At 35.1% G+C, this 102,234-nt stretch overlaps 9 protein-coding genes across 9 annotated transcripts; 1 reads left to right on the forward strand and 8 right to left on the reverse strand.

Annotated features, from left to right (window-relative positions):
* Positions 1–12,434: 12,434 nt before the first annotated feature.
* On the forward strand, positions 12,435–13,397 carry LOC100761227 (olfactory receptor 1020-like). Its single transcript, XM_027421141.1, has one exon. It carries the CDS (start codon positions 12,456–12,458, stop codon positions 13,395–13,397), a length of 942 nt encoding a protein of 313 aa, XP_027276942.1. The 5' UTR covers positions 12,435–12,455.
* A 9,702-nt stretch (positions 13,398–23,099) lies between these two features.
* LOC100760939 (olfactory receptor 5W2-like) lies at positions 23,100–24,047 on the reverse strand. Its single transcript, XM_027421142.2, has one exon. It carries the CDS (start codon positions 24,030–24,032, stop codon positions 23,100–23,102), a length of 933 nt encoding a protein of 310 aa, XP_027276943.1. The 5' UTR covers positions 24,033–24,047.
* A 6,258-nt stretch (positions 24,048–30,305) lies between these two features.
* On the reverse strand, positions 30,306–31,253 carry LOC100760651 (olfactory receptor 5W2-like). The gene is given in 1 exon segment (XM_027421143.1): positions 30,306–31,253. A coding segment is annotated over 1 exon segment (933 nt). The 5' UTR covers positions 31,239–31,253.
* A 6,733-nt stretch (positions 31,254–37,986) lies between these two features.
* LOC100760358 (olfactory receptor 10AG1-like) lies at positions 37,987–38,934 on the reverse strand. The gene has a single exon (XM_027421144.1). It carries the CDS (start codon positions 38,884–38,886, stop codon positions 37,987–37,989), a length of 900 nt encoding a protein of 299 aa, XP_027276945.1. The 5' UTR covers positions 38,887–38,934.
* A 5,660-nt stretch (positions 38,935–44,594) lies between these two features.
* On the reverse strand, positions 44,595–45,575 carry LOC113836360 (olfactory receptor 10AG1-like). Its single transcript, XM_027421145.2, has one exon. The coding sequence runs from the start codon at positions 45,561–45,563 to the stop codon at positions 44,595–44,597; it is 969 nt and encodes a 322-aa protein (XP_027276946.1). The 5' UTR covers positions 45,564–45,575.
* A 6,721-nt stretch (positions 45,576–52,296) lies between these two features.
* On the reverse strand, positions 52,297–53,133 carry LOC113836361 (olfactory receptor 10AG1-like). Its single transcript, XM_027421146.1, has one exon. The coding sequence runs from the start codon at positions 53,131–53,133 to the stop codon at positions 52,297–52,299; it is 837 nt and encodes a 278-aa protein (XP_027276947.1).
* Positions 53,134–76,079: 22,946 nt separating this feature from the next.
* LOC100751455 (olfactory receptor 10AG1) lies at positions 76,080–77,018 on the reverse strand. The gene has a single exon (XM_027421147.1). It carries the CDS (start codon positions 76,977–76,979, stop codon positions 76,080–76,082), a length of 900 nt encoding a protein of 299 aa, XP_027276948.1. The 5' UTR covers positions 76,980–77,018.
* A 6,454-nt stretch (positions 77,019–83,472) lies between these two features.
* Positions 83,473–84,417, reverse strand: LOC100762928 (olfactory receptor 5W2). Its single transcript, XM_027421148.1, has one exon. It carries the CDS (start codon positions 84,415–84,417, stop codon positions 83,473–83,475), a length of 945 nt encoding a protein of 314 aa, XP_027276949.1.
* Positions 84,418–96,933: 12,516 nt separating this feature from the next.
* LOC100751743 (olfactory receptor 5I1) lies at positions 96,934–97,869 on the reverse strand. Its single transcript, XM_027420928.1, has one exon. It carries the CDS (start codon positions 97,867–97,869, stop codon positions 96,934–96,936), a length of 936 nt encoding a protein of 311 aa, XP_027276729.1.
* Between the last annotated feature and the right edge of the window lie 4,365 nt (positions 97,870–102,234).

Here is a 102,234-nt window from a genome sequence, read left to right on the forward strand (position 1 = left end):
CAACTGATTGATTACCTGCCACAATAGTAGAACATGTAAACGTAGTAGGAAAATGTTCCTTTTCCTGAAAATTAATAAAATAATTTGGAATTACCACTTTGAACTAATGAATTATTGTTTCTTCCTATGTAAATAGTGAGTATGTGTTTTCTTTAAAATAAGATGATGACAACTAAACCTTTACTCTGGTATGCCATATTTTTAAAATAACAACTTAGTTTTTAAGCTCTTGTAGTCAAGGCAGCCATCTAGAAATCGGCCTATGTAAACAAACATCTTTAGAAAACAATTACTGAAAATAATGGTATTTTCAATCTGTAACCTTCAATTTTAAGGAACCTGTGACAGGGCAATAACCAACATACAGAATTTGATTTATTTTTATGGATTCAATTTTCATTCCTATGACCCTGAATATATTTACATTTGAAAAAATACTGAAAACAATTTCAAGAATTTTTTATTTATATTTGCCTATATTTAAGTGGAAGAAATATGGAACTGGAGAGATGGCTCAATGGCTAAGAGCACTTAATGGTCTTACAGAGAACCATCACATGGTGACACACAACCTCCACTCCTAAGCTATCCAGTACTCTCTTCTCACCTCTTCTGGTACTAGACATACATGTTGTATAAGCACATACATGCAGCCAAACACTCATAATGTAAAATAAAAATAAATGAATCTTAAATTTAAAATAAACAAAAATTTTAGCGTATGTCACTGCCACATCAAATCCAATAGATTCTGTGTGACAAGTTCCACAGACTAAGGCAATAACTTCAAAAGAAGGTGGTCTCCTGGAAATGGTTGTGGAACTCTCAGCTGGAGAAAAATATTGGGCTGTGATTCTCGTGGCAATTTCTGTTTGTTCTTTTATTCCTTCCTTTTTCACATTAATGAAATGTCCCTAAAAGCCTCTACTGACATTTCAAGTGAGATAAAGATAAGAAACCATCCCCTGAGGTGGGGCCACTGGCCATAAAAATATATTAATTTGATTTAAGAAATATGCGGTTAGCCTTGGATGATTCTATGTTAACCAATGAAAATTTTTTGCTTTTATTAACTCTGGATGATCTCATGTTTTGGATTTCCTCATCAATGTGCCCAGGAACAATAGTGTCATATGTTTGAGTTTGTTTAACGAAAACATCCCCTGAGAAAATATCTCTATAAAAAACTTGCTTGAGAACTGCAAAATACACTCAGATTCAAACTGCCTCTGTGTTTGTTTCTGTTTGTCACTGCGGAATCCTTACCCACCTAGTCTTCAAGAACCCTCATTCCTGGGATCCCCATACCTGACTAGGGTAGTCTTTGGCTTGTCACAATAATTTTATGCTCAACACAATTAAACAAAAACAAGTTAATCTTAGATTTCATGACCTTTCTCCTGCCTATGACACACACTTAAAATCATACATTCTGTGTTCATCTCTTTTGTTAAACCTATGAATATCTTTGTGAAACTTAAATTGCATGGAAATTGATGCTTACTTACTTTTATTCACAAGAATAACCAATCCAGCCATGATGGCCTTTATAGAATATATTGGCCAGAAGACAGGATTCTGACAAATGACCTTTCTCAGTCAGTTGGTCAGTCCAGGAAGGAATGTTTGCAGAGACAAGCTGTCTCCCTTGAAGCAGACAGTTCAAGGGAAAAATGCAGAGCTACTGCTGCATCCTAAATGCAAGGAAAGAGAAATTGTGGAACCACTCTCATCCATAATGGACACAAACAGTTCCCTCATCCTACACTGATAAGGAGTCATAGCCAGCCTTTCCCCCTCACAGGCAATGCTTTTTCCTGTGAAACAGTGCACACCATTCACAATTTATAATGAATAGCCCAGTCTGCTGATATCATGTTCTAGTCTCTTTTCTGTCTCAGTCTCCTCACATTAACTCAGAAATGTAAGGTACTCTAGTCCTATGAATCATTTCTATTAAATATTTGCTAAGTATCAAAAAAAAAAAAAAAACTCAGGGCTGGAGAGATGGCTCAGCAGTTACTTTTTCCGAGTACCTGGGTTCAGTTCTCAGATCCCACATGGTTCACAACTGCCTGTAACTCCAATTCCAGTGGATCTGATTCCCTGACATGCACACACAGGTCAAACACCAATGCACATAAAAGAAAGTATTTAAATCTCATTAAATATATCTTGAAATGTATTCCTTAATCAAATCTATTACATTTTTATTAGTTTTCTTTTAAATTGGTGAAAAAATAATAAGACATGGATATTTATTATTGAAAAATTACTCAGGATTCAATATTTGATACTTTTGATTATTTTAAAACAAGTTTGCAAGACATGTTATTTCAATTTAAAGTTAGCAAGCAGCACAGAAAGAGGTTTGTATCAATATTGGTATCTTTTGTAATACAAAATTTCAAAAGTGCAAAAGTGGAATTAATATTGAATGTCCCACATATGAAGCTTCCAGATGTAACAATTGCCTAATTTGTTTCAGTATAACAAAACTCATCAGTTAGAAATTGAGATAAAACCCTGATAAATCCAAGGAAAGCAGAGCATTTGGCTGACCCTTTCTCCATGTTCCCCTCTACTTAACTCCCTGCCTGTAAATCCCCTGAAACTTCTCTTTCTTCTCTTCGTGTCCTCTCTAGCTACTCTCCTGAGTCTTCCAAGAACTTTATGGCTACTCCTGGCCAGTCAGTAGCTGACCTTGTCCTTTGATTCAAGGTTGCTTTGCTGGCACTGTGTGTATGATTTGTTGGCTGTATGTATGATTATCCTGCAACACACATAAGTGACTAACAAGAAATATGTTTATAAATTGAGTGATTTACCTTATCACAGGAAATAATTCTAGAGGACAGTGTTGGAACCTGGCATTATGCTGACCCTGCCCCTTGACAATGGGTGGGACATGCATATCAGCATTCAGTCAGATACTTAGGCAGCTCAAAGAGCTGTGTTGAGTGGCCACATCATGGCTACATCCCACGTTACAGGGCTGTGTAAGGATTCAGTATGCGTGTGCAAGCGTCCCCTTTTAAGCAATCATATCCATGTGCTCTCTCTCTCTCTCTCTCTCTCTCTCTCTCTCTCTCTCTCTCTCTCTCTCTCTCTCTCTCTCTTTCTCTGTCTGTCTCTCCCTCCCTCCCTTTGCCCTTTGCTCAATCTCTCCCTTTGTCTTCATCCTCTCTTGCCCTTCGCGCCCTCTCTTGTCTCTTTAACGCTTCCTTTTCTGCCCCTCTTCTCCACTTCTCTCTTTCTCTCTGCTCCCTGTTGGCCAACACCCGCCCCTTCTCTTCTTCCCTTTCCCTTCAATAAACTCCACCTGGGTTTGTTAACTCATGGTTTTTGTTTCATTGCCCATCGCTGCAGCAAAAGAACAACACTGGTGCCGAAACCCAAAGCAGGCTGTCTCTGTAAACTCTCCTGTCCTGCTGGTGGGTGGCCAGGGAACTCAGGGATTCTAATTCTGAACTGACAATCCACTTTTCATCTACCTATTCACTTCGATCCAGTAAGATCCCTCTTGGTGACCATTACCTTTGGTACATTTTCCACAGATGAGACATTCATTTCAGCTTTAAGCCTCTGGCAGTTACTGTTTACCATCTTTAAGACTACCTATCGGACTGCTGAGTCTTTTCTGGCCTTGTCCTTTGGCCATACTCTCGGGTTGACGAGATCCAAGAGTGATTTGTGTCATTTTTCAGCCTCACCCATGGGAAATATACGCCAAATTGGTGGCTTAATGGCTCTTTAGATCATTACAATTTTACAGGACCTTTCCAATTACTGCCACTGGATGGGTAAATGGAGTTACCATATATCTAAGCTTTCTTCTGCCTCTCTGCTAAACAATGTCTTTCCTTAAATTTGTGTTTTTTCGACCTCTCTTCCTGGCATGGTAAAACTATTCCACCTGCCACAGTGGCATCCTGCTGCTTCCCACCATGGCTAAGCCTGTCTCAGGGTGGGAACCTCCTTTCACCTGGGAATGTCCTGCTTCACTAGAACTCTTATGCTCCAGATCAAAATGTCTCTCACTCTCCTGTTTGTGCTATCTCTGCTGCCCTTCTACTGTGTTTCTTCTCCAGGCAGATGTCAGCCGCTCACAATGGCCTGGCCTGAGGCAGCATCTGCTCTGAGAGGTTTTTATTTTTCATTTTATCCCCATGAATGAGGTTTTTGGGTTTTGTACCCTAGTACCGCTCATACAGACTGGTGCATTTGTTCCTCAGACCCACGAGGGGTCTCTCAGGTTTTGTACACCAGCATTGTCCATAGACTGGTACATTCATTTCTCAGGCTTATGGAGGTCTTTTTGGATGTTGTCTCCCTTGGACTCTGGTATCCCATCTTTCTGTCTCACTTGTGGAGAAAAAAGCCAACAAAGTTATATCTCAAAACTTTCTAACTTCTGTCAGGTGGGAACTTGCTTATGGCAGCCCCATGCTGACCATTCTGCCTAGCCATAGGTCTGCCCACTCTATGCCTAGGCAGAGGAGCAGTTTAGCCAGTCCTGCCAGACATAAATTGTTTACCTTTTATTTTTTGCCTTTAGTTACTTCTTTCACTGGCTCTGTTGCACATGGCTTGTTTGTGGAATGATGTGCCTTTCCAGGGCACGGTAGGTGAAACATTTCACACAAAACCTTTCCTGTTCCATCTGCAGCAGATCTGTTTTCTTGTCTCTGACAGTTTTAAGTCGACTCTGTCTTTTTTATATCTCCTGTCTGTTTGCTACAATGTACAAAAAAGAGATTACACTCTGATTCTCCCCTTTTTACTTTTATCCAGGCCTGTTTGATATATATACTTGTCTCAGTACATGTGATTTAAAATTAACTTTATATACATACACATGTAAGCTAACTCTATACAACTTAAATTCAACTGTGCTATGTCTTGAATAATTCTAAATTGTTATGAATAGTCCAGACAACAAAGAAGAAACAAATACTAAAGGTAAAGAAATTTGAAATCCCAATGCTAACTCTTATTGTTGCCTCATTAATGAAGGAAAGTCTCAATAATTAATCTTGTGTTATGTGGAACAAATACACATTTAATGTGATCAGCCCGAGGCTCTAAAGCTCTAAAAGTTAATTTATCTTTGGTTGCTTGAGTTTTGTAAAGTTGTCCAGGGCATTTAATCAAGAACCTAAATATGATATTCTTTTAAACTGATTACCATTAATCTACAAAGTTTAAGTCAAATATCAAGAATAAGTGTTATATATCAGATGTATATATTGAAGCTAAATTGGTCCCTTCCCTGATAATAAGTTTCTCTGCCAATGCTGTAAGCCAGATCAAGCCAAATTGTAGAAGTATAACAATAGGTATAATTGAACAATGCAAATACCAGGTGGGTCTTTAGGCCCAGAGATTGGGGCCAGAGGAGTCATATCCTCAAATGAAGGCAGGAAGATTTTATAGGTTGTAGGCAAGGGTGATCAACAAGCCTAGCACAACCTGGGTTTGTGCCTAAGTGTGGTCAAAAGTGAGCACTTAGGTGGGGACTTGGGTTGTGGTGACATATTATTTATGATTTATTAAAGCTTCCCTAAGGATTCAGAAAGCAAAGTTTGTCACAAGCTATAAATATCAGGCAGCTGAAAACAGGGAGATGGTAGCAGATACCTTTAATCATAGGACTCAGGATTAAGAGGTAGGTGGATCTCTGTGAGTTAGACCACCCAGATCTATACAAGGTTGATCCAGTCCTAAAGAGAAATAGTTCACACAAAGAATGTCAGCACCTGGAATCACACTCCTTTAATCCCAGCACTAGAGGACTATAAAAGATAGGAGAAAGGTCTTCAGTAGTCAGTATCAGGCTTTCATTCTCCAGCCACATTGAGGATAGGAAGACATTGAAGTCTCAGGATTCTCCAACCATGCTAAGTAGAGACAACCATCTAAGATTTGGTGGAGGATTGACTTTCAGTCTGAGGTAGAATGAGAGCTAATGACCAGTTGCTTTGCTTTTCTGATCTTCAGTGTGAAGTTTGAACCCCAATATCTGTCCCTGGGTCATTTAATTTTTATGCTTCATTGGGTGACTAGCCACTTCAAAGGTGGAAGCTGCAGTGGCCTGCAAGAATGTAGAACTGGACTTTTTGGTATCATTTCCTTGTTCTGAGACTCTCTGAGTGGGTGGGGTACAGAGAAAGAGTAAGGGAATGTGGCTTCTCACACCTTGCATGGGGAAGTCAGATTTTCCAACCTTACAGAAAGATCATATGAGCACCATATTTATTGTTACTCCCCAACCTCAGGCTCTTTTTTCCTAATTTTCAGTGATTCTATTAAAAACCATGAAGCAAGAACAAAAACTCTAACACCCATAACCCCAACTAAAGTACAAGCAACCATTTCAATGGCTTGTAGTCTGATGTGTTAGTTTGCAATTGCTTTCAAATTGTACGAAGAGGAATCATTCAATTTGTTTTCACTATAAACACTGTCCAGTATTTTCAAAATCCAACACCAATTTTAGATTCTATTGACAATATATAAGTCTTTTGTGTGGTAAATCTATACATACCAACAAACAGGTGAAATTAAATTTGTCATTTATTTCACTTTTGTGCTTCTTTAAGTGAGTTTGAGTATGGCTCTGATATGCGAGCTTCAGTTTACTGAATGGTAAGAGTTATTTAATTTCTTCTGTGTAAGATTACATCTGTAAAGATTAATTGGTGATGGAAGGGTATCTAAAGAGGATCTTTCACAGCTCACACATCTCACCAATACTATTGTCAAATTGTCATTTCAGACCAGATCTGTCTTACAGTATAACATGTAATTTTGTTTCATGACCAGTTTCCTTGTCAATTTTATAATTATATTTAAAATAAAGTATTTCCCACAGTTAGGATTGGTTTATATGACAGCAGAGTCATAGATTTGGCTAACTAAAATGCAGCAACTCTAATGACCTCAAAAATAACCTACAGATATCCACTGTGGAAGAATGAAATGCTAAATGACTTAGCTTTGCAGTGTGTGGTTGTTTAAATTAGAAATGTTACCCATATGTTCACATATTTGGACATGTGAACTTTTTTAGGGTGTGTAATGGAACTTTTGTGATGTGTAGCTTTGAGGAAAGAGATACATTGCACTGGCAAGGCCTTGAGAGTTGCAGTTGTTTTCAATCTTCCTAATGCTGCAATCATTTAATAAAATTCCTCAAGTTATAGTGACCCCCAACCATAAATTATTTTTGTTTCCTATTTGTAACTGTAATTTTACTACTGTTGTGAATGTCAATGTGGATATCTGTGTTTTTAGATGGTATTGGATAACTGTAGTGTGATTAATAAAAACCCAGAGACAGATATTGGTTTTCAAGTTGAAGACCAGGAAAACAAAGCAGCCAAACCACCAGAGAGCTCTTATCTCTATGAAATCTTCAGACTAAAAAGAGAGTTCCTGTCTCATCCAATCTTAAATTCTTGTCTATTACTGGTATTAAAGGGATGAGCTCTGTTTCTCTTTTAGACTAATTCACTATCATGTAGTTCTGGGTGGCCTTGAACTCACATATATCTATCTGCCTGAGTCCTGGGATTAAATATGTGACCACTACTGACTGTCCTCTATGGCTTGGAGCTTTGCATTGTTAACTTCAGGCAAGCTTTATTAGATAATAAACAATTTATGACCACAGACTACCCCTATGAAAGGGTCACTTTGGTTTATAGCCTTGCCCACCTATAGCTTGCTCTCTTGGCTTTGTGTTTGCAGTTGAAGATGAGATATTTCAGCATTCTTCTCTGTCTCACTGCTGCCATGACATTATTGAATATCCCTCTGGAATCATAAGCTAATATAACAAAACTTTCTCTTGTAAATTGCATTGCTCTTGGTGTTTATAGCAATGGAAAAAGGTAACTAACACAGGTGTCTAGCTCAGATAATTCTTTTTTGTTATTGTTATTGTTTTGTTTTTTGAGACAGGGTTTCTCTGTATAATTTAGAGCCTGTCCTGGAACTCACTCTGTTTACCAGGCTGGCCTCAAACTCACAGAGACCCACCTGCCTCTGCCTCCCAAGTTCTGGGATTAAAGGAGTGTGTCACCAACTATTCAGATAATTCTTATAGATAGAATAAGGAGGTTAAAAGTTAATGTGACTTATGTTTGAACAGTGGAATTCAACTTACCTGATCATTGAGCAGTATTGGTTATACAACATACTACATTATGGTTCTTGGTGTTCACTTTGTTTTTCAAAGTAGCACCACACTTTGACCCCCTCCTTTACCTTTTGAATTAATGTACATCCATCCCTTCTTCTAGAAAATTTACATCCTCTGAAACCAGCCCACTCTGTGACTACTTACAATCTCTCTAATGAGATGCCTTCTCCAGGAACACACTGATTGTGTTCTCCCTCACCCTCTTCTGATCCTATCATCAAAATAAACAATATTTCCCAGGAGATTGGGTTTATTTGAAAGCCTCTCATTCATATGCCTTCAATCCAAACAGGACATGTCCACTTCTGGTCATCCTTACCACACCAAGGGCAGCTAAACTTCACAGAATTAAGACCTGGATCCACCTGTCACCGACCAAACTGCCTTCTGATCTCAGAATAGATAAATACAACTGCCAGAGAACTGATCCTTTAAAGCTTAAGTTCTCCCACCTACCACCTTTCTTAAGGATGGTGCCCTTTCTCACCCTCCTATTGGGCCTCTCTTTGTTCTTCAGACCTCCCAGATAATTATAAGATTGATATACGACATCCAAACTAATACAACTCCTTGGTTCCACTCTCTGTGCATCCTCTGGCTGCAGCTCAGAGGTTTCTCTACCTTTTGATCTCTAAGCAGCCTGTTTCTGGAACTGTGGAAAACAATAGCCCAGCTTCAATGACATGACAGCCCCAAGTACCTTTGTCTTTTCTAAGATCAACAAACCCGGACCGGCACTGAGGATCCCTCCTGGGGTGAGTTCCCACACTGAAAATTACTCTCAATCAGGGTGAGGCATACAGTCTCAACAACTCTGCCAGTGAGATCCTGCCCAGTGTGATTACCTTCATCATCTAAGACATGGTTACTAAATGTTTGGAGAATTAAGGAAGAAAGTTCCTTGTATCACAATAAAGAAGTCTTCCCCTTTTTGTTCGGGGTTTATAAACATGTTGAAGAATAAACTTGGCACATTCAGTATTCACTGGATTGCCATACAGACTCTACTCTGTGTCTCCTCCCTTTCCTTAGTATCTTTGCCTGTCATTTCTCAATCCATACTCCCACTCTCAGGCACGAACACAGGGTAATACCCCACCAAAACAAATCATAATGGGCAAATTAATTAAATGAAGAAATTAATTAAAGCAAGCTTTTTTAAAATTCATGTACTCAGGCTGCCTCCCTTAAGGTGGAGTTTGACAGGTCAGCATTAGACATTAAGAAGACAAGGCTTTTATAGCTCAGGAGTAGGGGGTTCCCAAATGGGGAAATGAGTGGACTTAGAGGAGCAGAATGTAACAGGTGGTGAAAACAAGGTGATCACACCAGGTAGTCATAACAAGGTGGCCATAGGTGGTCCCATAAGTTTTGAAACAGAGGTAGTGTTGCAAGATGGTTGTAAACAACTTGATTTTGAAACAAAGATATAATTTTTAAAACAAAAGTTGGTTTTGAAGTGAAGATGTGATTGTCCTTTCTGGAACAAACAATGCACAACCATTTGTAGTTCAGGTTACAGGTGACTCGTAGCCCAATCCTTGAGAAACAGGATTAATCATGAAGAGGAATGAATATAGTTTGCCTTTACTAAGGATTTTAGTAATGATTTTAGGCCGTGAATGAAGGTAGGCTGGTTTTTCAAATGATCACTCCTTGTCTCTTCAGGTTCTTTCAGGAAAAATTAGCAAAATTACTGAACAGTCAGCAAACCCAATGCTTCTTAAGAAATTTCTGAGGCCTCCTATTGTACCACCTGGAGCTCTTGCTTTGTAGCCTGTAATACCCTAGCCTCAGTTAGTCCTTCAGATTCTGGGCAGCGAAAGGAAAAACCAGATATTACTGGCTTTTGCATGACTATCTATTTTCCCAGCCCCTTGACCAACATTCCTACCTTCCTTAGCCCTGAGGAAGAAGCCCCATTTTCAGCAGGAAGTACCTAAAGAAGATACTATGTCTGCCTTTATCACCAACAAAATGTTGGAATGTTTAGTCCCTCAAGAAATTCCTTTTCACAAGGTCATGAATTTAGACAAAAGCCACCATTCCCTCAGGAGCTAGAAGGAGCTAGAAGAAAGTTCCTACTTGCTAAAAAAAAAAAAAAAAGAAAAAAAAAAGGATATACCCCAGCCTTTTTGTTGCTAAAAAATAAACTATAAGGAGTAACATAATTGTCTATGACTACTTCCCATGTTGAAAGTTGGGCATCTTTGGAGACCCAACAAGCTGGAGTGATGGCTGATTTCATGGTCTGCTCAACATCTGGGACTAGGAAATCTTTAATTGATTGGAAAAAAATTATATATATATATATGGGACAGAAGATAACATTAAGGAGTTTAGGAGAATTTTTTTTTTTTTTTTTTTGGTGCTGGTAATTGAAGGAGGAGAGTACCAAGACCAGTGAAAGGTCAGGGAGATCCTATCCTCAAAAATAGGCATGTGGGGAAACAGGCTGTTGATTGACAGTACTTACCTGGAGTACTTTTTCCTGAGAGGTAGATCCAAGTCAATGCCCTGAAGCATAAACTAATGTGATTCCCTGAAGTTTACAAGAATTTTTTAACTTTACAAAGAAAGACAAATTGTAGATATGTTAGCATTCCCACTGATTGTAGAAAAGGCAGAAGATTCATGCCTTTGGGTAATAGTAGAAGGTTGTAAACCCAAAACTGATCCTGGGTTCAAAGCATTAACACTTTTTCCTATATCCAAGAGACTGTGTGTGTACTGATTAGATAGATGCTTCTAGGACAATGAGAAGCTATGTTGAATCTAAATGTAGAAGACATCCAAAGACAATTGAAAATCTTGAGCTTGTGATTATGATGAGTACTCAGTGTTTACTTGAGATAGATTAAACACTTATCAGAACTCCATGGATTAAAGTGTTAAGACTCCGAACTTTTGTAGTTTTAATACATCAGTAGCATAGAGGGGGGATGTTTGAAACTTAACACTCATTTTATTTATTATAATTACATTTATATTTATTAATGAATTTATTTTTCTATAACAGATACACTAATTCAATTAATTCTATTACTTTTTTGCACACTTGAAAAACTGTTGGAGTTATTTAAATCAGGTGGATAGCAAACACTACTAAATTTTCTTTATAATCTACAATTTAGAAAATCAAAGTGAGTATCTTTGAGCCATTGCCAAGACAATCATTTGTTTCATCATCCCATTCGTGCTTAATCAATTCCTTGGTGAGACTATTTAATTGTTCACTTATTTTCTCATGGGCATTTGGATACTAGTGTTTGGGCTCCTAGAAACTCATGTGGGATTAAGCAAAACGTCAAATATCCTGGTTTTCCAAGGAAGCACAGCCTTCCTAAGGAGGCATAGTTTCTTCAAAACACACTGAAGTACTGTCCAAAATGGATTTTGACAAGTGCTGCAATGGATTTGTATTTTCTGTTTAAGTGTTATACTTGCTTTCTGGTTGAAAATTAACTGTGGCTCATAACAGTGAAGGAGGAGGCGAGTGAAAGGAGAGGAATTTGTCTGGTAAGAGTTCTAATCACAGTCTTCAGATATTGACAATGGGGAGGATCATGGTGTTTCAGTTCTCACCGTCACTATCTAGAAAGGTGATGATTGATTTTCAACACAACTACAGCCATTTAAGTTTTAATACTTAGTGATTACAATCAAAAAGCCAGCAATACATTCTGTAGACTTAAAGTGTGATAATATTAAGGCAACACTTCATATTATGAGATCTTGAGGTGACATCTAAACATGAACACATTTATCATTGTAAGGTATTAGATTAAACAGAGCCATGAATGATGGAACACACCTTTAATCCTAGTACTTGGCAGGCTGACACAGGTGGTTCTCTGCTAGTTCAAATTGAGGCCAGCCTGGTCTTATAGTGACCTCCAGGACAACAAAATCTACATAGTGAGAACCAGCCTCAAAATATCACTAAGAAACAAAGGGATAGAAAGGAACAGATTTAGATAGCATTTGAAGTGAAATTATTTTGTAAAAGAAATTGATTTCTTCTTAAATTAACTTATAAAGAAGCATGTAACAACCCTTCTGGAGAGATCACCACATTCAAAGAAAATCTGTGAGAAAAATGGTAGAATTTACCATGTAGAGCTCTGGATAACTAGATGCAGATTTATTGATCTCTTTCTGACATACTCCATTATTGTCTACCATTTTTACATATTTTTCTCTCAGTTTCTATTTTGTCTTGCTACAGAAACCAAAATTCCTACAAATAATGAGTCTGGAGAACAGCACTGTGAAGACTGAATTCTTTCTCCTGGGATTCAGTGACCATCCAGAGCTCCAGAGTCTTCTATTTGCTTTGTTTTTCTCCATCTACTCTGTTACTCTGATGGGGAATCTTGGGATGATCTTATTGATTGCCATCAGTGCTAACTTACACATCCCCATGTACTTTTTCCTCTGTATGCTGTCCTTCATAGATGCATGCTACTCTTCTGTCATTGCCCCCAAGCTACTTGTGGATCTGATTTCTGACAAGAAGAGCATTTCTTACAATGGCTGTGCTACACAGTTGTATTTTTTCTGCTCTCTTGTTGACTCAGAATCTTTCCTCTTGGCTGCCATGGCTTATGACAGGTATATTGCAATCTGTAACCCCTTACTTTATACTGTAATTATGTCCAAGAGAGTGTGTGGTCAGCTAGCAATTGGAGCATTCATGGGTGGGACTATTAGTTCAATAATCCATACCACTAATACTTTCCAGTTGTCATTCTGCTCTAAAGAAATTAACCATTTCTTTTGTGACATCTCTCCACTCTTCTCTCTGTCCTGCTCTGATACCTACACACATGACATCATTTTAGTAGTCTTTGCAAGTTTGGTCGAAGCTATCTGTCTTCTTGCTGTTCTTCTTTCCTATGTATGCATTATAGCAGCCATCCTTAAAACAGGTTCTGCAGAGGGAAGAAGGAAAGGGTTCTCTACTTGTGCTTCTCACCTGACAGTGGTCACTATTTATCACGGTACCCTAATTTTCATTTATTTGCGCCCTAGTACAGGACATTCAATGGACATTGACAAAATGACCTCTGTGTTCTATACATTGATCATACCCATGCTTAACCCCCTGATATATAGTCTCAGAAACAAAGATGTCAAAATTGCCTTTAGAAAAATTATTGGCAAAAAAATTATTTTCTTAGGTAAGTGAAAATAGACCTCACAATTTTGGCAATTTCTTTCAATTCTGACTTCTAACACTTGGAAAAATCAGTTTTTTTTTTAAACTCCACTACTGTATGCAAAATGAGGTCCTAATAGGAAATCCCAGAACCTAATGTTGGAACTACAATCTCCCTTTTCACTTTTCTATATCGCTTTATTTTTTTAAGGTTGCTATGTTTAGTATTTATTTCATGTAAGCTTGACTTTCCTCTAAATTTCATTTACATTTATGCTAAATTTTCTCTATAATTTTCAAGAGCTGCTAAATCTTCTTTTATTAGTTCTTTGAGAATACAGTATAGTGGGTTTGTATTAGATTTACTCCCTCCTTTAATTATTCCCTGATACCCCCTGCTTCACTATATGCTCAGCTTTGTGTGTTTCTTATTTTTCACTCATAACATTTGTGACCTTCTACTGGGGAATTATATTTGACACATCAAAGTCATTACTTTAGTATATAATAAAATAAATTTGGTTCATATGTTTGCTTCTTTCATTTTGATTCACAAGTAATATGTGCCCATTAAAGCTCACTTGTTCAAAAGAACATTTTAATTCCTCAAATATTAGCATGTACTTTTTTCTGAATACACTTTAAATTTCAAAAGATAACATATTTTAAATCTCAGTTGAATGATGGATATAATTTTGTTTCTGTTTTTGATGGTTTACCTTTTCTACCTTACTTTGTAATTTTATTGTGTTCTCTCTCACTTTCACAGTTATTCATTCCTATTCACCAGTGAATTCCATGATATTGATTATAGTGTCTTCCTTAGTGCAAAACTGAGAGGTTTTATTTTAAATGGAATAAATATTTGTTGGTTTAGTTTTTATAACTCTGATATTCAAAAATGTAAATTTTCATCTTGTAGTGTTTTGACTTAATTCCTTAAATTGAGCTTTCCTATACAAGTGTATTTTGTAAGATATTACTGAGTAGGTTGGCTCCTGAGAAAATACCATATAGGTTCTATGAAAAATTGTATATGTTGTGTAACTTCATTTAGATCTTTAATGTAATAGAGACCTGGCACACACAGGCTTTCAAAAATGAAGAAAGATTGGCACCTTAATATTGAATGCAGTAAATATTTCAGCTTAAGTAGCAAAAAGGAAATATTCTTTGAAGTGCCTGATAGATCATGATTCTTCATAAGTAATTGCAGCCTTCCTCTTAGACAAGGACTTTATAGGATACTGCAAAGTATGGTACTTTAGGCTTCTTTACTCAAGTGTGCTTTGAAATGTGGCATCTGCAACTTAGACGATAGTGTAGTTAAAGCAACTGGCCTAATGAGGTGTATCAGATGGCTTGCATGGATCACTACGTGGAATCCTATGCACAGTCTTACTGAAGACTGAAGGTAGCAAAAAGAAAATTATTCTATAGGTGGGTGTTGTAAAGATTTGCATGTAAGGCCTGAGGATAGAAGTCATGGGTTGATTGTGTCCAGTGAGGGGAATGGATTCTAAAGAGGATAGGGTTAGGGATTCACATCTGTATTTCCTAAGCCAATGATACAAATAATGCCATCTTTTCTTTATGCACTCATATATGGCTTAGTATGGTAGTAGATTATCTCTTGAATAATATCTCATATTATATACTTTAAAGTTTACATTAACTCCCTGTTTAAGAGTTAATATCCATATGAATCATGAGTGAAAAAATACTATGTAAAAAATTAGATACATACTTGACACCACATCTGCCTCAAAGAACAATTTCTTTTTTCTTGTTGAAATACAAATTAACAATACAAATGGTATAGTCCTGACAATATGGAAAGCCTATTGGTGTCTTCCTTCATGGAAGAATCTTTGTTTGCCTAAGGGTTCAGAGCTTATACTGAATCATCATGATTATCATCAGTCCTGTGCCAGATCTCAGATCTTATATATTAGACCTCCAGGGATAAAGCCTTATAATCATGTTTCAGCATCTGGAATTTCATGCTGGGAGGGTGACTGACAAACAAAACTTTTTTTTTTTCTAAATAAGTTGCTTGTTTTTGCTTCAGGTATATATCTCAGTGTTTTGACACCAGCTTAACAAGGCAAAGGTCATGGTTTTAATTCCCAACATACAAAAATTTATATGTCCATCTTGCTTAGTGGTGTCAGTTGTTATATTTAACTAGCAACAGTAAATTTTTTTCATAAAAGAGGTGAACATTTTAATGGCATTAAAAATCAAGCTGATACATGTCCATATATTTACAAAGGAAACTATGAAAAACATGGTCTTCCTAAAATGCATTTACCAAAAAATGGTTTTGGAAATGGGGCCAATAAAGAACAATTCCCATACTGTATAGGTCCAATATATGTTTGAAAAGCTATTTTTAGAAGTCTGCTTTGATTTTGCCTTACAGAAGCTTTTCTGTTTCAGGAGGTCTCATTTATTAATTGTCAATCTCAGTGTCTATGCTACTGGTGTTATGTTCAGGAAGTGGTCTTCTGTGCCAATTCATTCAAGGGTACCTCCCACTTTCTCTTCTAAGAGGTTCAGTGTGGCTGGATTTATGTTAAGGTCTTTGATCCATTTGGAGTTACGTTTTGTGCATGGTGATCTATCTGCAGTCTTCTACATGTCCTCATCCATTTATGCTACCACCATTTGTTGAAGATGCTTTCTTATTTTCATTGTATAGTTTTAGCATCTTTGTCAAAAATTAGGTGTTCATAGGTGTGTGGGTTAACATCAGGGTCTTCAATTCGGTCCCCTTGGGCTAAATGTCTATTTTTTGCCAATGCCAAGCTGTTTTCATTACTATAGCTCTATAGTAGAGCTTGAAGTCAGGGATGGTAATGCCTCCAGAAGTTCCTTTATTGTACAGAATTGTTTTGCATATTCTGGGTCTTTTGTTTATTCATATAATGTTGAGAGTTGTCCTTTCAAGGTCTGTGAAGAAAATTATCCAGTTATCATGAATATTAGCTTTACCTTGTCAGTCTTAATGTGTTATTTGCCACAAATCCTATATGTGAAGAATGTGTGCAAAAGAAAGGGTGTTCAAGGCACATAAAAATTCAGGTATCATGATATTCTAGGCAGTTTCATGTTTCTTCTGAAACCCTGCTAGGATTCTGGATATTATATATTTGCTGTTGTGGAGTTTTTCTTTACTCTCTAAAGTCTAGCATGCTTATAATGTAAAACTCTACGACTGTATGTGATTTTGTAACTGAATTACATGACAATTTTAATGCCATCTACTATATATTGGTATGATGGTTGTGACAGCAAAATAATCAATGCATTCATCTAGGAAATAATAAGACAATGTTAAATGTGATATAACAACCTATATTTTCTATCCATGTTAATCAAATAAAGCATGGTGCCCTAGAGCTTTGTTAAATGTCTGGTGTATGTGTAAATGGTTTGTCATCATCATGGGACATTTCTGATTTTTATTAAACTCTTCTTCCCTAATTTCCACACTGAATAGATTTCATACTTTGAAATTTATTTCTTTCTGTGTGTAGCTGTACATGCTGTGGTGTGCTGTTTAACTCGGAAGACATCTTTTTGGCCCTCATCTTCTACCATATGACTCCACTGTCCTAATTCAGGTCATCAGGTTTCAGATCAGTTACCTTTTCATACTCAGTCATCTTATCAACCTTGGATATTTATGAATCATTGTTTCACTAACATTATAAGCATAACTTCAATATTGATTTGTCAAGAAACTGAAGGAGATTAAACTTCAAGGTGAGATCCTACATCCTAAATAAGCAGTGTTAGTGTTTAAAAAATAAAATGTATATGGTTATTTTCAAGTTTTATATGCTAACAAATATTTCTATTATATATATATATATATATGTGTGTGTGTGTGTGTGTGTGTGTGTGTGTGTGTGTGTGTTTGTGTAAATAAAATTATTTCTGCAACTAAAACCCCAATTGAAAACAAAACATGACAATCATTTCAATGACTTACATTATAATATATTATTCTGAGTATTTTGAAAGATAATATAGGCTGGCACATGCCCTTAATCCCAGCACTTGGGAGACATAGGCAGGCAGATCTCTATGAATTCCAGGCCAGCCTAGTCTACAGAGCTACTTCCAGGACAGGCTCCAGAGCAATACAGAGAAACCCTGTCTCAAAAATAAAAAACAAAACTGTGGGGAGCCACAGCCCCAAGATGGCGCCTGGCTGGATGCCAGGGAGATGGAGCTTAGCTGTAAACAAGCCTTATTTGGAAGCTCTTAGTGCATCTGGTGTGCCTCCTCCTGCTGTGACCTATCCAGGATCACCAGGTAGCATGAGCTAATTGGGTAATGAGCTTGCTTTTAAGGGCTTGCTGAGGGGGCTGGGAGAGGGAGAAGCTGATGTACAAGGTTCCTAGATAAACTGCTTAAAGAAGAGTCATGGTCATGTTTCTCTTGCTGGTCGAGATAGACGCAACACAAAACAAAGCAAAACACCCAATAACTAAATAAATAAAAATAAAAAATAATATAGGATGGAATCATTCAATTTGCATCCACTAAGACTTGTTTCTAGCCTTTGTTCTGTGAGATTCCTGCTATCTAAATCATATTTGGTGATGGTTCATCCATTTTTCCTGCTGAGCAGCATTATAATAAAAAAATGTATTAAAAGTTATTTATATAACACCAAATGACAGTAGTCTGATCAATTTCTATACACTTTGGTGTATATATAAAATTAGTCTAATATGGTATAAAACAGGGAATGTGATTTTTAGGGGGTTGTAAGACAAGTATGTGTCAAAGAATCTCCCATTGAATGCCAACTTTTCCCCTTTTTTTAATTAGAAAGGAAATTATTTTACATGTCAATCCCAGATCCCTCTCCCTGCCCTCCTCCCCTGCCCCCCAAACTAATACCCTACCTATCCCATAACCTTTCTGCTCCCCAGGGAGGGTGAGGCCTTCCATAGGGGTGTCTTCAAAGTCTGTCATATTCTTTGGGATAGGGCCTAGGCCAACCCCCTAGTGTCTAGGCTCAGGGAGTATCCCTCCATGTGGGATGGGCTCCTAAAGTCCATTCCTATGGTATCGAGAAGTACTGATCCACTACAAGAGGCCCCATAGTTTTCCAAGGTCTCCTCACTGACACCCACATTCAGGGGGTCTGGATCAGTCCCATGCTGGTTTCCCAGCTATCAGTCTGGGGACCAAGACTGTTAAGGTCAGCTGTTTCTGTGGGTTTCACCAGCCTGGTTTGTACCCCTTTGCTCATCAATCCTCCTTCTCTGCATCTGGATTTCAGTTCAGTTCAAGGTTTAGCTGTGGGTGTCTGCTTCTACTTCCACCAGTTGCTGGATGAAGGCTATATGATGGCATATGAATTAGTAATCAATCCCATCATCAGGAGAGGGCATTTAAGGTATCCTCTCCTTTGTTTCTTAGATTGTTAGCTGGTGTCATCTTTGTAGCTCTGCAGACATTTCCTTAGTGTCTGATTTCTCTTTGAACTTATAATGTCTCCTTCTATTATATTATCTCTTATCTTGCTTTCTTCTGTTCTTCCCCCAACTCAACCTCCCTGTCCCATCATGTCTACCTCACCCCTCTTCTTCTCCCTTTCTCATTTATGCTGGAGGGGTTGTGGAGAAAGGGGAATACTTCTCCACTGCTGGTGGGAGTGCCAAAACTTACAGCCACTTTGGAAATATGTATGGTGATTCCTCAGGTAATGGGAGTCTATCACAAGACCTAGAAATTCCACTCTTAGGCCTATACCCAAAAGATGCACATTCCTACAACAAGGACATCTGTTCAACTATGTTCATTGCAGCATTATTTGTAATAGCCAGAACCTAGAAACAACCTAGGTGCCCCTCAACTGAAGAATAGATAAAGAAAATGAGGTAGATATACACAATGGAGTACTACTCAGTGGGAAAAAAAGAAAGCAATTGAATCTTGAAATTCGCAGGCAAATAGATGGAACTAGAAGAAACCATTCTGAGCCAGGTAACCCAGTCACAAAAAGACAGGCATTGTTTGTACTGTGGATTGACCTAGATAGAGTAAAGGATTGCCAGCCTGCAGCCCAGGCTGCCGGAGAGGCTGGTAAACAAGGAGGACCCTAAGAGAGACATACATTTTCCCCTTGAGAAGGGGAAAGGGACAAAATCTCCTGAGCAAATTGGGAGCATGAGAGGTAAGTAGGTGAATGCCAATTTTTATTACTAAATGATGAGCTATCCATCCCAATAAACACTTGAAATTAACACTGTTATTCTTTTTACCTTAGTCCTCGATTAGCAGAGTCACAGAACTGCTGTCATATATTAACTTTTTTGACTGAATGATGTATTATTTAAATTCTGTGATATGTGTGGACAGCTGGTGAGGCTTTTTCAGAAGCAGACTCCCAGGGATGTCATTGTCAGTGTCATTGCAGGTCAAATCAGTACTCAAATATCATTTTTTTTTCAGAAGAGTTCCTTGGTATTATTACAGCTACATTTTAAGCCTTCCCAGGATTAATCTGGTATTACATGACAGTAGGATCCACAGGTATGCAGAGAATAATTATCGAAGCTGGAAAGTTCCACATATTTAATTTGCTGTGGGCCATTATTTAACAAAAGGGGAAAATATTCAATAAGGGAGAATTGTGGGCAGAATACCACAGTCACTTAGAGTACATTGAATTTCTACCTGAAAGAATAATTACAGGAATCTCTAGAGTTGGAAAGCAATTGCCTCTGATGTGAAAACAGGATGTCCACTTACACATATAGCATGTTTGGATAGACAACACATCACTGTTGTATGTTTCTGTGCTCATTTGTTGTAACTAAGAACTGAAACTAATTCTTCAAATATATAGTGCTAAGTTTTCAGTGACAAAGCTGAAGGAAAAGTACTGAGAGTTTAGACATGCCTATAGTGTTGATCTCTTACACAGTCACTGGTGACAGCATATTTGGGTCATTCTACTTTCAGTTACTTGCTCTCCTAGGTGTGTATGAAATTTAGAGAAATATAGAAGGACAGGAATAGGCTGTTTATTGAAGACAACAATTCATGTAGATGTAAGACTTTTTAATTTTTTAATATAAATAAGAAAGAAGCTTGTTTTGCATGTCAATCCCAGTTCCCTCTCCATCCCCTGCTCCCTGTCCCCCCACCAATCCCCATCCCACCCCATTTCTGCTCCCCAGGGATGGTGAGTCCTTCCACTGGGGATCTTAAAAGTCTGTCATCATTTGGAGCAGGGCGTAGACTCTCCCCCATGTGTCTAGGCTGAGAGAGTATTCTTCTATGTAGAATGGGCTCCCAAAATCCATTCATATACTAGGGATAAATACTGATTCACTACTAGAGGCCACATAGATTGCCCAGGCCTCCTAAATGATACCCACATTCAAGGGATCTGGCTCGGTCCTATGTTGGTTTCCCAGCTATCAGTCTGGGACCCATAAGATCCACATTGTTCAGGTCAGTTTTTTTCTGTGGGTTTCTAATGACTGGTCTTGATCGTTTTACTCATTACTCCTCCCTCTCTGCAACTGGATTCCAGAGTTCAGCTCAGTGTTTAGCTGTGGGTGTCTGCTTCAGCTTCCATCAGCTACTGGATGAATTCTCTAGGATGGCATATAAGGTAGTCATCAATCTCATTATGGGAGAAGGGCATTTTAGGTAGCCTTTCTGCTATTGCTGAGATTGATAGTTGGGGTCAACCTTGTAGATCTCTGAACATTTCCCTAGTGCCAGATTTCTTTTTAAACCTATAATGGCTCCCTCTATTATGGTATCTCTTTTCTTGCTCTCCTCTATTCTTCCCGCAACTCAATCTTCCTGTTTCCTCAATAGAAAAAGATTTATGACATATGTTTTCATTGCAATTATTACAAAATCAAAAATAAATGGGAAGTTTATTCGGGATCTCTATCAAATTTTATATAGGTAATGAATTTTCTAAGTGATATTACCACTTGATTTTTTAAATTTTTAGCTATTCAAGTTGAGAACTATACCAGGCAGTGGTGGCACACACCTTTAATACCAACACTTAGGAGGCAGAGACAGGCAGATCTCTGTGAGTTTGAGGCCATCCTGGTCTACATGTTAGTTTCAGGACTGCTAGGGCTGTTACACAAAGAAGCCCTGTCTCAAAAAATCAAAAAACAAACAAAGAAAAAAATTGAGAGACATGAAAATCTTTTAAATTTTATCTCCTGTTTAAGACATATACTTCAGCTTAATACCCAAATGTGTATTATAAAAATACTCTTGTCTCAGTTCACACCTATTAAATGTTATTACAAGATCAACCCAGAACATTAAAATCATGTATATTCCTATGGCTTATCCATAGTAGCACTAGATGAATACTTTTCAAGGAATTAAGATATATTCTCTTTATAAGCACTGTCTTATAATCTATAATCATTGCATGTATGTTCTTAAACCAGAAAGTACATATTCAAAGTACATGTTACCATTAAAGTTATTATTTAAAACAATCAATAATTTTATATACTATACCACAATGAAATCGTGTTTTCATTCTTTTGTTTTTTAGCATTATGTTTTATCCATAATGTAGGTAAGGGAGTAATATTCATAGTATTATCATCATATCTGTTTTTGATCCAGGGATACTGGCAGTCTACACCGAGAGGAAAAGTTGAAAAATACATAGAGCATTGTATATAGAGCAATGTCATTTAGAGGGGATTATTATAGGAACGCATTTTTAATTGGGTCTGGAAGAGGAAGAATAGATTCACCAAGGGAGTGAAGGGGCAGAGTAGAGAGGTGTTTTGCTCAGGTTGGACAATACCTGTGCTCATTGCTATTCATTTTTAATGGTTTTTTTTCTGTTTTATTTTTAAGTTAACCCTATATTATACAAATTTATGGGTCACAATGCAATGTCAAGATTCACATGCACATCATATAACAATCAAATTATCACATTCATTACCTAAAACATTTAACATTTCTATATGGGGCAATGCTAGATATAATTGCTTATTTTGAGATATGCAGTATAAGACCCCAGTCAACTAAACTTGTACTACAAAATCAAGTTTATTCAAGTTTTTCTATTAAAAAATAAGCACAAAATAATATAAACAACAGTTAATGTGTACAAAATATATTTAAGTAAATGTTTCAAGCAGGAATCATAAAATTGCCAAAAGTGCAGTGTAAATACTCAACATCAGTATGCCCCAGGAAGTGAAAGTTACAGGCACTTTGCTGTTTATTCACCATATCTCTGACTCCTCTCTTGCACATCTTCACTTATCTGTTCATCTCAGCATCTCTGGTTACAGTTTATGCGTCTAAATCCCATCATCCTCTCTAGGTTTCTCCATTGTTTCTTTCACAGTGTGTAGGTCGGAACTTTACAATGCATATTCAAGAGTCTTTTATTCTGGGGTGCATAGATATAAACAGCTCTTCTTTACTTTCCCTTCCTTTCAAATTTATAGTATTAAAATATTAAAAAGAAAACACATATACACACAGATATGATGTGATAAAACACAGAGTAATTTTTAAAACTACAAATGATTTGTACATTGCAGTTACTAAAACGTGTTATAATTAACATTTTATTATAATAAAAAGTTATCTGAGGCTTATCTTACATCTGATTTGAGCAAACATAATCATCTGTTTATATATTTTTATTAAAATAGGTATGCTATGTGAGAATTATCTATTTAATTAAATTGCAACTCTACCTCTCAAGTGTTTTTTTGCACTTGATTTTACATCCTTGTTCCTGAGGCTGTAAATCAGGGGGTTAAGCATGGGGATCACAAGAGTATAAAACAATGAGGTCATTTTGTCTTGATCCAGGGAATAAGCAGAACTTGGCCTAAAATACATGAAGAGCATTGTTCCCTGGAAAATTGCAACAGCAGTCAGATGGGAGGTGCAGGTGGAGAAAGCTTTGAACCTCCCCTCAGCAGAATGGATCTTCAAGACTGATGAGATGATGTAACCATAAGAGACAAGGACTCCTGAGATGGTGCTCAGCTCAATAAATCCAAATAGGGTGAATATGACTAGTTCATTGACCTCTGTGTCTGAGCAAGACAGTAATAGTAGAGGAGGGACATCACAGAAGAAATGGTTGATCTCTTTGGACCCACAGAAACACAAGCGAAATGTCAATGTTGTATGTGTCAAAGCATCTACCATTCCAACCAGATAAACCACAGCCAGGAGCTGATAGCATACCAATCTGGACATGTCTACTGCATATAGCAAGGGGTTACTGATGGCCTTGTACCTATCAAAAGCCATCACTGCCAGCAACACACACTCAGCATCTGTAAAAATGCAGAAAATGAAGAACTGAAGAGCACAGCCAACAAATGGAATTGTATTGCTCTTGGCCACAAGGCCCACCAGCATTTTGGGGCCAACTGCAGTAGAATAGCAGATGTCAGAGAAAGAGAGGTGGCTGAGGAAAAAGTACATAGGTGTGTGAAGCTGGGGGTCCATTCTGATCAATGCAATCATTCCAAGATTTTCAATGAGAATAATGAGATAAACAATTAGAAAAGCAGTAAATAAAATCACCTTCATTACAGGGTTATTGGTAATTCCCAAGAGAAGGAACTCAGTGGCTGAGCAGTTCCCAACCTCCATTCTTCTTTGTTTTGTAAACTGTTTCCAAATATTCAAAAGGATAAGTTAGAGATTGCTTTACATCATACAGGGTTTCCCTATGTAACTCTGGCTGTCCTAAAAGTTGTTATGTACACCATGCTGCACTTGAACTCACAGAGATTCTGCATCAGCTTCTGGAGTTCTGGGCTTAAAGATGTGCACCACACCCACTCAGGTCAATATTTTTTTCTTTGAATTCTTTTGTTTATTCTCAGTAAAAAGCGTAGGCGAATATTTTTAAAGGCACATTACTATAAATGCCTAATGTAAATTTTCCTTAATACATAGTTCATGTAACTGATTTATCTTGGTGATTCTTACCCACTATTAGGCAGTATATTTGAATATGTTAAATATTGACCCTCCATATTCACAATGATATAAAAATAACAAAGACAGATAAGTCAGAAAATTAAAGGGACCAAAATTCATTTGTTTAATAAAAAAAACATATTCAATGCTTCAAGAAATATACATTAATAAGTGGAAATTATTCTGATGATAATTTAGTATCAAGATTTTACTGAATAATCAATTCTCTTTTGACTACATGTTCTACTAGTTGCTTTTACTGATTTGTTAAGGTGTTTATAATCCCTTTGTTAAATTTACAAGCTTCCAAAAGATGAATGATAAAACATTTGGAAAGTGTGAAGACATCAAACAATCTAGGATAACAGACTCTACTAAGTACAGTGACGTCATACTTGTTCTTAGCTTAGAAGAGTTGTGTAAATGGAAAGATTCAATAACAGTTACAGATGTCAGGTCCTCTCCTTTATGTTTGCAATCATGTGTGCATATAAGTATGTCAGAGGACTTGTATGAGTCTGTCTTCTGATGTGTAATTTGGAATGTAGATGGAAGTCTGATTCTTACTTTTTATACTTAATACAGTATTCTTTCCATATATCCTGGAATATATATATATATGTATATATATATATATGTACATATATGTATATATGTATGTATGTGCATATATATGACTATTTGGATTATTAATTGTATTATTATTTAGTAAAACACAATTTGAATTACATGTACATTATCACTGTACAGTTATTTGAAGCATAATGATTTATTGATGGCTTCAGAATAAATATGAATAAATAAATCCTTTTTAAAATATATATACAAATAATAAGTGAAGTCATTTGAACACAGATAGTACTAACAGGAAGATATCATTGCCCATTAGATTGTATATTATGTTTAACTGCATGAGTCTCTCACACCTTACCCAATGACAATTCCTCAGTTTTTCTAAGAAAGCTGAATTATTTAAACACAAATAAATGATTACTAAATAAATAAGAAAGCAGGAATGAAGGAAGAAAGAAAAAAGAAAATAACATACCTGAGATGAGTGTTTCTGGTCTCATCAGTGACACATAAATAATATGTAGGTGATTTTATTTTCATTCAGAGGCTACTGGGACTTATATATATGAAAAACCTCTTCCTTTGATACACTCATTCATCAATGGTTAATTAGATTTCTTGGTGATCTTTTCCCCCAGAGATACTATGGCAACTTCAGGAAGAGTTGAAATTATGTTTTTATATATACTGTAAGAACTAATTAGCATCATTGATATACTTACTTCAGGTCAAATAAAGGTTACACAAACAACACAATTCTATTCAGCAAACACAAAAATGTTCGAATTCCAAAATGATGTATACTGTAATGTTTTTCAGGATATTACAGTAATAATCCATGGAGAGAAAATATAGTATATGTATATATATCTAGATTAAATTAAACTTTTACAGTAAGATATTGAAGTAGAAATATATTATATATAACCAAATAATATGCTAACTCCGTTCCAGTCTTCTACTTGGTTATTCCATCAGCAAAAACAAGTAATAGTATTAAGCTATAAATATCATAGCATTAGACATTTAACCCATTCATGATTGCTACAATATTCATGTAATGCTTGCCATAAGGTAGTGGTAAAGATAAAATGACATAATTTAGAGTTTTGTAACTGGAGAACTGATGAAGATTTTATTTGAATGTTAAGGTTTGTATAACAAGAACATTGACTCATACACAAGTCTAGGGATTTTTAAGCCTCTATTTCATTTATAAATATTTTCAAGTAACCCACACAATGCAATATCAAACCTATAAATTCAGGGAGATAATGCTTACTATTAGACCAGTTTATATTGGACTATTTTGAAACAAGATAAATTGTATTTTATCAAAACATATGATTCATACCATGAGTCAAATATACAAAAAACATGAGATTTGCTACAAACTGAAGAACCATAACAGGCTGTCATCACAAAAATGTATTTAGAATATACAAAGAATACATAAATTCAATTTAAAATAAAGAACAGATCTCTCCTCTAATCCCAGCACTCGGGAGCAGAGGCAGGTGGATCTCTGTGAGTTCAAGGCCAGCCTGGTCTCCAGAGCGAGTGCCAAGATAGGCTCCAAAGCTACACAGAGAAACCCTCTCAAAAAACCAAAAAGAAAAAGAAAAAGAAAGAACAGATCTCATTTGTTAATTTTTTTTGAATTTTTCATTGAAATAGATTCTTCTCTCATACAATATAGCCCAACCATAGTTTTCCTTCCCTCCACTCCTCCTAGTCTCCCCTGTCCCCATTCTCCCCAAAGATCCACTTCCCCTCTGTTTCCTATTTATAAAAGCAAAGGCCTGCAAAAGGTGACATCAAAACAAGCTACAGTAAGATAGAATGAAAGCCTAAAAGTTTTGCTCATCAGTTGGTAGAATTTTGGTTTCTTACTACTTACTTCATACCCACTTTACCTAAACATATGAATTCATATAACCCTCAAAATAGTCTTTAATCATTATAAGAGAAAAAGACAGGGCAAGGCATGGAAATTTGCATACTATAATCACAGGCAGTTAACTTGCTTGCTAATGTTATGTTTCATATGAGGCTTTCGGCCATGTTGTTGATTGGCTTTGTATGAGCTATTAATTCAAAGACTATATTCTGGCAAATTCACAAAAGTGGGACATCTGAAATCTAGAACATGCTGCTTCAGTGAATGGTGCAGTATTATTTTTTCCTTAATAGAGATCAAGGTTTTTACATCTTTTCCTCTGTTTATAAGGAGAAAACCAATTGCTGAATTCACTTCTGAAAGGATCATTAGTCAGGATATCACCTACTTATATCATATTTTTGTGAGTTAAACATCTCAGGATATGGAGATACTAAATATATTTTATGAATTAACAGGCTTTTCAGACATGCTTTGGATAAAGGGGATTAGCTCAGAACTATTGCATAGATGGAAACTTATACAGCCTCTTATCTCAACCGAGTATCCTTCAGAATTACTTTGTAATGAAAGTGCAGGCATTTCTTAGGCTTCACAACTCTTCTGAATTCCATCATAATAGGGCATTATTTTTACACTGGCAGATAGAAACGTAAGACAGCCAATTTCCCCCCCCCCCATCAGGGTTTCTCTGTGTAGTCCTGGAACTCACTCTGTAGACCAGGGTGGCCTCGAACTTCAAGATCCGTCTGCCTCTGCCTCTAAAGGGTGGGATTAAAAAGGTGTGACACCACTGCCCAGATGACCACAATTGTTTTAAAGATTCCTATTTAATATAAAATTAATAAGTATCTTTTTATCTTACATGGCCCATTAAATATGTATCTGTAGGGAAACAATTTCTTCAGGATATTACATGTGATTACCTTGCCTGTCAACATTTCTTTGTGCAAGAAGTGAGGTTTCAACCACTCCAGAGGAACTGTTGTTATTTATTGGAATCTGAGAGGGGAGAAGTCGTAGTCTTCAGAGATACAGATACCATGAAGTTTCTGTGCTCTAATCAATAAACTCCCAACAATGATCACTCATTAAGCTCTAATTAAAGTCAGAAAATCACAAGAAAAATGCCTGAGGTTATGAATGGATTTTTTGAGGAAGAAGAATTTGTTCATCGGTGGAGAGAAGGCAATGAAAGATGACTATGATCACAGTACATTATAGTTATAAGGCCACATGAAATTGTCAAAGAATAAATATTTAAAAGACAGAAAATAACTTTTCATTAAGTATTCACAAACATTTCATATAATTTCTTTTTGTTTGTTTATTTGTTTCATGGGTGCTAGGGATCAAAACTTGGGTCCTCATTCTTGAACAATAAGCTCTTTACCCGTTGAGTTCCATCCAAAGTTTCCTCCTCCTTGGATTCTTATAAAAACTGGCAAAAAATGAAATCCATGCCATCCATACCTTCATCTTCTGATCTACATTTCGACTACTTTAGATTTTCTACGGTTGAAATTGTTTTTCATTTTATATTCTCTCTCTCAAGTTTTTTTCTCAAAGGAATGAGTACTCCATGAGAATGGGCATTTTTATTGAATAGTTTGATTAATTCTTTCAGAATATCATACAAGGGATCCAATACCTGACACTGCCAAAGGTCAAGTATCTTAGACTAGATAAGTCATGGGCCTAGGGAAAACATAATAACATAATAAATTGTAAGAGTTCTTAAAAGAGATTTTGTGTGAATGTTTGTGTGTGTTGCATTTGTGTGTCACTTGCTACACTTGTAAAAATTTATTGACATGTAGTACTTTTTCAAGAAATGTTATGTTAGCTAACATCAAATTTTATTTCTTCTTTGTTTTCACTTTCTGTATTCAACATATGGTGATAATGATTTTACTTCTGGACCTTGGCCAAAAAGTCTTTACATTGAAACATTAGATATATTTACTCAAGAAGGAAAATAAATTTAAATAATATTTTAAGTAGTTTATTATACACAATGATTATGATATTTAACCGAGAACAGATTTGGAGAAGAAAGGAAATCTTCCAGAAAGAAATAATTTCATCATTCAGAGCCACTTTGCCAGGGTCTTTTTAACTGGACACATTTTTTTATGATTTAACCAAACAACTTCAACATTAAATGAAATTAGAAAGATAATTATTTGTTTTATTTTTAATATTATACTCACATATTTTCTTCCTCTAACATCTTTCAACTATCCCTGTTATGTCTCTTTCAAATTCATGGCACCCTTTTCATTGATTGGTGTTACATACTTAGCTTTAAGGCCACAGATTCTGACTATGCCCATAAAGTTTTAACTACAAGACTGAATAAACATGAGGGGAACAAGGACAACAATAGACATACAAAAGGGAATGGGAAAAACTCATAGCCAAAGCTCTACACAAAAACCCACAAGCAAGTAAGGAATGTTCAGCATGGAAAAAATAGTCTTTGTGAAAAAATTGGTGTGTGAAAAAACACACCAATTAGTTATCCAGTGTCAATTGATTAGCCCTGAAATCATACCTATGAATAACATTTTTACAGACTGAGCAGTTTATATTTAGGAGTATGCATGTACAAAAAAATCCCCTTCAATTACTCTCTGCATCCTCTCCTGATGGGTCTTCATGGGCGTTAAAATGACAAGGCTTTCTTTATCTCAATGCCTATCTTTGGTTAATCTCTATGGCTGTGTATATAAATGTTTCTTCTCACAATCTCCCCAACATACAAATTTTAGGCTTGGTACTTGTATCTCTAAGCAGCAAAACCTACTTCTTGCACACTGATTTTAAGCATCCACATTAAATACTAGCCTACATTTCATTTATTTCAGGAGATGAGGCTGATTAAAATTTTTCAATGTATATTTTAAGGGTCTAGCTTCCAGTAGTGAAGGAAATTCACCAGGAAATAAAGTTTTGGATTTACCATAAAATATAATGCATAAGAGATGCAAAAAAGTGTCAATAAACATTTGTAACTTAGTATAATAAACACAAATAGAACAAAAACTCAATGAAATAGGTATAATAGGAATGACTGGGAAAATTTTACAGTTAAGAAACACTTATGTTAATATGAGGTATACAAAAAATCATATACTTTACCTGGGGGGTGTGGTGCATGGCTTTAATCCCAATACTCAGGAAGCAAAGGCAGGTAGATCTCTGAGTTCAAGGCCAGCCTGGTCTACACAATGTGTTCCAGGAAAGCCAGCACCACACAGAGAAATCCTGTTTCAAACAAACAAAGAAGAAAAAAAAACAGGAAAAATCATACATTTACATATATGCTATATCTAATTACAAGCACAAACACAACATTTATTAAAGTAAAAGCAAAATAAAAATTTATTTTATGTGTCATCAGTACAATTTTCCAGAAAGAACAATCTGTTAAGTTACTGAACATGTACATTTAATAGACTTGTTTAGAACCAAGTTTTTGTTTTCAGTTTTTGCAGGGCCTCTTTAACATCCTTGTTCCTTGGGCTGTAAACCAGAGGGTTTAGCATGGGAATTACAAGAGTGTAAAACACTGAGGTCATTTTGTCTTGATCTAGAGAATAAGAAAAACTTGGCCAGAAATACATGAACAGCATTGTGCCCTGAAAAATTGCAACTGCTGTTAAATGGGAGGTGCAGATGGAAAAAGCTTTGAACCTCCCCTCAGCAGAATGGATCTTCAGGACTGATAAGAGGATATAACAATAGGAGACAAGGACTCCCTAGATAGCGCTCAGTTCAATGAAACCAAACACAGTAAATAAGGCCAGTTCATTGACTTGTATGTCTGAGCACCAGAGGAGATAGAGTAGGGGCAAATCACAAAAGAAGAGGTTGATATCTTTGGACCCACAGAAACTTAAGCGAAGTGTCAATGTTGTGTGTATTACAGCATCTACAATACCCACCAAGTAAACCACAGCCAGTAGTTGGTAGCACACTTTGCTGGACATGTCTACTGCATATAACAATGGGTTGCTGATTGCCTTGTATTGATCAAATGCCATCATTGCCAGCAGCATATACTCCACATCTGTAAAGATGCAGAAAATGAAGAACTGCAGAACACATCTAAGAAAAGGAATTGAATTGCTGCTCTTGGCAAGCAGTTCTACTAACATCTTAGGGCAAACAGCAGTGGAATAGCAGACATCACAGAAAGAGAGGTGGCTGAGGAAGAAATACATTGTCGTGTGAAGCTGCTGATCCACTCTAATCAGAATGATGATTCCATGGTTTTCACAAAGAGCAAGGAGATAAATATATAAAAATGTGGTAAATAAAATCACTTTGATCACAGGGTTATTGGTAATTCCCAAGAAAAGGAACTCAGTGGCTGAGCAGTTCCCAACCTCCATTCTTCTTTGTTTTGTAAACTGTTTCCAAATGATCAAGAGAATTATTGATTAGATATTCTTTTTTTCATGTTTGAGTATTATGTGTTATAATTTATTTCTAGAGTTATTTATCATCAAAAACATAGTCTTGGCTCTTTAAAAGAGGCAATATCATAAATATTTCTAACTTAAGTGGTCCCACTTATTTCATAATAAATACAGTTCAGCAAACTCATACTTCTTGACCACTTATCCATTATTATAGCATGATAGAACCAAACTTCAGGTCCACAATCAAAATAATATGAAAGAAATATCAGTGCAAGACTGAAAAGCCAGAAGATAAAAGAGGAAATATTTCATTGCTTGACAAAAATATCACATTTATTGTCTTATTCAGGAAATATTAATTTTAGTAGTTTTGGTGGTATTATATATAAATTAATGGGTAAAAATTTTTCTGATAATATTTATTGTCAATTTTTTACTAAAAAGTCAAATGAGCACCCATCACAGGGTGCTACTTTGATAATGAATTTTAAAATCTTATGATGTTTCATCTACTAGTGAAATATGCATCCCTCAGATTAGTACAGGAGACTGCTTTTTGAACATAACACCAGTAGCACAAACATTGAGATCAACAATTAATAAGTAGGACCTCCTGAAACTGAGAAGCTTCTGTAAAGCAAAGTACACAGTCAGCAAGACAAAATGCCAGCCCACAGAATGGGAAAGGATATTCATCATCCCCACATCTGACAGAGGGCTGATCACCAAAATATACAAATTAACTCAAGAAGATAGCAACCAAAACACCAAACAACACAATTAAAAGATGGAGTACAGAACTAAATAGAGGATTCTCAACAGAGGAATCCAAAATGGCTGAAAGACACTTGAGAAAGTGCTCTACATCCTTAACTATCAGGGAAATGCAACTCAAAACCACTCTGAGATACCATCTTACTCCTGTCAGAATGACTAAAATCAATAACACCAATGAGAATCTATGCTGGAGAGAATGTTGAGAAAGAGGAACTCTCCTCCATTGCTGGTGGGAGTGCAAACTTGTACAGCCACTTTGGAAAGCAGTATGGTGGTTTCTCAGGAAAATGGGAATCAGTCTACCACAAGATCCAGAAATTCCTCTCTTGGGCGTATACCCAAAGAATGCAAACTCATACAACAAGGACATATGTTCTACTCTGTTCATGGCAGCATTATTTGTAATAGTCATAACCTGGAAGCCATCTAGATGGCCCTCAAATGAAGAATGGATAGAGAAAATATGGTACATTTTACACAATGAAGTAGTACTACTCAGCAGAAAAAAACAATGGAATCATGAAATTCGCAGACAAATAGAAGGAACTAGAAGAAATCATCCTGAGTGAGGTAACCCAATCACAAAAAGATAAACATGGTATGTACTCATTTTTGATTTTTAGACATAGAGCAAAGGATCACTAGTCTACAGTCCACACTGCCAGAGGAGCTAGGAAAGAAGGAGGATCCCAAGAGAAAATTGCATAGTCCCTTGAAGAAGGGGATAGGGCCAAGAACCCCTGACCAAAGTGGGAGCCCAGGGGCATGGAGAGGAAGGAGAGCCTTCATCCTGTTGCTGTTTGAAGCAGAAACAGTCACCCACAGCTAAGCACTGAACCTTACTGCTGGAATTAAGTTGTGGAGAGGGAGGAGGGATGAGCAAAGGAGCCAAGACAGGGCTGGAGAGTCCTGCAGAAACAGTGTAACTGACCTACTAATAGCATGGATACCCTTGTTATAAAGCTTGGGAACCAGCATTGGACTAAACCAAGCCCTCTGAATGTGGGTGCCAGCTAGGAGGTCAAGACAATCTATGGGACCTCTAACAGTGAAGCCAGTCTTTATCCCTAGAGCACAAATGGACTTTGGGAGCACATTTCCTATGGAGGGATACTATTGTAGCCCAGATACAGTAAGGAGGGTCTAAGCCTTCCCCAAAAGGATATGACAGACTTTGAAGGTAAGTTGTGGGGGGCCTCACTATCCCTGGGGAGGAGTTGGGGAGTGGGTTGGTTGGGGTTGGTGGGGAACATGGGAGGATGAGAGGGCGAGGGAATGAGGGGGATTGATATGTTAATATGAGTAGTAATTAAAGAAAAAGATTAATATCTAAAACCTCTACAAACACACACACACACACACACACACACACACACACACACACACACACACACAGTCATACAATTCACACAATTTTAGAAAGAAAATATCCTTGCACATTAGGTGGAGAATTACATTTAACTGAGCAAGGCTGCATGAAATTAATTTTCACCTTATTTAATAATGATTTTTCTATTTTTGCAATTTGAAAATATCTGTATATTCCATATTATTTAAATATAGTTACTTTAAAAATCCTATCTGTGAAGTTTTTGTCCATATCATTGTTATGTGAATTTATGTAGAAGGCATTTTATTTCTGCACAGTGACTGTTGGGATTTTCATCTGACGATACTCCTCTCTTTTAGTCATAAATGTCTAATTAGACTTTTGGTTGGAAATTTCCCCCTAATAATACTGCAGGCAGCTTATTAAATGTTGACATTTTATTAATTTCCCTTTGTTAACTGAGTTAGTCATCATTGCTGATACACCAATTTTAGGTCAATAATAGGAAAGATACATAATGAAATCGCTTCCTACAACACAAAACATCTAATTTTCCAAACTTTCTTAACTTTTCAATGGGTTCTCTGGGTAGTAAAATAGTAACTCATAGAGACAGAATGAAACCCATTTATAAATAATATATATTTTGTCTTGTTTTATGTAAAAGAAAGTTGAAGTAGTGTTTTATTTGTGTGTGGGCAAATAGGCCATCTAATTTTATTCTTGTATGTAGTCATTCCAGAAGCAAGGATGAAAGAAGAGTTAGGCTCCTGAAATATAGCTACATCATTAATTTTGCTACCATAGTGTCTGGTAATATTGTGTTAGGATAATTCTCATATCAGTCACTGGTAGATATGAATGAATGAAATATTTTAGAGAAGTGCATGGAAATAACTAAGATAGATGGCAACTGTGATATATTACCAACTGCATTTCCTTTAGCTTATATTCAGTATAAATACTATAAAGTAGTTTCACAAAATGAAGTTTCAAATACTTGAATTCAGAGACATTATGCTTACAACCAGATCAAAAATTGGGGTTGATATTTTTGTAGCTTATTTATTCAACATCCAATTCGCTTAAATTAGGGGCACATGAAGTTCAAATTATTTTTTAAATGCTGCATTAGAAAGACAGGTCAATTGCTTGAACATGTGCAAAGGTTAAATTTTTCTTTACATTTCAACATATTTCAAACAATACCTTCTGTCATGTTGAACATTTAACATGCCCTTTCCATAACCAATTGAACTAGATAATTCAGAAAAGTTTTCTAATGCTAAATACTGTGAATATAACTCAAAAGCAAAAACAGGAATGACTAGTAGATGCAGAAAATAATGTGGTTTTATGAATTAACTTGATTCACTACATAACACTTTTCTGTTTATATTTATCTCATAACACAATATTGTATACCTGAGATACACATAAAGAAATTTAAAACATGCTCTGGTGTTGGGAAGTGATTTGAGATAGTGTTGAAAGATTTGTTTTCAAGGTAATTCTAAATCTATCAAAATAGCAAGATAAAAGGTTCCACAAACCCTTTCTTATTCTTTCTTCTATTTTTTTTCATTGCTTCTTCTTCTTGTTTGTTATGGACATGTAGCTTTCTTGAGTAAATTACTCTTGACAAGACATTAAAATCTTAATGACATCTTTAAAGATCATTTGTAGTAGAAGGAAGCCTATGTGGAGGTTTCATAAATAAGGCATTGGCATTTCTATATGTCCCTTATTTTAATTGTTGCACTTTCTCTAATCAACACATGACTCACTATTATGGTCTTTATTTAATTGGATCCATTGCTGACATAGTCATTCATTGGTACTTCCTATGACATTATCTTGTGTTATGATGGCTGTATCACTTATGATTCAAATTTATTTATATTAACATTTTATATTATTTCCTAAAATATTATTCCAGAAAAATAATTCTTATTTGAAACAGTAATTTTATTGCCTAATTTTATTAACTATATTTCAAAGACAATGATAAAATTATCTGAGAAGAAAATGGTAACTAATTAATATCTATATTAATACATAGTTTTAGAGGCTTTTGTTTCATGATTAGTTCAAATTTCTTGTTTTAATACTGTGAAAAATAGAGCACCATGATGGTGGAAACAGATTTGGGGCTGGGGTTAGCAATATTTATCAAATTGAATATGTACTTAAGAAGTTCTGCTTCCTAAGTATTGAAGCATTTCCAAAAGTGTTCATAGATAATACTTTTAACACACTGCTTTTTGGAGCATATTTAAGATTAACTGTAATCAAATAATGAAATATGATTCAAAAGAATAATTAAGTAGATTTCCTTGCACAAGAAATACATATGTTTTGGTATCTTTTGTATTAACAGTTCTCTGTTTACTAGAATCTCTCCTTTTAATTTAAGAGAGAGAGAGAGAGAGAGAAAGAGAGAGAGAGACAGACAGAGAGAGAGAGAAAGAGAGAGAGAGAGACAGAGAGAGAGAGACAGAGAGAGACACAGAGAGAGAGAGAGAGAGAGAGAGAGCACATCCTAGGTAAGTAAGGAGTTGGGGAATATCTTTAAGGAGTCAAGTGAGGGGAAAGAAGGTAATCAAAATATATTTCATAAGCATTTTTAAAATAAAATATGATAAATTTAAAAGACAGAAGAGTAAGTTTATATAGTAGGCTGTCCATTTCCTTTATAGTAATTTTATAGAACAATCCCTAAATATTTAAGCATAAAATAAATAGAGCAATTATAAAAATAAAAAAGTAAAATAAAATAAATAACACAGGGATTATTGAATATTTACATTTTTTTCTAAATTTAGCCATTATGTCAGTATTTTGCTGATCAAATGTTCATCATTTTCTTCATTATGTGTATTTTCAGGTAAGATGCACTTGAAATAGAAGGTACTGTCAGGACTTCACAACTAACACTGATTATCATAGAGGTACATCTACTCAGCACTTTACTTGAATATGAAACTTCTGTTACACAAACTCATAGAGTGAAACTCTACTCATAAAATTATTATCCTTTAATAATTTTAGAAAATAGTTGAAGAACAGAAAAACTTCTGTGATGGCCATTATGCTTAACATAACATTTTTAATTCACATGATCTTTTTCTTACTCATCATGGCAAATTATTAAAACATGTAAAACAATAAGTAACAAACGATACATACTTATACACTTTCAGGAATAAGAATAAATGAAAGAATAAACAATCAATCACACTAATATTCATAAAGCAAATGATTAAAAGAAGAAAAATACTATGTGCAGTGCAGTAACTTTTATTTTATACTTAAGTATGTAATCACTCTTAAATGTAAAAGAGGAACAAATGTTAAGTTTAACTGAAAACCCACTTTCAATGAATTAGTGACTTGAGAATCTAGTGGTTCGTGAATGGGGGTTCTGGATTCTACTACTTACTATTCATTTTCCTTGACATGTCAGCTCAAAGATTTAGTAATGTTAGTAACCTCAGGAATGATGAAAAATCTGAGGTTTATTTAATATGAACAATGCAACTGTATAAATTAAGATGATCCTGAAACTTCTTAAAAACTTCAAACAACTGCTTTCACATTCAAGTTCTTTGATACTTTAATAATTTTGAAATGATAATTACACAATTTGTATTCTTCTCTTTCCTCCACATGTATCCACTTTATTACTCAAATTCAGGGCATTTTTTACTTTAAATGTATATATATATATATATATATATATATATATATGTATATATATATATATATATATATATATGTATATATATGTGTGTGTGTGTGTATGTGTATTAATGTATGTGTGTATATATGCATCTAAATACATGTATGCAATGTGTTCAATATATCTATTATAATTTGGAAATATTTGATGGATTAGTGTATTTTTGAAGTGTTATTAGGAAAGATAAAAATATTCTAAGGAAAACAATATTGTCAAAAATAGTGAAAGATGGTAAAATGTGAATAGAGGCAAAACATTGAAACAGGGTAGAAATGCTGTGCTATTAGTGTAGTGTCATGAGGATTTACTAGGTAGACAGGATGTGAGTCAATTTGTCTTTCAATATTCATATTTATGCAATATACATCGATAGATGTGCAGTATAATTATTATATTACAATATCTATGGATACTGCCAAGTGCATAGGTATTGCTTGAATTCTAATTAATGCACATTAACATATTTTTACATTCCCTCACGTAAATGTAGAAGTATTCCTCCATAACTTATTGTTAATAATTACTGTTCTATATAACATAGCTCAAAATATGCATATTTATGAATATGTAAATGAACACTTAGTAAACATTTCCTATTAAATTAATCCATGAGTAATAACCTTCTGTAATTTGTTTCTATCCCTGCAGATGAAAGGCAACCACATTAAATTTTTTTCTTGAGAAAATACTTTCCATAAACATAGATCACTGAAGACAGATGATTAACATAATGTACATACAACTGGTGTAAAAATTTCACAATATTTAAGAACAAAATAGTGGGTACATTCTCAAAGAAAGCATAGAAAGAGTTAAGATAGTCCTCTAAAAACTTCACCATAAAGAACATTTAAAGTAAATGGCTAACACTACACTTTAAACAATAACCTTTTCAGAGCAGCAATCAACTCCTTGTTCCTAAAGCTGTATATGAGAGGATTGAATATGGGAGTCACAATCGTATAGAACAGGGAGAGCAGTTTGTCAGTTCCTGGAGAGTGTATGGACATTGGCCTCAAGTCGGCAACTGTACCAGACCCATAAAACAAAATTACCACCAGCAAGTGAGAAGAACATGTGGAGAAGGCTTTTGCTCTCCCTTTGGCTGTTGGCAGACTCAGGATAGTGGCAATGATTTTACTATAGGATGTAAGCACCAGTATAAAGGGGAATGCAGCCACCACTGTAACAACCACATAGACAGACAGCTCATTCACTGAAGTGTCCCCACATGCCAGCTTGAGAATGGGTGGAATGTCACAGAAGAAATGGTCTATTTGGTTAGAATTGCAGAAATGCAGAGAGAATATCTGACATGTTTGTCCTATTTGTACTGGGATGCCACCGAGCCAGGAAAACACTGCCAGATGAGTGCACTTTGTTGGGTTCATGATCAGAATGTAGTGCAGAGGATTGCAAATGGCAACATAGCGGTCATAGGACATTACAGCCAGAAGAAAACATTCAGTAGTTCCAAAAATAAGGAAGAAGCACAGCTGGGTGGCACAGGACATCACTGAAATGCATCTGTTCTGCATCTCAATGTTGAACAGAATCCTGGGGATAGTAACTGACACATAACAGATTTCCAGAGAGGAAAAATGTGCCAGAAAAAAATACATGGGTTTCCTTAATGCAGGATCCATACTGGTTACTACTATTATGAGGAAATTTCCAATCAGGATAATTATGTAAACAATAAAGAAAACTGCAAATAGAAATCCTTGGAGGTTGGGAAGGTCAGAAAATCCTACCAGCACAAATTGCATCACTGTAGAAACATTGTCTATGTCCTTCAGCTCTTCATGTTTCACCTGTAGAAAATGTTAAATCACAAATAGATATCACTTCTGATTTTAGCCTATTTATTTTTGTGTATTATTTTCTGACAGCACACATTTGAGTTTTCTTGTTTTAATAATGAAATTTAAATTCCACTGTTCTAGAACTATAAGTAAATACATTTTCATAATTAATAAATGATCATATAGAAGGTGGTCTTTTATCTTTCTAAGATATAATTTATTACTTCTACATTGAAAAGATGTATTATTTGAAATGTATAATTCATTTATACATACAATATCTGAAAAATTCTATGCATTTGATATGTTTTTTCCAAGGTGTTTTCTAGGCTTGAGTTCTTTAAAACTACATAATTTCAATACAAAATATCTTAAAATATTTATTTGAAAATTGTTTTTCCTCCAATGTAGTTATATGAAACCAGTAGTGATAAATTTTGTTTAAACTTTAAATTGGGTAGTTGTATCTGGATTGTTTCAATCATTTAACTCTTCAATTATCTGGCTATCTGAAGACTTATTGTTCCATTCAGTATTGTCGTAGTGTGTGTGTGTGTGTGTGTGTGTGTGTGTGTGTGTGTGTGTGTGTGTGCGTGTGTGTGTGTGTCCATGCTAATGCTATTGTTGTTTCCTGGTTCCTCATGTCTAAATACTGCTTGAAAAATTAATTGTCACTACACTGTACCTACACTTTTTGTGTAACAAATAGCATATTTTTACAAAAATAATTTATTAACTTACTGGAAAAATGTTAACACATTAAAGTGCCTACTTGACAAGAATAAACCTCCAAACAAGCTCTTGTTCAATGCTGAAGTTCTCAACCATGCCAGTTTCACATTCAGCACATCTTACATATGTATCTGTGTTCATGGTCAGATGATGGTGGGAGTAATAATATGGGTGAATTATTTCCTTCCTATTCAATCAAGTACATGTAGTATATCATGTAATTAGCTTTTGTTATGTGATTTCTTTCATTCATATTATGTTGTGAATAATAAAAGCTAAGTAGTTCAATATAAGGAGAGACTTTATCACCATTTACTAACAGTCTAAGTCTGGTCAATGAAAAAGGATGGAAATTCAAAGACATATTAAATATACATTTATTTTTCTCTAATAGTTTAGAAAAATAGCAAATTACTTAAAATGTTCTGAGAATCCTGTTAGTACATCATAATTTTATTAGAAAATCCCGATAGAAATTGAAACAACCCTTCAATTTTGTCTCACAACAGTGACAGTAAAGACTAGCACAGGCTAGGGTACTGGGAGACATGGCGAGATGGAGGTAGATTGACAATGGGCATGAAGCTTTAGGTGGTTTAAGAAAAATCAAAATTCCATATTGCTATTGGAAAGTAGAGAAATTTATATTGTGTTTCTGGTTAAAAACATGTGACAAACTTGTTTCTCAATATAGTCACAATAAGAAAATATGCATCTTTGACAATTTAACCTGATTGTATCAGGGTAATATATCAATGCAGTATACCAGAATTCCATTCCAACAGAACTCATGATTAACTTATCAGATTAAAAAAAAAGAAGAAAAAGCAACATGACAAGTAGATGCCCTCATAGGTACTTTTATAACTGATATGCTAGATATCTACAATTTAGAGTTAGTAGTGACGTTTCTAGGAATGCTTTCAAGTCCATATTATGCTTTCTCTATACTGCTGCTAAGCACAGTAACCACTGTATATTCACATATGTGTTCCAATTTAATGCACAAAACAAAATAAAAACAAAGGAAGCCTTTTAATATGAGCATGATAGACTGTAAATTAATTTGGTAACACCCATTATCTAACTTACCTAATGGTATTTACAAACTCCTGCTTTTTGGAGAGTGTATTTACAGATTTGATATATGTAAAATCTTTGACTATCACCTAAACAGATGATTTCTTTAATGAGCATTGAGAGTTAAAAGACAATATTGGTGAAGATGTGATAGTATTTATTATATAAGCTTACTTTGCAATAGAACACTTTCCATGTCTTCCATGTGATTACCTAGTAATTACAATGAGAGATGTGTAAAGTCTAACTTAGTCAATGTTAAAAATTTAAGCATTAAAGATGATTCTAATTGCCTGTAATAAAATGTTTTCTAGTGTGTGTATACTTGTACAAGTAACCTTGTATTTGACAAAATACTTTCACACTTACCTATGTGATTCTATGCTCAGATTCATACTTACCATTATTATTTTCCCCAAAAATGAGAAAGGAAAAGAATGTTTTCAGCTCATCAAGTATATTTAAAACAGCTGCAAACTGCCTTTCAAATGTCTTAGATTATAAGTTAACTATATTCTTTAAGTAATGAGATTTACTACCCTAGGGATCAACTCTTTTCCCATGTGGCTTTATAATTGAGATATTAATTCTGTCTGAAACTCAGAGATGGATGTAGCAACCACAATAATACACAGACAGTTTATTTTAAGAATTTCATAATGTAGGTAATGCATTTTGATCATTTCTACTCTATAGTCCCTCTTCCCTAGTTTCTCCCCTTTTCCTGTCACAAACTTTTACTCGCCAAACCCAAATCCCCTCTATACTTATGGGTTTAGAGATATCTGCCTGATTACAGACAACCATTTTGGCACCATATCCCTGGATAAAATGTATCACTCATTCCCCAGCAGTTATTCCTTGCCAATAGTGTCTCAGATATGGTTGGGGATTTGTGAAGCCCTTTCTGTTTCACACTGACAGTTAAGTTGGATTGAACTTTTCCAAGTCTTGTACATGCAGTCCCAGCTGCTGTGAGTTAATTTTGCTACAGTCCTACTATGGCCAAAAAAGAGTAATTTGCTTCAGATGTGTACTTCGTCCAGTTCTTACAGTCTTTCTGCCATATATGTCCCTTATCCTTGAGAGATGTAGGTGTGACATAGGTTTCTCATTTAGTACTGAGTACTTCACATTCCTTATTTTATGTATGTTGCCATCTTTGGAAGTGTTTACTAATCACCATCCAATACAAGTTGGAGTTCCTATGATGATGGGACAGGAATTCATTAATCTAAATGATTTTGAGCCTCTAGTGTTTTGTAATTATCAGATAATATGGCCCTTAAAAATGGCAACATATTATGACATTATATGATTTAAGAATTAAGTTAGAAATTCGTTAAAATAATAACAAATATGCAATGTTTTAATATAAGATGAATTTTATTTTTCTACCATTGAAAGAAGAGGTATATGAGATTTAGGATTGTTCAGGCAGCTACGTGATCTTCAACCGTACTCATCCTTATTTATGTCTTGTGGTCAAATCAGTCCGCTTTACTCCCCACATTATAAAGTTGGGAAAGTGTGATGGGTGGTAATAATGTGCTAATTATGCCTTTTGTGTGTAAAAATAACAAACAGCATAGAAAATATCTATACACAATTTTTTGTGTAAATTTAGTCACAAAATCATAACAAATAGAAAGAGTTTCTTGAAAGGGCAATTTCTTGCTCACTGCTCCGCAGAGGACTGGAGAAGACAACTTCTGCCTTTAGCATCGCTGAGTTTATCAAATCTAAAGTTCCCGAAATTAGTGAACCACATAATTAAATCAGTGATCAAATAAAGTTAACTAGAGTGGTGCTTTCTCACTTAGTAATGATTATAAATTAAACAATGCATTTGTACAACCTCTATATAAACATAACTATAAATTAAATAGCTCAAAAACACAATGGAAGAGAATGCTTAATCCTGTCTAAGGAATATTTTATATAAATAAAATACTAGTTTGTAAATACAGAGACATATATATTAGAGAAGCATTCCACAAAACATTGAAAGTTATCAATATGTAAAATTATACATTTTTCCAATTTTGAGTTCTATCATTTGTGATTTACTTGTCGTAGCTACTGCCACTAAAATATACCTTTAATACTATACTAAATGGGGCTATACAGATTTTAATGTTTAATGATAGTAACCATATTTTATATTACACTTTTATACCTTTTGATTAGAGTATATATTCAACTACTTTGCATGTTTATATATTATGGATTTTCTTCTGTAACTAAGCATTTTGGGGAAATATTATGTGAAAATTCCCCTTGATAGATAATTAATTTTCAAATGTTTCCCACATTTTAAAAAGTGCCATTTCCAGAATCATTTATCTAAATTTTGCTGAAATACAGTTAAATCATTTCCTATTGCTGATTATACCTTACATAACACAGTTTACAATTTTTGCCTATTTGTCCTTATATAGAGGTCAAATTTTAATATTTAAGTATGTTGTCATTTTACTGTGCAATAGCATATATTTGTGTCTTATGCAAATGTTTATTCTATTTTGTGTTACAATCTGTTGAAAATTATTCCTTCATTATGAAACAGAGATTCAAACAGAAGTATTACATTAAAAACATTTAAATGAGTTAATTTTCTTTATTTTTTTTTGCTTAACATCCCTTTCAACCAAATTTATACATATATTCAATGTACTGTGATCATATTAATACCATTTTTCAATCTTATCCCAAAAGCACCTGCTATTTTTATGCCATTCCTTAACTATTAAATTTACTTTGGCAGTCTCTCTGCACATGTACTGAAGGCCATTTGCTGAGCAGGGGCAATTTAGCAATGGCATCACCACTTCAAAAATAGACACAACCTTCAGCAAAACAAGTTGCAAATTTGGAAATCGACGATGGGATAAATGAAAATGTGTGGTTGTATTAATCGGTGTATAATTTCCCCAAGTAGAACAGTTCAATGGCTGAGTAATTTTAGTACCCCTTAATCAGGATTAAAAAATGAATATATATAATATAATATATTATAATATAATATAATATAATATATCCTGACTGTTTGACTGTTTGAACTTCAACAAATCTTGAAATAACTAATGTATTGTAATCACATTTAAATTTAGGGAATTCATTTTTGTAAACCTGAAGAGGCAGAGGAGTAGACATTTGGATTTTAGCTAAAAAATGAAAAAGAAGCAGCCGCAGCAGCAGCAGAGCATCATAGTAAAGGAAACTAGTGTTGCAGTAACAAAAGTGAAAATATTTTGAATGTTTATAGTGCTCTGTTATATAATAATGTGGTGTCATAATAATTAAGGGAAATGATATGGATCTCATCTTTCCATTTGGTATTATTATGGAATTTCCCAACAGTGGAGCAGAATTACATATGTAAATGACCTTCAATAGGAACTGAGGCTGTAAAATTTGTAGATATTTCCAGAATTTTTATTAGGATCCAAGAAGACTTGCTGGTAATTCACTCATCACTTAGTTACTTACTCATTTTTCCATTTCTACCAGTAGTTATTGCTATATATGCTTCAGAATCATAGAAGACTGTCAGAAAATATAGGTATGAAGGAATAATTATCAATTAACTTTATAATAAGTACATCAAATTTTGAATTCTATGCATATATTTTAAAGGAAATGTAAAATATTAAACATTTGTTTTTAAAAATAAGTGTTACTTTTCTTCTGAGATGGTTTAGAGGGTTGTCTGGCCAAATGCACATCAATGTAGAATAAACTGCACAAGAATATTTAAGTTTGAAAAAAGTTCATTATAAAATGGAAGTGACTGCCTTCTCAATATGAGGATGAATCACTTCCAAATTTGTGAGTTAACCAAAATGCAAGAAAATAAATCACTTAGATGATAACACATGGTCCTGCTTTTGGAAAATTAACTTTCTCAATGCTGCAATCACCTCCTTGTTCCTAAGGCTGTATATCAGAGGATTGAACATGGGAGTCACAATCGTGTAGAACAGGGAGAGCAGTTTGTCAGTTCCTGGAGAATGCATGGACTTTGGCCTTAAATAGGTAATGGCACCAGACCCATAAAACAAAACCACCACCAGCAAATGAGAAGAGCATGTTGAGAAGGCTTTTGCTCGCCCTTTGGCTGTTGGCAACCTCAGGATGGTGGTGATGATTTTACTGTAGGATGTAAGCACCAGTATAAAAGGCAGTGCTGCCACCACCATAACAACCACATAGACAGACAGTTCATGCCCTAAAGTGTCCCCACATGCCAGCTTGAGAATGGGTGGTATATCACAGAAGAAGTGGTCTATTTTATTAGAATTGCAGAATTTCATAGAGAATATCCAACAGGTTTGCCCAATCTGGATTGGGATGCCAATGAGCCAGGAGCCTGTGGCCAGCTGAGTGCATTTTCTGGGGTTCATGACCAGAGGATAGTGCAGAGGGTTGCAGATGGCCACATAGTGGTCATAGGACATCACAGCTAAGAGAAAACACTCATTAGTTCCCAACATAAGAAAGAAGCACATCTGCACAGCACAAGCCAGCAAAGAGATGTTTCTATCCCGTGTCCAAATGTTGAACAGAATTCTTGGGACAGTAACTGATACATAACAGATTTCCAGGGAAGAAAAATTTGCAAGGAAAAAGTACATGGGTTTCTGCAGTGTAGGGTCAAGTCTAGTTATTAGTATTATGAGGCAATTACTAATGAGGATAATCATGTAAATGATGGAGAACAATGCAGACAGAATCCCTTGGAGTTTGGGAAGATCCTCGAATCCCAGGAGGACAAATTGCATTACTGTGGAAATGTTGGTTTCTGCTACATACTCCTCATGTTTCATCTGTGGGAGTGATTTAGTCAGTCTGAGCCATGTCCAACTTAACTTTGATTCATTTTCTACAATCCAAGAATAGCGTTCATTCTTCATTTCTCCCTTCTCTATAAGAATTTGTTACTATTAATAAGTGTCTTTTCAAAAATCGTATTTCATTCTTCTTGAGAAATTACATTAAAATTGTTCTCATAAAAATTCTTTTATTCATAGTGTTCATTTAAAATCACTATTATTTGTAATCTGAAATATGTTCAATACAGGTTCCTTGATTTTATGCTCATTATTCAAATATGTTTCCAGTGAATCTCAGCTTGTGTTTATTTTACAACCAAATATATCATTTTTAACTAAAATTATTCAGTGATAAATACAATATCTATACATCTAGCTTTATTAGTTCTTAAAAATTAATAGTAAGGAAGAGAGTACAATAAAATACTTAAATGCCAATGTAAAATCTGCAAAATCAGCTTTCAAATTATTTTTAGATTTTACCGTGAGTAGTGATAATGGCTGAGGTGTTATAAGGCTCAGCAGTAACTCTAAGGGAAAGTTGCACACTCAAATTACATGTTTACTTACTTCATGAAGATTGCCACCTGCTACTTGCATTTGTGACTGTCCCAAATCTCTCATAATTCATTAATTACTGCTAATACAATTCAATGCATTCATTGTTTTCCACTCTGTGTTGTTTTGTTGAAAAATCATCTTTCATGGTAGGATTATATATTTTCATTTCCTTATATCCAAACCTACATGATAAGGGTAATAAATAGTATTATCCAGGCTTAATGTGTGGTAAAAACATTTGACAAATGTAGTTTAGTACCTTATTGGAAAATAATTGTTAAGTCTAAGTGCCTGCTTACAGTTTATCCCTAAGGTGTATGATGTGGCTTCTGCTAGAATTCAGAACCTCTCATAGCTATTGACAGTTTTGAAATTTGTGTCTGTGATTATTAAATGTGTAGGAGTCTGGAAGAATGATATTATTTCCATTATCTCTTTCAGAAACAATATTCCTATTATTATTTTGGTAAGAACATTATTGTGACTTATTATCTTATAAATGATATGAAGAGAAAATGGACTAATTCACTGCAAGAGAGTCACATAGATAATCATTTGCTAAGAAAAGTAAGTCTAGGAAGTGATCTAGATTCAAGCATCAATCAGAAGTTAAATAAGTGTTTATTGTGCTATTGCATTTACAATACTGTAAGAAAATAGTTCCTTAAAATATCTATAGTCTTCCATTAGCATGCAATGATACTGATTAAAGACTGATGCTAAACATTGTAGAAAACAATGTAAACTGTTTCAAAGAAGAGAACATTGTAGAACTTATGAGAATTTGGTAGATCCAGGACTTCAGGAAGAGAATGTAAGGTTCATTATCAGATACTCAATTCTAGTCCGAAGTATAAATGGTTTTTATGCTACCCTACATATAGGAAATTATATGTTACTCTCGGCTAAAGTGAACCATATAGGAAATGTGTCAATATATTCGACGTAACATTTAAACTTACTTCAGGAGAGAACTTTAACCAAATTTTAATGGTATAGAGTAACATACATCAGTCCCACAACATGGTACCAATAAACTTTGAGAACTGCATTGTAACAAGTAAAAATAAATGAAAAATGAGACTAAGAGAAATGGATGTCAACTCTCTCTCTCTGACTCTATAATCCACACAGAGTATTATAACTGAATTACTAAGATAATCATGTTTATGGATTGTAACACAACTATGATCTGATTTAGACTATGACATATTCAAACATGCCCAATGTGTCCTACTCTATCCTACAATATTTTAGTTTAATTTCATTCATGTATTCATTCCAATTTATTTCAGTCTCAAGCATAATGCAGAAAAATGAACTCAAACAAACAAGGTAGCCCTTTGTTAGTAGGTGGATGAAGTGGGAACCCAAGTCAGAAACATGCAATATCTATCTTGTTATTAATTAAGTAAAGATTATGCTCTGCTCAAATGCTGTCTTCAGCATATGATTAACTCAGTACTCTATTAATACATGTTATTGTTTATGTGATTATGAAAATGACACTAATTTTACTATCTGTGCTCACTATATAATAAAGTTATTTGCCTTTTGACATCTTTGATCTCATAATAATTATATCAGAATATTATTGAAATTTATGTATCCTGTATGTGGAATTTTAAAAGAAAATCGAACAATCAATATTTTCAGATATTCTATTACTATAGATTATTTACTGATAATAAACATACATGCATTTGTAAGCATAAATTGTAATATACAAAGTAATCAATGCTAAATTATATGAAGCAAAATAAATAAAGTACATACCTTTATTGGATTCTATAAAATGATAGAAGTTTAAAAATTAAATCATATTAGTTATTTAATTCTTTTCAGAGTCCATCAACATTACAACATATTCTAGTGTCACATCTAAGAGTGTTCCTTAAGTTCTAAAGGATCTCTACCCTGGGGAACACTTTCCTATTTTCTTTTATAATTGGAATGAGCTAGTTAGTTTGACACTCATAGGGTTTGATGCAACAACCAAAATAGCATATGTATGTGCCTTCTTCTTCTTCTCCTTCTTCTTCTCATTTTCCTTTTCTCCTCCTCCTCCTCCTCCTCTTCCTTCTCCTCCTCCTCCTCCTCCTTCTGCTCCTCCTCCCTTATCCTCCTCCTGCTCCTTCTCTTTGCTCCTCCTCTTTCATCCTCCTCCTGCTCTCCTACTAATCCTCTTATTGGTTTACAAATTATCAAGCTCTCATGGTTTTTTGGTGATTATTTTGAAACAAGCTTTAAAACTATTGGTATATTGGAACAGCATTATTTCCTATTAAAAAACTAAATGCTCTTTATAATGAGATAAAAGACAATGTTTTGACCCCAAACAATTATTCTTTTTTTTTTATTGGTAGCTGTGCTTCTTGCATTCTATGACAGTTTGGGCATTTGAACAGTCATTAGTGTTTCATCATGAGTCTTTCTTGCCATATCCATATCAATCAATCCAGTCAGTCTATATCCCTCCCTAGATTATGAAGCAGAGGCAGACAGTGATGGAATAGAGCCATTACTTTTAGATTCTTCTAAACTGGAAATGACATTTAGCGTTTGCATATGTAAGTAAGTCCTCATGTGAAATTTAGTCACAAGACCACAGCAAGTTTCAAGAGAAGTCAAATGATGTTATTTCTAGTTTAACTTCTGTGGGACTAGCAAGGAAGCCCAGGGCTTGTAATAATATGTAACTCAACTGTGGCTATACTAAGTGTTCAGTCAAGAAGAAGTTCATGTTAGTGATGTCTTCTGCAATTTCTGTAGGCTTCATGCAAGCACCACACACAAAATGATTACCTTCCTGATTTGTTAGCAATAATATTATTTACAATGCAAAAATGTGTGCCCAAAATCACAGAGAACAATTTCTTACTTCAAAGATTAAGTTTAAAACAAATTTCTGTAGGTGTTGCAAGAAAATGAATGCCTGTTAAGGTAATTATCTTCATGAGTGAGAGCAGAAATATAGTCTCCCTCAGGGAAGAGCACAAGAATTGATTATCCAATACCAAATGTTCAACCATGAAAATGCAAACATACACACAAACATATAGGAAATTGTGCTATATATGTATATATATATATATATATATATATATATATATATACTTATATGTGTGTGTGTGTGTGTGTGTGTGTGTGTGTGTGTGTGTGTGTGGTTTATAGCAAATATACTGTTCCAATATTCCAATAGTTTTAAAGCTCATCTCACATATATCACTATAAAGATTGGGCAAGTTATAGTTAATGTTATATATGTATGTACATATATTCAAGCAATAACAATTAATGAAAGTTGAAAGAGAGCAAAGGGGTAAAAAGAGTGTTTGGAGGATAAAAAAGCAATTTCATAATTATTGTTCAATATCATAAAAAGAGAACTAATTATCTTAATTTAATGGCATGCTGAAGTGCTTTGTATTAAACTATATATTTGGGAACATAAAGTTAATGATTAATATTTTTATAGTTTTAAGTCAATTAAAATGTTGAATAAATTTCAATTCTGAATAGACAAAATGATGTGACTGAAAATAAAGGCAAGTATGAAGTATGAGACAGATCCGGAATTAGTGTTTTCTTTACTTCAGCTGTAAACCTGGAAATTATTAACCTTTATAAGAAGAAAGAGCTGTGGAAGGCTGTTCCATTATACAACTGCTGCCCACTGAAATCAACTTGCTTACAGTCTTAGAAAAGATTCTGTATTAGTCATGTTTCAGCTGACATTTAATAATATATAAGCCAAGACATTATAAGCCAAGACATTATATTTATATCTGCAATTGCTGTTTTCAGCTAATACCTACAGTTACATACTATGTTAAGATTATATACAATCATCATGCAAATCAAGACTCATAGTGCTGTCAATTTAATTGTGATAAAGACTGTCCATTTTGGACTAGTGATGTGTCAGTGGTTAACAACATTGGCTGCTCTTGTGGAGGATTCAGGTTCAGTTCAAACTACAAGTCTTCTCATAATCAACTGTAACTCAAATTCCAAGGGGTTCAATGTTCTCTTCTTACCATGCAATATGCTCATATGTTTAAAATTTTTTTCCCACAGATGATTTCCTATCTTCAAGAATGATAAAGTCCTAGTGTGTTACATATAAAATAATTGGTGATTATTTTCCTTCTTTATTGCTAAACTAGAAAATATATAAGGATATACAGACAGACTAACCACAAGCACTGCCATCAATCACAAATCTTTCATCAGCACCAGAAGGACTATTACCCATTCGTCTATAACTTCCCTTTTCTCTTTATTCTCCAGCATTGACCAACCATTATTATGATGTTTCTCTTAATTTGCCTTTTATACATAATATTTTCAGATCCCTCAATGTATATATAAAGTTAGTTTGTATTTTGTGAGTTATGAGCAAACTATACCACAAATTTTCTTCAATTTATATTTGTGTTCCTGCATACAATGTTCCTTGTGAACTTTTCACATGAAATAAAAGGTAACATACTGTAATAACTTCACAACTGACACAGATTATCATAAAGGTAGCCATCAACTCAGCACTTTACTTGAACATGAAACTACTGTTACACAGAACTCATGCAATAAAATTCTACTCATAAAATTATTATGCTTTAACAAATTTCATAAAATAATTCAAAAACAGAAAAACTTCTGTCATGGTCATTATGCTTAACATCATATTTTTAATTCACATGATCTTTTTCTTTTTCATCATGGCAAATTATTGAAACATATAAAACAATTAGTAACAAGTGATATACATGTTTGCACTTTCAAGAGTAAGAAAGATGAAAGGATAAAAATAATGAATCACATTCAGAATGCAAATAATTAGAAGAAAACTCAAACTACTATGTGCAGTAAAGTAAATTTACTTTAGTACTTAAGTGTATAAAAACTCCTAAACATAAAAGAGGAACAAATGTTGTGGTGAATTGAAAACCTCCTATCAATGAATTAGTGACTTGAGAATCTAGTGATATATGGATGGGAACTCATGATTCTACTACATGCTGTTCATTTCCCTTGATGAGTTCATATCAAATATCTAGTAATGTTAGTAACCTCAGGAATGATGAAAAGTCTGACGATTATTTAAGATGAATGATGCAACTGTGTAGATTAGGATGATCCTGAAAGTCCCAAAAAACAGCAAACAGTTGCTTTCACATTCAAGTTCTTTGATATTTTAAAAATAGTTTTTGAAATTATGATACAATTACACAATTTTTCTTCTTTTCTACACATGTATCCTCTCTATTTTATTCCTCCAACTCAAGGCATCTTTTATTAAATATTCAAATATATATGTATTTACATATGTCTGTGTATATACACATATAATACATATATACAATGTGTTCAACATATATATGATAATTTGGAAATCTTTAATATGTATAGTGTATTTTTGTAGTATAATTAGGAAAGATAAAATTGCACTAAGGAAAAGAACATTGTCAAAAATAGTGAAAGATGGCAAATTGTGCACAGGGATAAAGCATTTAGCAGGGCAGAAATGCTTTGCTATTTAGTGTAGTGTCATAAGGATTTACTAGGAATATAGGATGTGTGTCAACTTCTTTTCAACAGTGGTATATATGTAATATACCTCAATGCATTGTCAGTTAAACTATTATACTACATTATCTATTGATACTGTAAAGTGCATAGGTATTGCTTGAACTGTAATTTGTGGCAGACTAATATATTTATATATTCCCTCATGTAAATGTAGAAGTATTCCATCATAACTTATTGCTAATAATTACTGTTCTGTGTAATACAGAACAAAAGATGCATGTTTAGAAATATGTAAATGAAAATTTAGTATAAATTACCCATTAAATTAATCCATGAGTAATAACATTCTGTATTTCATTTCTATCTGTGAAGATGAAATGCAACCAAAGTGATATTTTATTGAGAAAATACCATCCCTAGATATAGATCATTGAAGACAGATGATTTACATAATATACATACAGATTGTGAAAATTTCACAATATTTAAGCACCAAATACATTCTACATTCTCAAATCAAGCTCAGAGTTAAGAGGGGTCTCTAAAAACTTAACCATACATGGCTGAAACTATGATTTAAGAAATAACATTTTTAGAGCAGCAATCACCTCCTTGTTCCTAAGACTGTATATCAGAGGATTGAACATCGAGTCACAATAGTGTAGAACAGAGAGAGCAGTTTGTCAGTTCCTGGAGAATGCATAGACTTTGGCCTCATGTAGGTAACTGTACCTGACCCATAAAACAAAATCACCACCATCAAATGAGAGGAACATGTGGAGAAGGCTTTTGCTCTCCCTTTGGCTGTTGGTAGCCTTAGGAGAGTGACCATGATTTTACTGTAGGATGCAAGGACCAGTATAAAGGGGAGTTCTGCCACCACTGTAACAACCACATAGACACACAGCTCCTGAACTGAAGTGTCCCCACATGCCAGCTTGAGGATGGGTGTTACATCACAGAAGAAATGGTCTATTTTATTAGAACTGCAGAAATGCAGAGAGAATATCTGACACGTTACTCCTATCTGTACTGGGATGCCACTGAGCCAGGAAAACACTGCCAGATGGGTACACTTTGTTGGGTTTATGATCAAGATGTAGTGCAGAGGGTTGCAAATGGCAACATAGCGGTCATAGGCCATTATAGCCAGCAGCAAGCTTTCAGTAGTTCCAAATATAAGGAAGAAGCACAGCTGGGTGGCACAGGACATCACTGAAATGCATCTGTTCTGTGTCTCAATATTGTAGAGAATCCTTGGGATAGTAACTGACACATAACAGATTTCCAGAGAGGAAAAATGTGCCAGAAAAAAATACATTGGTTTCCTTAATGCAGGGTCCATACTGCTTACTACTATTATGAGGAAATTTCCAATCAGGATAATTATGTAAACAATAAAGAACACTGCAAATAGAAATTCTTGGAGGTTGGGAAGGTCAGAAAATCCTACCAGCATAAATTGCATCACTGTGGAGACATTTTCTATGTCCTTGAGCTCTTCATGTTTCACCTATGGAAATATTAAATTGTAAATAGACATCACTTCTGATTTTAGCCTATTTAGTTTCATGTATACTTATCTGACAACACACATTTGAGTTTTCCTTTTTAATAATGAAATTTAAATTCCATTGTTCTAAAAATATAATTAAATATATTTTCAAAATTAATAAATGATCATATAGAAGGTGGTGCTTTAGCTTTCTGAGATACAATTTATTAATTTTACATTGAAAAGATGTATTATTTAAGATGGATAATTCATTTATACATACAATATCTGAAAAATGCTATGATTTTGATGTTTTCTCCAAGGTGTTTTCTAGGCTTGTGTTCTGTGAAACTATATAATTTCAATACAAAATAAAACAGAGCTATTAAATATCTTAAAATATTTATTTGAACATTGTTTTTCTCCCAGTGTAAGTTTTATGAAATTTGTAGGTATAAATTTTGTTTAAACTTTAAATTGGGTAGTTGTATCTGGATTGTTTCAGTCATTTACCACTTTATTAATCCAGTTGTCAGCAGACTTATTGTTGTTCCATTCAGTATTGTCATAGTGTGTGTGTGTGTGTGTGTGTGTGTGTGTATCTATTATATTGCAATTGTTGTTTCCTGTTTTCTCATGTCTAAATACTGATTAAAAATTAATAGTCACTACACTTTATCAACTGTTTATGTGCAACATATAGCACTGTTTTACGAAAATAATTTATTAATTTAATGGATAAAACACTAACACTTTAAACTGCCTATTTGACAAGAATAATCCTCCAAAACAAGCTCTTGTTCAATGCTGAAGTTCTCAACCATGCCAGTTTCACATTCAGCACATATTATGTATGTATCTGTGATCATGGTCAGAAAATGGTGGGAGTAAAATTATAGGTGAATTATTTCCTTCCTGTTCAATCAAGTACATATAGTATATGAAGAAATTATCTTCTGTTATGTGATATATTTCATTCTAATTATGTTAACCTATTAGAAAAATGAAATTAAATAGCTCACTATGAGGAGAGACCTCATCACCATTTACTAGCAGTGTAAGTCTAGACAATGATAAAGGAAGAAACATCAAACACATATTAAATATAAACTTAATTTTTTTCTCTGATACTCTACAAAATAGTAAATTGCTTAAATATTCTGTATAACCTAATATTATATCATAATTTCAATTAGAAAATCAATAGAAATAGAAATATATAATAGAAATAGAAAAAACATGCAATGTGGTCCCACAACAGTTGCAGTACAGAATGCCAGAGGCTAGATCCAGGGAGACATGGTGAGATGGAGGTAGACTGACAATGTGCATTAAGCTTTGGTTGGTTTAGAAAAAAATCAGAATTCTATTTTGCTATTGGGAAGTAAAGACTTAAGAATTATGTATTGTGTTGCTGCTTAAAAACATGTGACAAAACGGTTTTTGAATATAGTCACAATAAAAATATGCATCTTTGACAATTTAATCTGTTTATATCATGATAATATATCAATGTAGCATATCAAAATTGTATTCCTCCAGAACTCATTTGATTAACTTATCAAATTAAAAAAAGAAGAAAGAGCAAAATGACAAGTAGATGTCCTCATAGGAAATATAACTGAGGTGCTAGATATGTAAAATTAAATAAGTAGTGACATTAATAAGGAATGGTTTCAAATTCACATTATGCTTTCCCTACTGTAACCACTGTATACTCACAGATATGTTTCAGTTTAAGGAGAAGATTAATGCAGAAAAACAAACAAGAAAACAAAGGAAGCCTTTTAATATGAGCATGATAGGCTGTAAATCAATGTAATAACACCCATTATCTAACTTACTTAATGGTTTTTACAAATTTGTGCTTTTTGGAGATCATATTTACAGATTTGATATATGTAAAATCTTTGACTATCTCCTACACAGATGATTTCCCTAATGAGAATTGAGAGTTAAAAGACAATTTTGGTGAAGATGTGATAGTATTTAGTATATAAGCTTACTTTGCAACACAGCACTTTCCATTTCTTTCATGTGATTACTTAGTAATTATATCTAGATATGTAAAATGTCTACCTCAGTCAATGTTAAAAATTTAAGCATTAAGGAAGTATTTAATTCCCTGTAATGAAATATTGTTTTCTGCTGTTTGTACACTTGTACAAGTAACCTTGTATTTGACAAAAATCATTTCACACTTATCTATGTGTTTCTATGCTCAATATAATACTTACCATTATTGTTTGCCCAAAAAAAAAAAAAAAACGAGAAAGGAAAAGATTGTTTTCGGCTCATGAAGTTTATTTAAAACAGCTGCTAACTGCCTTCCCAGTGTCTTATTGTAAGCTAATTACATTCCTTAAGTAATAAGAATCTCTACCCTGGAGATCAACTCTTTTCCCATGCAGCCTTCTAACTGAGATATTAATTCTGCCTGTCACTCAAAGAGATGGATATAGCAACCACAATAATATACAGACAGGCTATTTTAACAATTTCATAATATATATAATGAATTTTGAGTCAAGTTATTACTGCCTCTATGTTTATGGGTTAGAGATATCTGTCTGGTTACAGAAAACCATTTAGGCACCAAATCCCTGGATAAAATGCATCCCTCATTTAATAGTTAAGGAATGGCATAAAAATAGCAGGTGCCTCAGGGGTAAGATTAACAAATAGATTTAATATGAACACAGTACATTGAATATATGTATAAAATTGTTTGAAAGGCTGTTAAACTAAAAAACAAATGAAAAAATGAACTCATTTAAATGTTTTTAATGTAATGCTTGTTTTTGTATTTCTGTTTTATAATAAATGAATACTTTTAACAGATTGCAATACAAAATAGAATTAACACACTCACAAGACCATAAACATATACTATTGAACAGTAAAATGACAATATACTTAAATATTAAAGATTAATCTCCAGTTAAGGAGAAATAGGTAAAAATTGTAAACTATGTTTTCTAAAGCATAATCAATAAAATTAATTTATTTAAATGCATTTAAGCAAAACATACAGAGTGGATTCTGAAATCAAATATAACATTTTCTAAAGACTTTGAAACAGGAGTCTGGACAACCTTACCTTTGTCTCTCCTCCAGCTGCTGCCCAAGACTGAAATAAGTCTAGGGATGCTCTGCCCCCAACCTCGCCCATCAACCTCACCTTGCTTCTGCTTGAGTCCCCCTCCCCACCCTGGACAAGAGTGGACCTGCCCAGACAGGAATGCCCACCCTGAGTCTGGACACACCTCACCCTTGTCCTCCGTCTATCCTCTGTACTCTGGGCTGCTGCCTGAGCCTGAAATAAGTCTGGGGGCTGCACTGCCCCCAACCTCCCCCATCAACCCCTGCTTGCTTCTGACTGAGTCCCCCCCGCCGCCCCCCAACTAGAGTGGACATGCCCAGACCAAAAGTCCCACTCTGAATCTGGACACACCTCACTGGTTGTCTTCACACTAACTTCTGCCCTCCTGTTGCCACCTGAGCCTGAGTCTGCTGCCTGAGTCTGAGCCCTCCACCTGCTGCGTGAGAAGAGATCCCACCTGTACCCACTGGAAGAAGTGATGGGTAGAAGACAGAATAAGAACACACTCAAAAAAAGAAAGACCGTTATGACACCACCAGAATCAAGGGATTCCACACCAACAAGAACCGAAAAGCCCAATGCAGAGGATGTAGAAGAGATGGACCTTAATAATTCTATTATTAAGATGATAGAGACCATTAAAGAGGAAACAAGAAAATTCCTTAAAGTAATAATAGAAAAAAATTACATGAAATGGAGGAAAAGACAAACCAAAAAATTCAAGAAATAACAAATCTCTTAAAGAATCTAAAGAAAGCCAAGAGAAAACAAACGAACAAGTGAAGGAAACAATTCAAATAGTTCACAGTTTGAAAGCACAATTAGAAACAATAAAGAAAACACAGAATGAGTGGATACTAGAAATAGAAAAGCTGGGTAAATGTTCAGGAACCACTGATTTAAGCATTACCAATAGAATTCAAGAGATGGAAGAGAGAATCTCAGGTGTTGAAGACTCAGTGGAGGATATACAGTCATCGACCAAAGAAAATCTCACATCCAACAAATCCCTAACAGAAAATATCCAGGATATATGGGACACCATGAAAAGACCAAACCTAAGAATAATAGGTTTAGAAGAAGGCTACGAAATTCACCTGAAAGGCACAGAAAACTTATTCCACAATATCATAGAAGAAAACTTCCCCAACCTAAAGAGGATATGCCTATGAAAGTACAAGAAGCTTACAGAACACCAAATAGATTGGCCCACAAAAAAAGTCACCTTGTCACATAATAATCAAAACACCAAACTTAAGAATAAAGAAAAAAATATAAAGAGCAGCAAAAGAAAAAGGCGAAGCAGCATACAAAGGCAGACCTATCTGAAATACACCCTGACTTCACAATGGAAACTTTGAAAGCCAGAAGTTCCTGGATAGGTGTTCTACAAATGCTAAGGGAACATGGATGTCATCCCAGACTATTGTATCCAGCAAAGCTTTCAATCAATATAGATGGAGAAAACAATATACTCTATGACAAAACCAGATTTAAGCACTACATATCCACAAATCCAGCCCTACAAAAATTACTGGAAGAAAAACTCCAACATAATGAAGATAACAAAGCTCAAAAAACCATAGGTAATATATAATCCCACTTTACCAAACACAGAAAAACAAAAAGTGGAGAAATCCATACAAAATAACACCACCACCACCAAATCCAAAACAAACAAGAATTAACAATCAATGGTCATTAATATCCCTCAATGGCAATGGTATTAACTTGCCTATAAAAAATGCAGGCTAGGAAGGCAGAATCCATCCTTCTGCTGCATTCAAGAAACACATCTCAACTTCAAAGACAGAGGGTAACTCAGAATAAAGGGTTTGGAAAAGATTTTCCAATCAAATGGACCCAAGAAACAAGCTGGTATAGCAAACCTAATATCTAACAAATTAGATTTCAAACTAAAATCAATCAAAAGAGTTGAAGAAGGGCATTTCATATTTATCACAGGAACAGTCCATCAAGATGAAGTCTCAAACCTAAACATCTATGCAAATACAAAGGCACCCACATTTGTAAAAGAAATATTAATAAAGCTCAAATCACACATAAAACCTCACACACTTATAGTAGGAGACTTCAACACCCTGCTCTCACCACTAGATAAGCCACCAACAGAAACTTAACAAAGAAACAAAAGAACTAACATATGATATGACCCAATTGGGTTCAACAGATATCTATAGAACATTCCAGTGAACACAAAAGTACATACCCTCTTCTCAGCATCTCATGGAACCTTCTCTAAAATTGACCACATACTCCGCAATGTAGCAAACCTACACAGATACAAAAAAATTGGAATAACACCCTTTATCTTATCAGACCACCATACTTTAAATTTAGAATTCAACAACAACGCAAATTGCAGAAACCCTACAAACTCCTGGAAATTAAATAATCTGCAATTGAACCATTCCTGGAACAAGGAAGAAATAAAAAAATGAAACTAAAGACTTCCTAGAATTTAATGATAATGAAGACACAACATACCCAAACTTATGGGACACTTTGAAAGCAGTGGTAAGAGGAAAGTTTATAGCACTAAATGCCCACATGAAGAAACCAGAGGAAATAACATTAGAGAATTGACAGAACAACTAAAAACTTTAGAGCAAAAAGAAAGGAAACAATTCCCAGAGAAGTAGACACCAGGAAATCATCAAACTGAGGACTGAGATCATTAAAGTATAAACTAGGAAAACACTGCAAAGGCTCAATGAAACAAAACGTTGGTTCTTTGAGAAAGTCAACAAAATAGGCAAACCTTTATCCAAACTAACCAAAAGGCAGAGAGAAAGCATGCTAATTAACCAAATAGAAATGAAAAGGGGGACATAAACAATGGAAACTGAAGAAATACACAGAATCATCAGGTCATATATTGAAAAACTGTACTTCACAAAATTCAAAAATCTAAAGGAAATGGACAATTTTCTGGATAGATAGCACTACCAAAGTTAAATCAAGAGCAGATAAGAAACTTATCTAGACCTATAACCCCTAATGAAATAGAAGCAGTCATCAAAAATATACCAACTAAAAAAGCCCATCTCCAGATGTCTTCACTGCAGAATTCCAACAGAAATTCAAACAAGAGCTAATACCAGCAATCCTCAAATTGTTCCACCCAATAGAAGTAGAAAGTACATTGCCAAACTCTTTTTATTTATTTATTTTTTAAATTTATTTATTAGTTCTAGTTAGGGAACAAGCTTGTTTCACATGAAAATCCCTTCTACCTCTCCCTCCCCTCAGCCCCATCCCTCCTCCCCCACCCCCAGCCTACCACCACTCCATCCACCCACCACTCCCCAGGCAGGGTAGGGCCCTCAATGGGGGCTCTGCAAAATCCACCAAATCTTCCTGTGTTGGGCCTGGACCCTTCCCCATGTGTCCAGGGTCAGAGTGTAACCCTTCACATGGGATGGGCTCTCAGAGTCCCTTCTTGCACCAGAGAAAATACAAATCCACCACCAGAGGCTCCCTGGAGTGCAGAGGCCTCGTTATTGACATCCATGTTCAGAGGTCTGGATCAGTCTTGTACTGGCCTCCCCGACAGCATCTGTGGTCGACATGCTCTTCCTTGTTCAGGGCAACTGTTCCTGTGGGTTTCTCCAACCTGGTACAGACCACTTCACTCTTCATTCCTCCTCTATTCTTCCCCCAACTCAATATTTCTGCCCCTCCATTTCCTCTCCTCTACTCCTCTTCTCTTGCTCTTAATGTAGCAGCTCCTTCCCCCCATCTCATGCTCCCAATTAGTTCAGGAGTTCATGCCACTTCCATTCCTGGGGACCATTTAACCCTTAGAGTCCTTCATGTTTCCTAGTTTCTTTGGTGAAGAGGATTATAGGCTAGTAATCCTTTGCTCTATGTCTAAAATTCATATATGAGTGAGTACATACCATGTTTGCCTGTTTGTGACTGGGTTATGTCACTCAGGATGGTTTCTTCTAGTTCCATGCATTTGCATGCGAATTTCACGATTCCATTGATTTTTTTTCTTCTGAGCAGTACTCCATTGTATAAATGTACCACATTTTCTCTATCCATTCTTCAGTTGAGGGGCATCTAGGTTGCTTCCAGTTTCTGGCTATTACAAACAATGCTGTTATGAACATGGTTGAACATATGTCCTTGTATGAATATCCAATATTTGGGTATATACCCAAGAGAATGGCTGGATCTTGAGGTAGACTGATTCCCATTTTTCTGAGCAATCGCCATACTGATTTCCAGAGTGGTCTTACAATTTCACACTCCCACCAGCAATGGAGGAGTGTTCCTTTTTCTCAACATCCTCTCCAGCATAGATTGTCATTGGTATTTTTGATTTTAGCCATTCTGATAGGTGTGAGGTCGTATCTCAGGGTTGTTTTGAGTTGCATTCCTCTGATGGCTAAGGATTTTGAGCACTTTCTTAAGTGTCTTTCAACCATTTCAGATTCCTCTGTTGAGGATTCTCTATTTCTGCACCCCACTTTTTAATTTCATTGTTTGGTGTTTTGGTGGCTAGTTTCTTAAGCTCTTTATATATTTTGAAAATCATTCCTCTGTCAGATGTGGGATCAGTGAAGATCTTTCCCACTCTGTGGGTGGTCGTTTTGTCTTACTGACTGTGTCCTTTGCCTTGCAGAAGCTTCTCAGTTTCAGGAGGTCCCATTTATTAATTGCAGACCTCAATGTCTGTGCTACTGGTGTAATGTTCAGGAAGTGGTCTCCTGTGCCAATTTGTTCAAGGGTAATTCCCACTTTCTCTTCTAGAAGATTCTGTGTGGGTGGATTTATGTTGACATCTTTGATCCATTTGCACTTAAGTTTTGTGCATGGTGACAGGTATGGATCTATCTGCAATTTTCTGCATGTCTGAATCCAATTGTACCAGCACCATTTGTTGAAGATGCTATCTTTTTTCCATTGTATAGATTTAGCACCTTTGTCAAAAATAAGGTGGTTTTCAATTCGATTCCACTGGTATATCTGTCTATTTTTGTGCCAATACCAAGCTGTTTTCAGAACTATGGCTCTATAGTAGAGCTTGAAGTCAGGGATGGTGATGCCTCCAGAAGATCTTTGATTGTAAAGAGTTATTTTGGCTATCCTGGGTTTTTTATTTTTCCATATAAAGTTGAGTATTGTTCTTTCAAGGTCTGTGAAAAACTGTGTTGGGATTTTCATGGGGATTGAATTGAATCTGTAGATTGCTTTTGGCAGGATTGCCATTTTTACCATGTTAATTCTACCTATCCAAGAGCATGGGAGATCTTTCCACTCTGGTATCTTCTTTAATTTCTTTCTTTAAAGACTCAAAGTTCTTATTGTACAGGTCTTTCACTTTTTTGGTTAGTGTTACCCCCAGATATTTTATGTTGATTGTGGATATTGTGAAAGGTGATGTTTCCTGATTTCTTTCTCATTGGATTTATCATCTGTATATAGTAGGGCTACTGATTTTTTTGAGTTAATTTTGTATACTGCTACTTTGCTGAAGCCTTAGGATTTCCCTGGTAGAGTTTTTTTGGTCACTAATGTAGACTATCATGTCATCTCCAAATAGTGAAAGTTTGACTTCATCCTTTCCAATTTGTATCCCTTTGATCCCCTTTTCTTGTCTTATTGCCTTAGTCAGAACTTCAAGTACAATATTGAAGAGATATGGAGAGAATGGACAGCCTTGACTTCTTCCTGATTTTAGAGGAAATGCTTTGAGTTTCTTTCCATTTAGTTTGATGTTGGCTATTGGTTTGGTGTATATTGGGTTTATCATGTTTAGATATGTTCCTGTTATTCCTGTTCTCTCCAAGATCTTTATCATGTAGGGATGTTGGATTTTGTCAAAGGCTTTTTCAGTGTCTAGTGAGATGATCACGTGGTTTTTCTTTTTTTGTTTGTTTATATGGTGGAATACATTGATGGATTTTCGTATGTTGAAACATCCTTGAATCCCTGGGATGAAGCCTACTTGATCATGGTGGATGATTTTTCTGATATGTTCTTTGATTCTCTTCGCCAACATTTTATTGAGTATTTTACCATCGATGTTCATGAGGGATATAGGTCTGTAGTTCTCTTTCTTAGTCTTATCTTTGTGTGGCTTAGGAATCAAAGTGATTGTAGCCTGGTAGAAAGAGTTTGGCAATATCCCATCTGCTTCTATTGTGTGTAACAGTTTGAAGAGTACTGGAATTAGCTCTTCTTTGAATTTCTGGAAGAGTTCTACAGTGAAACCATCTGGCCCTGGGCTTTTGTTGGTTGGGAGGCTTTGATGACTGCTTCTATTACATTAGGTGCTATAGGTCAATTTAAACTGTTTATCTGATCTTGATTTAATTTTAGTAAGTGATATTTATCCAGAAAGCTGCATTTCCTTTAGATTTTCCAATTTTGTGGAGTACAGGTTTTCAAAGTATGATCTGAAGATTCTCTGGATTTCCTCAGTGTCCGTTGTTATATCCCCCTTTTCATTTCTGATATTGTTAATTAGCATGCTCTCTCTCTGCCTTTTGGTTAGTTTGGCTAGTTTTGTCTATCTTATTGATCTTCTCAAAGAACCAACTCTTTGTTTCATTGATTCTTTGTACTGTTTTCCTAGTTTCTACTTTGTTGATTTCGGCTCTCAGGTTGATTATTTCCTGGCGTCTACTCCTCCTTTGTGTGTTCGCTTCTTTTTGCTCTAAAGCTTTCAGTTGTTCTGTCAATTCTCTAATGTGATTTTCCTCCAGTTTCTTCATGTGGGCACTTAGTGCTATGAACTTCCCTCTTAGCACTGCTTTCAGAGTGTCCCATAAGTTTTTGTATGTTGTGTCTACATTCTCATTAAATTCTAGGAAGTCTTTAAATTTTTTTTTTTTTTATTTCTTCCTCAACCCAGGAATGGTGCAATTGCATGTTATTCATTTTCCACGTGAATGTAGGTTTTCTGCAATTCATATTGCTGTTGAATTCTAGCTTTAATGCATGGTGCTCTGATAAGGTACAGGGGGTTATTTCAATTCTTTTGTAACTGTGGAGGTTTGCTTTGCTGCCAACTATGTGGTCAATTTTTGAGAATGTTCCATGTGAATCTGAGAAGAAGGTATATTCTTTTGTTTTTGGATGGAATATTCTATAGATACCTGTTAAACCCAGTTGGGTCATAACTTCTGTCAGATCGTTTGATTCTTTGTTTCTGTCTGGTGGTCCTGTCTAGTGGTGTAAGGGGATGTTGAAGTCTCCTACTATAAGTGTGTGTGGTTTTATGTATGGTTTGAGCTTTAGTAATGTTTCTTTTACAAATGTGGGTGCTTTCGTATTTGGGGCATAGATGTTCAGGATTGAGACTTCATCTTGATGAACTTTTCCTGTGATGAGTATGAAATGCCCTTCTTCATCTCTTTTGATTGCTTTTAGTTTAAAGTCTAATTTATTAGATATTAGGATTACTACACCAGTTTGTTTCTTGAACCCATTTGATTGGAAATTTTTTTCCCATCCTTTTACTCTGAGGTATCACCTGTCTTTGAAATTGAGGTGTGTTTCTTATAAACAGCAGAAGGATGAATTCTGTCTTCGTATCCATTCTGTTAGCCTAGATCTTTTTATGGGTAAGTTAAGACAATTGCCATTTAGGGATATTAATTTCCATTGTTCATTGATTCTTCTTTGTTTTGGATTTATTGTTTGTGGTTTCATTGCATGTGAATTTCACCCTCCTGTTTCTTTTTGTGTTTGGTAAAATTAGATTATCTATTGCCAGTGTTTTTGTGAGTGTAGTTATGTTCATTGGGTTGGAGTTTTCCTTCCAGAACCTTTTGTAGTGCTGGATTTGTGGATATGTATTGTTTAAATCTGTTTTTGTCATGGAATATCTTGTTTTCTCCATTTATGGTGATTGAAAGTTTTGCTGGGTACAGTAATTGACATCCATGCTCCCTTGGTGCTTGTAGGGTATCTATCCAAGACCTTCTGGCTTTCAGTGTTTCCATTGAGAAGTCTGGTGTGATTCTGATTGGTTTTCATTTATATGTTACTTGGCCTTTTTCTTTTGCTGCTCTTAATATTTTCTCTTTATTCTGTAGATTTGGTGTTTTTATTATTATGTGTCTGGAGGAATTTTTTGGGTCCAGTCTGTTTGGTGTCCTGTAAGTTTCTTATACTTTCATAGGCATATCCTTCTGTAGGTTGGGGAAGTTTTCTTCTATGATTCTGTTGAATATGTTTTCTGTACCTTTGAGCAGTGTTTCTTCACCGTCTTCTACCCCTATTATTCTTAGGTTTGGTCTTTTTACGGTGTCCCATATTTGCTGGATGTTTTGTGTTAGGCATTTGTTGGACTTGAGGTTTTCTAGAAAATGGAAAGATCTCCCATGCTCTTGGATAGGTAGAATCAACATAGTAAAAATGGCAATCTTGCCAAAAGCAATCTACAGATTCAGTGCATTTCCCATCAAAATTCCAACACATTTCTTCACAGACCTTGAAGGAACAGTACTCAAGTTCATATGGAAAAACAAAAATCGCAGGATAGCCAAAACAATCCTGTACAATAAATAAATTTCTGGAGACATCACCATCCCTGACTTCAAGCTCTATTATAGAGCTATAGTCCTGAAAACAGCCTGGCATTGACACAAAAATAGACAGGTTGACCAATGGAATTGAATTGTAAACCCTGATATTAAGCCACACACCTATGAACATCTGATTTTTGACATAGAAGCTAAATTTAGAAAATGGTAAAAAGAAAGCATATTTCTTCAACAAATTGTGATGCCATAACTGGATTAGAAAATATAGAAGACTGCAGACTGATCCATAAATATTGCCTTGCACAATAGTTAAGTCCAAATGGATCAAAGACATCAACATAAATTCAGCCACAATGAACCTCCTAGAGGAGAAGTTAGGTGGCACCCTTGAACAAATTGGTATAGACCACTTTACAAACATAACTCCAGTAGCTCTAACATTGAGATGGACAATTATTAAATGGGACCTCCTGAAACTGAGAAGCTTCTGTATAGCAAAGAATACAGTGAGCAAGACAAAACACCAGCCCACAGAATGGGAAATAATAATTACCAACTCCACATCTGACAGAGGGCTGATCACCAAAATATACAATGGACTCAAGAAGCTGGCCATCAAAACACTAAACAATGCAATTAAAAGATGGAGTGTAGAACTAAATAGATAATTCTGAACAGAGGGGTTCAAAATGGCTGAAAGACACTTGAAGAAGTGCTCAACATCCTTAACTACCTGGGAAATGCAACTCAAAACCACACTGAGATACCATCTTACTCCTGTCAGAATGGCTAAAATCAGTAACACCAATGATAATCTTTGCTGGAAAGGATGTGGAGAAAGAGGAACTATCCTCCATTGCTGGTGGGAGTGCAAACTTTTAACATCCACTTTGGAAATCAGTATGGTAGTTTTTCAGGAAAATGGGAATCAGTATACCTCAAGATCCAGCAATTTCACTCTTGGCCATATATCCAAACAATGCACACTCATACAATAGAGACATATGTTCTACTATGTTCATAGCAGAATTACTTGTAAAAGCCAGAACCTGGAAACAACCTAAATTTCCGTTAACTGAAGAATGGATAGTGAAAATGTGTTATATTTACACAATGGAGTACTACTCAGCATGAAAAAAAAAAAAAACAGTGGAATCATGAAATTTGCAGGCAAATGGATGGAACTAGAGGAAACCATCCTCAGGAAGAGAACCCAATCACAAATAGATAAACACGGTATGTACTCACTCATTTTTGTTTTTTAGTCATAGAGCAAAGGATCACTAGCCTACATTCCACACTGCCAGAGGAGCTCGGAAACAAGGAGGACCTCAAGAGAAAATTGCATAGTCTTTCTCAAAGGAGATGGGGACAAGAACCTCTGACCAAATGGAGCCCGGGGTGGGGGGGGCAGTGAGAGAAAGGAGAGTCTTCATCCATTTGCTGTTCGAAGCAGAAACAGACACCCATAGCTAAGCACTGAACCATACTACTGGAATTCAGTTGTGGAGCGGGAGGAGGGTTGAGCAAAGGAGCCAAGGCAGGGATAGAGAGACCTGCAGAAACAATGGACCTCACCTACTGATAGAATGGAGACCCTAGTCATAAAGCTGGGGAAACAGCATTGGACCAAATCAAACCCTCTGAATGTGGGTACCAGCTAGGAGTCCAAGGTAGTCTATGGGTCCTCTAACAGCAGTGCCAGTCTTTTTCCTAGAGCACAAATGGTCTCTGAGAGCCCACTCCCTATGGAGGGATACTATTGCAGCCCAGATAAAGCAAAGAGTACCTAGGCCCTCCCACAAACAATATGACAGACTTTGAAGATCCTTGGTGGAGGGCCTCACTATCCCTGAGGAGGAGTCAGTGGTGGGTTGGGGTGGGTTGGGTGGGGAATATGGGAGAATAGGAGGCTGAGGTAATGGGGAGATGGATATGTAAAGACAACTTATTAAAAATAAAATAAAATTTTAAAAAGGACTTTGAAACATTTGTTGAAAGGCTCAGAAGTAACACTAAGGGTAATGTAAAGATAACTCTTTCCACCAGCAACCCAAGCCCTGCCACCATGTTAGGACACCCAAATAACACACAGAGTTTAATATTATTTACAATGTTGCTGACCAAAGACTAGGATCTCACATTTGCTAGCTCTGTTTAAGTATCAACCATAACCATTAATCTGTATATTTTATGAAGACTTATCCAGAAAACCAGTGCTGTGATCTCTCTTGTTGGGATCACATAGTTACTCTGTCCCTTTCCTACATTTCCCAGTATCCTTCTTGACTCCTAGCCCCACCTATCTTTCTTTCCTGTTGGCCAACAGTGCTTTATTTATCAACCAATAAGACAAATATATACACAGAAGGACTTCCCCCATGAGGGTAAGTTTGACATTTACATTGTATGTTTCTTTGTAAAAGGCTGCCACCTGCTACTTACATTTGTGACTGTTTTTTAAACTCTCAGCAATTTTTAATTCCTGCTAATGTAATTCATTGCATTTGGTGTTTTGCACTTTGTGTTGTTTTGTTGAATAATAGTATTTCATGGTGGGGTTATATATATTTTCATTTCCTTATATCCAAACCTACATGGTAAGAACATTAAATAGATTTATCTAGATTTAATGTGTGCAGAATCAGTATTTGAAAAAAAAAAGTGGTTTAGTACCTTATTGGAAAATTATTGATAAGTCTAAGTTGCTGCTTCATTGGTTTATCCCCAAAGTGTAAGAGGTGGTTTCTGCTATAATTCAGAACCTCTCATACTCATCGACAGTTTTGAAATTTGTATCTGTGGGTAGGAGTCTAGAGAATGGTTTCATTTCCATTATCTCTTACAGAAATAATATATCTGTAATTATTTTGGTAAGAACAATATTGTGACATATTATCTCATAAATGAAATGAGGAACAAATGAGCTAACTCACTGCAAGAGAGAGTCACATAAGTAATCATTTGCTAAGAACAGTAAGTCTAGGAAGTGATCTAGATTCAAGCATCAAACAGAAGTTAAATTAGAGTTTATTGTATTATTGCATTTGCAATACCCAACACAAAATAGTTCTTAAAATATCCATAGTCTTCCATCATCATGTAATTCAACGGATTAAAATTTGATGCTAAACACTGTAAAAAACAATGTAAACTATTTCTGAGAAGAGAACATTGTAGAAGTTAACAGAATCTGGGGCATCTAGGACTTGAGGGATAGAAGGTAAGGTTCATTAGCAGCAACTAAATTCTAGTTAGAAGTATAAGTTGTTTTTATGCTACCCTACATATAGGAAATTATATTTTACTCTTGTAAAATTTAACACAATAGGAAATATGTAAATATATGCAACCTAACAATTACGCTTGCTTCAGGAGAGAACTTTAACCCTATCCTATAATATCTTAGTTTAATTTCATTCATGTATTCCTTCCAATTTATTTCAGTCTCATGCATAATGCAAAGAAAGCAACTCAAACAAACAAGGAAGCCCTTTGTTAGCAGGTGGATGAAATTGGAACTCAAGTCAGCATCATACAACCTCTATCATGTTATTAATTATGTAAGCATTATGCTTTATTCAAATACTGTGTTTAGTATATGACTAACTCAGTACTCTATTAATACATGTTAACATTCATGTGATTATGAAAACAATAATGATATGATATTAGCTTTACTCTCTGTGTTCACTATATAATAAAGTTATTTGCCTTTTGATATCATTTGATCTCATAATTATTTCAGAAGATTATGGAAATTTACAAATCCTGTTTGTGGAATTTTAAAAGAAAATTGAAGAATCTATATTTAAAAATATTCTATTACTATAGATTATTTACTGATAATAAACATGCATGCATTTGTAAGCATAAATTTAATATACAAGTAATCAACACTAAATTATTTGAAGCAAAATGTATAAAATACACAACTTTATTGGAATCTATAAAATGATTGAAAGTGTTAGTAGAAAAAATTAAATCAGATTAGTTATTTAAACTTTTAAGAATCTATACATTATCCAGTATACTCTAGTGTCAGATCTAAGAGTGTTCTTTAAGTACTAATGGATCTCTACCCTGGGGAACACTATTCTATTGATTGTCTTTTATAATTGGAATGAGCTATTTAGTCTGACACTCATAGATTTTGATGCAACAACCAAAATACTATAATACTATATGTATGTGCCGCCTTCTTCTTCTTCTTCTTCTTCTTCTTCTTCTTCTTCTTCTTCTTCTTCTTCTTCTTCTTCTTCTTCTTCTTCTTTCTTTCTTTCTTTCTTTCTTTCTTCTCCTTCTCCTTCTTCTCTCCCTCTTCCTCCTCTCCTCCCCCTCCTCCCTCATCTTCCCTCCTCTTCCTGCTCCTCCTCACTCCTCCTCATAACCCTCACCTACTCCATTTTTTCCTCTTTCTTCCTCCTCCCACTCCTCCTACTGTTCCTCCTATTCCTCTTCTTGATTTGCAAATTATCAACCTCTCATCCTTTTTTGGTGTTTGTTTTGAGATCATCTTTAAAACTATTGGAATAGTATATTTCCTACAAAAAAGTAAACGTTCTTTATAATGACGAAAATACAGTGTTTTGAGCCAAAACATTATTTTTTAATTGGCAGCTGAGCTTCCTGTGTTCTATGGCTGTTTGGGCCTTTGAACAGTCATTGGTGTTTCCTCTTGAATCTTTCTTTGCCATATCCATGTCACTCAGTCCAATCAGTCTGTATCCTCCTGTAGATTATGAAGCAGAAGCAGATTAGTGGACAGTGATGGAATGGAGCCATTACTTTTAGAGTCTTTGAAACTGTAAATGACATTTACAGTTTGCATATGTAAGTCCTTATGTGAAATTTAGTCACAAGACCACAGAAAGCTTCAGTTGATGTAATTTCCAGTTTATAACTTCTTTGCAGCAAAGCAGCCCAGGGCTTTTAATAATATGAAACTCAGGATGCAGCTATAATAAGTGTTCAGTAAAAAAGGAGCTTATGTGAGTGGTGTCTTCTGAAATTTCTGTAGCTAAGTAAGAGACTGCATGCAATCACCACACTCCTAAAAATTACTTTCCTGATGTGTTAGCAATAATATTATTTACAATGCAAAAATGTGTGTCTAAAATCACAGAAATTTCTAGTTTCAAAGATCAAGTTTGCAACAAATTTCTGTAGGCTTTGCAAGAAAATGAATGCCTGTTAAGGTAACTATCTGCATGAGTGAGAGCAGAAGAAATAGTCTTCATCAGGATAGAGAACAACAATTGGTTGTCCAATACCAAATGGTCAACCATAAAAATTCACACACACACACACACACACACACACACACACACACACACACACACACATATATATATATATAATTGTTTTTATATATGGGCAGGATATTTAGTATAATTTATATGTATATACATACATGTAAGCAATAACAACTAATGAAAAAAGGTGCCATAAATTTGAAATAGAAAAAGGGGATTATAGAGAAGTGTTTGGAGGATGGAAATGGAATGTTGTAATAATTGTTCAATGACAAACATTTATCTTCTTACTTTAATGGCATGCTAAGTGTTTTGTATTAAAATATATATTTAGGAACATAGAGATAATGTTTGATATTTTTGTAGTTTTTTGTTGTTGTTGTTGTTTTGAGACAGGGTTTCTCTATGTAGCTTTGGAGCCTATCCTGGCACTCGCTCTGGAGACCAGGCTGGCCTCGAACTCACAGAGATCTGCCTGCCTCTGCCTCCCGAGTGCTGGGATTAAAGGCTAGCGCCACCAAAGCCCGGCTATTTTTGTAGTTTTAAGTCAACTAAAAAGTCAAATAAATTTCAATTCTAAATAAGCAAAATAATGTGACTGAAAATAAAAGTAGGTATGCCTGATTTTATTAATTTGCATGTTCACTCTCTGCCATTTGGTAAGTTTGGATAAAGGTTTGTCTCTCTTGTTGCTTTTCTCAAAGAACCAACTCTTTGAGATATTGATTCTTTGCATTGTTCTCTTAGTTTCCACTTTATTGATTTCTGGCGCCAATTTGATTATTTCCTGACATCTACTCCTCTGTGGTGTATTGGCTTCTTTGTATTCTAGAGCTTTCTGTTGTGCTGTTAATTCTCTACTGTGATTATTCTCCTGTTTCTTCATGTGGGCACCTGGTGCTATGAACTTTCCTCTTAGCACTGCTTTCAAAGTGTCCCATAAGTTTGAGTATGTTGTGTCCACCTTCTCATTGAATTCCTTTTCTTTTCTTATTTCTTCCTCGACCCAGGAATTGTGCAATTGGGCAATACTTAATTTCCATGAGTTTGTAGGATTTCTGCAATTCGCAGTGTTGTTGAATTTTAACTTTAAAGCATGGTGGTCTGATAAGATACAGGGGGTTATTTTAATTTTTTGTACCTGTTGAGGTTTGCTATGTTGCCAAGTATATGGTCAATTTTAGAGATTCTGTCTGGGTTCCAGCAAGTGGTGACAGTGGGATGTTGAAGTCTCCCACTATAAGTGTGTGCGATTTTATGTGTGATCTGAGTTTTAGTAATGTTTCTTTTATGAATGTGGATGCCTGTGTATTTGGGGCATTAATGTTCAGAATTGACACTTCTTCCTGATGGATTTCTCCTGTGATGAGTAGGAAGTGACCTCCTTCATCTCTTTTGACTGATTTCACTTTAAAGTCCAATTTGTTGGATATTAGGATTGCCACCCCCACTTGTTTCTTGGGTCCATTTGATTGGAAAATATTTTCCCAACCTTTAGTTCTTAGGTATTATCTCTCTTTGAAGTTGATGTGTGTTTCTTGTATTCATCAGAAGGTTGGATTCTGTCTTCTTATCCATTCTGCTAACCTGTGCCTTTTTATAGTTGAGTTAACACCATTAATAGTGAAGGATATTAATCACCATGGATTGTTCATTCTTGTTTGTTTTGGATTTGGTGGTGATGGTGAAATTATGTGTGGGTTTCCATCCCTTTTTTCTTTTGGCCATTGGTAAAGTGGAATTATCTATTGCCTATATTTTTCTGGTTGTAGTTAACTTCCTTGGGTTGAAGTTTCCTTCCAGACCTTTCTGTAGGGCTGGATTAGTGGATATGTATTGTTTGCATCTGTATTTTTCATGGAATATCTTGTTTTCTCCATCTATATTGATTGAAAGCTTTGCTGGATATAGTAGTCTGGGCTGGTGTCCATGGTCTCTTAGTGTAGGTAGAATATCTATCCAGGATCTTCTGGCTTTCAAAATTTCCATGGAAAAGTCAGGTGTAATTCAGATAGGTTTGCCTTTACATGTTACTTGACCTTTTTCCTTTGCTGTTCTTAATATTTTCTCTTTATTCTGTATGTTTGGGGTTTTGATTATTATGTGGTGATGGAGAGCTTTTTTTTTGGTCCAGTCAGCCTACATGCCCCTCAACTCTTGAATGGATAGAGAAAATGTGGTACATTTACCCTATGGAGTACTACTCAGCAGAAAAAAAGCAAGGGAATCTTGAAAATTGCAAGCAAATGTATGGAACTAGAAGAAACCATTCTGAGGGAGGTAACTCAATCACAAAAAGACAAACAAGGTATGCACTCATTCATATGTAGATTTTAGACATAGAATAAAGGATTACTAGCCTATAATCCACACTGCCAGAGAAGCTAGTAAACAAGGAGGACCCTAAGAGACATATACATGGCCCCTGGAGAAGGGGAAACTGATAAGATCTCCTGAGCAAATTGGGAGCATGGGAGGAGGTGAGAGGGAGCTAGGAGAATGAGAAGAGGAGAAGAGGAGGGTTGAGGAGGACATGAGGGAGCAGAAAGCTTGAGTCAAGGGTAGAATAGAAGAAAACAAGTAAGGAGATACCATAACAGAGGGATACATTTTAGGTTTACAGAAAAATCAGACACTAGGGAAATGTCTGGAGAGCTACAAAGATGACACCAGTTAACAATCTAAGCAACAGTGGAGAGGATACCTTAAATGCCCTCCCCTGATAATGAGATTGATGACTGTCTTGTATGCTATCCTATACCCTCCAGCCAGCAGCTGGTGGAAGTAGAAGTAGACACCCACAACTAATCACTGAACTGAAGTGGAATCCAGTTACAGAGAAGAATGAGTGGTGAAAAAGGGGTCCAGACCAGGCTGGTGAATCCAACAGAAACAGCTGACCTGAACAATGGGGAGCTCTTGGTCCCCAGACTGATAGCTGGGATACCAGCATGGGACTGGTCCAGACCCCAGGAACTTGGTTTTCAGTGAGGATACCTTGAAAATCTACCAGACCTCCTGTAGTAGTTCAGTATTTATCAGCACAGGTGTGGACTTTAGGAGTCCATTCCACATAGAGGGCTACTCCCTGAACCAAGTCACACAGGTGTGGGCCTAGGCCCCATGCCAAAAGATATGATAGACTCTGATGACTCCCCATGGAAGGTCTCACCCTCCCTGGGGAGCAGAAAGGATATGTGATAGGTAGGGTGTTAATTGGGGGGGGGTGTTAGGGGAGAAGAGGAGTGAGAGGGAACTGGGATTGACATGTAAAACAATCTTGTTTCTAATTAAAATAAAAAATCTGGAAAAAAGTAGGTATGCAGTATGGGACAGATTTGGAAGTAGTGTTTTATTTACTTCAGCTGTAAACTTGGAAATTATTAAACTTTATATAAAGAAAGAGCTGTGGAAGTCTGTTCCATCATATAATTGATGCCCACTGAAAAATCACACATGCTTCTGTATTGGTCACATTGAAGTAGATATTTAATAATATGTAAGCAAGACATTACATTTACATCAGTAATTGCTGTTTTCAGTAAATACCTACTGCTAAATACTATGTTAAGTTTATATACAATCATCATGCCAATCAAGAGTCATAGTGCTATCAATTTAATTGTGATTAAGACTGCCCACTTGGGGCTAGTGATATCTCAGTGGTTAACAACATTGGCTTCTCTTGCAGAGGATTCGGGCTCAGTTCATACTACAAGGCATCTCATAATAACCTGTACTCTAATTCCAAGAGGTCCAATGTTCTCTTCATACCATGCAATATGGCTATCTGTATAAAAATTTCTTTCCCACAAATGATTTCCTATCTTCAAGAATGATATAGTCCTAGTTGGGTTATATATAAAAGCATTAGGGATTATTTATTTTCCTTCTTTATTGTTAAAGTCAGATAATATATAAGAATATACAGACAGACTAACCACAAACACTGCCATCAATCACTAATCTTTCATTAGCACCAGAAGGACTATTACCCATTAGTCTATAACTTCCCTTTCCTTTTTACTCTGCAGGAATAAACAATTATTATTTTGCTATTTCTCTTAATCTGACTTTTATTTGGGTTTTATGCATAATATTTTCAGATACCTCAATGTATACATAAGTTAGTTTGTATTTTATGAGTTATGAGCAAACTATGCCACACATTTTTTTCTTCAGTTTGTATCTGTCTTCTTGCATACAATGTTCCTTGTGAACATTACACACAAAATAAAAGGTAACATGCTATCAGGACTTGACAACTAACACAGATTATCACAAAGGTACCCATCAGTTCAGCACTTTACTTGAATATGAAACTTATGTTACACAAAACTCATGCAATAAAACTCTACTCTTAAAATTATTATCCTTTTATGACAGACTTGAAAACCCCTATGGAAGGCCTCAAACTCCCTGTTTAGCAGAAAGGGTATGGGATAGGTAAGGTGTTAGTTGGGGAGGGGGCAGGAGAAGGACAGGAGGCAGCAAGAACTTGGGTTGACATGCAAAATAATCTTGTTCCTAATTTAAATAAAAATGGAGAGAAAGAAAAAATATTATCCTTCAACAAATTTCAGAAAACAATTCAAGAACAGGAAAATTTCTGTCATGGTCATTATGCTTAACATTACATTTTTAATTCACATGATCTTTTTCTTACCCATCATGGCAAATTATTGAAATATTTCAAACAATAAGTAACAAGTGATGCACAATATACTCTTTCAGGAATAAGAAAGATGAAAGAATAAATATAATAAATCACACTAATCATAGAAATGCAAATGATTAGAAGAAGAAGCAAAATACTATGTGCTGTGCACTAACATTTACTATTGTATTTAACTGTGTAATCACTCCTAAATGTAAAAGAAGAACAAAGATTAAGGTGAATTGAAAATTCTCTTTCAATGAATTAGTGACTTGAGAATCTAGTGGTACATGGATGGGAGTTCATGATTGTACTACATGCTGTTCCTTTTCCTTGACAAGCCAGATCAAATATTTAATAATGTTAGTAACCTCAGGAATGATGAAAATTCTGAGGATTATTTAAGATGAAAAATCATGCAACTGTGTAGAGTCTAAGATGATTCTGAAACTCCTGAAAAACTTCAAACAGCTAATTTCACATTCAAGTTCTTTGATATTTTAATAATAATTTTTGAAACTATAATAAAATTGCACAACTTCTCATCTCCTCTTTCATCCTCATGTATTCTGTTTACTTTATTAATCAACTTCAGGGCATCTTTTACTCTAATATCCATATATATATATATATATATATATCATATATATATAATAAGTATATAAATGATATATATGTTTTTAACTATGTGTGTATATACACATCTAAATGTATTTATGCAATGTACTCAATATATATGATGATTTGGAAATTTTTAAGATGGATAGAATTTTGTAGCATGATTAGGAAGATAAAAAGTAATCTAAGGCAAACAATATTGTCAAAAATAGTAAAAAATTGCAAAATGTGCACAGGAACAAAGCATTAAAACATGGTAGAAATGCTGTGCTATTTAGTGTAGTGTTATGAGGATTTACTAGGAAGACGGGATGTGCATCAATGTCTCTTTCAATATTACTATATATGTAATCTTTATCAATGCATGGGCAGTTAAATTACTATAGTACAATAGGTGTTGATATTGTAAAGTGCATAGGTATTGCTTGAACTCTAATTTATGACAGACTAACATATTTATGCATTCTCTCATGTAAATATAGAAATATCCCATCATATATTCTTGTTAAAAATACTGTTCTATATAATAGAGAAACAAAGATGCATATTTACAAATATGTAAATGGATATTTAGTAAGCAATTTCCCATAGGCATACATCATTGAAAACACATGATTTACATAATGTAAATACAAATAGTGTAAAATTTCAAAATAATTAAGAACGAAATGGTGAGTACATTCTCAAAGCAAGCATAAGCAGAGTTAAGATTGTTTTCTAAAAACCTAACCGCAAAGAACATTTAAAGTAAATGGCTAACACTATGCTTTAAGAAACAACCTTTTGAGAGCAGTAATCACCTCCTTGTTCCTAAGGCTGTATATCAGAGGATTGAACATGGGAGTCACAATGGTGTAGAACAGAGAGAGCAGTTTGTCAGTTCCTGGAGAATGCATGGACTTTGGCCTCAAATAGGTAACTGTAGCTGACCCATAAAACAAAACCACCACCAGCAAATGAGAAGAGCATGTTGAGAAGGCTTTTGCTCGCCCTTTGGCTGTTGGCAGGCTTAGGATGGTGAGAATGATTTTACTGTAGGATGTAAGCACCAGTATAAAGGGGAATGCAGCCACCACCATGACAACCACATAGACAGACAGTTCGTGCACTGAAGTGTCCCCACATGCCAGCTTGAGAATGGGAGGAATGTCACAGAAGAAGTGGTCTATTTGGTTAGAATTGCAGAAATGCAGAGAGAATATCTGACATGTTTGTCCTATCTGTACAGGGATGCCACCGAGCCAGGAAAACACTGCCAGGTGAGTGCACTTGTTTGGATTCATAATCAGGATGTAGTGCAGAGGGTTGCAAATGGCAACATAGCGGTCATAGGACATTACAGCCAGTAGGAAACATTCAGTAGTTCCAAAAATAAGGAAGAAACACAACTGGGTGGCACAGGACATTATTGAAATGTTTCTGTTCCGAATCTCAATGTTGAATAGAATCTTTGGGACAGTAACTGACACATAACAGATTTCTAGACAGGAAAAATTTGCCAGAAAAAAATACATGGGTTTCTGCAATGCAGGGTCCATAATGGTTATTGCTATTATGATGATATTTCCAATAAGGATAATTATATAAGCAACAGAGAACACTGCAAATAGAAATCCTTGGAGGTTGGGAAGGTCAGAAAATCCTAAAAGCACAAATTGCATCACTGTAGAAACATTCTCTATGTCCTTGATCTCATCATATTTCACCTATGGAAATGTTAAATCACAAATAGATATCACTTCTGATTTCAGCCTATTTAGTTTCATGTATAATTTTCTGATAGCACACATTTTAGTTTTCTGTTTCTAATAATGAAATTTTAAATTGCATTTTTCTAAAACTATAATTAAATACATGTTCTTAATGAAGAAATGGTCATATAGAAGTTGGACCTATAGCTTTCTAAGAAATAGTTTATTAATTTTACATTGATAAGACACATTACTTAAAATGTACATAAAATATCTGAAAAGGCCTATGATTTTTCTGTTTGCTTCAATGTGTTTTCTAGGTTTGTTTCTGTAGAACTACATAATTTTAATACAAAATAAATAAAATAGACATTAAATATCTTAAAATATTTATTTGAAAATTGTTTGCCTTCCAATGCAAGTTATATCAAATCAACAGGTATAAGTTTTGTTTAGACTTTAAGTTGGATATTTGTATCTCAATTGTTTCAGTAATTTAGCTCTTCACCAATCCTGCTATTGGCAGACTGATGTTCCATTCAGTATTGTCATTGTGTGTGTGTGTGTGTGTGTGTGTGTGTGTGTGTGTGTGTGTGTGTGTGTACACATGTGTGTTCATGCTAATGTTACTTTTGTTTCCTGTTTTCTCATGTTGAAATAGTGATTAAAAAATTAATAGTCGCTACACTTTATCTACACTTTCTGAGTAACAAATACCATACTGTTTTACAAAAACAATTTATTAACTTACTAAAGAAAATACTAACACATTAAAGTGCCATTTGACATGAATAGTCCTCCCAAACAAGCTATTGTTCAATGCTGAAGTTCTTACCCACGGCAGTATCACATTAAGCATATCTCACTTATGTTTCTGTGTTCATGGTCAGATAATGGTTGGGAGTAAGAATATGATTGAATTATTTTCTTCCTATTCAAGCATGTACATGTAGTATATAATGTAATTCATTTTGTTATGATTTATCTTACATTCATATTATGTTTTGAATAATATGAAAATGTAGCTAAATAGCTTGCTCAACGGAAAGAGCTTATCACCAATAACTAACAGTATAAGTCTGGGATATGTTAAAAAAAAAACTTCAAACACCTATTAAACATAACCTTAATTTTTCTCTAATACTCTAGAAAATTAGTTATTTACTTAAAATATTCTGAGTATACTGTTATTATGTAATAATTTTAATTAGAAAATGATGACAGAAATTGAAAAAAAAACCTACAATGTGGTCCCACAATAAGGACAGTAGAAAATGCCAGAGCCTAGTGTTCAGGGAGACATGGGGAGATGGAGGTAGATTGACAATGGGCATGAAACTGTGGTTTGTTTAGAAAAAAACAAAATTCTATGTTGCTTTGGAAAGCAGAGACTTAAGAAATTTGTACTGTGTTGCTGGTTAAAACCATGTGACAAAACTAGTCTTGAATATATTCACAATAAAGAAAATATGCATCTTTGTTTGACAATTTAACCTGTTTATATCAGGGCAATATATCAATATAGTATATCAGAATTACATTCCTCCAGAACTCATATGATTAACTTATCAGATAGGTAAAAAAAAAAAAAAAGAGCAAAATGACAAGTAGATGCCCTCATAGGAAATATGATACCTCAGTTGCTAGATATCACCAAATTAAGGAAGTAGTGATGTTACTAAAGAATAGTTTCAAGTTCACATTATGCTTTCTCTATACTTCTGTTAAGCACTGTAACCACTGTATACTCACAGATGTGTTCAAGTTTAAGGAGAAGACTAATGTAGAAAAACAAAATAGAAAACAAAGGAAGCCTTTTAATATGAGCATGATAGCCTGTAAATTAATTTAATAACACCTATTATCTGACTTACTTAATGGTTATACAAAATTGTGCTTTTTGGAGATCTTTATTTGGCATATGGAAAATTTTGACTATCTCCTAAACAGATTATTTCCTTAATAAACATTGCAAATTAAAGGAAGATATTGGTGAAGATGTTATAATATTTACTATATAAGCTTACTTAGCAATACAGTGCTTTCCATGTCTTTAATGTGATTACTTAGTAATTACATCTAGAAATTATAAAGTCTAACTCAGTCAATGTTAAAAATTTAAGCATTAAGGATGTATCTAATTCCCTGTAATGAAATTTTCTCTGGTGTTTGTATATGTGTACAAGTAACCTTGTATTGGACAAAACCATTTCACACTTACCTATGTGATTCTATGCTCAATGTAATACTTACCATTATTGTTTGCCTCAAAAATGAGGAAGAAAAAATGTTTTTAGCTCATGAAATTTATTTAAAACAGCTGCTATCTGCTTTCCCAGTGTCTTAGACTATAAGCTAACTATATTCCTTAAGTAATGAGATTCACTACCTAGGGATCAACTCTTTTCCCATGTAGCCTTATAATTGAGATATTAATTTTACCTGTCACTCAAAGAGATGGATACAGCGACCACAATAATATACAGATAGGTTTTTTAAAGAATTTCATAATGCATATAATGTATTTTGATCAATTATACTCTACAGTTCCTCTTCTCTAATTTCTCCCCTTCTCCACCACCATTTTTGCTCTCAACCCCTAAACCCTCTTATTCTCCCTGAGTCAAGTTATTACTGCGTCTGAATTTATGGGTTTGAAGATATCTGCCTGATTACAGACAAACATTTAGGCACCACATCCCTGATAAAATAGACCCCTCATTTACAGCAGCCATCCCTTGCCAATAGTGTCTCAGATAGTGTTGGGGCTTTTTGAAGCCCTCCCTGTTCCATGCTGACTTGGCTTGAACTTTTCCAGGTCTTATGCATGTAGTCCCAACAGCTCTGAGTTCATGTGTGCTACCATCCAACTATGGTCAAAAAAGACTGATTTGCTTCAGATGTCAACTTCCTCTTGCTATTACAATCTTTCTTCACAAAGGTCCCTTAGCCTTGATAGGAGTAGGTGTGACATAGGTATCTCATTTATTGTTGGGTACTCCACATTCTCTTATTTTATGCATGTTGCCATCTTTGGAAGTCTTTATTAATTATCATCCAGTACAATAAGTAGTTCCTGTGATGATAGGAGATGAATCCACTAATCTAGTTGATTTTGAGCCTTTACCATTTTGTAATCATCAAATAATGTGACCTTTAAAAACATCAACATATTATGACTTTATGTGATTTATGAATTAAGTTAAATATTCTTTAAAGTTGTAACAAATTAACAATGCTTTAATATAAGATAAATTTTATTTTTCTATCATTGAAAAAAAGAGGTTTCAGAGATTTAGGATTATTCAGGCAACTATCTGATCTTCAGCTGGACTCTTTCTTCTTTATGTCCTCTTTATTCTCCACATTATAATAACAGGAAAAAGTAATGAAAGATAATGGATGTGTCAGTTACACCTTTTATGTTTAAAAATGACAAGTAGCATGCAGAATGTCAATACACAATTCCTTCAATAAATTTAGTCACAAAACCATAGCAAGCAGAAAGTTTCTTAAAAGATCAATTTCTTGCTCACTGCCTCCCAGAGCACCAGATAAGACAATTCTTGCCTTTAGCATTTCTCAATTTATCAAATCTAAAGTTCCAGAAAGTGATTGAACCACATGCTTAATCATTGATCATATCAAGTTAACTAGAGTGGTACTTTCTCACTTAGTAATGATTTTAAATTACAGAATGCATATGTATAACCTGTATGTAAACATAACCATATAGAGAATTGTTCAAAAGCACAATGGAAGAGAAAGCTTAATCTGGTCTAAGGAATATTCTATATAAGTAAAATACTAATTTGTAAATACAGAGACAAATATATTAGAGAGGCAATCCAAAGACACATTGAAATTTATCAATATGCAAAAGTTATATATTTTTCCAATTTTGAGTTCTATCAATTGTGATTTATTTTACTTAGTTATAGCCAACAAAATATAACTTTAACACTATACTAATTGGGGCAATACAGATTTTAATGTTTAATGACAGTAACCATATTTTATAAGATTTATCTGAAACTTGCATATGTCTTTGATTAGAGTATATATTAAACTACATTACATGTTTATTTATTATGGATTTTCTTCTGTAACTAAGAGTTTGGGGAAATATAATTATGTGAAAATTCCCCTTGATATATAATTAATTTTCAAATGCTTCCTAGTCTTTAAAAATGTTATTTTCAGAATCAACTACATAAGTTTTGCTGAAATACAGTTCAATCATTTTGTTTAATTGATTATACCTTAGATAACATAGTTTACAATTTTTACTTACTTCTTATCTAGAGTTTAAGCTTTAATATTTAAGTATATTGTCATTTTTCTGTGCAATAGCATATGTTTGTGGTCTTATGAATGTTCTTATTCTAATTTGTGTTACAATCTGTTAAAAATTATTCCTTTGTACTCTAGGGATAAAGACTGGCTCCACTGTCAGAGGAGCATAGACTGTCTTGGGCTCCTAGCTGATAGCCACATTCAGAGAGTTTGGTTTGGTTCAATGCTGTTTCCCTAGCTTTTTGACTTCCCTATTGAGGGATATTATTGCAGCCCATATACAGCAAGGAGGGTCTAGACCCTCTCCCAAACAATATGACCGACTTTGAAGTTCCTTGGTAGAGGGCCTCACTATCTCTGGAGAGGAGTTAGGGTGTGGGTTGGGGTGGGTTGCATAGAAAACATGGGAGGAGGGGTAGGTGAGGGAATGGAGGATGGATATGTAAATATGAATAATTAAAAATAATAAAAAATTAAAAAAATTATTCCTTTATTACAAAACAGAATCACAAAAATAAGCATTACATTAAAAACATTTCAATGAGTTCATTTTCTTATTTTTTTTAGTTTAACACTACTTTCAACCAATTTTATACATATATACCATGTACTGTGATCATATTACTTCCATATTTCACTCTTACCCCTGAAGCACCTGCTATTTTTATGCCATTCCGTAAGTATTAAATTTAATTTGGCTGTCTCTCTGCACATACACTGAAGGTCATTTGCTGAGGAGGGAAAATTTAACAATGGCAGCACAACTTCAGAAGCAGTCACAACCTCTTGCAAAACAAGTTACAAATTTTGAAATCTGGGATGGGATAAATGAAAATGTGTGGTTATATTGATCAATGTTCAATTTCCTCATGCAGAACAGTTCAATGGCTGAGTAATTTTAGTACTCCTTAGTCAGGGTTAAAAGAATGAATGCATATATATGCAGATATAACCTAAGTGTTTGAACTTCAACAAATCCTGAAATAACTCAAGTATTTTATTCACATTTAAATTTAGGGAATTCATTTTTTAAACTTGAAGAAGCAGAGGAGTGGCTCTTTGGATTTTAAATAAAAAAGGAAAAAGCAGCAGCAACAGCAGCAGAGCTTCATTATAAAGGAACCCAGTGTTACAGTAACAAAGGGGAAAATATGTGCAAAAATATTGTGTATGTTTATATTTCTGTGTTATACAATAAAGTGATGTCATACTAATTATTGGAAACAATGTGTGTCTCAGCTTTCCCTTTGGTATTATTATGGATGTTCCCCACAGTGGAGAAGAATCACATAAATAAATGAAATCCAATAGAAACTGAGGCTGTAAAATTTGTAGAGTTTTTTCAAAATCTTTTACTAGGGTCCAAGAAGACTTGCTGGTAATTCACTCATCACTTACTTACTCAATAAGCATTCATTATTCTATTTCTATCAGTAGTTATTGCTCTATGTGCTTCAGAATCATAGAAGACTGTCAGAAAATAAAGGCATAAATAAATAATTATCTATTAATTTTAAATTATGTATGTCGAATTTTGAATTCTACCTGTATATTTAAAAGAAAAATGTGAAATATTAAATGTTTGTTTCTAAAAATTTGTATTATTTTTCTTCTGAGAGGTTTACTGAGGGTGGTCTTGCCTAATGCACATCTAAGTAGAATAAACTGCACATGAAAATTTAAGTTTGAAAATAAGTTCATTATAAAATGAAAGTTATTCTCTTCTTAATATGAGGATTAAACATTTCAAGATGTGTGAGTTACCAGCAATGCAAGAAATTAAAACACTTAGATACTAACACATGGCCATACTTTTGGAGAATTAACTTTCTCAATGCAGCAGTCACCTTCTTGTTCCTAACCCTAACCCTAACCCTCACCCTAACCCTAACATGTATTTCACATGTGTATATACACACTTACACATGTGTGAGTGAACACACATGAATGCACATACACATTTATTTACACGTGCATATGTACATTCAAAAAAGAATGGACTGTAACATTTGGAGGCCAATTTTACTATAAGTTTGCACTAAAATCAATACTAATTTCATTAAATAAATTTAAATAAATAGTAATGAATTCAGATTTTTCATATGACATAATTTTAGAAAAACAAAATCAACCTATATGAGAAGGGTGAGTTACTTTAAATAGGTATTTAAAAGCATATTTTATTTTTCAGTTTATTCAGGGCCTCTTTCACATCCTTGTTCCTCAGGCTATAAATCAGAGGGTTCAGCATGGGAATCACAAGCATATAAAAGAGAGAACTCATTTTGTCTTGATCGAGAGAATAAGAAGAACTTGGCCTGAAATACATGAAGAGCACAGTTCCTTGGAAAATTGCTACTGCAGTCAGGTGAGAGGCACAGGTGGAGAAAGCTTTGAACCTCCCCTCAGCAGAGCGGATCTTCAAGACTGATGAAATGATGTAACAATAGGAGACAAGGACTCCTGAGATGGTGCTCAGCTCAATAAACCCAAAAATTGTGAATATTGCTAATTCATTGACTTGTGTGTCTGAACAGGAGAGTAGTAAGATTGGAGGGATATCACAAAAGAAATGATCTATTTCATTAGAACCACAGAAACATAAGAGGAATGTCAATGTTGTGTGTATCAAAGAGTCTGCAGCACCTACAAAATAAACCCCAGCCATGAGCAAGGAGCAGAGCCTGTTGGACATGTTCACTGTGTAGAGTAAGGGGTTGCTGATGGCTTGATATCGATCAAAGGCCATCACAGCCAGCAGTATGCATTCAGAATCTACAAATGTACAGGAAATGAAGAATTGCAGAGCACAGCCAAAAAACGGGATTGACTTGTCATTGCCAAGCATGTCCATCAGCATCTTGGGCCCAACTGCTGTGGAATAGCAGAGGTCACAGAAAGAGAGGTTACTGAGGAAAAAGTACATAGGAGTTTGAAGCTGGGGATCCACTTTAATTAAAAAAATCATTCCAAGATTTCCCACAAGGTTGATGAGATAGACCAGTAGAAATATTGTGAACAGAACTACTTTTACCTCAGAGTTGTTAGTAATTCCCATTAATATGAACTCAGTAAAGGAAGAGCAATTTTCCCTCTCCATTCTTCTTTCCATTCCAAAACTGTTTAGAAATTGTTCAAGAGGATGAGAAACGTTTATTTTGCTTTCTGACCATCTACTGTGCACCTGTAAGACACAACGTGATTGGCTTCTCGTGTTATTATTATTCTGTAAGAGAGTTATAAGTCAGTTTAAAGATGCATTGCTTTTTAGTTGAAAGATTTAAGAACTAGCATCTCAGCTAGTCTGTTTAGAAAATTTGGTCTCATCTCCTTGATATTCATGGACCTTGTTGCTTTCTACAAGTCCCCTAATTTCTGTGAGTCATGTTTCCTTGCCATTTAGTTGAAAGAAGCATTTTAAATTCAAAGTGAAATCAAACAACTCTGGTATTACAATGTAACAGCACTTTTTGTGTTTTTGAGTATTCATGTAACACAAAAAGGATCTCATTATATCCCTAAAAATCATCATGGCTTTGAAAAGACTTTTCTATCAGTTTTAGCAGTATAGACCAGGTTACTGAATAATCTTAATATGTGTCTATGTTACTGTACCTGATCCAGGTTTCCCTATTGCATGTTCTCAAGAGTCATGGGTCTCCTACTCACAAGTGAGTATTATTATCAATGACATATGCTATAAAACAGAACTACAACAAAAAGCTCATTTTTTATACATTTACCTTAAGCTTAATATTAAAATAGGCTATTATTCATAATTTTGGAAACCAACAAAGATTCAGGACTTTTACTACTACATGCCCAACAGATGTCCATCTCATATACAACAGCAACTGAAGGAGCTCAATAACACCTTCTTTCTCTTATAGCAGTGCATATAAGCAAAAAGAGAAGGAAGCCTAATTAATATGCTCTCTTCCTCAGCTATCTGGTGGCTCCTAGTATTTACTATTTAATCCAGGTCACTGTCTCTTACAGTACTGGTATGGGACTTCCCCATCAGCATTTACAAGAATCTGGAGCACTAGATAGCATTGGAGAACACCTTGATTGAAATGTCACTCTGTGGGATTAGACAGAGAACTTCCGTGACTGTATGTGTCTGAACACAAAACAGATCCAGGAGATGACAAAACCCTGATAAATGTTCCATTCAGAATGGAAATACATTTAATAACTTCCAAAACCTTTGAAAATTGGACTATTTACAAAAAATATGTCTGTCATATATAGGATCTTTCTGACTCCTTTTCTGTGTCTGTGTTTATGCCTATCTCTGTCCCTATCTCTTTCTCTTCCTCTTTCTATTTCTCTCTCTCCCTCATGTGTGTGCATGTACTTTTCATTTTTAGTTTTTTTTATTTATATGGCTGGATGTGTCTCTTTGATCTTGATGCTATGTGAAAATTGTAACCTGGATGAAAAGCATTTGAGGGATTTTCTAGACCCAACAAATCATGGCAAGATACTCACAGGGAACTCAATTTGAATATGTTGTTCAGTGTTTGCACTCACTTTTAACATAGTTCATTAAGTTCATGCATGCTCACAAAATTATAAAAGAAATAAAATCTTTGTTATGTAGCCAGACTAAAATAAAATTTTATTCTGTCACTACTATTATGTTTAGTCAGATTCTTCCACTTCTTTGCAAATAAATATTTTCACCCATTAAATATTAAAGTGCATGAACTAAATCAGTTAAGTAAGAAAGCAAAAATTGACTAAATTACAATTCTATTTTCAATGAAAGTGCCTTTTATGACATTTATCTTATGTGTTTAGATTTGAAGATTTAGAACTTACCTTAGGTGAGCAGGTCTCTGCCAGATGAACACAAAGCAGGTAGCATTTTATCTTACCAGTTGGCATTTGGGATTTCAGATTCTGAAGGCATTTCCCTCAGGCTTTGATGTGACTAATTGTAATTGTGGGTCTGGATTATATGTCATGAGTCCAGTTCTTATAATTCTTTGTTATGGTAACTGAATTAATCTACACTCAGAAGAAAACTGTTAACTATTTCATAATTATAAAATATAATCTAAGGTTTACTTCTCCATTCAAAGCAGCAATTTAACAAAACTCAGTTACCTCTCTCTACCAACCACATCCCTTTAGGTAATGTTACATATTTTCATCTTTTTAGTTTTACATTATTTCAGGAATATGTCAGATTTGGCATAATTATTTTACCTCTTAATAAAAATGATATAGTTTAGTATTCACACTTTTAAAACAAAAACTTGTTTGGTTTTCAATGTATTCATTGACTGTGTAGCCACCAACATTATCTACTTACAGAAATTTCTTAAAACTTCAGTAATAGATTCATATTCATTAGCAGTCATCTTTCTTTCTCAGTTGTGAGCCGTCTCTGGAACACACATTGCTGCTGATAAGCATCTGCCTATCTAGGACAGAACATAAAATTATAACTATGAAATATGTAGCTTCTCGTGGAAGACTTTGTTTTCATGTAAACTGTATTTGCATGCATCAGAACATGTTTCTTTTATGGCTATTTTTTTTATTTTTTGGTTTTTGAGACAGGGTTTCTCTGCGGCTTTGGAGGCTGTCCTGGAACTAGACTTGTAGACCAGGCTGGTCTCGAATTCACAGAGATCCACCTGCCTCTGCTTCCTGAGTGCTGGGATTAAAAGCGTGTGCCACCACCGCCTGGCTTTATAGCTAAATTCAACACACGTGTGCATGCACACACAAACAAAATCTATTCTCTGGTGGACATTTGTTTTATTGGAGCTTTCTGGACACTCTTTGGCTATTTTAATAATTAATATCATATCATGAATGTCAATATCAATGTCAAGGGTACATTCTATACTTGGCATTGCATGTTCATTTGTGTGTGTGTGTGTGTGTGTCTGTGTGTGTGTGTGTGTGTGTGTGTGTGTGTGTGCGGAATAGTAGCAGTATTAGCAGCAGTAAATACAGCAGTTCATCTCTTCTCCAACTGCTGTTTTCATCCCATGAAGTTTGAAAAATTCTTGTCTGCAGAGTTTAGAAATGTCATAGTCCCACTCATCATTGTGCATTATCTACAGTTGTATCATATTTCAGAAATCTGGAGATTATGAATGCTGCTGAAACTTCAAACAGTTTTAAAGCATTTATTTCCTTTATTTTATAGTATGAAGCAAACTCCAGTGATTGACAGTGAGTTGATTTCTGAACAACAGAGAATGTTCCCTGCATGATGTCCATCCTAGGTCAAGCTTCTTTCTGATCTTTTTAAAAAAATTTTCCAAGACAAGGTTTCTCTACAGTTTTGGAGTCTGTTCTGGAACTCTCTTTGAAGATCAGCCTGATCTCGAACTCACAGAGTTCCATCTGATTCTGCCTTCTGAGGGCTGGGATTAAAGGTGTGTGCCACCACTTGGCATACTTTCTGATCTTATGTGTCAATGCATCTGCACTTATGATTTTGCTTAAGCAGATAACATGGCTGTGAATTGCTTGTTTATGTATTTGTATAGACATAAACATTTTAATATATAAATACTATTTTTGTTTCCAAATTTCATGTATATACACACAGTCAGACTTTGAGCAAAAGAATTCCACAATCTTGTATTGAAAATAAACATCACACACATATAGAGTCACAGTAACAATGGCTTTGCACAATGAACCTACCAAAGGGAGCATTTAACACAAACAACAAAGTGGTCAGGGAAGGGAAGAGAAGCTATCAAGAAACATACTATAAATATAATACATGGGTATCTTTATGAAAGTTCTTTCTTTTACTATAATGCTACATCTGTGAACATCTGTGAATCTAAAAAGGAAATGGACTATTGGCCCATAAAAGATTTGCAAATGCCAGCTGTTCTGCCTACCATGCATTCCTTTCTTCAGTGTTCATGACCTCAGATATGAGACCGGATGTTTCATCCAAGGTTGTTGATCTGCTGCAAACTGGATTTTAACATTTACCTCATGAATTATTATGCACAGAATTCATTCTATGACACTTTTGAAGTTTATGAAGATTTATTTGTTTGCTCAAATACTTTATGATGTGGGAGATTGAGACCGGGGTTGCACAATTTCAAGGTCAGCCTGGAGAACACGATGTAGCTAAAACTGCATGTGAATGACAAAAACATGTCAATGATGGAGATTCTGAGTAAATATTTAAAACCAACTGTTGCTTTTAATTTTCCTCAAGGCCTCTTTCACAGTTTTCTTCTCAGTTTGTAATCAGCTGGTTCAGCCAAGAGCTGTTGGACATGTTTGCTGTGTAGAGCAAGGGGTTGCTAATGGCCTGGTACCTGTCCAAAGGTCTTCACTGCCAGCAGTACACATTCAGAATCTGCAAAGGTGCAGGAAATGAAGAACTGAATAGCACAGCCCCAGAAGGAAAGAGACTTGTTCTTGCTAAATGTATCTACTATTACCTTGGAACCAATTGCAGGGACATAGCAGAAATCACAGAGTGGTGGCTCAGGAATAAGATCATGGGGTATGGAGCTGTGCATCCATCCTGATCAAAGTGGTCATACAGAGGTTCCCCAAAAGATTGATTAATTAGATCAGTAGTACCACAGCATCCTTTATATCTCAGTGTTGTCGGTAACTCCCTCCAAAAGTTATTAATTTAAGGAGCAATTTCTTATGTATATTCTTTCTTACTGTCTGAAATTAGAAAAAATTACAAATGAATTTTAACTGCTCGATATCAGCAAAGTATGAGATAGAACACAATCAATTTATTTCTAATATATTTTATATTAAAATTTCTCATTATTGTGTTTTCCTTGAAGCCTTTGGCTATCCTATATATTAATAACACAACATGGCCAGTATCCATGTCTTTCTGACAATTCTGTAACATATATATGTTACATATATATATATATATATATATATATATATATATATGTACATATATATATGTGTGTGTGTGTGTGTGTGTGTGTGTGTGTGTGTGTGTGTGTGTTTATAAGATCTACAGTTCTTATTTCAGGAAATCCTTTTCTCATTTGAACTTTGGAATAATAGAAATAAACACAGATATTAGAGAGACAGGCTACACATGAAGAGGATATTATTTCTATTCTTTAAGATATTAAATATACAGTTAGTTTGGTTATTTTATTCCTGAAAAATCACATGGGTTAAAAATATTTTATTATTTAAATTATCAGTGATCTATAACTATAATAATAATTAAATATGCTTACATGGTTATAGAAATGCAGACCACAAACATTTACTAGTAACAAAGAAGAAAGCTATTCTTTTTTTGTTTTACTTTTACTTTTAAATGCTTTTAATTGAAATAAAGTTGTATTACTTTCCCCTCCCTTGTCTTCCTCCAGCTATATCTTAGTCTCTCTCATTCTGTTCCCAAGATACCCACTCTTAAATTGATAACCACTTCTTAATTATATTTGTTATGTGTATGTGTGTGTTTGTGTGTGCACTGTATACAAAAAGATACATAAATATAGGATTGACTGATTAATTTTGTTGTTTGTGTGCATATGGTTTCAAGACTAGCCATTTCTCTTGGTATATGTTATATTACTTCAGGAGACATATGGTAACTTTTATTTCATCGTTGCCCCTAGAATATATTTATTTTTGTAACAATATTCTATACCCCTATTTAGCAGTGGTCTGGTACCAAATGATGGTCCTTCTGACATACTAGATGGCTAAAAACAAGCAGCATCAAATAATTTGTCAAACACTGTAGCACAAAAGACCCAGAGAAAGATATTGTGGTTTAAGCTTCAAGCTGAAGACCAGAAAAGCAAAACAGCTGGCCACTAGCTCTTACTTGTAGCTCAGACTGAAAGTAGATCTTGGCTCCACCAAACCTCAGACTGCAATCCCAGACTGCTATGCTTTCTTCAATGGGTCTGGAGAATCCTGAGAATGAACCCTTTCTCTACTCAATGTGGCTAGAGAATTAATCCCAGGTTTGAGACCCTGTTCCTCTCTTAAATACCTCTCATGAATCTTGGCATTAAAGGAGTCTGATCCCAAGTGCTAAGATCATCTTTGTTTGAGCTGTTTCTCTTTTGGACTGGATCAATTTCGTGTACTACAGTGTAGCCTTGAACCAACAGAGATCTGTCTACCTCCTAATCCTGAGTCCTGAGAATAAAAGTGTGTACTTGGCTTCTATGACTTGTGGCTGACTTTGCTTCCTGAATCCTCAGGTAAGTTTTAATAAATCATAAATGATATATCACCCCAAAATACAGTTGGGATTCACTACTTGTATTTTCTCAATAGAGAATAAAAGTAATTAGGATGGAGCACAACGGAAGTTCTAAAATACATTTGCCTTTCTTACCTGCACATCTTTTTATATTTTATGCATATATTTCATATATATATATATATATATATATATGTGTGTGTGTGTGTGTGTGTGTGTGTGTGTGTGTGTGTGTGTGTGCGCGCGTGTTTAGATGAACTTTAGAATGTCAGTAATACATGTGTTTGTTGAAATGTGGAATATATTTCATAACATATGACATTGTGGGCATTATTTGTGATAAAATAAGCCAAAGTCCTTACTTGATATTTAAATAACTTAAATCCACACATGCAGGCAAAATAAATAAATAAAAGAAGTGAGGTTTTTTATGTAGCAAGACAAGAAGAAAATAATGAAAAGGATATCTTGCTGATGCTATGAAATTTTGTGAAACTCATAATTCTGTTGAAGAAATTATTTTTATTCATCAGACTTAGTAATCTATTAAGGTGATCAGGCAAAAAAATCATCTTTGAAAATTGTAGCAGGCTTCTTTCGACTGCCAGTCCCCAAATCACGACACAATGACTTATTATTAATTATGAAAAGTTGGCCTTAGCTTAGGCTTTTTCTAACTAGCTCTTATGACTTAAATTAACCCATTTCTCTGAATCTGGATGCTTCCACATGGCTCGTGGCTATTACCTACCTTTCTGTAACTCCTGCTTCCTCTGCAACTCATCTGGCATCTCTCCTGCACCTAGGTTCACCTCCATTTCTTCTCTCTACCCATCTTGCTATTTGCCATTCAGCTCTTTATTAAACCAATCAGAAGGTACTTGCAAAGACACATCGTCACAATGTAGAAAAAACAGAGCTGTAGGAACTCATATGAGGAGAGTAATTCTTAGGTGTCTCAGTACTTTGACTGTGATATATCATTGTGCTAAATGTCATTTGGGACTGGAGTTTGTGAAATCATTTTTTACTTGGCTTTGGCATGACTAATTAGTTTCTTCTTCTATATTCTTCTCTGCAAATACATCACAATTTTTAGGAGATGTGTAGCTTGAAGTGTTTGCTACCTGCGTTAATTTTTCTGTTTCAGTAAAGGATACCACAGCATATATTAGAAATCTAACTTTGTTTATCCAATGTAGAAAGCCAATAGCTCACTCTTTAAAGGCTCAACTCCTTTTTGTTATACATTTCTTCTTAATATTAAAATATTTCCTTTATTAACTCACTTAGGAATACAACTATTCCTTTTAAAAAGATTTATTTATCATTGTTTTATGTAATGAGTATTTTTCCTGTATCAATTTGCATGTACTACAGGAGCATTTGTTGCCAACAGAGGGCAAAAGAGGCCACTGGGTTGCCAGTAAACAAAGTTACAGGAGGTTGTGACCTGCCATGGGGGTACTAGGAACCAGAGACAATTCCCCTGCAGGAGAAGCAAATGCCAATCCTTTAGCCCCTATGGTATTTAACCTTTAAAATGATATTTTAAAATTCACATTTCTCTTTAGAATGTCCATAAGGTTATATAGCTTATATAGTTGCTAACTCCAGAACATTTTTCATCACGCAAGTATGATCATCTTTTTAGTGAATAGATCTAATTTCACTTCATCCTTTACAATTAATACTTTTTTGAACTTTTTTGAAATAAAAAGTGTTGAGAGTGGACATTGTTGCACTGACATTGAACTTACTTGAAACCCACTCAGCTTTTTGCTGGGTTCTGATTATAACTAGGCTTCTTATTGAACCTATGCATTGATCTTTGTTGTCCTGACAACTATCCCTTCAGTTACTAACCTATCAATGTTTACCCACATGATTTTCTCAGATCCTTATCTGTATTTATTAATATGGTATTATTTCAGCACTATATACTGATAATGTGTTGAATTGCACTTGTAGTGTTAATCACACCAAGTTAGAATAAAGGCCACCAATTCAAATTTTGGTCAAATTAAAAAATGTTTTAAATTTGTACCCAGCAAAGGCAGTCCACAGCTGTCTCCCACTAAAGTAGGGATGAAAGGATCAGCTGAGAATTAACTTTCTAGACTATTTTAATAGGTCAAAACAATAAACTAGGGGTTTCCAGAGGGATTTGGAAACATAGAAACTTGGCAAGCAAACTTGGCAATACAAAGCAGATAGCAGGTTAAGATTATATAGGAGACCTGGGCAGTGGTGGTACATGCCTTTAATTCCAGCACATGGTAGGCAGAGGCAGGCAGATCTCTGTGAATTTGAGGCCAGCCTGGTCTACAAATCTACACAGAGAAACTCTGTCTCAAAAACAAAACAAACAAAAATAAATTACACAGGAGAACATCTTATGGCTTTATGAAGGCTGGAAGTGAAATCATCAAGTCATAGTTGGAGTGTGAGACACATCACATTCCAGGAAACAGAAACTTAAATTTTGCTGCAAACAGAAACTTTTTTTGACCTTTGTAATGAGATGGCTTCAGATCTTCAGATGGAGTCAGGCTGGTCCATCAGTAGATTTCCATACCTGCATTTATTAAGATGCTCTTTATTTCCAACTTCTGCAGTTGTTTATGTAATTCATTTGTAAACATCTGTGTGTTGAACTAATCTTGCCTTCCATAAATAAGTCTGCTTAGAATAAGTTTAAGATAGCTTTAATTAGTAATTTAATGAAAATTTGCTGATCTTTGGAATTTTTGAATACATGACAATTAGACTAACCTATAATTTTATTTTCATTTCACTGTCTTTATCAGGATATATTATTCTCAAGGGTTTGTATCCTAGCTGATTCTGGACTCTTTCAAATTGGCAACAATAACCATTGCAACTGTAACATGAGTTAATTGAAGACTCAGAGTCAGATATTGGGGCTCAACCTGAAGATTAGGGAAGCAAAGCAGCTGGTCACTAGCTCTTACCACTATCTCAGGCTGAAAGGGCTGATCCTCAAGCAAGCTCTTCACAACTTCTCATACTGTTGCCTCTCCTAAGAGTGGCTGGAAAATGAATGCCTCTGACTGACTCCATCCCTCTCTTAAATACCTCTGATGAGTCCTGGGATTAAAGGCGTGAGCTCTGTTACTCTTTTAGAATGATTCAATTTTGTATAAACTTGGGTAGTATTGAACTCAGAGAGATACATCTTCCTTTTTCTCCTGAGTCCTGGGATTAAAGGTGTGTGCTACCACTGCCTGGCCTCTATAGCTTGTGGCTGACTTTGCTTTCTGAATCCTCAGGCAAGCTTTAATAATCCATAAATAATATGTTATGGCAGGCAATCCCACCTCTTCTCAACCTATCAGATTTAAGATAGCTTTTCATCACTTGTTTTAATAGTCTTGTGACAATTTTATAATGTAAAGGATGGTCAAACCCTAAAAAGCTCCATATTCATTAACAATTCATATACTTTTAAAGTTTAAAACTCTTAACTATGAATTTATATGCAGGGAAAATTTATCAAGAGCAAAAACAGTTATATACTCCCAAAACATAATGCCACAGAGTAAACATTTCTAATCCAAACTCGAACCATAAGGACTTACCAGAGAATGAAAAAAAGCATAAAACCACAGAATATGAAAAAAGAAAAAAACAAATATACAAAGACTGAACACCAAATCCTACATCTCCATGTCTAGTGCCTAGGACTTACAATACATTTATCTGGGTGGTAATAAACTTGGATAGGTCCTTCAGCTCTGTGCTCAAAGCCTTCGCTGTTGTCTGAAACCTGAAGCCAGCTATCTTCAGTATATATTCCATAGTCCTGATCTCTTCAATGTCCTAGGACCTCTTTAAAATTTATATGAACTTTTTCATAATTTCTGTCCTAGTTTGTTCTCTGTTGTTGTGTTAAAGCACTCTGTCTGAAAGTAACCGATGGGAGGGAAGGGTTCATTTCAGCTTACACTTCCAGGCCACAGTACCTCATCATGGGAATTTATAGAAAGAACCCAAGTAGAAAGTGTAGCAAAGAGCAAAGGGTAATACTACTTGCTCACTCACTCTCTGTCTCATGATCAGTTAGCTTTTCCAGGGATAGGAATTCTCACCCTCACATCACTCAAAACAATCTCTTATAGACATGGACATATCCAATCTGAACTGGGCACTTCTTTAATTGATGGTCTGTCTTCCCTGGTAACTTGATATATGTTGTGTCAAGTTTTTTCATACACACACACACACACACACACACACACACACACACACACACACACAAACAAACCTTGGATGCATGCTTTGTATTACAGCCCCACCAATCATTATTTAGCTTTAGTTCCCCTCCATAACTACCTCAATGTGTTTTAGGTCAGAGCTTGCCTTCCATGAACCAGTTATATAAGCTTCTGTTGTGATGAAATTGGGGGAACAATTTCCTAGGAAATTTCTTTCTAGGAAGAGGAAACCCCTTCATCTTGGGCTTTCTTCCTTTAAATAAACCTTGATTTCCACACAATGGAGACTTCAAGAAATGAAATTTCTCTGGGTGCAATGATTGTGCTTTGGTGCAGTACAGACCATGTCAGGTCTTACTGAATTCTTTACTACTCACCACTGCTTATGTCACTATCACCCTGAAACTGTGGGTTTCAGGACATGGGCAGAGAGAAGCCAGACTCATGGTCAAAATGTAGCACGAGTGGTCCCTGTGGTGCTTCCTCATAGAATCCCTGTTGATTACTGAAAACTCATGAGCTGGGCTACCACTGTGTGAATTTATTTTGTTAGTCTTGTCTTCTAAGCTTATGAATGTGTGGTCCACTCAGCTGTTTACAGTAAAAAGCTTTTCTTACCAAAGTTCCAAACTCTTACACATTCTTCCCAAACTAGTTCCAAACTAGTCCTTCCAGTGATAGTTGGTGCTAAATTTTGATGTTTGATTTTAAATGGACATACATGTGCTCCCATTATTTGTTTTGTTCATCTTCCCTGACTCCCTTTTCCCAGTTTCTGGGAAACCTATGCCCTTCTCCCACAGTAGTCCTTTTCCATTTTAGTGTCACATGCATTGTGCTATCTATCTCTTGTTATTTAAAGCCACTTTCCTCCTTTAAGTTTAATGATCTGTACGTACACATGGATGCAGAAGTTAAAACCTAGATCCTGCTTTATGAGTGAGATAATGTTAGAATTCATATTTAAGAGTCCAAGTTACTTCCCAATATATAATTTCCAGATCAATTTATTTTTCTCAGAAATTTCAGAATTCTAGTTTTCTCTACAGCAAAATAAAATTCCATGCTGTATATTCACACTCTCTTCAATATCTATTCTTCCACTAACGGGAATGTATGCTGATTCCATTTTTCAATGTTTATGAATAGACAGCAGTAAAATAAATGTGCTGTATAAGCATTTTTGTGTAGGCCATAGTCCTTTGGTTATATGCCCAGAAATGGTATGAGGAGTCAGATCCTATGTCTGGTTTCAGCTTTGTCAGAATCTTTCCTATTTTCTGTGGTGGCTATACCAGCTTATGATTTCACAAATAATTAACCAATTTTCCCAATTCCCTACATCCTCACATGTATTCATTATTATTTTTTTCTAATAATAGCCATTATTTCGGATGAGGTGAAATCTCAAGGTAGATTTAAGTTGCATTTCAGAGAGGGTAAATGACTAAGAATATTGAATACCTAAAAAATATTTTTTATTTTTATAATTATTTTTTATTTTCTTTCATACTTTCTTCCTTCCTTCCCTTCTCTCTTTCTTCCTCTCTTCCTCTCTCCTCCTCTTTCTTTTCCTTCCTTCCTTCCTTCCTTCCTTCCTTTCTCTCTTTCATGTGTGCTTTATGTGTATACATGTGGATGGGCATGCATTTGCCAGAGTACATGTGTGGAGGTCAGAGGACATATTTACAGGTCTTGGTTCTCTCTTTCTGGTAAATTTAACTCAGGTCATTAAGCTTGTTGTGCCTTAAGTACAAAGCCATCTTTCAGCCTGTGTACACTTTAGAGGCAGGCTTCAATATTCCTCAGAAAAGAGGGCAGGAAGAGAGGGAAAGGGAGGGAGGGGGAGGAGATGGGAGAGGAGGTGAGGGGAGATGAGATGGCTTCAGATAGCATAATCATGATACAGTTGCCTCTGCCTGTGCCTCTGCCTCTGCACTCTAAACTGAAATTACAGTTGTATCACACCAAACTGAGCTTCACTTTGAACTCTTTAAAGTACACCATGTCTTGGCATTATGATTTACATTTGGCTGAGCTATTAAACAAGAGTTTGAATAGTTGTCTCAGTTGAATACTTGTGCATTTGCTGTTAATGTTGCTGCAGGTTCCCACCAAGGCATCTGTAACTGGAGTGAGATGAGACTTAAAGAGATTCCTGTCATGGAGATTATACCGTAGATCTTAGAGCTTTCTTGGCGGCATCTTTTACATCTTTATTTCTCAAACTGTAAATAAGTGGGTTGAGAACCGGGATGATAATGGTGTAGAATACTGAGATGATTTTATCACTATTGGGGGAATAGAGGGAGCTGGGCCGAGAATAAATGAAGAGAAGTGTGCCCTGATAGATGGCCACAGAGGTGAGGTGAGAGGCACATGTGGAGAAGGTTTTCTTCCTCCCACTCGTAGAGCGGATCTTCAAGACTGAGAGAAGGATGAAAAAGTAGGAGACGATGATGACAATGAAGCAGATGACCTCCACAGAACTCCCATACGTGGAAAGCAGCCACTCATTAACGGATGTGTCCGTACAGGAGAGCTTCAGCAGAGGAGGAAGGTCACAGAAGAAATGATTGATGACATTTTTGTCACAATATTTCAGAATAAAGGCAAAGGAAGTGTGAACCAGGGAACTCATGTTGCCACCAACATATGACAGCACAATCAACCATATGCAGAGGTTCCTGGACATTGCAACTGTGTACAACAAAGGATTGCAGATGGCAACATAGCGATCATAGGCCATAGCAGCCAAGATAAAGGATTCGGTATCTGCAAATGTACAGAAGAAATAAAACTGGAGGGCACAGCCGATGTAAGAAATAGATTTCTTTGCTGAGAGGAAATTGACAAGCATGTTGGGAACAATGACTGAAGAATAACAAAGGTCTACGAAGGAAAGGTTGCTGAGGAAAAAGTACATAGGGGTTTGAAGGTGTGGGTCGGTCCTAATTAACAGCATCAAGCCAATATTTCCCATTAAAATCATGCAATACAATGTCAGAAACACAAGGAATAAGACAACCTGGAGTTCAGGTCGTGTTGGAAAACCCAACAAGATAAATTCGGTGACCAAGGTGAAGTTTTCATCTGTAAATTCCATGCAGAAGTAGTTTTCTTTTTCTTTTTACTTTTTGAGAGCTGTAAAAGCGTAAAAATATGCTAGAGGTAAAAAGAGAGATGTGATTTAGAATAAGCTTATTTCATTATTTTTAAAAGACTAGTTAAAGAAATAAAAGGTCTGTGCTGAAACTGTTTCCAAACACAGTATTTAAGATATGTATTCAGACTTTAGTAGATGCCAGAACTGAAGATTGCCTTATGTTATTTGATTCACCACTCTTTTTTTTTTTCCGAGACAGGGTTTCTTTGTGAAGCTTTGGAGCCTATCCTGGCATTTGCTATGGAGACCAGGCTGGCCTCGAACTCACAGAGTGCTGGGATTAAAGGCGTGCGCCACCAACGTCCGGCTGATACACCACTCTTTCTGGCTTATTGACTTTTTCTATTCTAGGTTGAAACAATGAATATTTTGTTTGCAATTTTGTACTCAAATGCAATAGAGTATCTGGATGAAAAGAAGGAAAGTACCAATGATACCAAAGTATCATTGATGAAATTACCATGTTTAAAGAAAAATTATATTTGATTTAAATTGATATATATTTATATCTCAAGTTTTTTTTTTTTCCCTTTTGGCAACAAGAATTTTAGAACAGACTGCTTCCTTTTTTTTCTTTTCCTCACCACCCAAGATTTAAGATGCATGGCTTGCTGGCTAGTTTTGTGTCATCCTGACACAAGTTAGAATCCTTGAAGAGGAAGAAGGATCTTCAACTGAAAAAATTCCTGCATAAGATTAGAATGTAAATAAGCCTATAAGGCTTTTTAAGATTTATTTGGATGGCGTGTGTTGGTGGTGCACGCCTTTAATCCCAGCACTTCGGAGGCAGAGACAGGCGGATCTCTGTGAGTTCCAGGCCAGCCTGGTCTCCAAAGCAAGTGCCAGGATAGGCTCCAAACCTACACAGAGAAACCCTGTCACAGAAAACAAAACAAACAAACAAAAATTATTTGGGATGGCCCAGCCCATTATGGATATGTCTACTCCTTGACTGGTGGTCCAGGTTCTATAAGGAAGCTCTGTGAGCAGGCCTTAATAAGTAGGCCAATAAACCACACTGGTCTATGGCCTCTGCATCAGCTATTGCCTCCAAGTTTCTGCCCTGTTTGAGTTCCTGCCCTGACTTCCTTTGATGATAACCAATAATATGGAAGTGTAAGCTAAACAAACCCTTTTTTTGGATTTGGTCATGGTGATTCATTACAGCAATAGTAATTCTAATGAAGACTCGTGAATTTTCTTTTCTAAGGGTTGATGGAGTTGTATAACAAAACCATACTAGGTAACACCTTATATTTTCCAACTGCAAAACAAAATCATTATTAGTGAAATTAAACCAGTTTTCAAGAACTTTAATCTGAGTATGTTTCAGCAAGAAAAAAATTATGATAATTCCATAAGTGTTTCCCATATATTAAAAAGGCGGATAATGTTGGTAATTTTTTGTAACTTTGGTAAATAGTGCTTCCTTAAAAGCAGCACCTACTAAATATTAAGTAATTTACTTTATAAAGTATGGACAACATTTAGGCATAAATTAATTTCTAATAACTTTAAAACATCTGGCACTCTCTTGAATAAAAACATGTAACAAAAATAGCTGAAAATTTTATTGTACTACAAAGCAAGCTGTATCTGAGAAATCTGTCAATCAGTATTTCTGTACTCTTAGGGCACTTAAATGGTAGAACACAAAGTATTTTAAAGGTTTCACATAATTCAGTTTTGAAGTGGAGGAAATCTGTGCTTGATCTTGCAAATTGTTTGGATAATGTAAAATAAATGAACACAGTATTCAGTGACTATATGAACGTTATCTGAGAGATCCATGAAGGGAACCATAACTGTTTCTGCATTATTCATTTGTTAGAATAATATGTGCTAAGTTTGTGTGGATAATGAGGATGATGTCTGTCACATTTAATGATTAAAATGTCCCTACAACACATACACATCAAAGCCCAGATAGTTGATTATCATAACATTTTAGGTTTACAGAGAAATCAGGCACTAGGTAAAGGTCTGGAGATCTACAAAGATGACACCAACTAACAATCTAAGCAACAGAGGAGAGGCTACCTTAAATGCCCTCCCCGATAATGAAATGGATGACTAATTTCATCCAGAAGCTGGTGGAAGTAGAAGCAGACACCCACAATTAATCACTGAACTGAACTGGAATCCAGTTGCAGAGAATAATGAGTGATGGGCAAAGGGGTCTAGACCAAGCTGTCGAAACCCACAGAAACAGCTGACCTGAACATCAGGGAGCTCTTGGTCCCCAGATTGATAGCTGAGATACCAGCATGGGACTGATCCAGACCCCAGGAACACGGGTTTCAATGAGGAAACCCCGGAAATCTACAGGACCTCCTGTAGTAGTTCAGTACTTATCCCTAGCATAGGTGTGGACCTTGGAAGTCCAATCCAATTGGAGGGATACTCCCTGAGCCAGTACACGTGGGGGATGGGCCTAGGCCCTATCCCAAAGTATATTATAGGCTTTTATGACACCCTATGGAAGGCCTCACACTCCCTGGGGAGCAGAAAGGGTATGCGATAGGTAGGGTGTTAGTTGGAGGGCTGAGGTAGGGAAGAAATGGAGGAGTGGGAACTGGGATTGCCCTGTAAAACAATCTTGTTTCTAATTCAAATTTTAAAACAAAGAAAAAAATGTACTGGTAAAAAAAAAGATTATGTTCAAACATGTTTATCAACAAAAAATATTAGCTGGGCAGTGGTGGCACATGCCCTTAATCCCAGCATTCATGAGGTAGAGACAGACAGATCTCTGTGAGTTTGAGACCAACCTGGTCTACAAGAGCTAGTTCCAGCCACAGAGAAACCCAGTCTCAAAAAACCAAAAAACAAAAAAGGAAAACAGAAAATGTGTCACATTCTATCAGGATAGTGGAAATCACTTCTTGTTTTTTTGTCTGCTTTTAAAGTATCAAGATGTTAGTTTTTTAGTTTTAGTTAGTGTGAGTTAAGCTAGAAATGTTTTCCTATATAAATGTTATACAACTAATTGAATAAACATTAAAATCTATAAGGCAACTATAACATATTTCAGTGGTTCTGTATCAAATTACTGAATCATCTACTTATTCATCTGTTTATCTGTCTATCTATCACCTACCCATCCACTTTCTAGTCATTTTCTCCTTGCATCACTCTTTAGACAGAATAACGTGGAGTAAACTGTATCTTAGTTATGCTTTCATAACTTTGCCAACAGTAACTATTAGCTGTTTAAGGCTTCTTGAGTATAACACAGAATTCCAAATATTTTTACTGTAACTAATTGAATCATCACCAAAAAAACTTAAGAAGCTATCTCAGACTTTCTATGATTATCAGCCTTGCCTTATGGTTGGAAAAATGAAGAAATAGGAAGTTTTACTTAAAAGAAGAAATTGAAACAAAATTGAGAAGACAAATCATGATCCCAAAGTTATATAATGTATTAGTTTCACAAAAAACTACATTCTTATTAATATCAAATGTAACACAGATGCTTATATTAACATACAAACACATTTAGCTAGGCATTAACAGGCATAATTTAAATTGAAATGTGTTTTAAGTCAATGACATGGAGAAGAAACAATCATTAGGGTTGCTAACAGTTCATAGTTAGGTCATATTGAGACAGGCTGAGGAGCAGGAGATATTTCCTCATTTTCTGGAAAATCATGGCAGTAAACATATGATAAAATGTGCCTTATATAGTCTAAGAAGACAAATGGTGACAGGAGGTGAAGGCACACAAGAGAAGAATCAGTACACACAAAACAATCTCAGCTGAGCATGGGTAATTTCTTATTTAAAACCAAAAGTATATTTATTTAAACAAAGATGTTACAGATTATTGCACAATAGCTGTCACAAATTGTGGCAGCAAGCTACTTGTGAAGACAAAAGCAATTTATATCTTCATATCATTTTTGCCAATGTGTCATTTTTTGACTCAGATCCACAATTATCTTTGATCCATAAAAGCTAATTTTTGTGCATTGCAAGCCATTTAACTCCCCACAAATGTGACTTACCAAGGAAATGACTGCTTTCTAGTGGATAAAATGAATAATTTCACAGAAGAGTTAAGGGCTTTTACTACACTCTCATGTCATTGAGCGTTTAATAATTGAGATCCCAAATGTGTTTTTCCAAGGGATTTTAGGGATCCCTAATGGCATCACTGCCATTGGGATATGTGTTCCTGTAAATACAGTGATGATTACCCCACAAATACTGCCACTGTTAATTATTGAAGAGGTAATTATTGCTCTCAGTAATATTTGGATTGTTTCCTGTTTCCTTTGCTCCTCAGAACTAAGAACT

Source organism: Cricetulus griseus, chromosome 6 (genome assembly GCF_003668045.3).
Source record: "Cricetulus griseus strain 17A/GY chromosome 6, alternate assembly CriGri-PICRH-1.0, whole genome shotgun sequence".
NCBI classification, from domain to species: Eukaryota; Metazoa; Chordata; class Mammalia; order Rodentia; family Cricetidae; genus Cricetulus; species Cricetulus griseus.

Excerpts from the sequence above, each read along its gene's own strand:
- LOC100761227 (XM_027421141.1), top strand. The coding sequence starts at position 12,456 with ATGAGTCTGGAGAACAGCACTGTGAAGACTGAATTCTTTCTCCTGGGA.
- LOC100760939 (XM_027421142.2), bottom strand. The coding sequence starts at position 24,032 with ATGGAGGTTGGGAACTGCTCAGCCACTGAGTTCCTTCTCTTGGGAATT.
- LOC100760358 (XM_027421144.1), bottom strand. The coding sequence starts at position 38,886 with ATGCAATTTGTGCTGGTAGGATTTTCTGACCTTCCCAACCTCCAAGGA.
- LOC113836360 (XM_027421145.2), bottom strand. The coding sequence starts at position 45,563 with ATGAAACATGAGGAGTATGTAGCAGAAACCAACATTTCCACAGTAATG.
- LOC113836361 (XM_027421146.1), bottom strand. The coding sequence starts at position 53,133 with ATGCAATTTATGCTGGTAGGATTTTCTGACCTTCCCAACCTCCAAGAA.
- LOC100751455 (XM_027421147.1), bottom strand. The coding sequence starts at position 76,979 with ATGCAATTTGTGCTTTTAGGATTTTCTGACCTTCCCAACCTCCAAGGA.
- LOC100762928 (XM_027421148.1), bottom strand. The coding sequence starts at position 84,417 with ATGGAAAGAAGAATGGAGAGGGAAAATTGCTCTTCCTTTACTGAGTTC.
- LOC100751743 (XM_027420928.1), bottom strand. The coding sequence starts at position 97,869 with ATGGAATTTACAGATGAAAACTTCACCTTGGTCACCGAATTTATCTTG.